The following is a 130,872-nucleotide window of genomic DNA, read 5'->3' on the forward strand; positions in this document are numbered from 1 at the left end:
ACTGTATATTTTATCATTGTAACTCCAACCCAATTTTTTTGCTCTCTGTGACAATTGGATTTTAAAAATGTTGGGTTGTCATAAGAATCAATATTAACAGTAAAGCTTCATTACAGACACCAGTGATAACTGTTACAGCTGTTTATTGTAGTCTAAGGCTAAAGTACAGTAAATTAGCAACATCCAGAGGTCCATTTGTAACTAGGGGTCGTATGTAAGTTGGGTGTTCTTAAGTAGGGGACCGCCTCTATATGGAAAATCACATATATTGTAAAAATAAAAATCCCATCATAATATATTTCTTAAATAATTTACATACTGTAAATGTATTAATTGTCAAAGCCATATATATATAATCCAAGGAATAGGCAGCACTCCAAAGGTTGAGGGGAGAACAGGGCGTCTTTATTCCATTTAGCAGAGAATTTTCATTTCACCGAAATTGTTGTTCATTTGGATAAGATATAGGGAATTATTTTTGTAAAATTTTTAGATTTTATGTTTTGAAAGGTGCGGTTTGTGAAAGGCCACTGTTCACTGTCAGAAAATGACAATTGACCCGGAAAATCAAAAACTTGCTAAACTTTTCATGATACAATATATAATGTTAAATACAATACTTTATTAACATTCTGTCTAATAAAAAGAAACATCTGAGTTCTGTTGTAGGACAGCAAATGGATTAATGTTAATATGTGAGTTGGTTTAAAGCAATGAAGGGGTTACTATCGGATTCCCTGGTGATATAGCACAGTGAAGGTCTAAGGTGTAAGGAAGTGGTATACTTTGTTCTAGGTCACTGAAGGTGCTATTTCCATTTATTGGGTGGTCTAGAACAATGAAGGTGTTAATGTAAAGATAAGCATTGAAGGGATTTCTGTAAGAAATCCTGGTCATCAAAAGCAGTATAAGTGTTAATCCCTGATGGTCTAGGGTACGGAATGGGTAAACATTTGGCTAATTGGTGGTTTAGAGAAGAGAACGGGTCTAGAGCAAGAAAGGCATCAACTTTTTTGATTGTCCTAGGGCAGCCACCATTCATCCAGTCACTGGGTGACTCTTATGTCTACGTAGAGGATTCTGAGCTGGAACTACAACCTACATTTCTAGACTTAATCCAACCAGAATTTAGGACATTTTAGCAAAAATATCAATGTCCTTTAACTAGTTGCGAACTGGAAGAGATGCGAAGTGAGGAAGATGATGAATAATGTTCTATAGTGAATTATATGAGACAGAAGATCTGAGAAGGAAAGAAGAGAGAGTAAATGAGACGGCAAGGAGAGAGGCAATACAATAGCTGCATATAATGGACGCTGAGTTATATTACCTGTAGCAGCAGCAGGGATTGTCTTGTATCTGGAGGAGAGGACTGGCACACATGATATGGCACGGCTGAGTAGGGCGTGATATATAGGGGCGGGCACAGGGGCATGGCTATCCTGTATGCCCACATCACTTAAGAGGATAGACGTAGTTTTAGCAGAAGTATAAAATAATATAACAATAATCATAATAATAAAGTGCTACATATGCAGGATCATTAACCTAAACCTAATTTACATAAATATATATAAAGAGAGAGTCATGAACCCTCCTGAAGAAACCAACACAGACCTTACACCCAAGAGAACGACCAAGAATCACAAAGGGGAACATATGACAGGTACTTACACTAAAAATGATCATTGAATATATGAACAATGGTAAGAGATACAAAACGCTTGGTGGTTGCGGACGCACGGAGAGGCACAGTAAGTTTGATGGTTGCAAAAGTCTTAAGAGGGCAGTAGCTGAAGTGAGATCAAATTTTTGGTTGTCTTCTCGCAGCTCTTCACCAGGATTAGACCCAGCCATGTCCACCCCCCAATCTCAGACCACCAAGTGGTGACACCTCACATTCACATGAAGTAAGAGCAAGGATAAACCTATCTATTAACTTGCAATCTAGAAGTTTTCTGCTCCTGACCCACATGTAGCATTCCTGTCTTCAGACAATACTTTCCCTTTAAAAGGTAAAGTCATATTTCACAACATAATAGGTAGTTCAGACATTACAAACAAAGGAAAAGTAAGTCAAACATCTGTAAAAGGTCTCATCTCATAGAGACCGCGCCCAGACATTGTTACAGCTTCTCACCGAGCCCTCGAAATGTCTCCACATCTTTTTATAGTATTTTCTTAACTGCATTGTCTCAAATGTTCAACCTTCCATATGTTCCTCTGTGGTCATGTCAAGTATATGACCCCACTACAGGACCTCACTACAAACCATCAGGTCCAATCCACACTCACTTCCTCAAAGGCTCTCATTAAGGTTAGATCTATATCTTGTGGGGCAACCAGGTCCGATTGTATGTATCTCACTGACCCATTAAACAATACTATCAGTCCCGAAGTACAGCCTCCATCTGGTTCAAACACAGTACCACATATTTCCAACTCGAACCCGAATTAAGACTAACTATTTCCCAGTCCCTGTATTTGGAACAGTGCATTGGGCAGTTGTGAACCAGGAGATGAATGGCTAACTTGGTTGCAACCTAGACATGTCCCAGTAGTAATGTCCTGATGTAGGCCACTTCCACATCCATCAGGGCATTCTGTTTTCTCACAGAATCTCAAGATGGTGAATAAAACAAAAGCCCCAGAACCCAGGACTGAGCCTATATTTATAAACTTTAGAACTAAGTCTCTGGAAAGTTCTGAGGGAATAGCCAGTAGGACAGCCTGCATTAGTACCAGGTGGTTTATAACATATACATTTATGGCTATATTCACCCGACCGTATGGGGGATGTATATACGGTCAACATATATATACGCCGTATATACATCTCCCATAGATGGCAATGGGCACACGGATCCATATGGGAGAAAGTGTGCGGCACCGTTCCGTACCCAGGAGAACAATGGACATGTCCTATCTTTCCCCAGAATACGGCGCTGTGCGCCATATATCACTATGGAGAAGGGCGCTGACGGCGGTCACACACATCGTGTGAATGTATCTAAGATAAACAGAACAGATTAACCATTTAATAGAATGATATTTCTGTACAAACAACCTCCCTGGACAGTAAATGACAGCCTGAGATTACCAAAGGATAGCTGAGCACATGGAAATGATGGCTCCTAATGGGGAAATAGAGAAATTAGTGAAGACTCTACCGACGGGTCATTGCAACCCCACTGCACAAATCATTGTTTCATGGATGATAGGGTTAGATACATCAAGTCAGCAGAAAGCATCACACATGATAGGTTTGGATACACTGGGGCACATTTACTTACCCGGTCCATTCGCGATCCAGCGGCGCGTTCTCTGCGCTGGATTCGGTTCCAGACGGTATTTATTAAGGTAGTTCCTCCGCCGTCCAAATCCGTCGGGTTTTCGTTCGGCCACACCCCCCCGATTTCCGTTGCGTGCATGCCAGCGCCGATGCGCCACAATCCAATCGCGTGCGCCAAAATCCCGGGGCAATTCAGGGGAAATCGGTGCAAATCGGAAATATTCGGGTAACACGTCGGGAAAACGGGCGAATCGGGCCCTTAGTAAATGACCCCCACTGACTTGAGAAACTGTATCACATTTGGTGACTTGGATAGACTTGGATAGACAATCTTGTCATGCTGTATCACACTTGGTCTTTGATATATCATCTCATCAGACAGAATCACATTCAATAGGCTTAGATACATCACAGTATCAGATAGTATCACACTCAATGGGCTTAGATATTTCACCTTGTCAAGACAGTCACAGGCTTAGATACAGCACAGAAGTCTGAGGAGATTTCTGCACAGCTGTGATACCCACGTCATAAACATGAAGCAAATTATAAAGTCTATTTATCCTAAAATAAAACACGTAGTCAAAGGATTCAGGATCTATGTAAAAAAAACCACAAGGATCAGGAAGCGGTTTAGGGTTAAGTCAACAATGACTGAGCTCACACACCTGCAGAACATGACCATAAAACACTAGTTCTGTGTACCATTCACCCAGCATGGATCCGCGATGTCCTTATGCCAATCAAGACCAACGTACGAACTATGGCATGGGACAGGAATAGAAAATACCACTTACGACCCCATAGCTGCACCCAAAAAGGACTACAGAGGACCTAAATTACCTTATTACATCCCTTTAAATGACGCGAATCCCCTTTAAGGGTCGAACAGCCTTTTCACAGGGGTTGCCTAAGACCATCATTAATATGTGTTTTCCAATGGTCTTAGGAACTAAAACACCAGAAGATAAGGTCAAAGTGTCGGCTCCTACCTATATTGAGGTCCCACGCTCCACTGCTCTGTATCTATCACACAGACCGCAGGTTCACAGTCTGTCTGATAGTAGATGCACAGGTGACGTGTGATGCATCTGTGCCAAAGGCTGTAGAGACCTATTGTGATGATCTGTGTTGCAGTCCCAGCATCAGAGTAAAGAAAGCGGGAAGAGCACACAAAAGGCGCAGAGAGGAACAAGATGAGGAGGCATTCCTGTGACTTCTGGCTACTCGGGGGCAAATCTATGACTACTGGCTACTGGGAGTAATTCTGAAAGTACTGGCTTCTGTGGGGCATCACTGTGACTACGGGCTACTGGGGGCATCACTGTGACAACTGGCTAATGGGGGTATCACTGTGACTGCTGGCTCCTGGGGGCATCACTGTGACTGCTGGCTACTTGGGGCATCACTGTGACTACTGGCTACTGGTGACATCACTGAGACTCCTGGTTGCTAATGACATCACTGTGACTGCTGGCTCCTGGAGACATTACTTTGACTACAGCCTACTGGGGGCATCACTATGACTGCTGGCTAGTGGGGGCATCACTGTGACTACTGGCTACTGGGGGCATCACTGTGACTGCTGGCTACTGGGGGCATCACTGTGACTACTGGCTACTGGGGGCATCACTGTGACTGCTGGCTACTGGGGGCATCACTGTGACTGCTGGCTACTGGGGGCATCACTGTGACTGCTGGCTACTGGGGGCATCACTGTGACTGCTGGCTACGGGGGGGCATCACCGTCACTACTGGTTACTGGTGACATCACTCTGACTGCTGGCTACTGGGAGGATCACTCTGACTACTGGCTACTGGTGACATCACTGTAACTACAGGTTACCATGGCCATTACTGTGACTACTGAGACTGTGGGGCACATTTACTTACCCGGTCCAGTCGCGATCCAGTGGCGCGTTCTCTGCTCTGGATTCGGGTCCGGCCGGGATTTATGAATGTAGTTCTTCCGCCGTCCACCAGGTGGCGCTGCTGCGCTGAAAGTCATCTCATCGCGCCGGAATGCACCACCTCGGACCAGGTGAAGGTAAGCGCTCCCCAAGCGACACTTTTTCGGTTTTTAAATGCGGCGGTTTTTCCGAATACATCGGGTTTTCGTTCGGCCACGCCCCCCCGATTTCCGTCGCGCGCATGCTGGCGCCGATGCGCCACAATCCGATCGCGTGCGCCACAATCCCGGGGCAATTCAGGTACAATCGGCGCAAATCGGAAATATTCGGGTAACACGTCGGGAAAACGCGAATCGGGCCCTTAGTAAATGACCCCCTGTGTTTACAATTGATAACAGCAGCAAAATTACAGTTATGAAGTAGCAACAAATATAATTTTATGATTGGGGGTCACCACAACATGAGGAACTGTAGCAAAGGGTCACGGAATCAGGAAGGTCATGGAGTCTGCTCTAAATCAATACACATTAGATTACAGGCTACGAGATCCATACAGACCCAAAACCAGACTCCAAAAATATAGAAACCCCAGAACAGCTTATTAAAGAATAGAATAGAATCCCAAATTCGGTAAATACAACTATTAAAAAGATATTTCATGATTCCGAAAATTCCACCGGTTCTGGTGGCTCCTGGGGGAAGTATTTTTACCTCTTTGCCCCAATTATAGGTTTCTTGTCCGTGTCTCTGTACATGATCAGGATGAATGTAAGGAAGTGGCAAGGATCCGAGTAGAACATCGGGTGTCATCTTATCAGGTTCTACATCCTCACATGAAGTTGCATTTGGGACTAATGAGACCTGGCAGACAACTATAACCTGTTCCCAGCTATCAGCCATATATATATATATATATATATATATATATATATATAGGTCAGATACAGGGATGGCAGGATCTACCTGCACCAACGATTCTAGGAAGGAAACATAAACTCCAAGGAATGTGTAAGGAAAAGAATGATATGATTGTTCCTGGATTATTGAGATCTAGGATGTATCCATGGGGCGTTTAACCCAAACATTGCCTTTAAGTATCAGTGAAACTCACAAGTCATCAATATAGAGACATCGGGCAGGGAAGAGTTCTGTGTTCTGATCACAATATCAATGTTATAATAATGTTCTGATCATAAATTTGGGGCAACATCTGAGCCTACAGTTGTTCCCTGTATATGATTCATGCTTTACAACTCATTGTAAGCTTAGGAGCACGGCTCCCTCTGGGTTTAGGGATTGGGCTCACTCTGGGTTTAGGAGTCCAGCTCTGTCTGAGCTTAGTGGTGCAGTTTACCCTCGTTCTAGGGGTCCAGCTCCCTCTGGGTTTAGGAGTCCAGCTCTCTCAGGGCTTAGGAGTGCAGCTCCCTCTGGGTTTAGGAGTCCAGCTCTCTCAGGGCTTAGGTGTGCAGCTCTCTCAGGGCTTAGGAGTCCAGCTCTCTCAGGGCTTAGGTGTGCAGCTCTCTCTGGGTTTAGGGATTGGGCTCCCTCTGGGTTTAGGAGTCCAGCTCTGTCTGAGCTTAGTGGTGCAGTTTACTCTCGTTCTAGGGGTCCAGCTCTCTCAGGGCTTAGGTGTGCAGCTCCCTCTGGGTTTAGGAGTCCAGCTCTCTCAGGGCTTAGGTGTGCAGCTCCCTCTGGGTTTAGGTGTCCAGCTCTCTCAGGGCTTAGGTGTGCAGCTCTCTCAGGGCTTAGGAGTCCAGCTCTCTCAGGGCTTAGGTGTGCAGCTCCCTCTGGGTTTAGGAGTCCAGCTCTCTCAGGGCTTAGGTGTGCAGCTCTCTCAGGGCTTAGGAGTCCAGCTCTCTCAGGGCTTAGGTGTGCAGCTCTCTCTGGGTTTAGGGATTGGGCTCACTCTGGGTTTAGGAGTCCAGCTCTGTCTGAGCTTAGTGGTGCAGTTTACTCTCGTTCTAGGGGTCCAGCTCTCTCAGGGCTTAGGTGTGCAGCTCCCTCTGGGTTTAGGAGTCCAGCTCTCTCAGGGTTTAGGAGTCCAGCTCTCTCTGGGTTTAGGAGTCCAGCTCTCTCAGGGCTTAGGAGTGCAGCTCCCTCTGGGTTTAGGAGTCCAGCTCTCTAAGGGTTTAAGCTAATTATGGGCTTTGGAGTCCAGCTCTTGCTGGGTTTTACGTTAATTATGGGCTTTGGAGTTCAGCTCCCTCTTGGTTTAAGCAGTCCAGCTGTGTCAGGGCTCGGGAGTGCAGCTCTTTCTGGGTTTAAGCTAATTATGGGATTTGGAGTTCAGCTCCCTCCAGAGAGCAAGCTCAGTCTTACCCAGGATTCCAGCTTTCTTTGGGATTAAAAGTCCAGATCACTCTGGGTTAAGGTCTCCAGCTCTGTTTGGGTTCTGGATTCTAGCTCTTTAGAGGTTTAGGAGTCCAGCTCTTTATGGGTTAATGAATCCAATTCTCTTTGGGTTTAGGAGTCCAGCACTCATTGGGTTTAGAAGTCCAGTTCTATTTGAGTTTAGTAGTCCAGCTCTCTTTGGGCTTAGGAGTTCAGCTCTCTCTGGGTTTAGAAGTCCGGTTCTCTTTGGGCTTAGGAGTCCAGCTCTCTCTGGGTTTAGAAGTCCAGTTCTCTTTGGGTTTAGGAGTCCAGCACTCTTTGGGTTTAGGAGTTCAGATCTCTCTGGGTTTAGAAGTCCCGTTCTCTTTGGGTTTAGGAGTCCAGCACTCTTTGGGTTTAGGAGTCCAGCTCTCTCTGGGCTTAGAAGTCCAGCTCTCTCTGGGTTTAAGAGTCCAGCTCTTTCTGAGGTTAGGAGTCCAGTTCTCTTTGAGTTCAGGAGTCCGGCACTCTTTTGGTTTAGGAGTCCAGTTCTCTTTGGGTTTAGAAGTCCAGTTCTCTTTGGGTTTAGGAGTCCACTACTTATTTGGTTTAGGAGGCAAGCTCTGGACCTTGGAGTCTAGGGGGTGGCCCAACTGAGAGACAATTCACTGATCTCCATAATTAAAGGGGTTGGCCATATTGTAATGTGTATGTAAGTGTGGGGGGCAGGATATTGGCTAATTTACCAATATACACCTATTGATAGTTCTGCTCTGATTTCTTGATATGTAAAGTGAAGCCTCCTGTCTTTTACCTCATCAGCCAGAGATTTCTGTTCATAAAATGGCTGCAGATGGAGGGTCATGTGATCTCTATCTGTCCATGAGCAATTGCCCTCCCAGGACCTTAATATAGTATTCATGAATGAAAGATCAAGGTCCTGGCAGGGTGATTTCTCACGGACAGGTAGAGATCACAATATCTGGCTGATGCCCACAATGGAGCAGATTTACTTACCCGGTCCATTCGCGATCCAGCGGCGCATTCTCTGCGGTGGATTCGGGTCCGGCCGGGATTTATTAAGGTAGTTCCTCCGCCGTCCACCTGGTGGCGCTGCTGCGCTGAAATTCCCCGAGGCCCGCCGGGACGTACTGAAGTTCACCGGCCTATTCCTAGTGAAGGTAAGCGCGAGTACCGCAACACTTTTTTTTAAAAAATGCGTCGGTTTTTCCGTCGGGTTTTCATTCGGCCACGCCCCCAGATTTCCGTCGTGTGCATGCCAGCGCTGATACGCCACAATCCGATCGCATGCGCCAAAATCCCGGGACAATACAGAGAAAATCGGCGCAAATCGGAAATATTCGGGTAGCACGTCGGGAAAACGAGAATCGGGCCCTTAGTAAATGACCCCCATGTATTTGGTAATCTTCTTATATTTCTTACCCATGGCTTCCTGCCTTCTAAAATCCAAATTTATAGGTATGCTAATGAGTCAGAAGGGCTCTGGGGTTGTTACCAGAGCCCCTCTGTACTGCAGGTTCAAAAGTGTGATATTACAGCAGGAAGAGGGAGGGGGGAGGGGAAGAGGTGTTCCTGCACAGTATAACAGCCTGTGAAGCTACAGGATGATGGGCTTTGGAGTGCTTTTTTCCAGCATTTTCTGCTAAATCCAATGCATGCTGAGCAAAAGGAAGGCAAAAAAGGAGGCCACCAGGAGTCTCCTGCTCGTAAATGCCTATAGACATGTTTAGCTTGGTACATTGGTAGCTTTCCTGGCACACGCGCTAAATATGTCCAAATGACGAAGTGAATATAGTCTAAAAATAAGGTATTTTGGTAATGTCCCACATTAAATGCTGGAATTCTTTCCCCAGGGATCTATTGGAACAAATTCCCTCATTAGGTTTCCCAACTCAAGCAAATCCAGATGTTTAGGGCCTCAATATATTCAGAATCCCTTTAATTGCAAACGACCACAACACTACCGCCAAGTGGCAGGAATAGGACACTACAAGTGAATCATTTTATTACTGGTAATATTATATGATGGACTGTAAGGGTTAAGTGTTATGTTTACCCTAAATGTATCTTCCTGAGATATAGCAGGTGATCTGATTGGCTGGAACCCCAGAAAGTTCCAGAGTAGAGAGTTTATAAAAGGTAGTCTCTGTCTGGACATCTTGGTCTTTAGTGATTGGTGTCGTGCTGCTGATGTAACAGAGCCAACATGGCTCCTTGGAGATAGTCCCAGCCAAGCTGACCACTTGTCCAGACTGTGGTTCCTGGCAGTCAGCCAATCTAGAGCCGTTCTAGCCTTCCAAAGGAAAGAATTTATTGGCATCCTGCTGCTGTTCTAAGCTTGCCAATAAAGGGATGGTGAGTTAAAGGACACCTACCACTGCTCGCATGATGAAATCATGGCAGCAGACCACCCTGTAGGCTACTTAATGCTGATCCCGGCACATAGTTTAGTTAGGCTCAGCGAACTTTACTTTAGCTAAAAAAACCCGATTTTCTTACATATGTAAATGAGCCCTCCGGTGCTACCCTACGTCATCTTTGGGCTGGCGATGGTTTCTGATGTTTAATTATTCCAGCCAACTTCAAATTACCCTCCTCCTTCAGGTGCCGAGAGCCATGACGTCACCAAGCTCTGGGCACTTATCGTCGGCCGGCTGTGCGAGACTTAGTGTCTGCGCATGCGCGACCAGTCCAGGTCCTAGTCTCCTGCTGCCCCTGCGTGCTGTCAGTTCCGGTCAGGATGTTGTAACTTGAATAACTTATTGGGGTTCATTTACTATGGGTCAGAACGCTGCACTTCCGTCGGGTTTCCTGAATATTTCCGTTTTTTGGCGCACGCGATCGGATTGTGGCGCATCGGCGACGGCATACACGCGACAGAAATCGGAGGGCGTGGGCAGAGGTGTTCTTCAGGCAGCAAGATGTGGAGCAGCATCAGGGGCACAATCACCTGCTATAAAGCTGGACCAGACTCCTAGAAATAGTGGGGCAGATTTACTTACCCGGTCCGTTTGCGATCCAGTGGCGCGTTCTCTGCGCTGGATTCGGGTCCGGCCGGGATTCATCAAGGCAGTTTCTCCGACGTCCACCAGGTGGCGCTGCTGCGCTGAAGTTCCCTGAAATGCACTGAAGTTCACGATCCTATCCTGGATGAAGGTAAGCGCAAGCTCCGCGACACAATTTCCTTTTTTAAATGCGGCGGTTTTTCCGAATCTGGCGGGTTTTTCATTCGGCCACGCCCCTCGATTTCTGTCGCGTGCATGCTGGTGCCCGTGCGCCAAAATCCCGGGGCAATTCAGGTACAATTGGTGCAAATCGGAAATATTCGGGTAACACGTCGGGAAAACGCGAATCGGGCCCTTAGTCTCTTGCCACCTGATGTCCGCATGGGCGTGAGACACCGCAAGGAGAACCCATTTACTAAATGTACATTCTGTAGCTCACCTCAGGCAGCAGAGAGTTTAGATTCACCCCTGCATCTAGGCCATGTGATGTCACACAGGTGCACGGCTCTTTATATACCTGGTCATGTGAAGTCACAGCGATGCGCAACTCGTTATATTCCTGGTCATGTGATGTCACACAGGTGCATGGCTCATTGTATCACTCAGAGTAATCAGTGCTTTTTGACATCACACGACCAGGGATATTAGGAGCCGTGCACCTGTGTGACATCACATGACCAGGGATATTAGGAGCCGTGCATCTGTGTGACATCACATGACCAGGGATATTAGGAGCCGTGCACCTGTGTGACATCACACGACCAGGGATATTAGGAGCCGTGCACCTGTGTGACATCACACGACCAGGGATATTAGGAGCCGTGCACCTGTGTGACATCACACGACCAGGGATATTAGGAGCCGTGCACCTGTGTGACATCACATGACCAGGGATATTAGGAGCTGTGCACTAATCAGTGACCACTGATCACTGGTTCTTCTTCTAAACAGAAGCTTCCTTTGGTAGGACAGCAAGCAGAGATCTAGAAAACTGTATGGAGGTGTTAATATTATGAATGTTTGATGTAACCATTACTAGTACATTACACAGGGCTACATGTTTACACCGGGCATCGGGTTAATATGGTTTATTAGAGATATGAGCTATGTTAATAGTCGTCATCAGAAAAGTAATCACATCACAAAGTGCGATTACTGATTCTTATTAGCCAGGTCAATAAAAGATAAGAATGCGCCAAATTACAACTGCACTTACATCAATACATATTTTCCCCTTCATCACGTGACCTGATCCTGAATTGTATCCTGTTTTATGGCGTTGGAGTCAATGGGGCACATTTACTTACCCGGTCATGTCGCGATCCCCGATCCGGACGTCCGCTGAAGATGAAGTCCGACGCGATTCACCAACAACGTGCGCCCGAGATCCTACATCTGTCGCTTCCCCCCAAAATCCCCTGTTAATTATGGCACAACATGGAAATTATTGTAAAACCTGACGAAAATGCGGTCCGCGGACCCTTAGTAAATGAGCCCCAATCACTTGATCATATTATGTTTTTATACCACTCATTTGCATTGCTGTTCACTCTTTGGCATTTTTTGATACAATATTTTGGGCTTCTAGAAAGTTCTAGAACGTGGGAGGTACTAAAGCCTATGCTTTAGGCTACATTTGGAACGTGTCCGCCATGTTGAAATCTGCCATGTTTGATAAAGTTTATCCAATGGGAAGGTGGTCATGTGTTATCAGACCAGAATTGATTTCTAGACGCCCTTCAATACCAACTTTTGAACATAGGAGGGCAATATCTAGGATATATGGGTAATCCTGACCAATCCCTTTAACATGTTTACTACAGCCATCCAACATCAAAGTAAATTTTATATATAAATATTTTGCGCCAAATTTGTTTTTCTGATTCATGACGAGCAACAGTGTACAATAGTCTCACAGCCAGTTCTCGCAATGTTACCAGCTATGTGCCCCAAAATGGTGCCATTGAAAAAAATCAACATAATCCACATAAAACAAACCCTCATAAGCTTTAATAACAGGAACATTTTCAAAGTTATGGCTCTTGAAAGGTAAGGGTAGATAAAAGAATAAAAAGGACTGTCATGGCCGCACCCGCGATCCTCAGTAAACCCAAGCCCTTTCCTGTGGCGCGGCAGCGCCTGGCCCAGACTTACCTCTCCAACACTCCTGCTTCCCGAGTAGGCCGCATCCTTGTTCTAGGCCGCGCACGTCCCCGCTCTCTAGGGCGCGTGCACGCTGGCTCTCCTAGCTTTAAAGGGACAGCGCCACCCTGATTGGCGCTGGCTAAACCGGCCTCACCTTTATAATCTGGCACCCCCCTTCCTGCCTCGCCGGATCTTCAGCATTCTACAAGGAACTTCCAAGGTTTCCACACCTCGCTTCCTGTTGAAGAGGAAGCCCTCCCAGCATTCCCAGACGCTCCTGTCTTCCAGCGTTTCCAGATGCCTCTGTGTTTCCTGTCTGTCTCCAGCGCTCCCAGAAGCTTTCCTGTCTCCAGCGTTTCCGGATGCTCTCCTGTCTCCAGCATTCCCAGACACTCTCCTGCCTCCAGCATTCCCAGACGCTCTCCTGTCTCCAGCATTCCCAGACAATCCTGGTGGCTCCCTTGTTCCCAGACGCTCTCCTGTCTCCAGCGTTTCCAGACGCTCTCCTGTCTCCAGCGCTCCCAGAAGCTTTCCTGTCTCCAGCACTTCCAGATGCTCTCCTGTCTCCAGCATTCCCAGACACTCTCCTGTCTCCAGCGTTTCCAGATGCTTTCCTGTCTCCAGCATTCCCAGACGCTCTCCTGTCTCCAGCGTTCCCAGACGCTCTCCTGTCTCCAGCGCTCCCAGAAGCTTTCCTGTCTCCAGCACTTCCAGATGCTCTCCTGTCTCCAGCATTCCCAGACGCTCTCCTGTCTCCAGCATTCCCAGACGCTCTCCTGTCTCCAGCATTCCCAGATGCTCTCCTGTCTCCAGCGTTCCCAGACGCTCTCCTGTCTCCAGCGTTTCCAGACGCTCTCCTGTCTCCAGCATTCCCAGAAGCTTTCCTGTCTCCAGCGTTCCCAGATGCTCTCCTGTCTCCAGCATTCCCAGATGCTCTCCTGTCTCCAGCATTCCCAGACGCTCTCCTGCAAGGACCTCTTCATTCCTGTCTGCCTGGGTCGTGTGCCAGCTGCCTGCTTGCCTGCCTGAATTCCAGCTCATCCTTCCAAGCCATACTCCAGCTGTCATCCCAGGCTCGGACTGTGTTCTGCCTACCCCTGTTTCCCTGTCTGTCAATACGGGCCTAGTCGCACCCGTGGAGCGACCTTCAAGCATCCCGCCGCAGCAAGACCATCCCGCTTTTCGGCGGGCTCTGGTGAAGGTGCCAATTAGACTCCTGTCCCAGGTGGGGGCTAGTACCATCTACATTTCCCGTGGTGCTCTAGAGGGTCCACTGGTACACACAATTCTCCTACCCGGACTCTTTCCACAGAGACTTTGCTCCCCGGTACTTCCAAGTACCTTCCTGTGGTCTGTGTAGCCTACAAGAACTTGAACACGTAGGCCCAAAACAAGGGTTCATAAGTAGTAAATCTAATGAGGAAATACAGTTCTTGGTTAGAAGGTCACAATCTATAGCATAAAAGATAAAAGATAAGATTGAGGAAGCAAATTGTAATCCTGGAGATGTGTATATGTATGAACAAATTTAGATAAGGAAAGCTTTTATACCATCGCCCCCCTCACCGGGGTTCCTAGAGGTTATGCAGAGATAACTATTAACTGGACAGGAAGTACTAGATGTCCGAGGTCATCAATATCAGATTAATGGAGGTCTGACACCCGCTATTCTCAGCAAATATTACATACAGTAGTTCCATTATCTGACTAGGGGTAAAAGATAATTAAATGGAAAATCTATAGGATTATAATTATTCAGAAACATCTAGTAAACTTGTGGAAAAGCTCCTAATAAAAGATAAACTATCTCAGGGAATGCTAATCATAGTAAAGATAAATAAAACCTAACGTGTTGAAGATAATCCGGCCAGGAAATAAGTTCTCGCTGTTTAATTGAAAGGTTAGGACATCTACCAGTTGTATCATAATATTCACACAGTAATCCAGGAGATCTAGAATGTTGGGGTCATGTTGCACCCATTGCGGTGCCCTTTTTTTAAAAATTGAAACCTTTTTAACTAACTAAAAAATAAATATTCTTCAAGATAAATCCCATCAGCCGCTTAATATATTGCAAACTAAATGTAGGCTACAACATCTACCACTTACATATTATCGTATATATATTTACAATGTCAACAGAGAGGATGGAATCGAGTAGTTCCCACACTACTTAAGTGTCAGTCATATTCATGATGTATGGCTGTGTTTTGTACTCTCCTCATTCAAATGGCTATAAGTTTTTTTTTATTTTTCCATTGAAGGCTTGTTATGTGCAGGGCAAATCTAAGTCAGGACACCTGACTTACATACAACCCATAGTTACAGACAGACCCCTCTGACATCTGGTGAAGCTCTCTGGATGTTACTATAGTCCCAGGCTGCAATGATCAGCTGTAAGGTGTCTGTACTGAAGCTTTATTGATAATCCTTGGTCCCATTACAGCAAAAAATGTTTAAACTCCAATTGTCACTGGGGCAATTATTTTTTTTTTGTCTGGATCTACAATTATATAATATACAGTTTTGACTTACATACAAATTCAACTTAAGAACAAACCTCCGGACCCTATCTTGTACGTAACACGGGGACTGCCAGTATTTAAAATTCTCCACAATGTACTGGAAAGCTGGAGAAAAATACAGTAAAACATTTTCTAAAAGGTTTCTTTTTTTTTTTTTTTTTTTTTTTTTTATAGCTTTCACTGTGTGATCTAGAGGACACCTCACCTTTATTTTATGGGTTAGTACCATCACAGGGATACCAAATTCATATAGTTTTTGCTATGTTTTATCCTTTCTGTCACTTTTTACTCAAATTTTTAAAAGTTGGGAAAAAGCGGGTAAGTGGAATTTTTCTTAATTGCAGGAAGAGAGAATGATTTCAACTTTTAGATTTTTTTTTTTGTAACTTTTTACGTCCCCCCACAGTGTTTGATCACTCATACTGTGTAAGGCAATATGCAGCATATAGGTAATATACTCACTAAGTGGTTAATAAGTAGCCACAGTAATAGTTGCAGTAAAAAGTAATAAAGTCCTTAGAAGGTCACTATATACAGCTGCAAACATAAGATTGAGGAAGCAGCTTCAAATGGTAATAACTTTATACAAATCAAAAGTTGTTCGAGGCTGATACAGATGGTTTTATGGCAGCTATGGAAGACTCAGAGAAAACAGATAATGGGGGTCATTTACTAAGGGCCCGATTCGCGTTTTCCCGACGTGTTACCCGAATATTTCCGATTTGCGCCGATTTTCCCTGTATTGCCCCGGGTTTTTGGCGCACGCGATCGGATTTTGGCGCATCGGAGCTGGCATGCACACGGCGGAAATGGGGGGGGCGTGGCAGAGCGAAAACCCAACGGATTCGGAAAAACCGCCGCATTTAAAAAAAAAGTGTCGCGGAGCTTGCACTTACCTTCATCCAGGATAGGCCGGTGGATTTGAGTGCGTTCCGATGCTCTTCAGCGCAGCAGCGCCACCTGGTGGACGGCGGAGGAACTACCTTAGTGAATCCTGGCCGGACCCGAATCCACCGCAGAGAACGCGCCGCTGGATCGCGAACGGACCGGGTAAGTAAATCTGCCCCAATGTATCCAATGTGGCACGTAGGGCTGTGAAGTACCAATCGTGGGTGTTACTGGTGGGTGTTGGCTGTATAATACAGCAGTCAACCGCCCTCTATAGAGAATGCTCAGCGCGTGACACCTCTCCAGGTATAGGTTGTGCCACGCTTTTATGTTGCATATCGATAAGGGGGTAAAGAATTGAACATAACAGGTGGAACAATGCTTGTGTAATGAGGACCTGTGAGATGAGATGAGATTACACAACCATCGTTCCACCTGTTATGTAGATTATTTATATACAGGTTTATACAGTTTTCATCTGATTTGGAACATTCTATTACCTACTTTACTTGTATAAGGTAGTGAGTGGAGTATTGTTTTTGTTTGGTTCTGGTTTTGGTCCAGTTCATGCCTATTTATTTATCTGCCTGTGCAACGTAACCCCACCGCGGACCAACAGTGGATGGCTAGGGGATTAGAACCGGAGGGTTTGGAAAGCTAGTGGCCATGTGGTCAGTGTCATCGTGGCTTGGTCCTAAACTAGGCTTTGTCCATCCCTGTCTGGGCCAGCACCGTAAAAGCAGGAAAAGGAGGTATCAAACCTGGAGTATTCCTGGTGTATATAGGTGGTTAATCCCAGGGGCAGAAGTGAGGCCCTTGGTGTTAAGGGCAGGCCAGGGATGTACATGGGAGAGACTGAAGTAACATGGTAAAAACTTACAGTTCCATTAATGGCAAACAGTAGCAAAGTACAGGCTGGCAAAATATGTTGCTGTGACTAGCAGGTCAGTCTGTTACTGGAACGTTTTAGTACCATAGCCCTGGGCCTATAGGTCAACTAGGCAGGATGGTCTCCTTTGGAGCCTGTTTGGCTCTGCTGCTTCAGCAGCTTAGCAATGTTTAGATGGTTTCTGTAACTGCAGATAATGTATCTCCACAGACTAACTTTTGACTCCACTAGTTTTTAGTTTTACCACTAAAATAGACAAATCCCCAAACCCATATTAATTGATGACAGGGTCTGTTCCACAAGACTGGTGCATAGCAATTGTGGTGCCAGTATACAATAAAGCAGGGGTAGGGAACCTATGGCTTGGGAGCCAGATGTGGCTCTTTTGATGGCTGCATCTGGCTCTCAGACAAATCATTGATTAATAGCGATCGCCAGTGTGTAAATCTAAGACACACACAGCGATGATCACTGAATGCAGACAGGGATGTTATCGCCTGTGTCCTTTGTGTGACCCAGGCGCCAGCGCTGCTCCGTTGCTTAGTTGACTCCTCTCTATGACCCAGGCACCTTTCCTAAGCAACAGCGGCGCCTGGGTCGTAAAAAAGAGCGTGGGAGTGATGAGAAGCTTACTGAAGGGAGAGTAGGTAGGTGAGTATTTCCTTTTTTTTTTGCAATGACTACCTAACTACTCTGGGCATGTATGTGCTGGCACTACCTATCTACTGGGAGGCATGTGCTGTGACTACCTATGTACTGGGGCCTGGGGGCATGTGATGGGGCTACCTGTCTACTGGGAGGTATTTGCTGTGGCTAACTATCTACTGGGGGCAAGTATGTGCTGGCACTACCTATCTACTGGGAGGCATGTGCTGTGATTACCTATGTACTGGGGCCTGGGGGCATGTGATGGGGCTACCTATCTACTGGGAGATATTTGATGTGGCTACCTATCTACTGGGGGCAAGTATGTTCAGGCACTACCTATCTACTGGGATGCATGTGCTGTGACTACCTATGTACTGGGGCCTGGTGGCATGTGATGGGGCTACCTATCTACTGGGAGATATTTGATGTGACTACCTATCTACTGGGGGCATGTATGTTCAGGCACTACCTATCTACTGGGATGCATGTGCTGTGACTACCTATGTACTGGGGCCTGGTGGCATGTGATGGGGCTACCTGTCTACTGGGAGATATTTGCTTTGGCTACCTATTTACTGGGGGTAAGTATGCGCTGGCACCACCTATCTACTGGGATGCATGTGCTGTGACTACCTATCTAGTGGGAGGCATGTGCTGTGACTACCTATGTACTGGGGCCTGGGGGCATGTGCTTCCCATGTCCTGCTTTATGGCAGGTGTTCCATCATGCTATGAAAGGCATTGCTCATCACCAAACTGCTCTTGGACGGTTGGGAGAAGTTGCTCTTGGAGGACATTCTGGTCCCATTCTTTATTCATGGATGTGTATTTAGGTAAGACTGTGAGAGCCGATTCCCTTGGCTGAGAAGCCGCCCCACACATGAATGGTTGCAGGAGGCTTTACGGGTGACATGAGACAAGACTGGTGGTATCACTCACCTTGTCTTCTCCCAACAAGCTGTTTTCCAGATGTTCCAAACAATCGGAATGGGGATCAAATCCCCCCCTTTCCCTAGAACTGATATAAAACATAATAAACATGAAGACATTAGGTATCACCGGTTATTGCCGGCTGTGACCCCCCATAAGGGAAAATGGCGCTCAAATGTCCAAAACGCTACTTTTACACCATGTAACATCACATAAAAAATGTAATAAAAAGTGATCAAAATGTCACAAAGTCCTCAAAAAGATAGCAATGAAAATGTCAGCTCAATTCGCAAAAAAATGACACCTAACACAGCTCCGTAAATCATAGAATGAAAAAGTTATTAGTGTCAGAAGATGGCGGAAAAAAAAATTCTTTACACTTTGGTGTAAATTTTTAAAATTTATTAAAACACAATAAAAGTTATATAAAGGGTTAAAACCCAAAGTTCTCACAGCTGCAGTTGGCTAATTAGTGGTAAATGGAAACAACCCTTAAACAGCCTCTGGAAGGTGTCATAAATAACTCTCCATTGTTCACCAAAGCACAAGATGTTACACAGGTTTCAGGTGGTTGTAATAATGCGAGAACATCCTCCCTTGTTGTTACTGCATATAGACGTGAACATATAATAATAATATAAAATATATGCCCACAACCACAAGCCTGATGTCATCTTAAAGTACAACTGTAAAGTATAAAAACTTTTGCCTAACTCTGCACTAAGTAAAAATAAGCAATTCTCTGATTTACTATAATTAGCTATCTGCAGCAGTTTAGCAGCAACAGAGGTTGTACCTTGTTTCCCAGGCTAATCACCATTTGCCATGTTTTCTGGTTCCCATGGGAAACCATATAGTACACTAGAGATGACAGGAGGTTTGTTGAAAGGGGCTGTAGGACCTGTAGTGATGTCACAAGCATGTGACTCATCACATGCTTCAGGTCGTCCAATTACAAAGATGCTGTCCTGCATAATTTGAAAGTCCTTAGTGTTCTGGCAAGAGACCTTCAGTGATGTCACAAGCAGGGTCAGCTCCAGGTTTCAGTAGGCCCCTGGGTGACAGAGCCTCAGTGGGCCCATTAGCAGTGAACTCACGTGGCGGCATTAAAAATTCAGAGACTAAAACAGCCTCCTGTTCCCTAAAATATTCCCCTGTTTAACATCCCAAACAGTCCTCTCATGGTTATTTTATATACAGCCCCTCATGGCTATTTTATATACAGCCCCTCATGGTTATTTTTATATACACCCCCTCATGGTTATTTTATATACAGCCCCTCATGGCTATTTTATATACAGCCCCTCATGGTTATTTTTATATACAACCCCCTCATGGCTATTTTATATACAGCCCCTCATGGTTATTTTATATACAACCCCTCATGGTTATTTTATATACAGCCCCTCATGGTTATTTTATATACAACCCCCTCATGGCTATTTTATATACAGCCCCTCATGGTTATTTTATATACAACCCCCTAATGGTTATTTTATATACAACCCCCTCATGGTTATTTTATATACAGCCCCCTCATGGTTATTTTATATACAGCCCCCTCATGGTTATTTTATATACAGCCCCCCTCATGTTATTTTATACACAGCCCCTCATGGTTATTTTATATACAGCCCCTCATGGTTATTTTATATACAGCCCCCTCATGGTTATTTTATATACAGCCCCCTCATGTTATTTTATATACAGCCCCTCATGGTTATTTTATATACAGCCCCCTCATGGTTATTTTATATACAACCCCCTAATAGTTATTTTATATACAACCCCTCATGGTTATTTTATATACAGCCCCTCATGGTTATTTTATATACAGCCCCCTTATGGTTATTTTATATACAGTCCCCTCATGGTTATTTTATATACAACCCCCTCATGGTTATTTTATATGCAGCCCCTCATGGTTATTTTATATACAGCCCCATCATGGTTAATATATTCAGCCCCTCATGGTTATTTTATATACAGCCCCCTCATAGAATTTTATATACAGCTCCATCATGGTTATTTTATATACAGCCCCTCATGGTTATTTTATACACAGCCCACTCATGGTTATTATATATACAGCCCCTCATGGTTATTTTATATACACCCCCCTCATGGTTATATTATATACATCCCCCTCATGGTTATTTTATACACAGCCCACACATGGTTATTATATACAAAGCCCCCTCATGGTTATTTTATATACAACCCCCATCAACCCCATTGATTCCTTATGTGCAGCCTTATGTGGATTCCCCAGCACAAGCATGTGACTCATCACATGCTTCAGATCATCCATTTACAAACATGCTGTCCTGTTCTGGCTTCATTGCCCTGAGCTGAGGTCACAACCAGGAAGTGCCCACCCACATCAAGAGTAGCTAAATCTAATGTTAACTATACCAGATATATCTCAGGCTAGGATACAGGTATCATTGGAATTGTTCTCAAAGGCTCTCTCTAGCTGTGCTATTTTTTTTTTCAGTAACTTTACAGTTGCACTTTAAAGCTGAGAAATGCATATTTAATATAACACCATGTTTAGATCCAATAGACCTGGAGATACAGGTTTGAAGTGTCTCCTCCCAGAGCCTCTAATCTCAGACAAAATATGACTCTTCTCAGCTCATTATCACATGACTTTGTAGGAAATTTTTTGTATAGGTAAATTTCACATAAATTCTAGAAAGGACATTTCATCCTCTACCTGAGGGGTGGGGGGGGGGTGGTAGTTTCATATGGTAAGATCCAGTGACAGGTTCCCTTTAAGCAATGCTCAGAAGTCAGATGGGATTTCTTTGTTACGTCTCTGTGGTTTATTTTACATCGGTGACGCCTTGTTCTGCATTTCATGAGTAGATGTAACTTTGCCTCTTGTACACAGATTTGTGTTCTGGAAGACAATGAAGCTTACTATCTAATTTGGTTTGTTAGAAGTTTTATCGTTTGAGTTTGGAGACGACTAAATTGTAAGATTAAATTTGATATTTTATAGGTTTTTCTCTCATTTAAAAAAAAAAAAAAAATTGTACAAAGATAAAAAAAATAAAAAGTTTGCGTTGTAGGGAGACTGTAATTTTGTGCTTAAGGATTTTTTTTTGTTTTATTTCAATATTTCAATAGTTTTTTCATCTCCCTTAAATGTCTCTTAATCGATTCATCTCCGTTGTCTTTTATCGTCTCCATAGGACTGGACTTCTAGATCAAGGTGAGGGAAATGTCACAGTAAATGTCACCGTTTTGTCTTCTAGTGTTTTATATTGATAAGTTATTCATTTACATAATAAAGATTGTTTACAACTATAATAAAATCCCAGGAAGGAGACGTCCTTCAGTTGTCCTTGAGGTTTATTCAGCTATTTCACAAAGAAACTTGTTGCTCGGAAAGTTGGGAACATGTAAGTAGACTAATAATTATTATTATTATTTATATAGCACACAGATCACGCAGCGCTGCACAGAATTTGCCAAATTGGTCCCTGTCCCCAATGGGGCTCACAATCTAATCAACCTACCAGTATGTTTTGGAGTGTGGGAGGAAACCGGAGGACCCGGAGGAAACCCACGCAAACAGGGAGAGAACATACAAACTCTTTGCAGATGTTGACCTGGGTGGGATTTGAACTTAGGACCCCAGCGCTGCAAGGCCACCGTGCCGCCCTAAGCACAAGATATGTGATACGAGTCTATGATATGATTCTAGGATCTGTACCTGGTGAAGGGGACCACCTTTGAGGGTCCTAAGCAGTAAGGCCTCATGCACATGAACATATAGGCGGTTGTGATACATATCACGGCCCCCACAGTGATCTATGGCACCCGATCATAGTGCGGTAAGCCCACAGCGTCATACCACTCCGTGACCAAGCCGGGCCACCCGGCTTTCTATAAAGAGGTGAGTGGTGAGGAGTACTCACCCCTCCTCCATCCTCCTCCTGGTCGTTTGCTCGCACAGGTAACACAAAACCATCTGCATGAGGCCTATCAGCCGGTAAACAATGACAATGGGCCACACTTGGTGTATAGTGCAGGGGGCGCCAGATTCCTGATTTGTGTCGCACGTTCCTCGTGAATCTGGAGCCCCCTGTACTGCCCCGACAGAGTGCACCAATTTTTTTCTTGGTGCACCTCTAACATAGGATGTGTGCATGATAAATGTGGCACACGGTCCGACTGAGCACCAGAACGCCCCCTTCAATGCAGAAATGTGTGTTGGGTATACTGTATGTGCTCCTACTCCCATACTGGTATGACCTCTGCTAAGGTTACAGGGGTGTGGCCAGGCAAGCACAGTAACTTATGCAGGTAATTTACATATTACTATAATAAATCTTTTAACAAGTTAGGTTCAAGGATTATTAAATTACTGATGAGGTCAGAGGAAGGAGGAATCTACTATCACTTCTCTGATGGTAGATTCTTCATGGTAGGTTTCCTTTATGGAAATTTTAGTTACAGCTTTGATCTATGTTCTGCTGAGGATCAAATTTCTTCAAAAATCCAAACCTACAAGTCTCTACTTGTGCTGCACAAGTTCTCTGGAATGTGCGTGCTGCTAGTGTATTGCTGTTAAATACACATCAAATAGGGAGAAGTAGCCAGTATACAGGATATGATTGAGCCCCCCATATCCATGACCATCCTATACTGTAAGTATGTTCTTTAAGGGGTTATACCGTGTTTGATTGTTATACCATATCTGATTGGTTCACAAGTACAGTGGTCCCGATGTCACTTAATGATGGAGCAGCAGGTCGAGCGTACATCCTACCACTCTGTTCATTACTTGGGAGTGTTGGGAATTGCTGTGACAGTACATATGCTTGACCTTCTGCTCCATCAATTAGACAAAACAAGACCCCGTTCTCCTGATCAGTGGGGGTCCAAGTAGTAGTCCCCCACCAATCAGATAGTAATTCCCCTATCCTGTGGATATAGAATAACAAACAAACTAGGTCCAACCCCTTTAGGCACCAAAAGTGAAAAAGAGTGCCCCAACAATATTTGGGGTAAATGTGTAAGTAATGAATGAAGAGGAGATCGGGTTTTGTAGCCATTATTTTTTTTATTTTACAGTCCTTTGTCACAGTGTTAATGTAAAATCCCCGTCTATAACAGAACACTAGATTTCCGGTCCTCTCTAGGACTGTACGGACCAGCGATCCCCAAGCCGTGTCTAATGGCACGTGTTCATGACATCCGGACCCCTATAAGAATAACATATTATTGATTTCCCCTTTAAAAGATGTGTCCTATGGATGCCCAATTCTGCCTTACTACAGGGTGAAAGCAAAATACCCAGGAAACAGCCCCTGGAGGTGCCAACTAACCACATGTATAATTGTCATGACTCTCAACCATTTTCACACACAGGTCAGGGTAGGATTCATACCAACGATCAACGACAAATATCAAACTTATTCCCTGATGATGGTGCTGGGTTAAGCCACCTTAGACACCTTAGAGGACACCTGAAGGTTCTTGGCAAGTGACATCAAAATAGGTGGAACTGCCCCATAACAATAATTATCCCTAGGAGATATATAGGTTTTCTCCAATCACAGCATATAGACTTATGGACTTCCTTTACGCCATTCCATAGAGAATGATCACATGGGTGGCACAACGAGTCCATGTTTTCCCACCAAACGATTGCCGAAGACTTTTGGATGTACTGGTCCTGGGCCTACAGAGGCTTGCCAGCTAACTTCAAAGGGATAGGCTTTGTCGGAACCCTTATGGTAGAAAAGAAAGGAGTGTCCATACTTGGCATCTCCTCAAAAGTGGACTACTAAACACACAAGTTCTTGTTATGGGCCATTCAGTAAACTAGAGTTTTGGCACCTAGGATGGAAGAGTCCGTACCACCACCATCTCTGAAAGGATCCTAGACCTGAACTTACAGGTTCTCGTTACCCAAGTGCAAAAGGAATACGACTAATGCTTGTTAAATAGAGAGCACAATAATGACCACCTGTGCATTAGAAGTCCTCTAAGATGATGGAGCTGTACACCACTTCTGCCAACATGGCCTTTTAGAGGGACATACGGAAAGCTTGGCAAAAATCGTTTAGACTGGATGTCACATAACACCCTTGGCCTATGTGGCAAGACGCACATCTAAGATCTGACCTTCTTCAGAAGTAAAGTAGATCAGCAAGAAGGACCAATTTGGATGGTAAGGGAAGAGGGCAGTGAGGACATAACACCTACTATCCATCAAGAACTAAAACGTGGCACTTAACAGTGGACAACTTAAGAAGTTTCGTAGAACTTGATGGAGACCATTAAAGGTTGGGGGGGACCTCTGATCTATACTAACAGACCTAGTTTTTCTACATAGTATATCTCTAGGCCTGTATGTGAAACAGGATAGACATTCAGATTCAACACTTGGCACCTTGGTGACAGAAGGTACAGACAATCTGGCAACACTTCAACTTGACACAAGACACGAGAGACGAGACACAAATCAACGATTGGCACCAGAACATAGACATACAATTATTTTTCTCTTTTTTTTACCCCTCCCAATGCCCAGATGAGGACCAACACGATAGGATAGGCGTTTCAACCAGGTCCAGACTGGCCCATCAGAGATGCAGGAGATCTTCAGAGGAGTCCAGGCCAGAAGAAGACATCTGGAGCTGACTTTGGAGCCAGTCGCTTGCCCTCCGAGTGTGTCTCTTATGGGTTACTTCTCAAAGAAACTACAATCTGGACACTCATTAAAGATGGAGAGTGGTCGTCAAAGTCATCTCCTCCGGTGGGACTCAAAATACCTGAACACTTTGCTCCTTACAGGTTCTCATGATCATCTCCCGCTAATATCCCATCGAAATATAAGTTTATTTTATTGCATAATTAATGCAAAAATAAATATTTATATATCACTCTGTGTATAATACGACTTTTATCTAGAATGGCTAGTTTTTATATATTCCCTTGCGAAATCCTAAAGATCACGTCACATTTAGGGTCAAGGTAAAAGGTCATTGCCTTCTTCAGCCTAAGCTTATAGGAGAAAGCAGTGGCTTCGATGTTTGACCTTCCCGGCCCATTTACTATTTAGCCCGGCTGCACTACCTGACACAACCAGTAGATAGAAGCGGCGCTGTTGCTAAAGCAAAGAAGTCATGTTTGACTGAACAGCAAGCTTGAATCCTCTCTGTGTGAGATCACAAGAAGTTCTATCTACAATATAATGCACTTCCTGTCAGTGCTCCGCCTACTCCCGAAACAGAAAGTAAGAGATTATTGCGCAGGAAGTAATGTGATGTCATACTATAAAGAAAAAAAAAATATATGAAATAGGGGGAAGTGCATGAACCATATAGAGGATGGGGAATTATCTTAGAGTGGGGGTATTTTGTAGAAAATAGAGACCCCCTTTAAAAGCTTTATGTGAAACCCTCCAACCCAGACCTGAGCCTTCATGACCACCATTCCCCAATTTCTTTTATCATCTATTATACCCTTAATAATATAAAGGTTTATAGTGAAAACCCCCAGAATCCCTTTGGCTAAGAAAACATTACACCTGAGCATACTAGTGAAATTACTTGACTTGTCTATCAACTGGACAATCAAGAACTAGGACCTTTCAAGTCGGTTCTCCTTCCCCCTCCATCCTGCTTTACAATCCTTGTCCTCCACAGATTACCCCTGGTTCCAGGGATTTAAAGGAATGGTTTACAAGAGCTGAAACAAGCCACAAGATATGATAAGTGAGAGGCCTTGTGCACCAATTCCCGTGGTGGAAAGTTGCAACGCAGTCAAGGTGGACCATGAAGTCTTCAGCTCCCTTGAGGTATCTCAGATACTTATCATCTCCTCTCCTCACACTCATGGTCTCCTCAGCAGTCAAGACGATGAGGTTTCATAAATGAGTGCTGTCCTTTGTATCAAATATCGTACCTTCAGATCGGGTCACGCTGGCTTTACGGGATTTATTAGGAGCAAGCGTAAGTGGATCTGGACGTATAAGGTAACTGGAAAATATAGGAAATCATGTTATTATTATTTCTCAAACATCCTGTATTCCTGTACATAGGGGGCAGTATTATAGTAGTTATATTCTTGTACATAGGGGGCAGTATTATAGTAGTTATATTCTTGTACATAGGCGGCAGTATTATAGTAGTTATATTCTTGTACATAGGGGGCAGTATTATAGTAGTTATATTCCTGTACATAGGGGGCAGTATTATAGTAGTTATATTCTTGTACATAGGGGCAGTATTATAGTAGTTATATTCTTGTACATAGGGGGCAGTATTATAGTAGTTATATTCTTGTACATAGGGAGCAGTATTATAGTAGTTATATTCTTGTACATAGGGGGAAGTATTATAGTAGTTATATTCTTGTACATAGGGGGCAGTATTATGGTAGATATATTCCTGTACATAGGGGGCAGTACTATAGTAGTTATATTCTTGTACATAGGGGCAGTATTATAGTAGTTATATTCTTGTACATAGGGGGCAGTATTATAGTAGTTATATTCTTGTACATAGGGGCAGTATTATAGTAGTTATATTCCAGTACATAGGGGGCAGTACTATAGTAGTTATATTCTTGTACATAGGGGGCAGTATTATAGTAGTTATATTCCTATACATAGGAGGCAGTATTATAGTAGTTATATTCTTGTACATAGGGGGCAGTATTATAGTAGTTATATTCTTGTACATAGGGGGCAGTATTATAGTAGTTATATTCCTGTACATAGGGGGCAGTATTATAGTAGTTATATTCTTGTACATAGGGGGCAGTATTATAGTAGTTATATTCTTGTACATAGGGGCAGTATTATAGTAGTTATATTCCTGTATATAGGGAGTAGTATTATAGTAGTTATATTCTTGTACATAGGGAGCAGTATTATAGTAGTTATATTCTCGTACATAGGGGTCAGTATTATAGTAGTTATATTCCTGTACATAGGGGGCAGTATTATAGTAGTTATATTCCTGTACATAGGGAGCAGTATTATAGTAGTTATATTCTTGTGCTTAGGGGGCAGTATTATAGTAGTTATATTCTTGTACATAGGGGGCAGTATTATAGTAGTTATATTCTTGTACATAGGGGGCAGTATTATAGTAGTTATATTCTTGTACATAGGGGGCAGTATTATAGTAGTTATATTCCTGTACATAGGGGTCAGTATTATAGTAGTTATATTCTTGTACATAGGGGGCAGTATTATAGTAGTTATATTCCTGTACATAGGGGGCAGTATTATAGTAGTTATATTCTTGTACATAGGGGGCAGTATTATAGTAGTTATATTCTTGTACATAGGGGCAGTATTATAGTAGTTATATTCCTGTATATAGGGAGTAGTATTATAGTAGTTATATTCTTGTACATAGGGAGCAGTATTATAGTAGTTATATTCTTGTACATAGGGGTCAGTATTATAGTAGTTATATTCCTGTACATAGGGGGCAGTATTATAGTAGTTATATTCCTGTACATAGGGAGCAGTATTATAGTAGTTATATTCTTGTGCTTAGGGGGCAGTATTATAGTAGTTATATTCTTGTACATAGGGGGCAGTATTATAGTAGTTATATTCTTGTACATAGGGGGCAGTATTATAGTAGTTATATTCTTGTACATAGGGGGCAGTATTATAGTAGTTATATTCCTGTACATAGGGGTCAGTATTATAGTAGTTATATTCTTGTACATAGGGGGCAGTATTATAGTAGTTATATTCTTGTACATAGGGGGCAGTATTATAGTAGTTATATTCTTGTACATAGGGGGCAGTATTATAGTAGTTATATTCTTGTACATAGGGGGCAGTATTATAGTAGTTATATTCTTGTACATAGAGGGCAGTATTATAGCAGTTATATTCTTGTACATAGGGGGCAGTATTATAGTAGTTATATTCTTGTACATAGGGGGCAGTATTATAGTAGTTACATTCTTGTACATAGGGGCAGTATTATAGTAGTTATATTCTTGTACATAGGGGGCAGTATTATAGCAGTTATATTCCTGTACATAGGGGGCAGTATTATAGTAGTTATATTCTTGTACATAGGGGGCAGTATTATAGTAGTTATATTTCTGTACATAGGGGGCAGTATTATAGTAGTTATATTCCTGTACATAGGGAGCAGTATTATAGTAGTTATATTCTTGTACATAGGGGCAGTATTATAGTAGTTATATTCTTGTACATAGGGGGCAGTATTATAGTAGCTATATTCTTGTACATAGGGGGCAGTATTATAGTAGCTATATTCTTGTACATAGGGGACAGTATTATAGCAGTTATATTCTTGTACATAGGGGGCAGTATTATAGTAGTTATATTCTTGTACATAGGGGGCAGTATTATAGCAGTTATATTCTTGTACATAGGGGGCCGTATTATAGTAGTTATATTCCTGTACACAGGGGGCAGTATTATAGTAGTTATATTCTTGTACATAGGAGGCAGTATTATAGTAGTTATATTCCTGTACATAGGGGGCAGTATTATAGTAGTTATAATCTTGTAAATAGGGGGCAGTACTATAGTAGTTATAATCTTGTAAATAGGGGGCAGTACTATAGTAGTTATATTCTTGTACATAGGGGGCAGTACTATAGTAGTTATATTCTTGTACATAGGGGGCAGTATTATAGTAGTTATATTCTTGTACATAGGGGGCAGTATTATAGTAGTTATATTCTTGTACATAGGGGGCAGTATTATAGTAGTTATATTCTTGTACATAGGGGGCAGTATTATAGTAGTTATATTCTTGTAAATCTCTAAGGAGAATTGATCATAATGCACAATTTGGCCTCTTATTTGGTCCTTTGTGTGAGGAGAAGACCTTATGTGTCAGGCTGAGGAGGAAGGACATAATAGAGAAAACAGGAATGAGATGGTGACATGCAGACAATGAAATCACAGAATGGGGAGACCTTAAGAAGAGTCAATCTGACGCCTGAACATTAGTGAGAAGGACAGCTCTACTGGAGATAAGATACGATGCAGATACAGCGCACAGAGCCGGGGACGCAGCATCAGCGCAGAGACAAGAGGGAATATGTAATACAAGAACACAAGAGGAGAATGAGCAGAGGATCAATGGGGAAGGGTGAAGACGAGGAAGATCTGTGAGCAGCACATCATATAACAAGTCGCTGATGACGGATCCAGACAATGCGGGACCATCAGGGATAACAAGATGAGATCCAGACACATTGCTCTGAGGATGACAACTACATATAGTGTAAAACACTGAAACACAGACTGCCAATCTCCATCACTCCCAGCAGAATGTGCAATGTCTCCAGGGAATTCCAACTAAGACCTTTAAGTTATATTTTTTTTATTCAAACATGTTATATTTTTTTGTACAAACCTATTTTTTTATGTGTTCCTATATTTATTTTTTAGATACTGCGCCATCGGTAGAAATGACAAAACTTTAGCTGACTTCAAGCACCACTAGGGGGAGCACTGGAGCGCACTGAATACTGTTGGTTTAGTTCACATTAGTATGTAGTAAGGTCATAAGCGCCACCTGGTGGTGACTGCAGACAGACAGAGTTTTATCATTGAACTCTCTGGCTATACAAGGATTCTATATATATATATATATATATATATATATATATATATATATATATATATATATTCTGTGGCAGCTTCATGGAGTTGGGGGTGAGGTCATGTATGCAATAGGCCAGATGAGCAGTGGTCAGGAAGACGGTGGACCTCATTAAGATCCAATCATACCCTGTCACATAGGTCGTACCTACCAACATTAAAATCTCTATGCACCAGCTACCCAAATCCCACTGAGAGAAAACAAACTTACATGACATCATTCAGTTCCAGCTTGGTGTCTGGAGGGGGATTTATAAGGATATATGATAAGGAGTTATCCATGTCCATAATATCCACTGATGAGAAAGGAGAATACAGAAAAAGATTACATAACAATGGGAGTATCCGACTCATCGTAACATAGCTCCTCCCTCCTGTGTGTCACCCTGTAGTGGGAGGAGCATACTTCTTATGACAAAGCCCCTCCCTCCTGTCTGTTACCCTGTAGTGGGAGCAGACTTCTGGTAACATAGCTCTTCCCTCCTGTGTGTCACCCTGTAGTGGGAGGAGCATACTTCTTATGACATAGCCCCTCCCTCCTGTGTGTCACCCTGTAGTGGGAGGAGCATAGTCCTCATAACATAGCTCCTCCCTCCTTTTATCCTGTAGTGGGAGAAGCATACTCCTCATATCATAGCTCCTCCCTCCTGTGTCACCCTGTAGTGGGAGGGGAATACTTCTCATATCATAGCTCCTCCCTCCTGTGTCACCCTGTAGTGGGAGGGGAATACTCCTAATATCATAGCTCCTCCATCTTGTGTCACCCTGTAGTGGGAAGGGAATACTCCTCATATCATAGCTCATCTATTTTCTGTCACCCTGTATTGAGAGAAACAGTCTGACACATGACACATAGCTCCTCCTTCCTATCGATGGCAGCCAGCGGTGGCAGAATCAGACACGATGTGACAAAACCCCTCCCTCCTGTATGTGTCACCCTGTAGTCGGAGGAGCAGACTCCATGTGACAAAGCAACTCCCTCCTGTATGTGTCACCCTGTAGTCGGAGGAGCAGACTCCATGTGACAAAGCCCCTCCCTCCTGTATGTGTCACCCTGTAGTCGGAGGAGCAGACTCCATGTGACAAAGCCCCTCCCTCCTGTATGTGTCACCCTGTAGTTGGAGGAGCAGACTCCATGTGACAAAGCCCCTCCCTCCTCTATGTGCCACCCTGTAGTCGGAGGAGCAGACTCCATGTGACAAAGCCCCTCCCTCCTGTATGTGTCACCCTGTAGTCGGAGGAGCAGACTCCATGTGACAAAGCCCCTCCCTCCTGTATGTGTCACCCTGTAGTCGGAGGAGCAGACTCCATGTGACAAAGCCCCTCCCTCGTGTATTCTCCTTCCTGTAGTGGAAGGAGCAGTCCCTTATAACATAGTTCCTCCATCCTGTCTGTGGGAGTAGAAAAGTCACAAAGCTCCTCCCTCTTGTCTGTGTAGCCCTGTGGTGGAAGAAGAAGACTCCATGCCACCTCACTCATCCCTTTAATCTTTGCCACGGTGTGGTGTGGCGGCCTCCAAGTCACATAGCTCCTCCCTCTTGTCTGTATCATCCTTTAGTGGGAGGAGCAGACTCCATGTCACATAGCTCCTCCCTCCTGTATATAGAACACTGGTGGGAGGAGCAGACATCATGTCACAATGTGTCACCCTGAATGGAGAGGTCCAGTCTCCACGTCACATGGCACTCTTTACCCCACAGTAGTCTAGTAGTAGTGACATACTGTACTCTGCAGTGGAGAGGCCCAGATGTTTCATTCTGGTCTTCACCAAGGCGTGGAGTTCCTGCCGCTCTGACCGTCTGTACAGACTCATTCTCTGCTGGCTAATCCTCTCTGACGCCGACTTCCCAGGCTGCCTGGCTCCCTTACGAGACAGCCTGCGAGCCCACTGCATGCTCTTCCTGCGCAGGAGTGGATGCTCTGATTGGTCACTGGATGTTGAGTTACGGTGAGGACCGCGGCTTTGGATGGTGTCTCCCCAGCGGCTCTCTCTTGTGTCTTCATAGTCTTCCACACTAATAGAGACCTGTGACTGGAAGAAGACATGAAAGACTTGGCTCTCATGTGCCATGACATGTCCTCAGCACAGGAAAATATTCATTAGTGAGGGGAGGTTGCTTGACATTTCATTATTGAGGGGAGGCTGCTGGGCATTTCATCAGTGGGGGGGGGGGAGGTTTGCTGGACATTTCATTAGTGAGGGGAGGCTGCTGGACTTTTCATTATTGAGAGGAAGCTGCTGGGCATTTCATTAGTGAGGGGAGGCTGCTGGCTATTTCTTTAGTGAGGGAAGGCTGTGACCAATACATTTCCCACCCTAGGCTTAATCTCGAGTCAATAAGCTTTCCCAGTTGTTTTGTGTTAAAAAAAAAGGTGCCTCAGCTTATAGTGGGGTTGGCTTACCCTCAAGTATATACAGTGTGTAGCTTATTTCCTTATAAATTCCCTACAGAAACACAAAGTTTTTCGGCACATTTTACCTCAGAAGTCGGCAGTACATGTGTCTCGGTGCGGAAGATTCCTATGGGAATGTCACCGGTGGTGGAGCACAGCTTCTGATACAGTCGTCCATAGCACCGGATCCACAGGTCTTCTTCTGTAACCCGCAGCTGCAGAGAAGCAAGTGTCAATGTCTGGTTGTTGCTCTGTTTCACCACAAGGGGGCACAATGAGATCACACGTGGCGAAATTACATAAAACCCAATAATAATCCCCTAACAGTATGTATTATATATGATTGGGCAGCCTGGGAGGATATCCTGCATCAGAGACTGATCTAATAGGATATAGAGGGAACATGTGGGGTAGTATATATGTATATATAGAGAGAGAGACACTGTACAACACTGCGGCATTGATTATCTTGTGTATGACGGATTATTATAATGCTTTGACTCCCATTATAAAGTTCATTTACATATCTGAACCTCATCTGAATATTAGGATTCTGGTTGTGATCGCTCAGGGGGAATCAGCAGCAGCAACAAAAATTGCCCAAAGCATCAATGGAATATGAGAATCACAAGAGAGACGTAAGGACTCGGCTCCAGAACATCAGGCAGCTTCTTCTGACTTTGTAGTTTATCTTCTATGTCACACCAGCGGGGCCCTCGGCAGTAAAAAAAAAAAAGCAAGGCGTCTGCGATCCAACTTAATATTGGATATTTTTACAGAGAATTTTTTATCGATGAGTCTTTTTCATGCACAGCCATCCATAATTCATAGGTGACCTTGAGTCACCAACAACAGGACCACCCCAAGAGGTAGAACCCTGGTGGTATCCATTCAGAAAAGTAAAGAGCCCTCTGTGGGGGTTAAAGGGTGAAAACCAGGGAGACCACTTAGACAACACCCTTATAGATTGTCAAAAGTGGAAGCAGCTTGGTGTCACACTAGGTCCACACCCTGAGTTACCGTTTGCTCAGGCAATTGTCCCCGCCCTAAGTCTGTATTACAAGACCTCTATGAAGAAATTACCAACTAGCACCAACAACAGGACCACCCCAAGAGGTAGAACCCTGGTGGTATCCATTCATCAAAGTTTAGAGCCCTCTGTGGGGGTTAAAGGGTGAAAACCAGGGGGACCACTTAGACAACACCCTTATAGATCGTCCAAAGTGAAACCAGCTTGGTGGCACAGTAGGCCCTTACCCTGAGTGTCCCACGCTAAGGCTACATGCACACTGCCGTGTGCCCGCTGCACCGTAGCACGGCAGGCACACGGCAGCGCGGGGAGAGGAGGAGGAGGTGAGCGCAGCTCACCCCCGCCCCTCTCCATAGGAAGTTATGGCGCACGGCGTCGTACTACGGAAGAAGATAGGACATCCTATCTTTTCCCGGGCTACGGAGCGGTACGGTGCTGCACGTGTGTCCCGTACAGGGCCGTGAGCCCATAGGAGTGTATGGGGGACGTATATCGACCGTATATACTTCGGCCTTATATACGTCCTCCATACATGTGTGTGAATGCAGCCTAAGTCTGTATTACAAGACACGTATGAAGAACTTACCAACTAACAAATCCACTTGAACCAACTGCTGACATATCTGCTGATCATGACTAGATGGTCTGAATCATCACGTGAAGTCTTGGTGACCATTATGGGATCATTAAGACCGTCAGCTTGACCTCCTTTAAGAAGGTGTTTGAAGAACCTGGTTGGACCACACCTGACACTTCATCTCTGTTCTGAGTTTTCAACTAAATGATTGGTCCTTTGGCCTTTCTCCCATACATCCTGCCAAGGGTCATTAGCTTATTGTTCTCCATATTGCTGTGGCATTGGCTACAGTCTGCAGCTGTAACACTAGTAAAGTTATTTGTTGAGTGATTCATTGTCTGCCCATTGGCTGGCCACAACTGTACACTAGAAGGGGGCTACTTGTCCTGGCATCTCCAAGAACTTGGAATACCTACAATCTACTCAGTGTTTTCATCGTTGCCAAGTAAAATTGTGACTTTTTTGCCCATTTCAAAAAAGTTTTTTCAGCGGAGAAGAATCTTTAAGCAAACGTTACTTCTGAATTATTGGATTTGACTGATCCAAAGAATGAAACGTAGCACATTTTAAACCCTACATGACTTGTTCCTCATTTTTTGAGACATTACTCCACATTAAAAATTTTTGTTCCAGTTGACAATAGAAGACAAATTATACGCTCAGGAGCGCTGATCTTAAATAACATATCCTCCTTCAGAGAAGCCAAATAAGAACATTTTTAATACAAAAGATATTACAAAAAACGTAAACCACAAATGATACCTTAAAATTTTACCAGAGCCAAGAAGCAGACTGTAGAAAAGGGGAACTTACAGCGCACAAAAATCCAGAACCAGGCATAGAATCCAAACCCAACAAGAGGCGCGTGATGGAGATCATGTAATCCTTCACAAATGACTATATGGAAAGGAGGAAAGAAGAGCAACTGAAAACGTACTACTACATAGTGATAAGTAACACACAAGTATATAGAGTAATAGGAGAAGATATATGGAGTTATAGGAGGAGATATAGGAGGATATATGGAGTAATAGGAGGAGATATAGGAGGATATATGGAGTAATAGGAGGAGATATAGAGGAGGAGATATAGGGGGATATATGGAGTAATAGGAGGAGATATAGGGAGGATACATGGAGTAATAGGAGGAGATATAGGAGGATATATGGAGTAATAGGAGGAGATATAGGGAGGATATATGGAGTAATAGGAGGAGATATAGGAGGATATATGGAGTAATAGGAGGAGATATAGGGAGGATACATGGAGTAATAGGAGGAGATATAGGGAGGATATATGGAGTAATAGGAGGAGATATATAGAGGATATATGGAGTAATAGCAGGAGATATAGGGAGGATATATGGAGTAATAGGAGGAGATATAGGAGGATATATGGAGTAATAGGAGGAGATATAGGGAGGATATATGGAGTAATAGGAGGAGATATAGGGAGGATATATGGAGTAATAGGAGGGGATATAGGGAGGATATATGGAGTAATAGGAGAAGATATAGGGGAGGATATATGGAGTAATAGGAGGAGATATAGGGGGGATATATGGAGTAATAGGAGGAGGTATAGGGAGGATATATGGAGTAATAGGAGGCGATATAGGGAGGATATATGGAGTAATATGAGGAGATATAGGGAGGATATATGGAGTAATAGGAGGAGATATAGGAGGATATATGGAGTAATAGGAGGAGATATAGGAGGATATATGTAGTAATAGGAGGAGATATAGGAGGATATATGGAGTAATAGGAGGAGATATAGGAGGATATATGGAGTAATAGGAGGAGATATAGGGAGGATACATGGAGTAATAGGAGGAGATATAGGGAGGATATATGGAGTAATAGGAGGAGATATAGGGAGGATATATGGAGTAATAGGAGGAGATATAGGGGAGGATATATGGAGTAATAGGAGGAGATATAGGAGGATATATGGAGTAATAGGAGGAGATATAGGGAGGATACATGGAGTAATAGGAGGAGATATAGGGAGGATATATGGAGTAATAGGAGGAGATATATAGAGGATATATGAAGTAATAGGAGGAGATATAGGGAGAATATATGGAGTAATAGGAGGAGATATAGGGAGGATATACGGAGTAATAGGAGGAGATATAGGGGAGGATATATGGAGTAATAGGAGGAGATATAGGGGAGGATATATGGAGTAATAGGAGGAGATATAGGGAGGATATATGGAGTAATAGGAGGAGATATAGGGAGGATATATGGAGTAATAGGAGGAGATATAGGGGAGGATATATGGAGTAATAGGAGGAGATATAGGGAGGATATATGGAGTAATAGGAGGAGATATAGGGGAGGATATATGGAGTAATAGGAGGTACAGGGTAACAATATTACTCGGCAGTACCTGGTATAGTAGGGTATCCAGCATGCTGACACTGAAGACCTTCCCGGCAGCGAATGGCAGTCTGAACATGAAGACCAGGTTAGATCCCCGTTCACGTTCCCTCTGTGAGAGGACAGAGCTTTGAGGGAGGGATTAGGAAAAGGAGAAGAAGACATAGGAAGATGACAGACATTAGAGAGACGGTCAGACAGGTATCTGACAAGAGATAAGGCCGTTACCTTCTCCAGCTTAGACAGCACCACTGAGTACTTGTCCTTGGCCTTGAACTGCATGAACCTCATGTTTGCTGGATGTGTTAGTTCTGTGATAATATTCAGCCCCGGGAACAGTCTGAAGGGTGAGGAAGAAGTCGTCATTACCCCTTCATGAACATCGGGCTCATAGAAGATTCATTTAAGCAATCAGTTTTCTTATCTGCTAATTGTCACCAGCAGAGGTCAGTATAATCCATCCGAAGCGGTGGCTGCTACGGCTGTGGTTATGGTGCTATATGAGCACTATATGGGACACTATGGGCACCATCGGATACCACTGGCACTAGGTGATGTCTGTATGGTGTTATATTGGCAGCATTTGACTGTTTTACTGTGTGTATACGTTATATACTGTATGCGTATGTCACTTTTTATCCAGGGTCTATATGCCACCATGCAAGTGGATGATGTACATCCTTACCGAAATAGTGTTTGTACATTGACTATGGTGCGGGCATCGGCCATGTAATCTTCTTCTGCAATCATGGAGCTTTCCTCTCCGACCACGACCATGTGAGCCGCGTAACTCACCCCACAACGCAGCAAGTCGTCCAGGCTGTGGAGAAAGCAAATTTCTCCTGTACAGTGCGGTAATGGATACATCACCTGCGGGGGGCGCCGTGGTCCTATACAATGAATTATTTTATCTAAATTATACTCACTTGTCAATGGATCCCACCATGTAGTAGACAAGAGGGAACCAGCAGATGGCTTCGAGGAACTGTCCATCCGGGCTGAAAGATAATGATAATATAATTGTATAAACCTCTAATACAATGAATACTGACATATTCTGTATATAATTAGGTCTGCCCGGGCCTCAGGTGACTAGTGGATATGATGCTTATTACATAAGTTACTAGGAAATAATCCACTTAACCCCGTTCAACACAAAGTTCAATTTCTTTGACATCTCTGCTGACGCAGTCTCCAGCCCTTCCTTTAGGGGGGGCTATTCCACAGTGATTGATTTTAAATTGAGTTTTACATTAGGAGTATTCCTTGTGGACTCCAGGAGACTGTAGTCTACACTCCATATGGTACTAACCAGTGAAAACTGAGGGTTAAAAATATCACTTTCTACCCAAAAGTATAACCCCCCCTGACGACCCGCCCTGCATTCCTCTACAAATCCCCTTAGATGCCATGTGAGGGTCCTCACGGATTTTCCAGGAGAAGGATGATGGGGCTCAGCTCCTTCTTGGCTCTGTAGTACGCTCTCAGAGGGACGATGAAGTTATACAGTCCGTTTCCCGCACTTTCCGCTGACACAATCACCAGGGCGCTCCTGAAGCCGTACGCCCTCGCATCCTCGTATGGGAAATGGTGGCAGCTCTGAGAAGGTTAGATAGATTTTGATAACTTTAGATAAGATAAGGTAAGCACACAATTGATAATACCAGGTGGGGCTGATGCAATAAATATAGAAAATGTGGATACAGTGTGAACAGGTCAGGCACATGGCACCAAACTGAAAGGCAGGGAAGTGGTCAATGGACTGGCCAAGGTCAGGGCAGTTTGCAGGTGACAGTCCTAGGTCAGGGAAAGTGGTGTAAATTTAATATGGTATTCAGGGAGAGGTCAGAACAAGCAAAATAGGTTCAGAGTCACCTAATTTAAGTAATTAGGTAGAGAATTTGATCTTAAATAACCCAGGTCGCATTGCCACGGGGCATATACATGGATCTTTTAAAAAGCAATGAAAACACGTGCATGAGCCCTGTATTACTTCAAGTACCTAGAGGAAGGGAGGAAGAAGGATGAATCCTTCAGACAGGGGGAGGTAAGTGCTCGTCTTGGCTTCCATAAGCTAACACTATTACACTGCCCCTTTAAGGCAAATCTTATAAATCCAGCAAAGTCTGCAGATAAAAATACATTCCCTTGGATGATCCAGACAACAGGCTCAGCCCCAGCCATGTACATTCCCATAATAGTATCAGAACCAGATATCAAAGGCCTTTCAAAGGTCTCTAGAGGAAGATCAGAGGAGGCAATATGTGTATGGGGAGAGAGATCACACCGCGGCTATCATGGGGGGGGGGGGTCTTGCTTTCATCCAGAAAATCTTGGAATCGTTCATAAATTGGTCCTGCTCCAACACATTCCCATGTCCTGGCTACACACTGTACATGTAACATACATGCAGTATATGCTAGCTCTGATTACTATGTTCATCTACGTGTACATGTCTACTATCACCTTACCTTATCCAGCCGCAGGCAGCAATATGGGCTCTTCTGCTGGAGGAGATGGCACAAAGTGGGAGAGCTGCCAATGTAAGGAGTATTGGATGGGTAACCCTTCACCCAGCTGAGATCACACGGAGGGCGAAAAAATGGAAATATTGTGTTAAATACAGATCCAATCTATAATACTATCTCCTGCTTATATCCATATAAATAAACATACATATATAACTACTATAATACTGCCCCCTATGTACAAGAATATAACTACTATAATACTGCTCCCTATGTACAGGAATATAACTACTATAATACTGCCCCCTAGTACATGAATATAACTACTATAATACTTCCCCCTATGTACAAGAATATAACTACTATAATACTGCCCCCTATGTACAAGAATATAACTACTATAATACTGCCCCCTATGTACAAGAATATAACTACTATAATACTGCCCCCTATGTACAGAAATATAACTACTATAATACTGCCCCCTATGTACAAGAATATAACTACTATAATACTGCCCCCTATGTACAAGAATATAACTACTATAATACTGCCCCCTGTGTACAAGAATATAACTACTATAATACTGCCCCCTATGTACAGGAATATAACTACTATAATACTGCCCCCTATGTACAGGAATATAACTACTATAATACTGCCCCCTATGTACAAGAATATAACTACTATAATACTGCCCCCTAGTACATGAATATAACTACTATAATACTTCCCCCTATGTACAAGAATATAACTACTATAATACTGCCCCCTATGTACAAGAATATAACTACTATAATACTGCCCCCTATGTACAAGAATATAACTACTATAATACTGCCCCCCTATGTACAAGAATATAACTACTATAATACTGCCCCCTATGTACAAGAATATAACTACTATAATACTGCCCCCTGTGTACAAGAATATAACTACTATAATACTGCCCCCTATGTACAGGAATATAACTACTATAATACTGCCCCCTATGTACAGGAATATAACTACTATAATACTGCCCCCTATGTACAAGAATATAACTACTATAATACTGCCCCCTAGTACATGAATATAACTACTATAATACTTCCCCCTATGTACAAGAATATAACTACTATAATACTGCCCCCTATGTACAAGAATATAACTACTATAATACTGCCCCCTATGTACAAGAATATAACTACTATAATACTGCCCCCTATGTACAAGAATATAACTACTATAATACTGCCCCCTATGTACAGGAATATAACTACTATAATACTGCCCCCTATGTACAAGAATACAACTACTTTAATACTGCCCCCTATGTACAGGAATATAACTACTATAATACTGCCCCCTGTGTACAAGAATATAACTGCTATAATACTGTCCCCTATGTACAAGAATATAACTACTATAATACTGCCCCGTATGTACAAGAATATAACTACTATAATACTGCCCCATATGTACAAGAATATAACTACTATAATACTGCCCCCTATGTACAAGAATATAACTACTATAATACTGCCCCCTATGTACAAGAATAGAACTACTATAATACTGCCCCCTATGTACAAGAATATAACTACTATAATACTGACCCCTATGTACAAGAATATAACTACTATAATACTACCCCCCTTGTATAGGAATATAACTACTATAATACTGCCCTCTATGTACAAGAATATAACTACAATAATACTGCCCCCTATGTATAAGAATATAACTACTATAATACTGCCCCCTATGTACAAGAATATAACTACTATAATACTGCCCCCTATGTACAGGAATATAACTACTATAATACGGCTCCCTATGTACAAGAATATAACTACTATAATACTGCCCCCTATGTACAGGAATATAACTACTATAATACTGCCCCCTATGTACAGGAATATAACTACTATAATACTGCCCCCTATGTACAGGAATATAACTACTATAATACTGCCTCCTAGAGGTGAGGTTGTGAGTGGTTTGAGCTCCTGAGACCTCTGCATGTCTGGAGATAGCCCAGGGCGGGGCCACCCTGGGTGGGGAAGCTCCCCAAGCAAGGCCCAGGCTCCAAGGCCTAATCTGGCAAACAGCAACCAGCCAGCTAAAGAAAGGGATGTAAATCCTAAAGTCTTTATGGAAGGAAGCAGCAGTGCAAGTTCCAGTAATGGAAGGACAGTCGGTGTGGAAGTAAGAACATGTAAGAACCTGGTGAAGCAACCTGTCAGTATGACTGAAAGTAAAAGTAAGCTGTTGGAAAGTCCAAGAGCAAGAAACATGCAGAGTGAGCAGCAGCCTCCATCCCAGGCCTCAGGTGGACAATCCACCTCCACCCCGGGCAGGCAGAGGAGGACATCACTGGAGAGGCAGACCATCCAGGAGAACCTGCAGCAGCGAGTTATGTTACCAGCGGAGCGCACCAGGTCTGGGGGAATGCAGGCTGGAAAGGAGACCAAAGGCGGCCAGGAAGGAACATCTAGAGGTACCACCAATGTTGTGTCTGCAAAACATCCGGGGCTCAATCGCCCATCAGCAGTTTGTGACCCCAGTGCAGTTACAGCGACCGCAAAACACCAGAAGTCCCAGGACTCTGTGCCAAAATCTCAGGGGCCAGGAAAGAGCGGTGGTAGTGTGGCTACAGGATCCAGGCCTGCAAGCAAACAGCACCCTAGCAGCAAACTGCAGCCCCCATCACCTGAGCTCCAGCTGGCCAGACAGATACCAGCACTGGTGAGGAAGATGGAGACGCTCAAAATTCAGAAACTTCACCTGCAGAAACAGATAGACTGCACTTACAAACTGCGGGCAGCAAACCCCGGGAAGCAGGTCCTGCTAGACAAGAAGCTGGACTCACTGGCCAAACAACTGGCTGACGTTGTGCAGGAGATGGAGGCCACCATTGAGCAGATGGGACCAGTGGGAGAGACATACAGGAACCAACAAAGGTTTGAGAGAGACCAGGCCTCATCATCCAGGTGTGAGACCCCACAGCCCCATGTGAGACCCATTCTGCAACCAGCAACTCTGCCTTTTGAGGAGGGAGTCGTGTATAAGAAAAGACAGCAACAGCCAAGTCCTGCAGCAGCTCCCAGCGATGCACCACACGTCCCAGCAACCGCTGGTGATGCACCACACGTCCAAGCAACCGCTGGTGATGCACCACACGTCCCAGCAACCGCTGGTGATGCACCACACGTCCCAGCAACCGCTGGTGATGCACCACACGTCCCAGCAACCGCTGGAGAGGCACCACACGTCCCAGCAACCGCTGGTGAGGTACCACAAGTCCCAGCAACCTCTGGAGAGGCACTGCAAGTTCCAGCTGTCCGTGGACTATTACCTGATAACAGCAGTGAAGTGGAGGAGGCACCACAAGTCCCAGGTGGCAGTGCACTTCAGGAGGACTCTGGACTCCCGCCAGAAGGTAACTCTGTAGCACCTCAGGGTGTATCTACACAGAACTGTGTGGTGAGGGGTGTATGTGAGCAGGACATTCAGGACTGTGATCTGCAGGAGCTTAATGCTCTTAATAGTGTTGCTGATATGTCTGAAATTGCTGATATTTCTGTTACTGAAGTGTCTGAAATTGCTAATGTCTCTGTGGATAATGTCCGAGCTGAGCAGGCATCTCAGGTGCAGTCTATGGAAACTGGAGACACAGAGGGCCCTGATGTTGTTGTGGAGGGAGCGGGTCAATCTACGGCTGAGGAGTTCCCCCCCTTAGTTACACCACAGACAGCAGAGCCCCATGGTCCGGGTGGTCAGCAGCCCCCTACTACTGATGGTCCCCGGCCCACACATCCCCCACAGCAGGACAGGGGTCAGTCATCAGGTAATGCATGGAGTCGTGGTTCCCCATTTTTCTCCTCTAGCACCCATTACACCGGCCAGGCTTTCAAGAGGAGGAACGTTGTCAGGTTTAGGCATAGAGGGGCTAAGGAGGATCTGCCTGACAGGAGGCACGTGGTGAGGGACATGTTATGCACCCAGATGGGTTTCCAGCCAGCCGACATCCTGGCAGTGATAAATCTGCCTGACAGACAGGGGTATGATATCAGCTTCAAGCTGATGTCTAATCTGGACCGGTTCTGGGCTCAACAACCCCGTTATAGAGATACTGAGGGGTGGAACAGGTTTAGTTTCATTCCCATCTCCAAACTAGATACTGCAATTGTCACCATCCTGTTCTGGAACGAGTCTGTCCCCCCTCAAGATATCATCATATGGCTCAAGAGACATTGCACCCTCATGTCAGACATGACCAAGACCAGGGATGAGGATGGGATCTGGACCGGGGGGTGGAGGGTCCTGGTTAAATTACATCAGAACCAGAACATCACCCATCACCTCCCTAACTCATTCTTTATCGGCAGAGAGAAGGGTGTGTGTTTCTATGTCGGTCAGCCCAGGCTATGCTTTAGGTGTGGGAGATCAGGTCACGTGGCAAGTAACTGCACCACAATGAAGTGCACCCTGTGCGGGGACCTGGGCCATGTGAGCGCCAACTGCCAGACCATAAGATGTAACCTTTGTGGTCAAATCGGTCACCCCCACAGAGACTGTCCTGAAGCCTGGCACAACATCTGTAGGGACCTCCCCGATGAAGACCTGATGGAAGGGGCAGATGTACCAGATGAGGAGCAGGAGGAGGAGGCCCTATTGTCAGGGTCAGTGTGTACTGTGCCAGAGACCCCAGATATTAGTGGTGCTGCCCCGGACCATCCGGGGACAGGTAACACAGAGGGAGACATGGAGGTAGTGGAGCAGCCTATAGAGCAGCCAGTGCCTGTCCCTTCCCCCGAACTGACACCGACCACTGGGGGAAATCATAGTGTTGAAAAGAGGAAGAAGGATAAGAGCACCAGAAAACCCGAGAGTGCGTGGACCACCGTCCAAAAACCCTCTAAAATGAAAATGCAGAGTCAGGTTGATGTTACTGTAACCACTAATAGGTACAGCATACTGTCCGAGTCAGATGGAGAGGAGGAAATAGAGAGAGAACTGAAGCGCATGATGGAGGAATATGATGACGATCCAGGGGGGGATCCTCCCACAAAAAGGAAACCCCTTCATGCCGAGTCTCAGTCTGTATGGGATATGGAAACCGGTAGTCAGGAAGACAACTCTGACTCTGACTTATGATGATGGGGATGATCTTTCTTCTTCTTTTTCTAATGGCAGACTTCCATCTTACTGTGGTCACCAGTAATGTGAATAGCATTAGAGCTAGAAGGACCAGACATGTTGTGTATGATCATCTAAGATATCTCAATGCCGATGTGTTTTTCTTACAGGAGACCCGTTTAAACACCTTGGGTCTCATGCGAGAGGCGGAGAGAGATTGGCAGTCTGGTCCTTCCTTTTGGTCACTGGCTGTGGAGCCTTATGCCGGAGTCTCCATCTTGTTTAACACCCACAATGTCACCGTCCACAGACTCACTGAGATATCAATGGGACGGTGCCTGCTGCTAGAGGTCACCATCAGAGGTAGAAGACTCCGGCTCATTAACATCTATGGCCCACAGACAGTCACCGAAAGGACTCAGCTTTTTAACGATGTAAAGCCTTATCTGTTCACATCAATTCCTGTCATCATGGCTGGGGACTTTAATGCCACCACTACCACCAGGGACAGGAACAGTAGGCCCCTTACCAGGGACTGTAAGGTCCTAAACAGTATTATTCAGCAGGCTGGCCTGTCTGATGTTTTTGTACAGGGTGGTAGGAGTCCAAAGTTCACCTACACCTGTGCAGGACGCAGCAGCAGGATAGATCTTGCTCTGGTGAGTCCTACTGAAGCCATCAGTGAGAGAATGGAAAGGAATGTCCCATATTCGGATCACTTTGCCTTATATTTTTGTTTGGGTTCCTCTAAGTATCCTGATGTTGGAAGAGGACTATGGAGACTAAATTCTAGTCTGTTAGATGATATTTCTGTCCAGGAATACATTTCATCTTTTTTGCTGCATCAACTGGACAGAGTGGATTTCTATAACAACATGGCTGACTGGTGGGAGGACGTCAAGGAGGAGATCCGGTCCCTCTTGCAGAGACTGTCAATTAAGAAGGGGAGAAGTAAGTACAGCCAGTATCTGAGACTGCGTAAAGAATTGGAGTCACTCTATTCGGCGGGTGGGGATGACCAACAAAGGATTGACCGGCTGAAATCTGAGATAAGGCAGTATCAGTACAGTAGGTACACCTCCCTGGTAGTGGAAAGGGACTATGGCACCCGAGGGGCACCGGATCCATTTGAGAATTGCCGGGAGCATGTAGAGAAGAAACTGATCACAGGTCTCACTGACTCCCAGGGTGTTTTACAAGAGTCTCGGGAGGGTATCCTGGGAGTGGTGAGATCTTACTATACTGACTTGTTTCAGAAGAAGGCTTTGGATAATGAAAAAGTGACCCAATTCTTGGAGGCAACTCCAGGCCCTGATACTAGGGAATTGGACTTTTCTCCTTTGACAGCAGGAATAACAGAGGAGGAGATAAAAGAGGCCATTGATAGGTTAAATCTGAAGAAGGCACCAGGTCCTGATGGTATTACAGCAGAATTTTATAAGAAGTTCAGAGACCTCTTGGCTCCAATCCTTGTGGATGTTTACAGAAATTGTCTAGAAAATCACCTGATGCCTCCATCCATGAGGGTCTCATCGCTAATTCTGCTGTCCAAAGGGAAAGAGCCAAGTGACATCAAGAACTGGAGGCCGATCGCCCTCTTGAATGTTGATAGGAAAATTCTGGCAAAAATCCTCTTTTCTAGATTAGTCTGTTTGTCCCCGGCACTGTTGTCAGGCTCTCAGTACGGCACAGTAAAAGGGCGGAACATCTCTGGAGCAGTCATCTCGATAAGGGAGATGTTTGAGAGATGTAAAGCTCTGAGGTGTGGGAGATATGTTGTAGGTCTGGACCAGGCTAAAGCCTTTGACAGGGTTGATCACGACTATCTATGGGCCACTTTATCGAAGTATGGTATTCCGGGAGAATTTGTGGATTGGCTCAGGACTTTGTATAGAGAGGCGAAGAGCTTTCCTCTGATCAATGGTTGGCAGGGGGACACTTTCAGGGTAGAGGCCGGGGTGCGGCAGGGCTGCCCCCTGAGTCCACTGCTGTATGTGTTTGCTATCGATCCATTCCTGAGATCACTGCAGTGGTGTGATTTTCAGGGGGTGCCGGTCCCCCATTGCTTGCCCCTGGATGTTGTTGCCTATGCGGATGATGTGACTGTGGTGATATCTGAACCTCGTGAGGTGGAGATGTTGTCTGCAGCCATCAAAAGTTACTCAGAGGCATCCGGGTCTCTGGTCAACCTTGAGAAGAGTCAAGCTTTCTGGACATTGGATGCTGCTCCTGGCTTTGATCTGCCACAGTTCGCCAAGGCCTCCACCCATATTAAAATCCTTGGGGTTAAATTCGGGAGGGAAGATAATTCTGCACTAAATTGGGAGGAGAAGTTGGAAGCCGGAAATGTAAAGGTTCAGCGATGGAAGAACTGGAGGCTGACCTATAGAGAAAGGGTTACTCTGCTGAAGACTTACCTGGTCCCTGTCTTCCTCTACGTCTCTGTCGTCTTTCCTTTGCCAGAATCTTCCTCCGCTAGGCTCTTTAGCCTGTTCTTCCAACTTTTATGGGGGAACAGGTTGAACCCAGTAAAAAGAGGGATCACCTACCTGCAGAGGAGAGAGGGTGGACTGGATATGTTAAATCCAAGGGTCTTCTTTGACTCCGTGTTTCTGAAAGTTAATTTTGGTTGCCTGGACTCAAATAATGGTCTCCTGTGGGTAAGTAGTGTCAGGGACTGGATATTGCCTTTTGCAGAATCTTGGATGCGAGGCGGCAGTCTCAAGAGGGGCCGAAGGACTCCTGGCTTCCTCCCCCAGTATCTGGAGTATGGTCTCAGGTGTTTAAGGAAATGGGGGATAGATAAGTCTTTTATTGAGAGTAAGACCAGGAAAGATCTGTATTCCAGAGTCTGTAGGACCTTCTATTCTCTGCAGCTGGCACTTCCAGACTGTCCAACCACCACCCTAAAGGACAGCCTGAGGTTTCTGAATGGTCGGAGGCTGCCCCATAAGTTTTGTGACATCGCCTGGCTGTCATTACAGGGGAAACTGTTTGTCAGGGGGAATCTTAAGTTCCTTAGTGTGGCAGATCGTATGTGTCCCCTTGGGTGTCAGACAGAGGAGACTATGGTCCACTTTATATCAGAGTGCTGGGGTGGACGGAATATCTGGCGTCACATATCCACCAAGATAAGAATCCCATCACTGCAGTCCCTCAGGTACCCAGAAATCCTCTATGGTGTGACACATACTGTAAGTAACACCAACCAGGAGACCATGTACATAGTGATCCAGGTCATCAAGTACTATCACTGGCACATGAGAACCAGAGTGTCCATCCATAGCGAGGACTTCCACCATCATAAGGCCATAAGCCTCATCATGTCCGAGCTCAGGTGGATCCGGTCACTAGAGGTCAGGAAAAAGGGGGAGAATATAAGACTTTGGAGGAAAATTCATCTGGAGTGAAATATGTCTGATTATATAATGTGGATGCATTTGTTTTTTTTGTTTTTTTCTGTCTTTTTTGTTTCCCTTTCAGCTAAAATGGACTTTTAAGTTACATTTAATATACATTTTATTTTTATGAACATGTATGTTTTATACTGAATGATCTATGATTTATTTTGATGGAAAAGTATTTCTGTATTTATGTTTGTTTTTTACTAATAAAAATTGCCCCCTATGTACAAGAATATAACTACTATAATACTGCCCCCTATGTACAGGAATATAACTACTATAATACTGCCCCCTATGTACAGGAATATAACTACTATAATACTGCCCCCTGTGTACAAGAATATAACTGCTATAATACTGCCCCCTATGTACAAGAATATAACTACTATAATACTGCCCCCTATGTACAAGAATATAACTACTATAATACTGCCCCCTATGTACAGGAATATAACTACTATAATACTGCCCCCTATGTACAAGAATATACCTACTATAATACTGCCCCCTATGTACAGGAGTATAACTACTATAATACTGCCCCCTATGTACAGGAGTATAACTACTATAATACTGCCCCCTATGTACAGGAATATAACTACTATAATACTGCCCCATATGTACAAGAATATAACTACTATAATACTGCCCTCTATGTACAAGAATATAACTACTATAATACTGCCCCCTATGTACAAGAATATAACTACTATAATACTGCCCCATATGTACAAGAATATAACTACTATAATACTGCCCTCTATGTACAAGAATATAACTACTATAATACTGCCACCTATGTACAAGAATAGAACTACTATAATACTGCCCCCTATGTACAAGAATATAACTACTATAATACTGACCCCTACGTACAAGAATATAACTACTATAATACTACCCCCCTTGTATAGGAATATAACTATTATAATACTGCCCTCTATGTACAAGAATATAACTACAATAATACTGCCCCCTATGTATAAGAATATAACTACTATAATACTGCCCCCTATGTACAAGAATATAACTACTATAATACTGCCCCCTATGTACAGGAATATAACTACTATAATACTGCCCCCTATGTACAGGAATATAACTACTATAATACTGCTCCCTATGTACAAGCATATAACTACTATAATACTGCCCCCCATGTACAAGAATATAACTACTATAATACTGCCCCCTATGTACAAGAATATAACTACTATAATACTGCCCCCTATGTACAAGAATATAACTACTATAATACTGCCCCTATGTACAAGAATATAACTACTATAATAGTGCCCCCTATGTACAAGAATATAACTACTATAATACTGTCCCCTATGTACAAGAATATAACTACTATAATACTGCCCCTATGTATAAGAATATAACTACTATAATACTGCTCCCTATGTACAAGAATATAACTACTATAATACTGCCCCCTATGTACAAGAATATAACTACTATAATACTGCCCCCTATGTACAAGAATATAACTACTATAATACTGCCCCCTATGTACAAGAATATAACTACTATAATACTGCCCTCTATGTATAAGAATATAACTACTATAATACTGTCCCCCATGTACAGGAATATAACTACTATAATACTGCCCCCTATGTACAAGAATATAACTACTATAATACTGCCCCCTATGTACAAGAATATAACTACTATAATACTGCCCTCTATGTATAAGAATATAACTACTATAATACTGCCCCCTATGTACAAGAATATAACTACTATAATACTGCCCCTATGTACAGGAATATAACTACTATAAAACTGCCCCTATGTACAGGAATATAACTACTATAATACTGCCCACTATGTACAAGAATATAACTACTATAATACTGCCCCCTATGTACAAGAATATAACTACTATAATACTGCCCCCTATGTACAAGAATATAACTACTATAATACTGCCCCCTATGTACAAGAATATAACTACTATAATACTGCCCCCTATGTACAAGAATATAACTACTATAATACTGCCCCCTATGTACAAGAATACAACTACTATAATACTGCCCCCTATGTACAAGAATATAACTACTATAATACTGCCCCCTATGTACAAGAATATAACTACTATAATACTGCCCCTATGTACAGGAATATAACTACTATAATACTGCCCCCTATGTACAAGAATATAACTACTATAATACTGCCCCTATGTACAAGAATATAACTACTACAATACTGCCCCTTATGTACAAGAATATAACTACTATAATACTGCCCCCTATGTACAAGAATATAACTACTATAATACTGCCCCCTATGTACAGGAATATAACTACTATAATACTGCCCCTATGTACAGGAATATAACTACTATAATACTGCCCCTATGTACAGGAATATAACTACTATAATACTGCCCCTATGTACAAGAATATAACTACTACAATACTGCCCCTTATGTACAAGAATATAACTACTATAATACTGCCCCCTATGTACAAGAATATAACTACTATAATACTGCCCCCTATGTACAGGAATATAACTACTATAATACTGCCCCCTATGTACAAGAATATAACTACTATAATACTGCCCCCTATGTACAAGAATATAACTACTATAATACTGCCCCCTATGTACAAGAATATAACTACTATAATACTGCCCCCTATGTACAAGAATATAACTACTATAATACTGTCCCCTATGTACAAGAATATAACTACTATAATACTGCCCTCTATGTACTAGAATATAACTACTATAATACTGCCCCCTATGTACAAGAATATAACTACTATAAATAGTATAATGCACAGTATGTATTAGTATCTTGGTTGGTTATTATGACTTACTCATTATATGATCCTAATTCATCATCTGACTGACTGGTTTCATCCTCAGACTGGTCACTTAGGAGGTCAAAGGTTGTGTTTGTGTCCCCATCAATGAGGTCAGGCACGGGGTCTATGCTGTGCTTCCTTTTATGGGTGGGGTCAGCGGGTGGGCTTAGCATATTACCGTCTGTATGCTCTGGGCTTCTGGATCCTTGGAGATCAATGGCGACTGTACCTAAGAGTAGAAGAGAAGGACATAATGATCTGATATCAGTGGTGAGATGGCCCAGTACCAACCTTCCCACACACTTACCCATGCTGGCTATAATACTGTGCACCGGCAGTCTGGTCAGGCCATGGTAGGCAGATTTGGCCTCCCCGGATCTCTGCATGTTCTCGTGCTCCTTAAAGCTGAAGGCCGAGTTCTCCTCCTTGGAGATATTGATGTAGAAGCAAGTGTCAGAAGAAGACATGATATGGCTGGGCCCAGGATTCAGGAGGATATTGGCCTTGTCTTCCCGGCAAACACCGATCAAGCAGACACCGTACCTAATCACATCAACACAACAGGAGTATCAACACGTGGACCGTGGCAGATGGTGGCACATTGACTAGCAAGCTTCAGGGTCAAAGTATAGATCCAAGTGGTGTCTGTAGCCGTCAACGAGATGAGTCAAGGACAGGGATCCTCTATGATGACAATAGAGGATCCTTTATAATGATGACAGGAGCCAAGGGCAGGGATCCACTATATGGATGACAGGAGCCAAGGGCAGGGATCCACTATATGGATGACAGGAGCCGAGTGCAGGGATCCTCTATAAGGATGACAGGAGCCGAGATCCTCTATAAGGATCACAGGAGCCGAGGGTAGGGATCCTCTATAATATTTTGAGCTGCAATATCCCAACCTGACCACTATACAGTTTTTGGAGCCCTCTGGTACTGGATCTGAATACTGGATGATCAGTGTGGCGCTCGGGTGTCAGACCCAAAATATTTTCCAATTAATGTGCAGTCCTGACATCCCCTTTAAGACTGCTTAAAGGTCTAAGCATTGATGGGTAGGCATTGCGGAGAAAGTTTCACTCTGTAGAAAGTTTTACTTTCTGGGATTGAAGGGTGCGGACTACATGGAGACAATTACTACTAGGGTAGTTGTGGGTTTTAGGTAAACGACTCACTGAGGATTTTCCCTGTTCCTCTGTACACTATAAGTGATCCCCACAGGCTGGAAATCATAATTAAAACAAAAAGCAGCGGGGGAATGAGTGCACTTTATTTGCATGTTAAAATAAGCAGGAGAAGAAAATGTACAGGGTATTGTATTGTGAAATTATGAGAAGGCTCCCGATAGAGCAAGCGCTCAGCTCCGGTGAGTAGGAGGCCCCGGCCTTTTATACTCCATTATGGCACTCGGTGTCCGACCCTCACTGAGCTTTTGTGATGAAAAGAGAACAACCGTTCAAGTCATTATATATATAGACCCGAGTTTGTCTCACGTCACCGAAAAAAACGGCACATTCAAATATAGAATTTAATTTAACATAATAATGAAAGCTTTCATATATTCTTAAAGGGAGTGTCTGCCTTATTTCTTCTGTTTTTGTTGTTATATGACTTTTCTATATATAGGATGATCACAGGTAATCCCGGCTGCCTTCCCCAGGGGTGAGCTGTCATTTGGATGGGAACTTCCCAGCATGTGTCGGATTCTGCAGCACCCCCGCAGGGGAAATAAGGTATTGCATGCTGTTTATAGTGCTGTCAATGTAATGTATAACTATGTGTGGTCCTCCAGGGGGAGAGACATTAGTAGCCATTCGTCACTCTAGCTAAGAGATGTGAGACATGAATTAGGGGGAACCAGATAAAAATTCCTAAAAATCCACTTTGTATCAACCCCTAGGAAGTAGACCCTAATGGCCTTCAAATTGGTTTGTCTTCTACTGGACAATTAGGGTTCAATATTTAGGTTCTGGGCTCATTCTACTCTCCGTTACTCTAGTGGGCAACTCCAACCCAGATTATAGAATTTTCTGGGACAGTTTTGGCATGTCCCAGTGATACCTTACTGCAAATTACTTGGCCCCCACCAAGGGTGGGATCAGTCATCCTGTGGGTGGGTCCATGGATAGTAAGTGGGTGGGAGCTGCTGAAGTCCTCACTATTCCAGAGTCACCAATGTCATTTTTTTCATCTCTCTACTGTCATATGGGTGGAACCAGGCTGTCTTCTCCAGCCCATGACCACCCATCAGTTAGTAGAGAACCTAATTAACATAAGGGGTCTTGAAACTACTCTGAAACTATGCTAATTAGACTGCTTTAGGTAGTTGTCTTACAGACAGACACAATCCAATGCTGCATTAGATTTTATTCTCCCTCCTGAGATCTAGTCCATCACAGATCTAAGAGTTTTTGATCGACCAGGGTAACTGTACTATGATCCTTATCCCCCAAACTATAACATTGGGGCAGATTTCCTAAGGGTCCGAATGCCGCACTTTTGTTGGGTTTCCCAAATATTCCACTTTTGCCCTAAATTGCCCCGGGTTTTTGGTGCACGCGATCGGAATTTGGCACATAAATCCGGGGTGTGTGGCCGTCGGACAACCCGATGGATTCGGACAAACCGTGGAATTTAAGAAAGGAAATGTGTCAACAACATCAAGCACTCACATGCACCAGGAATAAGTAGGTGAACTCCGGCGGACCACGCCGCAGAAGCGACACCTGCAGGAACTCGGACGCATGATCTTAGTGAATTGCGCCGGACCCGAATCCACGTCGGACAACGAGTAAATCTGCCCCATTATGGTAGAATCTGGTGTAACTTAAATGTCCCCCAACCCGAGAAACCACAATAACAAAAATATTGCAAAAAAAAGCAAGAAAAATCTGGAGAAATAATCTTCCAGTGATTGTCAGTTTAATTTACTTACATCTTGTAAATGTCCTTCTGAAATAGTGATTAATTACATTACATTACCCCCGACCGGCCTGGCGCATCCGGACTGCCATCTCTCAACAGTCTCTCAAACATCAAATGCTAAATTTTGTTCTTTTTTTATGAATTTTAATTAAAAGTGAAAAGGTCAAGTCTTAATATTTTGCTCAATAATGTAACAGTTTAAGTTTCTGGATCCCAACAGAAAACTTGCAGCAGCAGCCCCCCCCCACCTACCATGTTTTGGGCATAGACTTCTAATGTGGTAGAGGGAACTGAGGTCATATGAGGTCACAATGGTGGCCATAGCAAGGAGGGCTTTATCATAAGTGAAGGCCACTAAAGTGGGAGTTCTAATGTAAAGGGTCCACAAACGTGGGAATTCGGTAGTGGAATAATATATCGGCAGTTTGGGTGGTAGCCTTCTAGGAGACCCATGGCCACCCAATCCAATGTTAGACTGAGAAGGATCTTCACCCATGAAATCCTCATACATCGGTTTCAGCTCTCAATACACAAAAAAGAGCCATTTCAGGACCTCTAAAAGTCCTGATACCAAAGAATGAAAGCAGTAGAAGGGACACATCCTCCATTCCCCAAGAAGCTTGATTCTAGTACCATATGTAGTAGTGACTTCTAGACCTGAAGTTGCTATAATACTCATACAGTCCAGGGCCCATGACAGTTTTAATCCACCCCTGCAGGTGTTATACATTGTGGGAGCTGCAATGATCAAGAACAAGTGGTTTCCCCTAAGCCAGTGATGGCGAACCTTTAAGAGGCAAAGTGCCCAAACTATAACCAAAATCCACTTATTTACCGCAAAGCGCCAACATGGCATTTTAAGCAGTAACTTATTGCTACCTGCTCTTCAACATCTATCAATCGTATCGGCCCCTTGAGGCCACTAATATAGTTGAAAGAAGAAGGGCACATTCAGACTGTCATTGGAGCTTCTCACCAGGGTCTCTCTGTACAGGAAAATTGTAGGGTCCAGTAGGATGACCTACAAAGATATTGCAGTTCTATCAACACCTTCTCACTTTTACAGCAGTTCCAAACAGCCAATGAAGTGCCGCTTTAAAATAACGCTGATTGCAGCATCTCTTAAATTGCTTGGGGCTTGGGCTGCAGGAAGATTTGGTGAATTTGGTCCAGTTTGGTGAGCTCTGTCTTGGGGTCAATGGCCACAGAAAGGGCTCTGAGTGCCACCTCTGGCACCCGTGCCATAGGTTCACCACCACTGCCCTAAGCCATAGTCTAGGCTGACCCATCTGTGACCCATTGTTTAGGCCAGTTTTGACGCTCAAATACCAAACAGGGTCCAAGGTTTTCTCCCAATGCTGGGATTCTCCACGACTTGCAGGTGGTGAAGAACCTATTGGTCAGACGGCCTAGATCAATTTTTATCACTGAACCAAATTCAATCCCCAAGTATCAAACAGAGGCTCGGTTGAGAATCCCAAATTCTAGATCTTTACGAGGGACACCAATATAAGGCAATATAAATAGTAACACAAAAACAACTTACTTTTTGTGAGCGTGGAAAGAGGAATATGTGAAGCTCTTCCCCTCATATTCTCCAAAGAATTTGCTCTCGCTCAGTCGTATGTGGTAAATTTCGTTAGCAGAACATCGGCTGTAGCTCCTCTGCCATTGGTCGGGTGAGGTGGGATTATCTCTAGTGGTGGGAATGAAAGGAAAACGATGACATTTTCACTGGAGCATCACAGCCCATCATCCTTCTTATTGGTGGGGTGCAAAAAATTGGACCAACACCGTCCTTGATAAGGATGGATGAAATTCCCACAGGTTTATAAATTAAGAAACTTTCCGACCATGCAACAAACCAGAAGAAGCCATCGGGACAGGGCAGGCCGGAATTTGTTTGTGTACTATTTAATATTCATGTGATTGAAGACAACACTATTGGGTGTCATGGGTGTTGACCCTGCTTGGAGCCCCCTCTATAAGCCAGAATATGCTTCAGTTTTGGTGTATCCAATAAACCCCCCATGATACCTGGAGAGGGCCTGCCAGGGGCTTGGACGCTGACGGAAAGAATCTGTAGTAGTCGCCCTGAAGAAAAAAAAGATAGAAAAAACTGAATTGGATGTATGGAAAATTATTATTATTATTACACACCATAAAATTATGCTTTATGAATCCACCATTTTGTAAGCTCTCTTTACTTACTGCCCCCTAGAGGTGTGTATCAATAATGTGATGAGGGTGGAGGTTGCTGGGCAAACACAGTTGAGCGCCAACATGGCATACTTAAATTCTTCTTCACAGACCACGTGATCTAAAAAGACAAAAAGTGGTGATGTCAGAAACCAAAACATCATCCAAATGGAATCCAACAGAACCAGGACAGTCCATAATGATTAGAGACAGTTCTTAGTCTACAAATTTGTACAGGCCTACTTTTTACGATAAGATTTTACCAATGATCAGATAATCAGTGATCGGCGGTGATCAAGCAGCAGGTGATCAGTATCCCTGCAGTGCCCCCAGAGGAGAAAACAGTAGTTACTTACCGGTAATGATGTTTCCTCGTACCACGACGGCACCTGGTATATCTCTGGTTGGTGCCGTCGTGGTGCTGGGGAAATATAGTATTACACCATTCCTATAGTAATAAACTCCCTATGTAATACCCAAATGTGTCCAGTCCTCCAGAGCCGGAGAATCTCCTGCTGGTAATTTTGGTACTAGTTTAGGAACTTTTTTGTAATATTTCCATAATATCCCCCTTAGAAATGAAGCCTAATGTTGGATGAGACTGATAATGTGTGTATTGTGGATTATGTAATAACAATCTCTCACATTTTTTGCTCATAAAGTCATGGAATGAGTGTATTAGAGACGTAATAAATGTCTTCCATGATTCATAACCTGCAAATTTGATATGAAACTTGTTTTCCGGCTTCAGGATCTGGACATAAAGAGGACAATTAGGAGCAAAATCTTTTACGGCCCAGGCTCGGAGAATGGTCTGGTGATCCTAGAGAGAAGAAGAGAACATTGCATCCTATTAGTATCACATATTCATCAGCCCCCAGCCAGTAATAATGCATCATTTATTATTACTAATTTCATATTATTATACTAAAAATGCCTCCTTCACATCATATCTCAGGATGAATCTTAGATTTTATATTCTTTTTAATTGTGAAGGTATTTTCGCTGTTATTGTTATTGTCCCCTGCTGAGTAATGTACTTTGAATGCAAGTGATATAAAACTACTGACTTTTCAAACCAATTCCTATAAAATTAGGCACCATATGGCATGATATACTGATACTGCCCCCTATGTACAAGAATACAACTATATTACTGCCCCATATAAATAATAACTACTATAATAATGCCCCCTATGTACCAGAATATAACTACTATAATACTGCCCTCTATGTACAAGAATATAACTACTATAATACTGCCCCCTATGTACAAGAATATAACTCCTATAATACTGCCCCCTATGTACAAGAATATAACTACTATAATACTGCCCCCTATGTACAAGTATATAACTACTATAATACTTCCCCCTATGTACATGAATATAACTACTATAATACTGCCCCCTATGTACAAGAATAGAACTACTATAATACTTCCCCCTATGTACATGAATATAACTACTATAATACTGCCCCCTATGTACAAGAATAGAACTACTATAATACTGCCCCCTATGTACAATAATAAAACTACTATAATACTGCCCCCTATGTACAAGAATATAACTACTATAATACTGCCCCCTATGTACAGGAATATAACTACTATAATACTGCCCCCTGTGTACAAGGATATAACTACTATAATACTGCCCCTTATGTACAAGAATATAACTACTATAATACTGCCCCTATGTACAAGAATAGAACTACTATAATACTGCCCCCTATGTACAGGAATATAACTACTATAATACTGCCCCCTGTGTACAAGGATATAACTACTATAATACTGCCCCCTATGTACAAGAATATAACTACTATAATACTGCCCCCTGTGTACAAGGATATAACTACTATAATACTGCCCCCTATGTACAGGAATATAACTACTATAATACTGTCCCCTATGTACAAGAATATAACTACTATAATACTGCCCCCTATGTACAGGAATATAACTACTATAATACTGCCCCCTGTGTACAAGAATATAACTACTATAATACTGCCCCTATGTACAGGAATATAACTACTATAATACTGTCCCCTATGTACAGGAATAGAACTACTATAATACTGCCCCCTATGTACAGGAATATAACTACTATAATACTGCCCCCTATGTACAAGAATAGAACTACTATAATACTGCCCCCTATGTACAAGAATAGAACTACAATAATACTGCCCCATATGTACAGGAATATAACTACTATAATACTGTCCCCTATGTATAAGGATATAACTACTATAATACAGCCCCCTATGTACAGGAATATAACTACTATAATACTGCCCCCTATGTACAAGAATAGAACTACTATAATACTGCCCCCTATGTACAAGAATAGAACTACTATAATACTGCCCCCTATGTACAAGTATAGAACTACTATAATACTGCCCCCTATGTACAAGAATAGAACTACTATAATACTGCCCCCTATGTACAAGAATAGAACTACTATAATACTGCCCCCTATGTACAAGAATAGAACTACTATAATACTGCCCCCTATATACAAGAATAGAACTACTATAATACTCCCCCCTATGTACAAGAATATAACCACTATAATACTGCCCCCTATGTACAAGAATATAACTACTATAATACTGCCCCCTATGTACAAGAATATAACTACTATAATACTGCCCCCTATGTACAGGAATATAACTACTATAATACTGCCCCCTATGTACAAGAATATAACTACTATAATACTGCCCCCCTATGTACAAGAATATAACTACTATAATACTGCCCCCTATGTACAAGAATATAACTACTATAATACTGCCCCCTATGTACAGGAATAGAACTGCTATAATACTACCCCCTATGTACAAGAATAGAACTACTATAATACTGCCCCCTATGTACAAGAATAGAACTACTATAATACTGCCCCCTATGTACAAGAATAGAACTACTATAATACTGCCCCCTATGTACAAGAATATAACTACTATAATACTGCCCCCTATGTACAAGAATATAACTACTATAATACTGCCCCCTATGTACAAGAATATAACTACTATAATACTGCCCCCCTATGTACAGGAATATAACTACTATAATACTGCCCCCTATGTACAAGAATATAACTACTATAATACTGCCCCCTATGTACAGGAATATAACTACTATAATACTGACCCCTATGTACAAGAATATAACTACTATAATACTGCTCCCTATGTACAAGAATATAACTACTATAATACTGCCCCCTATGTACAAGAATATAACTACTATAATACTGCCTCCTATGTACAAGAATATAACTACTATAATACTGCCCCTATGTACAAGAATATAACTACTATAATACTGCTCCCTATGTACAAGAATATAACTACTATAATACTGCCCTCTATGTACAAGAATATAACTACTATAATACTGCCCCCTATGTACAAGAATATAACTACTATAATACTGCCTCCTATGTACAAGAATAGAACTACTATAATACTGCCTCCTATGTACAAGAATATAACTACTATAATACTGCCCCCTATGTACAAGAATATAACTACTATAATACTGCTCCCTATGTACAGGAATATAACTACTATAATACTGCCCCCTATGTACAAGAATATAACTACTATAATACTGCCCCCTATGTACAAGAATATAACTACTATAATACTGCCTCTTATGTACAAGAATATAACTACTATAATACTCTTTCCTATTTATAATCATGCCCTCCAAACTTTAACTTAAATCCCTTTTAGACGTACAGCTGCAATGCGGTCGGTTTCAAAGCGATTGCTCAGAATGAAGCAGGCTTCTGCGTCATCAATTCTAGGGAAGTACGACAGGAAGAGACAAGGCAACATGGAAGAGGAATAGAGGGGAAACATAAGAGGAGATGCTGTTAGTAGGTTAGTAATAGGGCACATTGGTTATCGCTATACAGAGTTAGTAAGAAGAGATGGAAACTAGTTTGTTTTTAATAACCACTGATTCGGTATCTTTTTCCCCAAAAACTCCTTAAAGGGGATGTCCAGGTCTGCAATATATTTCTATATTTCTGCACCACATCTAAAGTTTCCATTCACTTTGGTGGCATTGAACTGCAAGACAACCCCTTAGACAATTCCCTAAATGTGATGTATAAGATTGATTTCTGACTGCTGATAGCCACCACTAGAGGGAGCTTTAGACAGGTTTTTGCAGTAAACTGAGGCTGATATAAAGATTTTATATAAGACATTAATGTGGAAATTTTCCATGAAAAATCTCCAGCAGAGATGTAATAATAACCAGCTAATGAGGTATAATGACTGAAGATGATGAGTCCGGGGCAGAACGTTCTGTGCAGATATTTACTAGCACCACGTACTTTGCTCTCATGAGATCCTGATCCTTCAGCGCTGAGCCCTGCAGGTAGATGACTCGCTGGGACCACAGGGGGATTTGTAAGACTCTTCTTACCGGCAAATCCATCTCAGTGGGACACAGGAGGACAACGTAATGATCCTGTACCGAGAAAAAACATTGTCTTATGAAGGTTTCCCCGGATGATCCAGATTATTGTTGAGAAAATCCAAATTTGGACTGCTGAAAAGTAGACCCTAAACAAATCTCAAGGGGTTTTAATACAGATAATGTAATCTAAGCAGTACATATGGCAGTGTTTTAACATAAAAACAGTGCCCCACCTACCTGCAGGTTGTGCTTGGTATTGCACTCAGTTCCATTCATTTCAATAGAGCTATGATGCAGTACTAGACAGAACCAGTGGTGGCGCTGTTTATAGAAAGCACAATGTTTGCTTCTTAATTTACACCAACACAGTGACCCATCATTTTGAGAGGCTCTGCCTAGTGCTGCAGTCTAGGCCTAGACTAAGCTGCAGTACCAGGCACTGCCATATTCACATAGGAGGCGCTCTGTAATGTGTGTTGGGTGTTTTACAGAGCTTCCTGAACTGTCCAGACAGGACTAATCAGCCTGAGCGGATGACTCATACACAGCAGCTGGGGGATGGTGCAGTGATTGATTACTTCTGCCTGTCAGGGACAACACAGTGATTACATCATTCTCTGGAGAAGTGCATAATTAGGGTAAGAGGAGAAGCGCCGAACCAGCCACAGGAGCAACAGAGCCTCATTATCATAATTTTATAATTGTTTTTTTAACAAAACCACTCGGCTCAGAGATTAAACAAGATATGCTTCTGCATCAGTGTAGCTACAGCGTTCTCAAGGTATGTTTGCTTCATAATGCATCAAATCAAATGATAGATTTCCTTTAATAATGCTAAAATCTACACCTATGGGGAGGCCATGAATAATCATTTTTGATAAGTTTGGACATTTGGGTGTACAAGTGTCTCATGACCTCTTGCTCTTACCTGGAGTCGGGGGTGCGCGTAGAATTCATTGAGGAAATCCATGAGTAGATCTATTTTTAGGGAGCTGACACACAGCACCACATGTTTCTCCGTCTGTGCCCGGTATCGGCTGTAATTGCCTCCGGACTTCTGTCTCTCCATCCAGAGGAACACAAGCTGCTCGAACTAAAACACATCAACACGGACACATTAAGGACCTAATAACATCAGGCCCCACCGCTCCGGGCTGTATTCTGCTTGTATACACAAGTGGGAAAAACTTCACATTACTACGTGGTCTTACAATACAAATCTTCAGAAGTTATGAAAAAGTATTAACCTGAGGCTCTACTGACCCTCTAATGTTCTACTGAATCATAGAAGATCCTACAAGGAGTGGGGAAAGGTAAGAACTAGAGCTATAGGTCAGCATAAGTCTCTAAATAAATCTATTATAGATGAGTAGGGGCGTCACTTGAGGGTGCGGTTGCAACGGGCCCAAGAAGCTTAGGGGGCCCATAAAAAGTCACTTTCCTATATGAGAAGATTAGTACATTATAGTCGGGGGCCTGGCACAGACTTTGCACTGAGGCCCATCAGCTTCTAGTTACCCCACTGGATCTGAGGAACAGTAGATACGAACAAGGAACTAGGGAGGCCCCAGAGACAAAGTCTACAATAATAACGCTGATTCTGTAGGAAGCTGAATATTTATCATATTACAGGGAAGTTATTCATATAATATATTACAATACAATTTTTCTATGATAATAGAATATGCAGACAACCATAGATATGAGGAAGGCACCGGGAGGGTAGTAGTGAGGAAGCCTACAAAAAGATCTGAAAACTTCCCAGATTTATTCATAAAGTTGAAAGTGGTCCGAAATAAATCTGCAGTGGTAATGGATCATACCAAATCCTACACACTTCCGGGGTAAAATAGGGGGTCCTGAAGAGGGTCAGCTCCAGGTTTCAGTAGGCCCCTGGGTGTCAGAACCTCAGTGGGCCCCTTTGTGGTGAACTCACATGGCGACATTAAGAATTCAGAAACTAAAACCGTCTCCAGTTCCCTAGTGTATCGGACTTATATAAAGCCCCTCTCACCCCCTATGGATTAATTAGATACAGCCCTCCTCACCCCTATGGATTCTTTATGTACAGCCATATGTGGGCCCCCACGGCAGCTCTGGGCCCCAGCACTTGCCTAAGAATGCAGATCTACCGCGATTCACTAAGATCGTGCGCCCGATATCCTACATGTGTCGCTTCCCCCTCAGGTCCGCCGGAGTTCACCTTCTTCTTCCCGGTGAATGTAAGTGCATTGCCTTGCCACACAAATTTAAATGTTAAATCCCGAGCTTAGTCCAAATCCGTGGGATTGTCCGACATCCCCCCGTGCCCCCCCCCCCCCCCCCGATTTCTGTCGCATGAAAGCCGGTGCCAAAATCTGTTCGCATGCGCCAAAAAACTCTTCTAAATGTGGCACAAATCGGAAATGCCCCATAGTATTTGTTGGCTAAAAAAACTACTAGAGTTATGCTGCTAGACTTACTCATACTCTACACACATCCAGAGCTGCAGGAATTCTGCTGATTGGATCAGGATGCACCTGACTACGCTGCACAGCATTGTGGGACATGTAGTTTAGACTATTCACTACATACAGGGACTCAGCATTGAGATGCAGAAGCAAATGTAAAGTGTTGGATGCAGCTTTGGGTGGTACTAGAGTATAAGTCATGTCATGTAAGATCGGCGCAGGGTAATTAAAAGCGAAATATTTATAAATTTACTCAAAGTGATGTCGGAAAATAAATTGTGTTAAGGATGGTAGCGTCTCTCTGAATCAGTTTCCAGGGAGATGTCGCTGCGGCGTGATGAATGCGGCACATTGGCTTATCTGCAGATGCTGGGTCCTATAGTTCTCATCATAACAATAACACATCAGCATAATACAATGGCATCCTGAGATACAGGCGTGAATAGCCACGAGCCTCAGGGACAACTACAAAGGACAATCGCCGAGATGCAGAATAATCCCTTTTATTTTCTGACTCGTTTTTGTGTCTAGATTTTGTCCTTGGTGTAAACATTAAGTGTCCATCCAATCCACGTACGCCATGTTGTTTCATTGCTCTAATAAAGGTATAGAATCCTGAATGATAATATTCTGGTTACCTGTAGTCACCACTAGGGGGAACTTACTGTATACTGTACATATAATGAGAATAATACTAGATTAGTATGCAGTGGATCCATCTAGTGGTGGCTGTAGGGAGCCAGAATATTGACACTTAGCTTTATTATGGTTAGGTTCACCCTGCATCTGCATTGGACTGTATTCAAAAGAGTTAGAAAAGAGGAGAGGAAACATACGGGGGACCTAATGGGGCGTCCACTCTCCTTTGTACATTACTGGAGCCCTACATACTTGAGGGTTTGCAGTCAAGGATGTACATACTGTGGTGGCACCCTCTATGAGACCCTTGAAGAAAGACGTTGATGTTTTGAGACTCTAGAAAAAACAAAATGGTAGGGAACCTTCCAAAATTGCGTAGGCTGTTCTGTACTTGGTCACAACAATAAGCACCCATTTTCATAGGTCCACTTAAGGCTCCTTTCCTAAAACCTCTAATCTGAGGATAACTTTGGTAGGAGTCTTTAATCCTGAAGACCCTTTAATTATTCCCAAGAAGGAAACAGTCAAGGCAAAAGTAAACAGTACATAATATCATGGAGACCCATGGAGATGGGAGGCCAAACCGTTGGGGGCCCCCATTTATGTTCTTGAGAATTTCTTAGGAAACAATTGGTGTTGAAGTTGTCCAAAAAGTCGTAGAGGTGGATAACAAAGAAGCCTTTTGTACCTGGCCTCAAGACATATCACCCATTTAAACCATAGACGCAACTCATGAAGTTCCTACAAACCTCTAGCAAAGAAGAAGCCACAGAGATCAGAAGGTCACCCTTATCCCCCAGAAGATACATAGGGGCTTATTTACTAAGGTCCCCCGGCCACATATGTCGCGAGTTTTCCGACGTTTTCGGGGATCGTGCCAGCGAATTGGGGTGCGGGCCGTCAGACGATCCGACGGATTCGGACAACGCGCGGGATTTAACAAATTGGGGCAGATTTACTTACCCGGCCCATTCGCGATCCAGCGGCGCATTCTCTGCGGTGGATTCGGGTCTTCCTGCGATTCACTAAGGTAGTTCCTCTGACGTCCACCAGGTGGCACTGCTGCGCTGAAGTTCCCCGAGGCCCGCCGGAATGCACTGAAGTTCACCGGCCTATTCCTGGTGAAGGTAAGCGCGAGTCCCGCAACACTTTTTTTTTTTTTTAAATGCGGCGGTTTTTCCGAATCCGTCAGGTTTTCGTTCGCCCACGCCTCCCGATCCGATCGCGTGCGACAAAATCCCGGGGCAATACAGGGAAAATCGTCGCAAATCGGGAACACGTCGGGAAAACGCGAATCGGGCCCTTAGTAAATGACCCCCATTGTGTTGCAAGACAAGCACTTACATACACCGGGAAGAAGAAGGTGAACTCCGGCGGACCTGAGCGTCGAAGCAACACATGCAGGATCTTGGGCGCACGATCTTGGTGTATCACGCCGGACTTCTTTCTCGTCCGACAGTCCGGATCGGGGATCATGTGCTCCACAGACTTTCATAACTACAGATCTGACACTCAAGTAATATACATAAAAGAGTCCAGCTTCCAATAATTCTCTGCATCCCCGAACCTTAAAGTTTGACAATTTTGATGAAATCCCTCAATTTGAAATTATCTACATGAGAAGATTCATTCGTGAATTCCCTCCGTAGTCTTGGTCCTCTCTAACCCCTTTAATCTTGGATACAAGTAGTCATAGTCGTGTCCGTCTCTCTTTATTACATTCCCATAATGCACCAAAATTTTAGATGAAAGACTTCCAGGACTGGTATTGTATAGAAAGCCAAAATGACAGATTATACTCTCTAGAAAAAAATTCCTCAGAGCTTGGTCCCACCGGAGAACAAAGTGACCCGTGACAATCGCTATAGTTAAAGGGTTGGATACATCAGGCAGAGCATTTGACAGTAATTACAGCTTTTCTGTGAGACTGACGGGGTTAATATATAAAAGTGCCGATGGCGCTCCCCGCCATTCTTCTCCGGCACCCACATCTGTCATCTCATCTAATGACAACTGTCATCATACGCTGATCAGCCCGTCTCTCTGAAGCTCAGCGTTCACCATCAAGAGATGGAAGAAAGAGGCGGTGAGAGGGAGAACATGGAAGATTGGGAAAAAAGACAGAATTTGAGGCAAAATAAAATAAAAAGAACATATTTAGGTCACCTGTATAGGGAGCACTATAAGTGCAACGCAGATCATGATGACCACCAGCAGCTGAGAAGGCCAGATCTTTGGGGTCACGTCTCCAAAGCCCACGGTGGAGAATGTGACAATGCAGAAGTATAAGGAGTCAAAGAGGGTGAGATTATTGCCGGCTCTCTCCAGGTGCTGAATACCACAAATACTAAAAAGAGAAAGAAATACAGAAAGTCTATAAATACATCTGAATGTAAACCAAGGAAGTCCAGAAATTCTGAATAGTCAAAATAGTGGCTACGTATATATAGAGGTTTATGGTACTCTCCGCTGCGATTGAAGGTGGTGAATGGGTTTGTGATGACATCCCTGGTGGTATATAGGAGGATATAGAGGAAAAGAGTGAGAGTACCAAGGAGGAGGAAGTAGAGGAAAATTATGAAAGTACAGAGGAAGAGGATGTAGAGGAAAATAATGAGAGTACAGAGAAAGATGTAGAAGAAGAGAGTGCGAGTAAAGAGGAGGAGGATGTAGAGGAAAAGAGTGAGAATAGAGAAAAGAAGGAGGATGCGTAATGGCCTGCTTGATGGGCCATTACAAACTAAACCCACTCCCAGTAGCTTCCCGTGTTGTAAGCAGAGTATGCGTAGCCCTTGATATCAGAGTAATTTAGCTATTTCAAAGGGATTCATTCATTAGTCTATGCCCACAATAATGGTTATTGGATAAAGTACAGGGGCTCTGAAGAGGTTGGGAGTACATGGGTTGAGGAGAGGTTGGGAGTACAGGGGTTGAGAAGAGAGTGGAGATAGAGGGGTTGAGGAAAGATTGGGAGTACAGGGGTTGAGAAGACAGTGGAGGTAGAGGGGTTGAGAAGAGGTTGGGAGTACAGGGTTTGTGGAGAGGTTGGGAGTAAAGGGGTTGAGGAGACAGGGAAGGCAGAGGGGTTGAGAAGGTGGTGGGAGGACAAAGGTTGAGAGTACAGGGGTTGAGTAGACAGTGGAGGTAGAGGGGATGAAGAGAGGTTGGGAGTACAGGGGTTGAGTAGACAGTGGAGGTAGAGGGGATGAAGAGAGGTTGGGAGTACAGGGGTTGAGGAGACAGTGGAGGTGGAGAGGTTAGGAGTACACTGTTTGAAAAGACAGTGGAGGTAGAAGGGTTGAGGAGAGGTAGGGAGTACAGGGTCTGAGGAGACATTTGGAGTACAGTGGTTGAGGAGACAGTGGAGGTAGAGGAGTTAAGGAGATGTCGAGAGGTCAGGGGTTGAGAAGACAGTGGAGCTTGAGGGGTTGAAGAGAGTTTGGGAGTACAGGGTTTGTTGAGTGTTTGAGAATTCAGGGTTTGAGGAGACAGTGGAGGTAAAGGGGTTGAGGAGAGGTTGGGAGTAAAGGGGTTGAGGATAAGTTGGAAGTACAGGGGTTGAAGAGAGTTTGGGAGTACAGGGGCTGGGTAGACAGTGGAGGTAGAGGGGTTAAAGAGATGTCGGGACAACAGAAGTTGAGGAGAGGTTGGGAGTTAAGGGGTTGAGGAGACAATGGAGGTTGAAGGATTGAGGAGATGGTGGGAGTACAGGGGTTGAGGAGAGGTTGGGAGTACAGGGGTTGAGGAGACAGTGGAGGTAGAGGGTTTGAGGAGAGGTTAGGAGTACAGGGGTTGAGGAGAGATTGGGAGTACAGGGGTTGAGTAGAGGTTGGGAGTACAGTGGCTGAGGAGAGGTTGAGAGTAGAGGGGCTGATGAGACAGGGAAGGTAGAGGGGTTGAGGAGATTGTGGGAGGACAAAGGTTGAGAGTAGAGAGGTTGAGTAGACAGTGGAGGTAGAGTGGTTGAGGAGAGGTTTGGAGTACAGGCGTTGAGGTGACAGTGGAGGTGGAGAGGTTAGGAGTACAGTGGTTGAGAAGACAGTGGAGGTTGAGGGGTTGAGGAGAGGTTGGAAGTACAGGGTTTGTGGAGAGGTTGTGAGTACAGGGTTTGAGGAGACAGTGGAGGTAAATGGGTTGAGGAGAGGTTGGGAGTACAGGGGCTGAGGAGACAGTGGAGGTAGAGGAGTTGAGGAGATGTCGGGAGGAATGAGGTGGAGAAGTTTGGAGTACAGGGGTGAGGAGATAGTAGAGGTAGAGGGGTTGAGGAGAGGTTGGGAATACAGGGGTTGAGTAGAGGTTGGGAGTACAGGGTGTGAGGAGACATTGGGAGTACAAGGGTTGAGGAGACTGTGGAGGTAGAGAAGTTAAGGAGATGTCGGGAGAGTACAGGGGTTTAAAAGACAGTGGAGGTTGAGGGTTGATAAGAGGTTGGGAGTACAGGGTTTGTGGAGAGGTTGAGAGTACAGGGTTTGAGGAGACAGTGGAGGTAAAGGGGTTGAGGAGAGGTTGGGAGTACAGGGGTCGAGGATAGGTTGGGAGTACAGGGGCTGAGGAGACAGTGGAGGTAGTGGAGTTAAGGAGATGTCAAAGGACAAAGGTTGAGGAGAGATTGGGAATAAAGGGGTTTAGAAGACAGTGGAGGTGAAAGGGTTGAGGAGATGGCGGAAGGACGGAGGTTTAGGAGAGGTTGGGAGTATAGGGGTTGTGGAGACAGTGGAGGTGGAGGGGTTGAGGAGAGGTTGGGAATATGGAGGTTGAGGAGAGGTTGGGATTACAGGGGTTAAGGGGTTGAGGAGACAGTGGAGGCAGAGGAGTTATGGAGATGTTGGGAGGACAGAGGTTGAGGAGAGGTTGGGAGTAAAGGGGTTGAGCAGACAGTGGGGGTAGAGGGGTTGATGAGATTGCAGGAGGTCAAAAGTTGATAGAACAGCGATAGAGGAGAAAACAGCGATAGAGGGGTTGAGGAGATTCAGGGAAGAAAGAAGTTGAGTAGAGTTTAGTAGACATTGGAGGTAGAGGGGTTGAGGAGAGGTTGGGAATACAGTTGAGGAGACAGTAGAGGTACAGGGGTTTTTGGAGACTGGTGGTAGAGGGGTTGAGGAGAGGTTGGGAGTACAGGGGTTGAGGAGACAGTGGAATAGAGGGGTTGAGGAGACAGTGGAATAGAGAGGTTGAGGAGAGGTGGGAAGTACAGGGGTTGTGAAGAGGTTGAGAGTACAGGGTTTAAGGAGAAAGTGGAGTACAGGGGTTGAGAAGAGGTTGGGACTACAGGGGCTGAGGGGAGGTTGGGACTACAGAGGCTGAGGGGAGGTTGGGACTACAGAGGCTGAGGGGAGGTTGGGACTACAGAGGCTGAGGGGAGGTTGGGACTACAGAGGCTGAGGGGAGGTTGGGAGAACAGGGGCTGAGGGGAGGTTGAGAGTGCCGGGGTTGAGGATAGGTTGGGAGTACAGGGGCCGAGGGGAGGTTGGGAGTGCAGGGTTTGAGGATAGGTTGGGAGTACAGGGGCCGAGGGGAGGTTGGGAGTGCAGGGGCCGAGGGGAGGTTGGTAGTGCAGGGGCCGAGGGGAGGTTGGGAGTGCAGGGGCCGAGGGGAGGTTGGGAGTACAGAGGCTGAGGAGACATAGCAGGTAGAGGAGTTGAGATGACTGTGAAAATACATGACAAGCAACTGTAATTAGAATTATCAATATATATTGCATGGGGGGGGGGGGGCGGCAGATAAATCTCTCCCTGGAAATACTGATGGTGAGCACTTTGACAGTCCAATTATTCCGTCTGTTGGTTTTCTATCATCTCATTTTTAGTAAATGGTTCATTTGTGAGCGTGCACAGATTATACAGATTAGCAAGCACATATCTACCTAACAACATGAAGGCCTCCTGCAGATCTCCAGCCAAATTACATATTCTCAGCACCACCTAATGGTTAATGACCATGGAAATTCTGGAATTTGTTAACAACAACCGTCCATGTGATTAACTCTCTAACATCAGAGATATTCTGGGCCTTAAGTGGCTAAATAAGGATTTTACCCATAATAATACTGCCCAAGGACAGTATGCTCAAGGATATATCTACTACAGCACTTTCTCTAGTGGATAAGACTATAATTACTATGATGTACTACACATTTATAACTACTATAATACTGCCCCTATGTACAAGAATATAACTACTATAATACTGCCCCTATGTACAAGAATATAACTACTATAATACTGCCTCCTATGTACAGGAATATAACTACTATAATACTGCCCCTATGTACAAGAATAGAGCTACTATAATACTGTCCCCTATGTAGAACAATAGAACTACTATAATACTGCCCCCTATGTAGAAGAATAGAACTACTATAATACTGCCCCTATGTACAAGAATAGAACTACTATAATACTGCCCCCTATGTACAAGAATATAACTACTATAATACTGCCCCCTATGTACAGGAATATAACTACTATAATACTGCCCCCTATGTACAAATATATAACTACTATAATACTGCCCCTATGTACAAGAATATAACTACTATAATACTGCCTCCTATGTACAGGAATATAACTACTATAATACTGCCCCCTATGTACAAGAATATAACTACTATAATACTGCCCCCTATGTACAAGAATATAACTACTATAATACTGCCCCCTATGTACAGGAATATAACTACTATAATACTGCCCCCTATGTACAGGAATATAACTACTATAATACTGCCCCCTATGTACAAGAATATAACTACTATAATACTGCCCCCTATGTACAAGAATATAACTACTATAATACTGCCCCCTATGTACAAGAATATAACTACTATAATACTGCCCCCTATGTACAGGAATATAACTACTATAACACCGCCCCCTATGTACAAGAATATAACTACTATAATACTGCCCCCTATGTACAGGAATATAACTACTATAATACTGCCCCCTATGTACAGGGATAGGACTGTCACACTTTGGGGTACTGTACATACCAGGTGAACATGAGGCAGACCAGTGTACAGATCAGGATGAACACTTGATTGAACATGGCGGAGTGTGTCCTCTGGATCGCTCTGTGCAAGTCATTCTGAGAAAGAGAAAATGGAACACCCCTTTAAGTGTTGCAAGCCTTTAGATAGTTCTGGGCTGTCAGTGCTGGCGCTGGGCTGTGATTCACACTCGGTTAGTTATTAGCATATCTGATAAATATAGACTGTGTGGAGATATAACTGGTAGCTCGGCTCGCAGTCAGCGCTCGGCTCCGGGAGACTGGAGTTTTCTCCCTGGAGCTGATTTAGATTCATAGACAGTAGCGGGCGCTGGTGGTGAGGCGGGGGGTGACTTCACAGCTTCTGAGGTGAGATCCAGCAGCCGCTCATTATTTGGTACATACATGGCTGGAAGGAGATTTCTGCCGCTCTCATTCATGGAGCCGCCCCCCGGAGCCTCATAGCCAAGGACAACCTCACACCCGTCACCTCATGACATTCGGAATAGAATATCCAGTTTACATATATTCTTGCATGCTGTAATTCCCAAATTAGTGTTTGCCCCAAAGATGCCCTGAGTCCCCTGACCTTGCATGGTAAGTTTCCTCACCAGAATTACCTGAAGACGCGCTCACTGACTATATTCCCACACTACAGTTTATAGCCTTTTACTTATAGGTGATTCAGAAAATGGTTTACTGTCCAAAATCACCAAATTTTCTGCTAAAAAAAGCACCTACACTTATCAGTTCTGCTTCTCCCATTGTCTACCTTGCGGTTCAGTGTACACAAGTGAGTAGTGTGGCTTCCGTGTGCATGCGCGAGTAGTGTGTCTTCAGTGTGTATGCATGAGTAGTGTGGCTTCAGTGTGTATGCATGAGTAGTGTGGCTTCAGTGTGTATGCATGAGTAGTGTGGCTTCATTGAGCATGCACAAGTAGTGTGGCTTCTGTGCGCGTGCACGAGTAGTGTAGCTTCTGTACACATGCACGAGTAGTGTGACTTCTGTGCACATGCACGAGTAGTGTGACTTCTGTGCGCATGCACGAGTAGTGTGACTTTAGTGCGCGTGCACGAGTAGTGTGACTTCTGTGCGCGTGCACGAGTAGTGTGACTTCTGTGCGCGTGCACGAGTAGTGTGATTTCTGTGCGCGTGCACGAGTAGTGTGGCTTCAGTGTGCATGCACGAGTAGTGTGGCTTTAGTGTGCATGTACGATTAGTGTGGCTTCAGTGTGCATGTACGAGTAGTGTGGCTTCAGTGTGCATGCACGAGTAGTATGGCTCCTGTGCACATACACGAGTAGTGTGACTTTTGTGCGCATGCACGAGTAGTGTGGCTTTAGTGCGCATGCACAAGTAGTGTGGCTTTAGTGCGCATGCACGAGTAATGTGGCTTTAGTGCGCATGCACGAGTAGTGTGGCTTTAGTGCGCATGCACGAGTAGTGTGGCTTCAGTGTGCATGCACAAGTAGTGTGGCTTTAGTGCGCATGCACAAGTAGTGTGGCTTTAGTGCGCATGCACAAGTAGTGTGGCTTTAGTGCGCATGCACAAGTCGTGTGGCTTTAGTGCGCATGCACAAGTAGTGTGGCTTCTGTGCGCATGCACGAGTAGCGTGGCTTCTGTGCGCATGCACGAGTAGTGTGGCTTCTGTGCGCATGCACGAGTAGTGTGGCTTCTGTGCGCATGCACGAGTAGTGTGGCTTTAGTGCACATGTACAAGTAGTGTGGCTTTAGTGCGCATGCACAAGTAGTGTGGCTTCTGTGCGCATGCACGAGTAGTGTGGCTTTAGTGCACATGTACGAGTAGTGTGGCTTTAGTGCACATGGATGAGTAGTGTGGCTTCTGTGCGCAAGATTTTAGGTAAAATGATGAGGTAACAGACAGGAGGCTTCACTTTACATATCATAAATTGATGTATATTGGTAAATTATCTAATATCCGGCCCCCACACACACACATTACAAAACACATGAGGTAAAGTGGACAACCCCTTTAACTACAGGAGAAGAAGCGATCAGCGACTAGTCAGGAGTCTTACAATCATGTTCTCCAGGGCGTGCTTCGCCAGCCAGCAGTTCAGGAAGACGGGGATATACAAACTTCTCAAGGGCGGCCAGAAAACCTGAAACACACAGACGTAGATAAGCAACAGCAGCATCAACATCTTATTCTCTAGTCACATCTAAAGCTGCATCCCAAATACTGCTGCTAGTTATTGGGAATGCTTTTCCAGTGTAACCTGTCCGGCTACGGCTCTCACAGTGTAATTGACGCTTTTCAGAATTTTAAATGCAGCTTTGGATGTGAATGGAGCAGCTTTATAATGGCGCGGCCTCTGTTTACTACCGGGTGGTAATGACAGCCTTGGCCCTGATTACAGGGGCAGAGGTGTGCGGAGATTGGGGGGAGGGTCTCGTACTCATCAGCCTGATGGATGTGGGATGTGAGTGGCAGCTGTACCCGCTCCCAGAATCGCTGAGTGGGCAGCAAGAGAAAGGGTAAATGACATTACCCGACAGGTGCTACTTAAGAGAGGCCAAGAAAAGGCAGAGGAGGAGCGGGGGGCGCTATACACAAGGAATCTGATGTGGGGGGCTTATAATTAGGAGAAGAGATTTATACATTGGCTATTCTATAGGCTGAGGGTCTCCCGCCTGAGCTGCTCCAGCTGCTGCAACACTCATAGTATCATTCCACACTGATACAAACCACGCTGCTCATATAATAGCACCATACAGTGCTCAAATAATACCATCATACAGTGCTCAAATAATACCATCATACAGTGCTCAAATAATAGCATCATACAGTGCTCAAATAATACCATCATACAGTGCTCAAATAATACCATCATACAGTGCTCAAATAATACCATCATACGGTGCTCAAATAATACCATCATACGGTGCTCAAATAATACCATCATACAGTGCTCAAATAATAGCATCATACAGTGCTCAAATAATACCATCATACAGTGCTCAAATAATACCATCATACGGTGCTCAAATAATACCATCATACAGTGCTGGAATAATACCATAATACAGTGCTCAAATAATAGCATCATACAGTGCTCAAATAATATGCTCAAATGATGCTGTCATACAGCGCTCAGAAAAGACAATGCTCATGTAGTACAATCATATAGTACTAAAATAATACCACTATGCGGTGTTCAAATAATATCACCATGTAGTGCTCAAATAATACTATTATATAGTATTACCACCATACAGTGCTAGAATAATCCCTGCATACACTGCTGCATGCATACACGGTGGGGTACAATGTAATCGTCGGACCGCTTGCAAAGCGGTCCGATGTATTCATGAGGGGGCGGTCCGAGACGCTGCCTCTACCTCCATAGGCCGGCGGTGACTGCCGTGTGTCGTGCGCCAGTCACCGTCCCTAACCACGCCCCAACCCCGCCCCCTCATGAATACATCGGACTACTTTGCGAGCGGTCCGATGATTACATTGTACCCCGCCGCAGTGTTAGATAGCGTTACCGGAGATTTCCTTCTAACACTGCGGCGTAAGTGCCAAAATTTTAAGTGACAGGTCCTCTTTAAATACTCTTTCCTTACAATATTGAAATAATAGCTCCATACAGTGTTCAAATAATACCACCATACTGGGCTCAAATACCACCATTCAGTACTCAAAAAACCAGCATACCGTTCTCAAATAATACCACCATACAGTGCTAAAATAATCCCTACATACAATGTTCAAATATGTTGTTAACATAATACCTCCATACAATTCTCGAATGATATACCACCATACTGTGTTTAAATACTACCCAATAGTATAATGCCAACATACAGTGCTCAGATAATACCATTATACTCGCTCCAGTAACTGCGCACCATCGGCCATGTTTGCTATTGCTTGATGCCTACAGAATAACTTGTTATAAGAAAACTCTTCCCTTCCGTGACCCGATCTGGAAAAGGTCATTAATAGCGCTATAAATAAGTGACATTATACTACCGCACCTACATTCCCATATAAAAACCTCTTATTCTGCATGAATAACTGTAGAGAAAGTACATGGTGGAACAGTGCTCGCAGCCTGTCTGCAGACTAATAGGCAGATGGGGGAGCAGAGGTCACCGGGATTGTGCGGGCCACTGACTCTGAACGGGAGGAAGAGGATGGGGGGGTACTCACTGTAACGAAAAACGGCAGAGTATTGAACATCTCCAGAATAAAGGGGAATCGAAGCAGCTGCTCCCATATGTTACCCTGAAATAGGAAATAAAATGTCACATATATCCAGATCCATAACACACAACACATAATTATCTCTATGCTTTAGCAGCTGCTGCCTGGCATCGAGCACCGCATGTACCGCAAAAACACTTAAAATGCGGCCATTACATAGGTTACTTGGCCTATAAAGTTCAGTTTTCCTCACTTTAGTCATCTAATCCATATCAGTCCTATAAAGCCTACAATAATATTTGCTTTAGCAGCTGCAGCCTGACACTGAGCGCTACTGTGCAGTTTATTGATACCCGGCAATAAAAATAGTTATGTAGCTAGGCTGCAAAATTGACACTTCCTCATAAAGTACATCCACGGCCACACTTACCTACACGATCCATTTTAATAATTGACAGCCTAAACTTATGTGTGCGTTTGTGGCATTCAGTGCTGCAGCTTAGTTTACATATAACCGGCAAAAAAACACTGTGGGAGAGGGGGCACTGTGATGTGGCTACTGTGGAGGCACTGTGTCTGTATCTGTGACTATATTGGCTGCTGTGGGGAACTGTGACTGTATTGGCTGATGTTGAGGCATTGTTAGTATATTGTTACTATAATACGTATAATTTCTACATGTATTAGCCAGTGCTGCTATACATATAACCCTATAACAGTATATCCCGGCTCAATAACCACAACATTGTTACTATAATGACTCCCTTGGTGGCATTTTTACTATATTGTCTACAGTAGGCGAGCACCGTTACTATATTGTTTACGGTAGAGCCCCTGTTACAAAATGGGCTACTGTGGAGCCACTGTTACAATGTCGTCTACTATGGAGGCATTGTGACTATATTGGCTACTGTGAGGACACTGTTATTATATTGACTGTTGTGGAGGCATTGTAACTATACTGGCTACTGTGGAGCCAATGAGACTATATTGGCTACTGTGGGAGCAATGTTACTGTATGGGCTACTGCAGGGACATTGTGACTATATTGCATACTGTGGGGGTAGTGCACCTACATTGGCTACTATGGGTGCACAGTAACTACATTGGCTACTGTAGGGAAACTGTACATACACTGGCTGCTGTGGGGGCATTGAAACTATATTGGCTAACATGGTGGCATTATATTGACTATATTGGCTTCTGTAAAGGCAATGTGACTATATTGGCTACTGTGGGGGCATTGTTGTCATTTTGTATACTGTGGAGGAATTGTGACTCCATTGCATACTGTGGGGGTACTGTAACTAGATTGGCTGCTGTGGGGGCACTGTAACTACATTGGCTGCTGTGGAGGCACTATCACTATATTGACTACTGTGGGGGCACTGTAACTACATAAGCTACTGTGGAGGCACTATCACTATATTGGCTGCTGTGGGGGCACTGTAACTACATAAGCTACTGTGGAGACACTATCACTATATTGGCTGCTGTGGGGGCACTGTGAATATATTTTCTATGGTGAAGGCACTGTTCCTATATTGTCCACTGTTTAGGTGCTAGGAATCAAATGGAATGTATATCTTTAACCCCTTCCCTTAGGCAAGCATCTCATAGAAGTTACAGAAGGTTCTGGAGTACAGAGAAAATGTCCTGCTGTATATGTGACGGGTAGATGAGACGTCTTCTCCTCGCCGTACATCAATAGTAATTAGAAGAGACTGAACACTTAAGACAGCAGGGACAATAAGCCGAAAATGGAATTACCTGTCCCTCATTGTCAAAATCAATTGTACCGAGAACACGGGAACTTGAAATGGAAGCTGACACAGTTGTATCCACATTGTGGAAATAAATTGCCGTATTTAACATTATCCAGACCCACAAATTACCCAAAAAATCTGCAAGTCAACGCTGTCACCGTAGCCCGACACAGAGGAACGAAAATCACAAAGGTGAAGTCACTACCCTACTGTTACCTGCTGACACCCTCCATGTAGTTTCATAGTTTATACGGTTGAAAAAAGACACTTGTCCATCAAGTTCAACCAAGGAAGGGAAGGGATTGGATGAAGGGATTTAGGGGAAACAATTCTATATAACATAATCATCAATGTTATTTAGGTGTAAAAAGGCATCTAGACCCTTCTTGAAGCTCTCTGCTGTCCCTGCTGTGACCAGCGCCTGAGGCAGGCTATTCCACAGATTGACAGTTCTCATAGTAAAGAAGCCCTGTCGCCTCCGGTGATTAAACCTTGTTTTCTCAAGGCGGAGACAGTGCCCCCTCGTCTTTAGATTTGATTTAATCTGAAACAACTTACCACCATATTTTTTGTATGGACCATTCATATATTTAAATAAATTAATCATGTCCCCTCGTAGTCGTCTCTTTTCCAGACTAAATAAATCTAGTTGTTTTAATCTTTCCTCATAACTAAGACCCTCCATACCCCTTATCATTTTTGTGGCTCTACGTTGAACCCTCTCCAGCTCCAGGGCATCCTTTTTATGGACCGGTGCCCAGAACTGGACAGCATATTCCAGATGAGGCCGAACCAGTGCCTTGTACAGTAGTAATATTACATCCCTATCCCGAGAGTCCATAGCACTTTTGATACATGACATGATCCTACTAGCTTTAGAGGCAGCTGCTTGACATTGCATGCTGTTATTCAATTTATGATCTACTAGTACCCCCAGGTCCTTCTCAACAAGGGACTCTCCCAGATTTACTCCCCCAAGGACATATTTTGCCTTTGGATTATTGGCCCCCAGGTGCATAACCTTACATTTATCCACATTAAACCTCATTTGCCAAGTGGATGACCAAACATTCAGTTTGTCCAAGTCACCCTGCAGCCTATGAACATCCTCCATAGACTGTATTACACTACACAGCTTGGTGTCATCTGCAAAAATAGACACAGTGCTATTATCCCTACCTTTATATCATGAATAAATATATTAAATAGTAGTGGGCCAAGCACAGAACCCTGGGGTACACCACTCATAACTGGTGACCATTCCGAGTAGGAATCATTGACCACAACTCTCTGGATACGATCCTTCAGCCAGTTTTCAATCCAATTGCAAATTATTTCTGCCAAACCAATAGCCCTAATTTTACCCATCAGGCGTCTATGACACATTGTAACAGAAAGTAAAATGCTGAACTCTGTACACAAAAAAAAACAGAGAAAGAGAAATAGATAGATGTAGAATAGATAGGATAGCGAGATAGATAGATAGATAGATAGATAGATAGATAGATAGATAGGAGATAGATAGATAGATAGATAGATAGATAGGAGATAGATAGATAGATAGATAGATAGGAGATAGATAGATAGATAGATAGATAGATAGATAGATAGATAGATAGAAAGATAGATAGGAGATAGATAGATAGATAGATAGATAGATAGATAGATAGAATAGCAATATAAAATAGATCAGTAGATAGATAAATATTATGATAAATAGATATGATAAGATAGATAAGAAACAAACAGATGTGAAATAGACAGATATATACTGTGGGTATGGAAAGTATACAGACTGCATCAATCTTTGTTTCATTGCAGCCAATTGGTAAAATCTAAAAAGTTCTTTTATTGCTCATTAATGTGCACTCTGCCCTCATCTTGATAGAAGTAAAAACAGAAGTGTCGATATTTTTGCTGATTTATTAAACAAGAAAAACTGAAATGTCACTTGGTCATAATTATTCAGCCCCTTTGCTGTGACACTCATATATAACTCACATGCTGTCCATTTCCTTCTGATCCTCCTTGAAATGGTTCTACTCCTTCATTGGAGTCCAACTGTGCTAAATTAAACTGATTGGACTTGATTAAGAAAGGTACACATGTCTATATAACAGAGTTACAGTCACAGTGCATGTCAGAGCACATGAGAATCATGAGGCCTTAGGAACTGCCCAGGGAGCTTAGAGACAGAATTGTGGAAAGGCACTGATCTGGCCAAGGTTACAAAAGAAATTCTGCAGCACTCAAGGTACCTAAGAGCACAGTGGCTTCTATTATCCTTAAATGGATGAAGTTTGGGACAACTACAACTTTTCCTCGACCTGGCCGTCCAGGCAAACTAAGTAATTCTAAGTGGTGGAGAAAACCAGGAGCTGCTCATCACCTGCCAAATACAATCCCAGCAGTGACACATGGGGGGCAGCATCACGCTATAGGGGCAGGGACAGGACCACTGGGTGTAATGGGAGGAGGACTTTTGATCTTACCAATTGGTTGCGATGAAACAAAGATAGGATGTGTTTGGTTCCAAGCAAAGTTTGGAAGCACATGGTGGAGACTTACCTTATACCCCAGGTAGGTAAGAAGCATTGTTTCCAGGAAACTTATTAGCGCAACCAGAACCTGATAAAGAAATCACACAACATGATTTTACTAAATTGTTGCTTCTGCTGCCCCCTGTGATTTTTTCCATGGTACTGCAGATATTCTCCACTGAAGTAAACAGGGCTGAGGTGCTATACCTCATACAACCTGTGGATCAGTGGGGCGCTGTTTGAAAACAAACAGACATGTTAATAAGGTGTATAAGCGCAAAGGACTAAATGGGGTTTAAGATTCCTCAAATTGTCACCAGGGTTCTAATGAATGGCAATGGGTAGGGTCTTCAGTCCAAAAATCAATGCACTTCTCTTACCTGAAGAGCCCACAAAGGCACAGGTCTGTTCACCCAAATAATTGGGGTCCTGAAAAAGAAGTAAGAATTGGATATATGTTGGCCCAAACTGTTCCAACCCTAAATGCTCAGTAACCTTATCCATCACTCATAATCTGTGGGAGGAGCCTGGCACCAAGTGAACAATTTCCCTACAGCACCTCTGCAGGTGAAGGACAGTACTACACTGTGCTGCCAGGTAACATTAGAGCAGTAACTGTAATGTGACCAAATAATAGGGATAGCGTTCATATTCCTAACAGCGCCCCCTATAGCCTGTCACCACAGAACAAATAAACAATGACATCCTATACTACTACTTTCATGCCACAAGTCTTACCAATCAAATTTATGTTGAGAGGAGTAATTCTGTTTGGGGCAGTCCAAGCTGTAATAGAAAATGTAGGATGATGAGCAGCGCAGTAAAGGCGCCTCTAAAAACAGGGGTCTTAAAGGGGAATTATGTACAAACATAGACACTGGTTATAAAGTGATTCCAATAATTTTTTGGGAAAGATGGTGGCTCCCTAATATACAAGGACTACAACTGCCACCTATAATCATGTTTATGATGCCTTAGTTTCCTGCTTGGCTGGCGAGGGTCCTGCCAGCTCTCCCATGCCACCTTTAAACTTTCTTCCCTATTGAGACTGGAGTTTCCCGGATTTGACAGCTATCCAATAGTTATCCTTTGCTGCCACCTACTACAAAACGTAGCATCGACACCTGCAGTACATTATGCCTACTACTAAAAGGGTTAAGATGTGGTGTTTGTGTTATGTTGCAACATTTGTTATCTTCCCTTCAGCATCCCAGACCGGTGATGGCTCCTCATGCAATGGGCTCTGCTAAAATTTACAAATAGGAGCTTATTTTAAGGCTCTGGGTCAGTCAGTTCTCTTCACTGTTTGCTCTTAGTCTTTGCTTGGTGTACATCTCTGTGTGCTAATATCACAGAGCCTGCCATCTTGCTGCCCATGCAGCAGAGCCAACCTGGCTCCTATTAGACAGCCCTCTGATCACTGGACTAGGGCTGAGCTACTTTTAAATTCCTGATCCAGAGCCAACCAATCAACAGCCCTTTGTGTGCCTTCAAGAAGTACCATTTCCGAGCTTGTTACCTGCAGCTGTTTTGGACTGTTGAAGATTTGCATCTCCACTCTGTGATCCCTGGCCTGCTACGGACATCACAGACCATCCCCTTCGCTATACTGTGGCACCCCCCCCCTCTTTTTTTGGATCTCCCTGCTGGCCGTGACACGGCCTCTTCTCGTGGACCAAGCCACTGTGACATAATTCTGGTGCAAGGCCGCAACCACAGCCAGCAGCTGCAGTCTTGGAAATTCAGCTGCCCCCAAATTGTGGTCAGACCCCGGTGAGGTTAATGTTGCACATGTATATAGGGGGTTAACAGGAATATCTGTGGCAGGGGTTTGGTTGACATCTATTGATGCTGCGCCCTTGTGCATGGGAGCCTTAAAATGAGCCCAAGATCCCAGATCTTGTGGAGTTCCCCTTTTGGTAAGATCTTGGTATACTCACCAGTTTGTTTTCCCTTCTCTTGGATCATCCAGTAATACTCGTATAATGTACAGGAGGCAACTCAGCAACTTAAGAGAGAAGTTAAACAATCTGACCCTTAAACCTGGAAAACAACAAAGAAAATTGGCATAATGGTAGCACCATAGCAGTTTCTATATGGAAGGATAGACACCATAGCACATAGCTCCACCCTTTTGTCTGTATCCCCAGTGAAGGGTGGAACAATAATTTGTGTAATATAATCCTCCTTTGTTACTCAGTGGTAGGAAGGCAATATGCCAAAACACATAGCTCCTCCTTCTTGTCTGTATCAGCCAACAGTGGGTGGAGCATACTCTAAATTAGCTCCACCTTTTGTGTGTATTACGGGAAAAGCCAGCTCTATATGTTTGTGTGTAACTTACTTGATCTCTGATTTTTAATAAAGAACAGTTTCAGACGTTCCTTGAAGGAGTTCTCATTCACATAAAATTCTACTTGGACCCTAAAAAAGAATAATAAATTGAATTGATTAGTGATATCAGTAATTCAGATTAAATATTATATCCCAAAATGCATCTAAAGTCTCTATTTATTCAAAAACAAGATGGAAAGGTAAATCATCCTGAAGATGTCCAAATGTTCCCTCTGGCAACTAGAGTCAGTGTAACCAGGGCCTTCATTCTCTTTCACCCAATGACGGGCACTAGAATGAGAACTATCAATGTGCTGTTACACTGCAAAGCACAGAACACAGAAGATTTTCACAAGGAAAAGGACCTTTTATGATGTCATGATTAGGGAGGGGTTTGTGTCCTGTTCTTGTTCTCCTGAAAGCAGGAGAACACATTTTGAGAACAAAGTATACTGTACTTGGTGCTGTGCCGATATGGTGGCTGCAGATCAGTGCACAAGTAACAATCTTAAAAGAACAATGCTCTGGCTCCTCCCCCATCATGATGTCAATACAGGACCTGTCCACTGCTTCAACATAGAAGGTTTGGCTCATATTTATTCTCTCCATGGATATTACACAGTAAACTCTATTGGGAGGCCAACAGTGGGAACTCTTAAAAATTATTCTTTAAATTTTTAGTTTTCTCAAACTTGTAAAATAATCTAAAATGCCCCCCAAAATAAACAAGAAATTGAACAATTCTCATTATAAGAACAAAAATTTCTTTCAAGTTCCCACCATTCCCAAGTCACCCATTTTCATCTCTCTATTGACCCCCAGGACCACCCATAGAGAGAGCTTAACTGAGTACTGATCACATACAGTACCCAGTATGTCACGTAGGTGGTCCAGGACTGAAGCAGGCAGTTTGGCTCCACCCTTCTGACAGTAGTGACATAAAATTATTCTCATTGATTGTTCAGCAATCGTGTGGGCTAGGGAGAAAATTTCAACGACTCCAAAGTCAGTGGCACCTAAATGATACAAAATATTAGAACTGGTGTGAAAATGGTGTATGTTAAGCTAATCACAATCACTTTAGATAAAAGGTGACTGAGCCCACTATAGTGCCATCCACACCCTCCCCCAGTATGGTAAGTTGTGGCCATGGGTCATCATCACCAATCTTGATCTGTGTACAGTTTATCACCATTTTAATCTCTAATTTTAGAGCAAGGCGTGTTGATTGACCCCACTACAGTACCATCCACACCCTCAACTTGGATGGTCAAGTGTGATCTGAAATCTAGAGAAGCCAAATATATGGGCCAAGGGCCAAAATACTTTTTGTTTATTCCATCAGGTCACCACAGTAACCTGTCCTGGAATAGCAAGGGGTGTTGGCGGCCCCCATGGCAGTTCCAATCTCAGTTCCATGTTAACTTTTCCCTACTACTAACTTAAACAAAGTTTAGAATATTCTGAATGCCGATGGCATCTCAGAGATATAGAAGATGTCCAAATTGTATGGAGCTGAGCATTAAATATCATTACGATTGGCATATTCAGCACTGTTATACCCAAATAGTTTCAACTGGGTAGGAAAAAGCAATGTGCTTGGCTGAATATGGCTCCTTTTTTTTCCAGGCTCCATTTTCTCAGCTTTTGTTCGCACTTGTATTCGTGCTCAATTTCTTCATCTCTTCTCAGCAGAAATCATCTCTTCTGGCCTTTTAAGCCTTGTTATTCAGCAGGCATTGATTGCCGCCAGCTCCGTAGCATCATCCGTACATCCTTCATCTCCTTTAAATAACCCTACTTCACGATAAATCTCTTTGAATTATTGCTGCATATTGTTACTCGCATAATCCCCCCCGTCTTGCCACAATTCTCTGTACCCTGTGCTAATAGAAAAAAGAAATAATAAAAAAAAATCCTCGAATTAAAGCCAATGCTGATCTTCTGGCTGCTAAATCCATTAGACGTCATTAATCTTTGCTACAACTTCAAGATCTATCCAATGCCCTCGCTGCTGTTGACCCTCCTCCATGACCTTTCTTACTCTCACCCGAGACGCTCTGGTAAACTAGACTTTCTTGATTTGTAATGTAGACGGTCTGTGTCTCGACAGGAATGCCACCGGTCATACCAGGTTTAGTGTCTATGGCAACCCCATGTTCTTCACCCACTTTGGAGACAATTTATCTTGTATAACATAGTATAGAATTATGAGCAATTCCCTGTTAAATACCTTTTTACTGGGAGGGAGAGCAATTCAGGCAATGGAGGAGATCAACAGAGGACAGGAATAACCTGTAGTCATGGTCAGAATACAGATATTCTATAATCAGAGGTGCTAATACTGGATGGATCGTTGACACCTCCCTGGGCATGTCACCCATATGGCTACCCACTGGCTCCAAAATAGTGCCAGGTCCTAATTTTGATAAGGTTAACTAAGAGGGTTGACCATCATCCAGGGGATACAACCAGTCCATGATGTTGATGAGATATTGGTGGACCACGTTGTCTTCATTTCCTCCTCAAGACCCACGTTTTTCCTTTGGCTTCATGTTCTCTTAGAACAGAAGTTATGAGGCGATTTGTTATTCTAATCTATCTCTAATCTTATCATATCAAAGTCTCCTCCATGTTTTATGGATGATCTTTTCCATGTACCAGAGCACAAGCTGTCCTATCGGCCAGTCTCCGGTGTTAATATCTTTCTTCAATCAGGAAGTCAGCGTGTTTATGACCTAACAAGCCCAGACCTGATCTCTCAGACCTCCAATCAATCCCCAACCTGGCAACAATTCTTACATTATTGTCAAAGAAGTTATCATTCTTCTGCCTCATAGTAGGAGAAAAACAATAATTAAAAAAAAATCTATATCAATCTTTATGTTCCTTTACAGGTTACATGTGAATCAAAATGAGATGGATATTACGTAGGGTCATGGAATGGACTGGAGACAACAGACACAGACTACAACAAAAAAATTGTAGCTCACCTAATGTTACTACACGTCACGGATCCCACACGGACCGGGTGCCCTTGTACTGAATAGCAGAAGAAAATGAATCCAGGGTGTAAGTCCAAGGAAAGTTAGGCTACAACAGTGATGGCAAACCTTTTAGACGCAGAGTGCCAAAAGTACATCCATAACCCACATATTTTGCGCAAAGTGCCAATGTGACAATGTAAACAGTAACTTATTACTCCCTGCTCTGTCACATGTTTAAATTGTATAGGCACCTGAGGACACAATACAGTAGAAAGAAGGAGAAGTTTGGATTATCATTGTAGCTTCCTTCTAGGGTCCTGGGCTGCCTGGGACTGCAAGAGGCCTGGAGTCCTGTCTGGCGGAGTCTGCGGTGGGGTGATGGCACAGGTGCCCATAGAGAGGGCTCTGAGTGCCACCTCTGGCACTAGTGCCATAGGTTCGCCACCACTGGGCTACACCAATTACCCTGTAGCAAGCTATTAACATGACATAAGCTTTTTTTATGGAATGCACTGTGTATTCACAATAAAGACAAAGGGGCACATTTACTTACCTGTCCTATTGACGACGCCGATCCGGAATGTCCTGCGAGGATTTGGAGCTGCCACAATTCACGAATTCCTGCATGTGTCGCTTCCTCGCTGAGGTCCACCAGAGTTCACCTTTTTCTTCCTGGTGCATGTGAGTGCTGATCTTTTGACACAATTTGATTTTTAAATTCTGGGTTTGTCCAAATCAGTTGGGTTGTCCGACGGCCCCCGATTTGTGTCGCATGCAAGCCGGCGCCGATGCGCCACAATCTGATCGCGTGGAAATTCAGCGCAAAACGAAAATGCGTCCGACGGACCCTTAGTAAATGTGTCCCAAAGTTTTAATTTTCCCTGGACTTACACGCTGGATTTATTTTCTACTGCTATTCAGAGACCTGTGAGCAATGAGCCCAGAGACTAAACCCCCTTTCTGGATGTCCCTGCCTACTTGCCTAAACAAATGCAATAGCGAGACAACTAGTCGATGTTCCCTTTCTGAGCCGAAGTGCAAACACGGAGAAAAAGACAAGACAATACAAACAGAAAGGTTCATTCACCAAATACGGGTGGTCCGAGAAGCACCAGCCACCCATTCACTTCAATATGGGTTGTCCAAGAAAAGTCCTATTTAAAGGCTTTCCCAGATATCAGATCAGTCCAGGTCCAATACGGGGTCCAAACTAAAGTGATTATGTATGAAAATGTCTATGACTAAAGTGGGGTGATATCATATGTCTCTTTACTCATCTTCTCAGTTACCGCCATCTCTCCTCTCTGTAGATTATTGGCTGCAGACTATGTACCATATCCCGGCCAATCAGATGTTTGTCTCTTATTTAGGCGTTAAACGGATTGAACGTATCTAATTGTTGATTGTTTGCTGTGGATGAGCTACAGTCATAACAGGGGCAAACAATATCCAAGAAATTGATCATTGGTATAGTTCTTGCTCCTTCCCGTCCTTCGAGAGATTGCAAAATCGAGCGTACAGAACATTTCATTACTTTGACTGAATGTTACATTCGAGAGAGTTGATCCATGAAGTCAATAGGATTTAATAAAGCTGAACACCGAATGGGCTATTCTCCCTAGTCATATGATTAATAAAGGGCCGTATACTGGATGACACTTGTGGGCATTGCTGCAAATCTTACTGATTAGAATGCTTGTAGAGATAACATTTTCCATTTCATACTGGATTATGATTGGTTATTATATTAAAAAATTTATTGGCCAAACCAAACTAACTTAGTCTTATTAAGACCTTTAAAAGGGGTGTGGTTATAAAAGGACTTAAAAGGCGCCAGACTTAAAAAACATTGATCCTAAACAACCGGTAAAATGGAGTGAAGAAGTAGCCGGTTGTGGACCCACTGTGCCGTCTAGCCGGCTAGACGTAGGACCTGTCAGTTATCCCCTGTACTAGTTCACCAGGTTACTACCTCTTGGAGAACTTGATGTATTGCTGGCAGATTACCAAGATGGGTCTGGAGATATGGTGGCAGAGCCCACTGGGGTAAAACATGTTAAGGAACAAGATAAATTTAGGGAGTTATAGTGGATCAGGCGAAAGGACAGGTGACACAGATCCACGTTCAAGGGAATCTACTCACTGACTCCCCAGGCCATGATCATCCCTAAACTTGTTTTTAGGGATAGGCTGTGGAATAGCCTAGCCCCTCGGGGCATTGAGAGGCCATTACACACCCCCAGTAACTTCTGCAAGTAATCAGCATATTACATAAATAAAGTTTATAATTAAGTAGCACAAATACAATAAAACAAGTTTAGGGAAGGTAATGGCCTGGGGAATCTACTCATGGCAGATGACCAAGATAGATTTAAACACACAGAGGTAAAGCCCCCAGGGGTAAAACAGAGAATAGTACGGAACAAGCCAAATAGACTTCCATCCAGGGCATACCTCCCAGCCGTCTCGGATACAGGACTCCATCCCACTCGGTGGGAGTTATTTGCTGGGATATCAGCTCCGGGCTGGGATATCCTCCGGACACCAACAGAGCTTATTTCAGCAGCTCCCTGCACTATCACTGTGCCAGAGGAGAGAGGATCTGCTGCGAGGAAATTGGGAGAGGCGAGTACATGTGTTTATTGTTTTATTGTGGGGGAACAATATGAGGGGGTGCTGCTTAGGTGAAAAAATAAGAGGGGGAGCTGCCGGGGTGGCAAAATAAGAGAGGCACTACTGGGGGGGTATAAAATGAGAGAGTGGGACCTGCTGGCAGGGTAAAATAAGAGGGCGGAGCTGCTGGCAGGGTAAAATAAGAGGGGGGAGCTGCTGGCAGGGTAAAATAAGAGGGGATGCTGCAAAGGACACTATAAGAGGGGAGCTGCTGGAGGAGTAAAATAAGAGGGGGGGCTGCAGGGGGCACAATAAGAGGGGAAACTGGTGGGGGGCAAAATAAGATGATGTGTTGCTTGAGAAGGGGGATTCTTGGGGGCACAATAAGAGGGGGCTTTAATATGAGGGGGAGCTGGGGTAAAATATAACAGGGGCTACATTGTGACTGGGAAGTGGAGATGGAGGGCACTAATATATTATTATACTGTGCGGGGATGGAGTAAAAGGCGTGGCTTTTTGTCCCTCTGTCTCTGAGTAAGTCTCTATGGTAGTTGGGAGGTATGATGGGTGTACCGGCCCTTTAGACTGATGATTTATACACTTTTATTATTTCTATGTTCTCTAGAAGGTAAAGGAGGGGTCGGGGTGACCTTATGTCAGGTTGCCGGAGTGTTGTTTTTGTCACGGATTTGGCGGTATTATGACACGATAGAGACGGGAGAGTCGTCGCTCTCATTAGCGCAGTCACCTGGCTCGTTACATCAGTGTCAGGTGTGACCTGTGGCACCAGAGCACGCTGCCCAATGTTCCTCTCAGCGGGCCACCTCCTTGCCCGGTGTCACTTACATAACCGGCAGCTGCTGGTTTGCCATGGCGGAGGCGCTGCTGTTCTGCCGCTACCGTCTTTACCTCCACACTAATTTTCACCCAGCTGCAGGCGGCATTAACCCCTGTACTGCCAGGAGCAGCACAGCTTTCTGTAGAAGCCGCAGAAGATGCCGTCATCCAGCGTGACCCTATTATTAGATGTGTAATCCCCTGTCCCTCCCCCTAAATATAGTGTATAGATACCCTGAACCATCGACACTAGGTCCAAGAATGGTAACTATAGATATAGACATGATAGCCACAGCATAGGGAGATCCAGCACTATTTTCAAAAGCGAGCTTCTCATTTGGTGGTTCATTGCTGAGAACTAAGAGCACAGCAGTGTAAGGAAACACCCACCAGGGCTACAATCATGAAATATAAAAGCATATATCACCGTCCTGCAGAGAACTAAGAGTACAGCAGTGTGAGGAAACACCCACCAGTGCTACAATCATGGAATATAAATGCATATATATCACAGTCCTGCAGGCAACTAAGAGCACAGCAGTGTAAGGAAACGCCCGTCATTGCTTCAATCATGGAATATAAATGCATATATCACGGTCCTGCAGGGAACTAAGAGCACAGCAGTGTGAGGACACACTCACCATTGCTACAATCATGGAACATAAATGCATATATCACAGTCCTGCAGGCATGTATATATCACAGTCCTGCAGTTAACTAAAAGCACAGCAGTGTGAGGACACGCCCACCAGTACTACAATCATGGAATAAAATGCATATATCCCAGTCCTGCAGTTAACTAAGAGCACAGCAGTGTGAGGACACGCCCACCAGTACTACAATCATGGAATATAAATGCATATATCACAGTCCTGCAGGGAACTAAGAGCACAGCAGTGTGAGGACACACTCACCATTGCTACAATCATGGAACATAAATGCATATATCACAGTCCTGCAGGCATGCATATATCACAGTCCTGCAGTTAACTAAGAGCACAGCAGTGTGAGGACACGCCCACCAGTACTACAATCATGGAATAAAATGCATATATCCCAGTCCTGCAGTTAACTAAGAGCACAGCAGTGTAAGGCCTCGCCCACCAGTACTACAATCATGGAATATAAATGCATATATTACAGTCCTGCAGGTTACTAAGAGCACAGCAGTGTGAGGAAGCAACCACCAGTGCTACAATCATGGAATATAAATGCATATATCACAGTCCTGCAGGGAACTAAGAGCACAGCAGTGTGAGGACACGTCCACAAGTGCTACAATCATGGAATATAAATGCATATATCACAGTCCTGCAGGGAACTAAGAGCACAGCAGTGTGAGGACACACGCACCATTGCTACAATCATGGAACATAAATGCATATATCACAGTCCTGCAGGCATGTATATATCACAGTCCTGCAATTAACTAAGAGCACAGCAGTGTGAGGACACACCCACCAGTACTACAATCATGGAATAAAATGCATATATCACAGTCCTGCAGGGAACTAAGAGCACAGCAGTGTGAGGACACACTTACCATTGCTAAAATCATGGAACATAAATGCATATATCACGGTCCTGCAGAGAACTAAGAGCACAGCAGTGTGAGGAAACACCCACCAGTGCTACAATCATGGAATATAAATGCATATATCATGGTCCTGCAAGCAACTAAGAGCACAGCAGTGTGAGGAAACACCCACCAGTGCTACAATCATGGAATATAAATGCATATATCACAGTCCTGCAGGCAACTAAGAGCACAGCAGTGTGAGGAAACACCCACCAGTGCTACAATCATGAAATATAAATGCATATATCACGGTCCTGCAGAGAACTAAGAGCACAGCAGTGTAAGGAAACACCCACCAGTGCTACAATCATAGAATATAAATGCATATATCATGGTCCTGCAAGCAACTAAGAGCACAGCAGTGTAAGGTAACACCCACCAGTGCTACAATCATGGAATATAAATGCATATAGCACAGTCCTGCTGCTACTAACACACACAAAGATATTATTAGACAGATCATACCTATCACTGGCATGAATGCAGGCTGACTAAGTACCTCCATAACAATGAAAATACCACAGTTACCAAGCCTCGTGCCCTCGTGCGGTGCTAATGTGCCAGTCTCAGTGCTCCCACAAAAAAGAAGCATTAAGAAGTGATTTTATGGTTTGTGACGCTGCTTTGAATCTCAATTTCACGCTCAGTGCATCTGTTTGGCAAGCAGCAGAGTTTCAGGAATCCCGCTTGCATATGGCAGAAATGATGCCTGTTAATCGCCAGCTTTATCTGCCATGCCACACTGCCCTCATGAATACCAGCCCTTATCAGCGTCAAACCCACATCCCCTATAAGTGACAGCACCAGTGCACCAGCCAGATACTAATCCCAGGATACCCAGACACAGCCACCCCACTGTCCCCCTTTATTGCCCGTTACCCAACCCCCCATGTGTACATAAGAAGTTGTCAGCTATGGTGGCGAGAGATAGGTGGCCGACCAAGTGCATGACAAAACAATAAGGAGTCACCTGGCCTACGTAAAAAATCTTCCAAAAAGGCAACAGTCTTGTTGGTTGTAGCTCATAATTCTCCATAGAGGCACAATACTGCAGAAGTTAACATCCCATTAGTGTGACAATGTTAAGCCCAGTGAGATAGTATCATAGTATGTAAGGCTGGAAAAAGACACAAGTCCACCAAGTCCAATCTGTCTATGGTGATGGTATAACCGCCTCTCCTCTAGGTGTAGAGGATGCCCCCTGTCTATGATGATGGTAGAACCACCTCTCCTCTAGGTGTAGAGGATGTCCCCTGTCTATAGTGATGGTAGAATCGCCTCTCCTCTAGGTATAGAGGATGCCCCCTGTCTATGCTGATGGTAGAACCTCCTCCTCTAGGTGTAGAGGATGCCCCCCGTCTATGGTGATGGTAGACCCTCCTCTACTCTAGGTGTAGAGGATGCTCCCTGTCTATGGTGATGGTAGAACCTCCTCTCCTCTAGGTGTAGAGGATGTCCCCTGTCTATGGTGATGATAGAACCTCCTCTCCTCTAGGTGCAGAGGATGCCCCCTGTCTATGGTGATGGTAGAATCACCTCTCCTCTAGGCGTATAGGATGCCCGTGTCTATGGTGATGGTAGAACCTCCTCTCCTCTAGGTGTAGAGGATGCTCCCTGTCTATGGTGATGGTAGAACCTCCTCTCCTCTAGGTGTAGAGGATGCCCCCTGTCTATGGTGATGGTAGCACCTCCTCTCCTCTAGGTGTAGAGGATGTCCCCTGTCTATGGTGATGGTAGAACCTCCTCTCCTCTAGGTGTAGAGGATGCCTCCTGTCTATGGTGATGGTAGAGCTGCCTCTCCTCTAGGTGTAGAGGATGCTCCCTGTCTATGGTGATGGTAGAATCACCTCTCCTCTAGGTGTAGAGGATGTCCCCTGTCTATGGTGATGTTAGAATCGCCTCTCCTCTAGGCGTATAGGATGCCCGTGTCTATGGTGATGGTAGAACCTCCTCTCCTCTAGGTGTAGAGGATGCTCCCTGTCTATGGTGATGGTAGAACCTCCTCTCCTCTAGGTGTAGAGGATGCCCCCTGTCTATGGTGATGGTAGCACCTCCTCTCCTCTAGGTGTAGAGGATGTCCCCTGTCTATGGTGATGGTAGAACCTCCTCTCCTCTAGGTGTAGAGGATGCCTCCTGTCTATGGTGATGGTAGAGCTGCCTCTCCTCTAGGTGTAGAGGATGCTCCCTGTCTATGGTGATGGTAGAATCACCTCTCCTCTAGGTGTAGAGGATGTCCCCTGTCTATGGTGATGTTAGAATCGCCTCTCCTCTAGGTGTAGAGGATGTCCCCTGTCTATGGTGATGGTAGAACCTCCTCTCCTCTAGGTGTAGAGGATGCCCCTGTCTATGGTGATGGTAGAACCGCCTCTCCTCTAGGTGTAGAGGATGCCCCCTGTCTATGGTGATGGTAGAACCTCCTCTCCTCTAGGTGTAGAGGATGTCTCCTGTCTATGGTGATGGTACAGCCTCCTCTTCTCTAGGTGCAGAGGATGCCCTCTGTCTATGGTGATGATAGAACCTCCCTCCTTTAGGTGTAGAGGATGCCCCCTGTCTATGGTGATGATAGAACCACCTCTCCTCTAGGTGTAGAGGATGCCCCCTGTCTATGGTGATGGTAGAACCTACTCTAGGTGTAGAGGATGCCCCCTGTCTGTGGTGATGGTAGAACCTCCTCTCCTCTAGGTGTAGAAGATGCCCCCTGTCTATGGTGATGGTAGAACCTCCTCTCCTCTAGGTGTAGAAGATGCCCCCTGTCTATGGTGATGATAGAACCTCCTCTCCTCTAGGTGTAGAGGATGCCCCCTGTCTATGGTGATGATAGAACCACCTCTCCTCTAGGTGTAGAGGATGCCCCCTGTCTATGGTGATGGTAGAACCTACTCTAGGTGTAGAGGATGCCCCCTGTCTGTGGTGATGGTAGAACCTCCTCTTCTCTAGGTGTAGAAGATGCTCCCTGTCTATGGTGATGGTAGAACCTGCTCCTCTAGGTGTAGAGGATGCCCCCTGTCTATGGTGATGATAGAACCACCTCTCCTCTAGGTGTAGAGGATGCCCCCTGTCTATGGTGATGGTAGAACCTACTCTAGGTGTAGAGGATGTCCCCTGTCTGTGGTGATGGTAGAACCTCCTCTCCTCTAGGTGTAGAAGATGCTCCCTGTCTATGGTGATGGTAGAACCTGCTCCTCTAGGTGTAGAGGATGCCCCCTGTCTATGGTGATGGTAGAACCTCATCTCCTCTAGGTGTAGAGGATGCCCCCTGTCTATGGTGATGGTAGAACCTCCTTTCCTCCAGGTGCAGAGGATGCCCCCTGTCTATGGTGATGGTAGAACCTCCTCTCCTCTAGGTGTAGAGGATGTCCCCTGTCTATGGTGATGGTAGAACCTCCTCTCCTCTAGGTGTAGAGGATGCCCCCTGTCTATGGTGATGGTAGAACCTCCTCTCCTCTAGGTGTAGAGGATGCCACCTGTCTATGGTGATGGTAGAACCTCCTCTCCTCTAGGTGTAGAGGATATCCCCTGTCTATGGTGATGATAGAACCTCCTCTCCTCTAGGTGTAGAGGATGTCCCCTGTCTATGGTGATGGTAGAACCTCCTCTACTCTAGGTGTAGAGGATGCCTCCTGTCTATGGTGATGGTAGAACGTCCTCTCCTCTAGGTGTAGAGGATGCCCCCTGTCTATGGTGATGGTAGAGCCTCCTCTCCTCTAGGTGTAGAGGATGCCCCCTGTCTATGGTGATGATAGAACCACCTCTCCTCTAGGTGTAGAGGATGCCCCCTGTCTATGGTGATGGTAGAACCTACTCTAGGTGTAGAGGATGCCCCCTGTCTGTGGTGATGGTAGAACCTCCTCTCCTCTAGGTGTAGAAGATGCCCCCTGTCTATGGTGATGGTAGAACCTCCTCTCCTCTAGGTGTAGATGATGCCCCCTGTCTATGGTGATGATAGAACCTCCTCTCCTCTAGGTGTAGAGGATGCCCCCTGTCTATGGTGATGGTAGAACCGACTCTAGGTGTAGAGGATGCCCCCTGTCTGTGGTGATGGTAGAACCTCCTCTCCTCTAGGTGTAGAAGATGCTCCATGTCTATGGTGATGGTAGAACCTGCTCCTCTAGGTGTAGAGGATGCCCCCTGTCTATGGTGATGGTAGAACCTCATCTCCTCTAGGTGTAGAGGATGCCCCCTGTCTATGGTGATGGTAGAACCTCCTTTCCTCCAGGTGCAGAGGATGCTCCCTGTCTATGGTGATGGTAGAACCTCCTCTCCTCTAGGTGTAGAGGATGTCCCCTGTCTATGGTGATGGTAGAACCTCATCTCCTCTAGGTGTAGAGGATGCCCCCTGTCTATGGTGATGGTAGAACCTCCTTTCCTCCAGGTGCAGAGGATGCTCCCTGTCTATGGTGATGGTAGAACCTCCTCTCCTCTAGGTGTAGAGGATGTCCCCTGTCTATGGTGATGGTAGAATCGCCTCTCCTCTAGGTGTAGAGGAAACACCCTGTCTATGGTGATGGTAGAACCTCCTCTCCTCTAGGTGTAGAGGATGCCCCATGTCTATGGTGATGGTAGAACCTCCTCTCCTCTAGGTGTAGAGGATGCCCCCTGTCTATGGTGATGGTAGAACCTCCTCTCCTCTAGGTGTAGAGGATGCCACCTGTCTATGGTGATGGTAGAACCTCCTCTCCTCTAGGTGTAGAGGATGTCCCCTGTCTATGGTGATGATAGAACCTCCTCTCCTCTAGGTGTAGAGGATGTCCCCGTCTATGGTGATGATAGAACCTCCTCTCCTCTAGATGTAGAGGATGCCTCCTGTCTATGGTGATGGTAGAACCACCTCTCCTCTAGGTGTAGAGGATGCCCCCTGTCTATGGTGATGGTGGAACCTCCTCTCCTCTTGGTGTAGAGGATGCCCCCTGTCTATGGTGATGATAGAACCTCCTCTCCTCTAGGTGTAGAGGATGCCCCCTGTCTATGGTGATGGTAGAACCTACTCTAGGTGTAGAGGATGCCCCCTGTCTGTGGTGATGGGAGAACCTCCTCTCCTCTAGGTGTAGAAGATGCCCCCTGTCTATGGTGATGGTAGAGCCTCCTCTCCTCTAGGTGTAGAAGATGCTCCCTGTCTATGGTGATGGTAGAACCTGCTCCTCTAGGTGTAGAGGATGCCCCCTGTCTATGGTGATGGTAGAACCTCCTTTCCTCCAGGTGCAGAGGATGCCCCCTGTATATGGTGATGATAGAACCTCCTCTCCTCTAGATGTAGAGGATGCCTCCTGTCTATGGTGATGGTAGAACCTCCTCTCCTCTAGATGTAGAGGATGCCTCCTGTCTATGGTGATGGTAGAACCACCTCTCCTCTAGGTGTAGAGGATGCCCCCTGTCTATGGTGATGGTGGAACCTCCTCTCCTCTTGGTGTAGAGGATGCCCCCTGTCTATGGTGATGATAGAACCTCCTCTCCTCTAGGTGTAGAGGATGCCCCCTGTCTATGGTGATGGTAGAACCTACTCTAGGTGTAGAGGATGCCCCCTGTCTGTGGTGATGGTAGAACCTCCTCTCCTCTAGGTGTAGAAGATGCCCTCTGTCTATGGTGATGGTAGAGCCTCCTCTCCTCTAGGTGTAGAAGATGCTCCCTGTCTATGGTGATGGTAGAACCTGCTCCTCTAGGTGTAGAGGATGCCCCCTGTCTATGGTGATGGTAGAACCTCCTTTCCTCCAGGTGCACAGGATGCTCCCTGTCTATGGTGATGGTAGAACCTCCTCTCCTCTAGGTGTAGAGGAAACACCCTGTCTATGGTGATGGTAGAACCTCCTCTCCTCTAGGTGTAGAGGATGCCCCCTGTCTATGGTGATGGTAGAACCTCCTCTCCTCTAGGTGTAGAGGATCCCCCTGTCTATGGTGATGGTAGAACCTCCTCTCCTCCAGGTGTAGAGGATGCCACCTTTCTATGGTGATGGTAGAGCCTCCTCTCCTCTAGGTGTAGAGGATGTCCCCTGTCTATGGTGATGATAGAACCTCCTCTCCTCTAGGTGTAGAGGATGTCCCCTGTCTATGGTGATGATAGAACCTCCTCTCCTCTAGGTGTAGAGGATGTCCCCTGTCTATGGTGATGATAGAACCTCCTCTCCTCTAGATGTAGAGGGTGCCTCCTGTCTATGGCGATGGTAGAACCGCCTCTCCTCTAGGTGTAGAGGATGTCCCCTGTCTATGGTGATGATAGAACCTCCTCTCCTCTAGGTGTAGAGGATGCCCCCTGTCTATGGTAATGGTAGAACCACCTCTCCTCTAGGTGTAGAGGATGCCCCCTGTCTATGGTGATGGTGGAACTGCGTCTCTTCTAGGTGTAGAGGATGCCCCTTGTCTATGGTGATGGTAGAATCGCCTCTCCTCTAGGCGTAGAAGATGTCCCCTTTTCCTGGTCACAGGCCTAGGTATAAAAAGATTTTTGGAGAGATCCTTGTACTGTCCATTCAGGTATTTGTACATTGTAATGAGGTCTCCCCTCAGTCGTCTTTTTTCTAAACTGAATAATCCCAAAATTTGTAATCTGTCAGTGTATTCTAGTCCCCTCATTCCCCTAATAATCCTGGTTGCTCTCCTCTGCACCCATTCTAGTTCTACTATGTCCTTTCTATACACTGGTGCCCAAAACTGTACACAATATTCCATGTGTGGTCTAACCAGGGATTTGTATAAGGGCAAAACTATGTCCTTATCATGACAATCTATTTCTCTCTTGATACATCCCATAATTTAATTCGCTTTAGCAGCAGCCGCCTGGCTCTGGTCACTAAAATGAAGTTTACCATCCACCTTGTACTTTTTGTTTCCATGGCCCAAGTGCATAACTTTGTATTTATCTACATTAAACCTCATCAACCATTTCTCTGCCCACTCCCCAAGCTTCCACAAATCCCTCTGCAATGCTAAACTATTGACCTAAGTATTAATTACTTTACACAGCTTAGTATCATCTGCAAATATTGAAACTTGACTGTGTAAACCCACTACAAGGTCATTAATAAAAATATTTAAAAGAGGTGGCCCCAATACTGACCCCTGTGGCCTCCACTGGTAACGTCAACACAATCTGAGAATGTGCCATTAATGAGGACTCTCTGTTTTCTATCAATAAACCAATTACTTACCCAGAAAAAAAACCACAGATTTTCCCCTAGTCCCAGCAGTCTAATTGTATGTACCAACCTTTTATGTGGCACTGTATCAAATGCCTTTGAAAAGACCAGATATACAACATCCACAGCATCCCCCAGGTGCAGCCTGAACTTACCTCCTCATAGAAGCCAATCAGATTAGTCTGACAGGACCGAACCCTCATAAACACATGCTAATGCTAGGTTATTAGTGATTGGGAAGGTAAGTGAGAGTAGATATATTCCTTCGATTTGTATCCTATGTGTATTAGGCTCCAGGGAAGGCTCCTTGAAAAAGCTGGAATAAAGGGAGCCTGGAGCTGTTATGAGTTGAGTTATGGTTCTCTATCCACCTTATCTTGTGGCCCCCTGTTCTCCATTCCACTCATAGTCTGTCCTCCTTCCACCTCATATTGTCACCCCTGTCCTCTATCATATTGTGGCCCCTTGTCCTCCATTTCCCCTCGTATTGTGGCCCCTTGTCCTCCATCCTCCCTTGTATTATGGTCTCCTGTCTTCCATCTCATTACTACTGTGGCCTCCAGTCTACCTTAATATTGTGGCCTCTGTCCTCCAACCTCCCTCATATTGTGGCCTCCTGTCCTCCATCTCCCTTATATTTTGGCATCCTGTTGTTCATCCAGCTCATATTGCAGCCTCCTGTCCCCCACCCCCCTCATAGTGTGGCCTCCTGTCCTACATCCTTCCTTTATATTGTGGCCTCTTTCTTACATCTCCCTCATATTGTGGCCTCCTGCTCCACTGCTCTGCAGCTGTTATGTCAGGGAGGGGACCAGGAGGCAGGACAACCCGGGACACACAGGGACATTTGCCCAAGGAGGGTTGGGAGCTATGCACAAAGTCTGGGACTACAAACACCGCTGTGAATTTTGCATAGCTGGGAAGGTACCTGGTATAGTCAGGATTGACTTGTGTTTAATTAGACACTGGAAGAGCAGGTTTTGTGTTCTCTTATGTGGCGAAGAAAGGCTGTGTTTTTGGTTACGCTTTTTTAAAATAAAGAACAGGCCATTCACCTTTTAAGGCTGGTTACACATGAGCGTGAGCAGTGCGTGTATACGTTCCGTGGCACGATCCCACGGGTTGCACACAGTGCAGTGGACGGGAGTCCAAGCATTATATACAAATCTAAAGCAGGGACGTTCACTATGCCGGTAAAAGAGCCGCGCCGGAACTGTGTTCCTGATAGTTTAAATGTTTACACCAATAGTCAGCTGCTGCCACCCTCACAGGACCCAAGCCAAGATGGCAACCACTTTTGGAGTGAACATTTCCCTCCTGTAAATGCCTATCATCCCATGGGAATCCCTCCATATTGTCCAGGGTCCAGACATTACGACAAGAGACAAAGAAATGTATTACTTGGTCCACATTCCACGTAGTGACTCCACAAGTACCAACCTCAGGGGCGGGTAGGGGTGGGTTTAACATGTACCTATTCCAAATTTCCACGTTTTTGAGGACATGCAAACAGAGTAAAGTGCCTATTTTAGATTTCCAACCCTATCAGGCATGCTTGCCTTAATGGTGGCAGACGCCCTTTATACATGTATAACCCACCAGGCGTAATAGGCCTCTTATTACCCTGAAGAAGGCCAAGTGTTTTCAATTTGAAGTCTGAGGAAGAGCAGGGCGCCATCCTGCCAATGAATCCTACAATCTGCTGGCTCTGGCAGGTTACGTTGTGATTTCATGCTTGACAGGAAAATGAAAACACAGTTTATCAGCCCAAAGAGCGGGACGGCGGAGAAGATTAAATGTGTGAGGGGGAAGCTGGCGTGGAAGAAAGAGTCTGGAAGTTTATCTATCCAGAAATAGCGAGAGGGAGGAAGGGGGAAAGAGCCGGGTAATACATTTACATGGATGACAGTAAAATGAGTGTCCTGTGAAGCGTGCCGCAATGATAATACAAGCTGCCGGGTTGGCAAGGAAACGGGAGAACAACATGGAGGGGATTTCACATGAAAAGCTGGGGTATGTCTGTAGGGCACAACAAAGCATGCTCCTCCCCAGAAAATACAAGTCCTTGAGGGTCCTTCTAAGTTTATTAAAAACATTCTTACAATATTTATCAATGACGTCAAGGAAAGAAATATATACTTCATGAAAGCTCAACCAAAATGGCTGCCTATGACCGCTGTGAACGGAAGGCACGGTCTCCAGGTGACATCATCAATCCTTCCTTTATACATTGATCCTTACCTTTCAACCCACTAATTTGTGTCACAGATTGTTAGAAAATGTATGTTATGTAAGACCTGTCATGTCGATTTGGGACCCTAAACCAACTACAGCTACTTATGGACCTGTGGTTTAGGGTCCCAAATTGACCATTTTGAAGTCTTTATATGTTAAAAAATGAAAAAAATAAACTTAAATACTTACCTAGGTGTGAGTCAGAAAGGGCACGTGGGAAGTGCGGGAAGTGAAGCTGAGACGGTATCTGAGCTGTACATACGGCGCTTGCGCATTGAAGCCGAGGTGTAATACTCCGGCTTCATTTGCCAGAACACACAGGAGCCAAGGAAACGAGGGACAAGGTGAGTAGTGAGTCCGGGCGCACAGTGAATAGGCATAAAAACCAAGCCCAGAAGAAAATGGTGCAAATGTTTTTTCACCAATTTCAATGCATTTGAAATTTTTTTCCCGCTTCCCAGTACATGGCCTGGAATATTAAATACCGTCACTATGAAGTGATTTTGTTACGCAGAAAACAAACCCTCACACAGCTCAGTAAATGAAAAATAAGTTATACATTTTTGAATGTGAGAAGTAAAAATGGAAACGCACAATCGAAAAAGGGCAGCGGCATGAAGCGGTTAAAGAGAAAGGGCTTTAGTGACCGTAGCATTTTAGCAAATTTTTGTACGCAGAGATTTAAGTGCTGTAACTTCTATTTGCTGCTACCTTTAAAAAAAATTGTCACAATTGCTTTTTTTTTACATTTTTTTTTTTTAGATTTATTTGGGGTTACAAAAAGTGGAAAAAGGTTTTTTTTGTAATGTACCGTTTTTTGGTGCGCCTATTGCAATGTTTTTTATAGTGTAGAGGGGGGATTATTTTTTTATTTATAATAACATTTATTGATATTTGGGGGAGGGGACATTTCCATATTTTTATTTTCTCTATAAGAGCCCCAGTTACAGGGGGAACTTACCCTCTTTGGGGGCAATTCTGCTTAACCCTAACAGACCCGGCAATTACATAACAGTACTGCCGGTTCCTGCTTTAAAGGACATCTCCTATCAGTTTTACTGACGGTAGACACGACCTACTAAGAAGTCCCCGTGGAACAATGTTCCTCAGAACTTCTTTTATTATAACTGTATACACCACAATCGAAAAATTATGCTACCGTAGTGCCTCAGAGAGCCTCTGGGGATCGATATAAGGTCTGTAATACAGGATCTTATTTTGGGAGTAAACATTGTATTCTATGTTATGGAGTTTCATCTAAGGTCTGAATTTTGGGTGTCTGGTCTGGGATCTGACTTTAAATACTGAGAATATTTGGATTAAAAGGGGTTTTGTAGTAAATAAAATCATTTTTGTGAAAAGTTTAATATTTTGTCAAACTACCCATTATGATAAGCTTAAACATTTAGCTATTGACCATTTACTATGCATATGTACAACACATGTCCCTCCAGTTTCTTTTACTTTCCATACCAGCTTTAAGATCTCTGCTTGCAGTCAGTGAATTCAGACACTGGGAGACTTTAATCTCTATCCTAGTCTTACTCACAGCTGAGGGGTTGTTACAATGTGTACAGAAGAGTACATATCTATATTGAGACCTGTAACTGTATAAGCAGGATTTGTTTTTTCAATGTAATCATATGATTTTAGGGAAACATTCACCCTCCTAGCCTGAACCTGACATATGAAGAGTGATTTCCCCTTTAAGTGTAGCTGACAGCTGAAATTACAGCGATTATCCTTTCTGTTACTCATGACAGCGATTTACCCCCAATACTATCAAATCAATGGCGTCTGACATTTGGCCTGCACGCGGCATATTCATTTCTGTCAAGCCTTTACAACGCTGTCATTTATCTCCATGAATAGCCATCATTCAGGAAAACAAATCCCGCAAATCTCTTTCCTAGAAAACCAAGGACTCAGAATCCAAAACAATGAAATTTACCTGCACTGATACATTGTAACAAAACTGCATCACGGATGGGGGAAGAACAGTTCTTGTTGAGGGCTACTACCTCTTTAAGAGCCCACAAAATCTGAATACAAAGTGGACTAAAAATATATTTCATATTGGGGGAGCTCCACCAATCTGATATCAATAAATCTATCAATATCTAAACACCAGAAATACCTTTTAAATTGTCTCTCAAATTTATATGCATTGTTTAGAAATTACATAGGGGCCATTGGGGCCCCTGCATTCCACAATGGCCATTGTGTACAATTATACTTATTACTTACATTTACAACATTGTTATGTGTCCGTTGTACTGTATTATTATGGGTGCACTATATGGCAATATTATATGTATTGATAATATTTAACCATCATGGGGTCTGTCATGTGACCGGGTGATGAACACATTCGATTCGGTGACATGATCACAAAACAAAAGTAAAAGATTCACCACTTAAAGTCTCTCTAGCACCCAAATAAATTTACAAATTAAATATTAACTTCGTTTATAACAGATATAAATCAGTTTGAGGTGCACCTTAATAAGAAATATTAATTTGCAGCAACAACGTTTAAAGCAGCGCCATCCACGCACTGTAACACCACAACTCCCAGCATGCCCTGCAAACCAAAGTCTGACTGAGATAAAACATAACTATATATGACTTACCCACGGTCCATTGTGCCTCCTGCCCCATTGTACCGGCCAAAAAACTTTAGAGCGGCCATTTAAGCCCCGCCCACAACCTTATTTAAGCGACCGATGATTTCGCTCCGTCCTATTTCCACCCCCCATCTACGGACGCTACAGCAAAATAAAATACTCACAAAAGCAAGAAAATAAAAGTAGTGGGCTGAAAAAAACCTAAATTAAAAGGCTGAAAAAAGGCGTAAAGGGAAAAATTAGCAGCTCGTTAGCAAATTGGCTCGGGTCTAACTCCCTCCCCCATTATGTAATAGGTTTATATCGCCTCTGCTCCGCTTTTTTTCTTTTTTTTCCTCCTCCTAACGATGTCACCTCGTTAGAATGACTGAGAGCGTAGCAGGGACACTTAGGATGGAGGGGGGGTTGCCATGGCGATAAGGGCCTGCTGGTGCGCGGGAGGCCTGCCCTGTTACATTTCTAAATTAAATATAGGGAAGAGTGGAAAATTACGTTATAAGACAATAGGCGGCCTAGCGCAGGCTGCAAGCTCATGTCTCTGCAGTCAACAAGTTGTGCAACATGTGAACTGCGCCGGAGCGGAGCTTTGGATTTGTGACAGTGATAGAGTGCCCCTCTCACTGTATAAAACGTTATACAGGGAGACCATAGTAACCAATCATAGCCCAGTTTTCACTCTGAATAGTGCACATAAAACATACGGTAAAAGCTGCGGTGTAATTGAGATGGAATTATTTTTTATGTTCATAGTTGTGCCCCAAAATGTTTATCGTTTGAATCAAGAGATTAAAAAATCTACACTAGTTAGTACTGAATTTAACCAATTCATAGTAATGTTCATGGAGTATTTGAAAGACAAAAAATATAACCGTCTATAGATAACAGACAGACAAAATGGCCGCCAAAAGCTAGGTGACAGACAATATGGCCGCCGATAGCTGGGTGACAGACAATTTGGCCGCCGATAGCTGGGTGACAGACAATTTGGCCGCCGATTGCTGGGTCACAGACAATATGGCCGCCGGTAGTTGAATGATAATATGGACGCCAATAGCTAGGTGACAGACAGTGGAGCACATTTACTAAGGGTCCGTCAGATGCATTTTCGTTGGGTTTTCCCGAATATTTCCGATTGGCTCTGAATTGCACAGGGGTTTTTTTGTTACTCAAGGATTGTGGCCGTCGGACAACCCAACTGATTCAGACAAACCGTGGAATTTACAATTCAAATTGTGTCGCAAGATCAGCACTCACATGCACCAGGAAGAAGATGGTGAACTCCGGCGGACCTCAGCGGGGAAGCGACACATTCAAGAAATCAGGCGCAAGTGTCCCCCAATATGTCCACCAATAGTCGGGTGACAGACAATATGGCCGCCAGTAGCTGGGTGACAGACAATATGAGCGCTGATAGCTGGGTGACAGACAATATGGGTGCCGATAGCTGGGTGACAAACAATATGGGCGCCGATAGCTGGGTGACAGACAATATGGGCGCTGATAGCTGGGTGACAGACAAAATGGCAGTCAATTACTGGGTGACAAACAATATGGCCACCGATAGCTGGGTGACAGACAATATGGGCGCCGATAGCTGGGTGACAGACAAAATGGCAGTCAATTACTGGGTGACAAACAATATGGCGTGTACAGTGTGGGTGTGACTAGTGGTGCATTATACACTGTGTTACAGTGTGTTATTGGTTGGCACCCAGCTTTCCTAGAAGAAGATATTACCCAGAAATACTGGTTGCATCTGCTTTTGATCACATATTGGTGGACAGTACAGTTCCCACCAGGGTCCATTCAGCTTTTCTGAGAGCCCTGATCACACGGCAGTCTGCGGCTGTTTTCCTGTTTGCAGTGTGAACGCACATGTGACAGATGTGACGCGTCTACACAAAGACGCTTCCCCAAACACGGTCCGCGAATAATGATAGATAAGACATGTATGTAAATAGTGCGCAGATGCCTGACACGCTGGGATCGTCGCCTGCTAAACAAATAGAAGATTTACTCTATGCCAAAGCACACATGCTGCAGCCCGGCCAATTCTCATGTCTTATCTGCGCCTCAGGCGTCATGTACGTGATTATCACCCGCATGACTGTCACATCGCTGACATTGTAATTTATACGAGTAATGTAAATTATGGCCACAGGTACAATATTTTATACAAAGCGACACGTAAAAGGGCGGTGATTTTTTTTAACACACACTAGTGTAATGTCCTGGATTTGGGCCATTACTAAAATCTAAGTCTGGAGTCCAATCCTGGTCCGCCTAATGGACTCCGCAGCCCTGATGCCCACCTAGTTATTGGCATTAACTCATGTTTTCCAGGAACACATTATTAGGCTTTAAGCCTTATTCAGATGTGTGCTTGCCGGGACCGATCCCGTGTGAGCAAGGGGCCGGCCGGAGAAGGAAGGGGGAGTGAGCACTCCTCACCCCACCCCTCTTCATTGAAAGATGAGCGACCTCCACAAATCTGCCCAGTTATAAAAGATGTACTATCTTTTGCAGCACAGCCGCCTGGCTCGGTATCACTGCACAGAGACAATCGGGTGCCATAGACCTAATGCAATCGGGTGCCATAGACCTAAATGAGCCCCAGTACAGTCATGTGAATAAGGCCTTTTAAATCTTCACTGTTAGGGCTCATGCACATATGACAGCGAGGCCCCATACAGTGCACAGGATGAAAGTCCTCACATTATATCAAAATATGATGCAAAAACTTCTCATTGCAGCATTGTAATAGTTAATAATTGATATAATGAAAAGACTTCACTCTGCACTGTGTGCATGTCAGGGGGCCAGGCCAAAATATAGGCCCCACAGACTGTACAGAGCCCTTAGGGTGCATGGTACAACATCACCACCAATTGGCTGGAATAGGTATCTACAATATGCATCATTATTTATGTCTGTATGTGAAAAATTAAACTATTAACCTTTAGGTCATGTTAGAAATGCAACTTTCCTGAGGTATAGAAGGATGTGATTGGCTGGTGTCTCAGAACATTCCAGAACTGAGCAAAAGTCTATAAATGAAAGTTCACCCTGGATTCCTGGGTTAGTTAGTTCTTAGTCTCTTGTTACTACAGAACTACATGCTGCTAAGGGAGCAGAGCCAACTCGGCTCATTGGAGATTATTGCCAGCCTAGCTGACCACTGCTCCAGGCTAAGGTACTGCTTGTTCCTGCTCTAGAAGGATAATCATCCTGTTACAGCCAACTAATAAATAACCTTGCTCACCCTGGGAGAGAGAAGTTCAATCATCTGCTGTAGGTGGGCTTTTCCGTGAGGCTTCTTCTAATAAAGGAACAGTGAGTGAAAAAAAAAGATCTCCATTTACTATGTGCATCTCTGGCTTGCTACTAACATCACAGGCCTCTCTTACTATCCACTTGGAGATAGTTATCTACACTGGGAGTGACCCAGGAGAAACATTATAGTTACGCAACCTCCACCTCTTCTTGCTTCATCCAGCTGGTAGTAACAGGTGTGGATGAAGCCTAGGGGCAGCATGGTGGCTCAGTGGTTAGCACTACAGCCTTGCAGCTGTGGGGTCCTGGATTCAAGTACCATCCAGGTCAACATCTGCAAAGAGTTTGTATGTTCTGTTTGCATGGGGTTCCTCCAGGTTTCCTCCCACACTCCAAAAACATACTAATTTAGAATTATTATTATTATTAAACTCCCCTACACCATTCCATATTTAGTGCTACCCCATGTTGTGGCTGGTATTTTTGGGTTAAAAAATTTAATATATGGTGTGTTCCTCTGTAAAGTTGTGTAGCAGTCAAGGCTGTGATGCCTTTATGAGAGTGTTGTAGTCACCAAGCTTGCTGCCTCAAATCTGAAGGAAGACATATCTCTCGATGTACTTGACTTTTGGATATGGGATGGACCCTCACTTCATCATAACAGCTCAAAAGAAAAGGGGAACACTGTGTGGGGCATAAATAAACACAAACACTTTATTTTATAGTGTCAAATAGGCCACAGCTTTATTTAAATCACAAGACTAAAACAGTTAAAGGAGGAGTTGGGTGAATTGCTAGGAATGGGATTCACCTATACTGTGAGATCCCCAGCTGCCTGACATACAGCCCACCGGCCAGGCAGCAATAAAGGGGCGGCACGCTCTGGCTTGCCATTCTAGCAGAGCCAGTCCACTTTATGGGCACCAATGACCCTTGTGAAGATCCTCACTCCTGTGCTTCACCACCGTGCCCGCTCCTGGATGACATTACCATTAAGACATCCTTCAGGCTGGCCACTTCCAAAGCTCAGCCTGTTCACCACCATGAGGTTTAACATCCTCTATTAGTTAAAATTAAGTCCACCTGCAACTTCCACACAACTCCTCCACCGCCAACTCCAAAGCTGTGACAGATAGCAAAACCTGCTATTATTTATTACTTCAAATTGACTCCCATTTTTTTTTTTTTTTTTTTTAATATATGTTTCATTTGCATGTTTCTTTTTTTAAACTAAAGCCATGAACATATACATTATGAATTAATGTCCAGGGAACCATAAAATCTGGCTAACCTCCGACTCACAAAGAGTCATCCCACAGCACTCAGGAGAGGAAAAACCCCCTGTGGAGGAAACCTCTAGGGAACCCATGGCTGAAGGATCGCCCTTCCTCTGGGCTTAGGAGGATGAAAACCAACTTTATCTCATCATAATGCAGTAAATAGCAATATTACATGGTACAAAATACACAATGTCACGATCCAGCAAATAATGTACAATAAAGTTTTCTTAAAGAGAACCTACCACCACGAATCTACCTATAAAGGTAGATCGGGTGGTAGGTGGATGTAAGGGACGTGAGGATAGCTCTTTTTAGAGCTAATCCTCACGTCCCCGCTAACTTTATGTAGACTTTATTCCCCTAATATGTAAATTTTGTTATGCAGCTACTGGGGCGTGGAGTAGCCGGCACGGGGCTACACAGCGCGGCTACTCCACGCCCCAGTAGCCACATTACTCCTCCTACCCGGTTGCGTGCGGCGCGCAGCTCCTCGTAGCTGCGCGCCCTCGTCCGTCATGATGGCGTTCTGCGCATGCGCAGAACGCCAGCCGACGGCTGAGCAGTCCCAGCTCCGAGGCCGGAGCTACTGCGCATGCGCAGTAGCCTGCTTGTCGGACGAGGGCGCGCAGCTACGAGGAGCTGCGCGCCGCAAGCAACCGGGTAGGAGGAGTAATGTGGCTACTGGGGCGTGGAGTAGCCGCGCTGTGTAGCCTCGTGCCGGCTACTCCACGCCCCAGTAGCCGCATAACGAAATCTACATATTAGGGGAATAAAGTGTACCTAAAGTTAGCGGGGACGTGAGGATTAGCTCTAAAAAGAGCTATCCTCACGTCCCTTACATCCACCTACCACCCGATCTACCTTTATAGGTAGATTCGTGGTGGTAGGTTCCCTTTAATTATACATAAAGTAGGTAAACAATTGTAGAGTAGTAATGGTACAGGGCGTGTGGGAGGGCATGTTTCTCCATGGTCTTCTGGTGACAGAAAGAGGAAGAGAGACCCAGGACAGGAAGTGATATCTACTGCTTGGCCCCACCCCTCTCATAGTACCACCCTACCCTACACTCTGCCCTCTCATAGTACCACCCTACCCTACACTCTGCCCTCTCATAGTACCACCCTACCCTACACTTTGCCCTCTCATAGTACCACCCTACCCTACACTCTGCCCTCTCATAGTACCACCCTACCCTACACTCTGCCCTCTCATAGTACCACCCTACCCTACACTCTGCCCTCTCATAGTACCACCCTACCCTACACTCTGCCCTCTCATAGTACCACCCTACCCTACACTCTGCCCTCTTATAGTACCACCCTACCCTACACTCTGCCCTCTCATAGTACCACCCTACCCTACACTCTGCCCTCTCATAGTACCACCCTACCCTACACTCTGCCCTCTCATTGTACCACCCTACCCTACACTCTGCCCTCTCATAGTACCACCCTACCCTACACTCTGCCCTCTCATAGTACCACCCTACCCTACACTCTGCCCTCTCATAGTACCACCCTACCCTACACTCTGCCCTCTCATAGTACCACCCTACCCTACACTCTGCCCTCTCATAGTACCACCCTACCCTACACTTTGCCCTCTCAAAGCAAAACCCACCTATATTAAATGAATACAACTACATAAAAACTTCCAGCGTTCTAGGTCCCCCCATGCCAAAGTCATGTCCCTCTTTGCTTATGGCTCCGGGGGTTACTTTCAGTGGACAATCTCAAGCCCCAGTGCCGCTGTATCTTGGATGGTTGTGATATTGGGCAAAAGGGAACAGGTTGGTGGTTTGGTAAGTTATTAAACTAGCCTTCTTCGGGGCTTCAGAAGAGTCCACAAATGGAGCCCTAGACTAATGGAGGCATCATCCTACAATTTCTGGAAATTACGTTCCTCTAGGGGTCCCTACTCCAGAGATTTATCCCACTGTGTTTCTAGTTCCCTCAACCTCAGGTAGATAGAGAACAGTTTATTCACCTCAGATTCCTCCTGTTAGAAGGCAGAAGTTGAGAATGGAGACCAACAGATTTGTGATTTCATTCTAGAATTGAACTTGAGGGACTCTTTCTCGTCACATTCCCATTCTTCTGCCTCAAAGACAATATCTAAGAATAGCTCCAGAGATAAGAGAAAGTGTCAAGCACCCGCCATTCGCAGCTCTTCCGCTCAGGATCCTTACACCTTCACAGAGGTGATGTCGGCTGTAGCCGCCTCTTCGAGATAGCGGTAGAACCATACCAGCGTAATTGGCTCATAAAAGCCTCCTCAGATGTCCAGTTACTCAAACGCTAGTTACATAAATTGGACATCATAAGTCGGACATCATTCCAACAAGAACAAAGATTTTCTTCAGCTTTGCCAAGAATTCCCTGGAGATGATTCTTGCCTGTTCGGGAAAAAACTTGGCAACGGCAGCATTCTTGTCAGTGCCACATCTAATGAGGATCAGGACCCTGGTGTGAGGCTGAGGCCTCATGTCTGCAGCTGCAGAGACAGTTCTCCAGGCTCTGGTACCAAGGAATCAGGAGGTCCATGACCCAGCTTGACCCAGATGAAGAGTTCCTAAAGGGGAACAGTCCCTTATAGAGGTCTCTTATCATACATTATAATTTGTGTGTTCTCTAAACTAAGTTCTGTAACTGTAGATACTGGAAAAAGCTGTCTTTGGAAAGTCGAATCATGATAGGGGGCAGTATTATAGTAGTTATATTCTTGTACATAGGTGGCAGTATTATAGTAGTTATATTCCTGTACATAGGGGGCAGTATTATAGTAGTTATATTCTTGTATATAGGGGGCAGTATTATAGCAGTTATATTCCTGTACATATGGGGCAGTATTATAGTAGTTATATTCTTGTACATAGGGGGCAGTATTATAGTAGTTATATTCTTGTACATAGGGGGCAGTATTATAGTAGTTATATTCCTGTACATAGGGGGCAGTATTATAGTAGTTATATTCTTGTACATAGGTGGCAGTATTATAGTAGTTATATTCCTGTACATAGGGGGCAGTATTATAGTAGTTATATTCTTGTATATAGGGGGCAGTATTATAGCAGTTATATTCCTGTACATATGGGGCAGTATTATAGTAGTTATATTCTTGTACATAGGGGGCAGTATTATAGTAGTTATATTCTTGTACATAGGGGGCAGTATTATAGTAGTTATATTCCTGTACATAGGGGGCATTATTATAGTAGTTATATTCTTGTGCATAGGGGGCAGTATTCTAGTAGTTATATTCTTGTACATAGGGGGCAGTATTCTAGTAGTTATATTCTTGTACATAGGGGGCAGTATTATAGTAGTTATATTCTTGTACATAGGGGCAGTATTATAGTAGTTATATTCTTGTACATAGGGGGCAGTATTATAGTAGTTATATTCTTGTACATAGGGGGCAGTATTATAGTAGTTATATTCTTGTACATAGGGGGCAGTATTCTAGTAGTTATATTCTTGTACATAGGGGGCAGTATTCTAGTAGTTATATTCTTGTACATAGGGGGCAGTATTATAGTAGTTATATTCTTGTACATAGGGGGCAGTATTCTAGTAGTTATATTATTGTACATAGGGGGCAGTATTATAGTAGTTATATTCCTGCACATAGGGGGAAGTATTATAGTAGTTATATTCCTGCACATAGGGGGCAGTATTATAGTAGTTATATTTTTGTACATAGGGGGCAGTATTATAGCAGTTATATTCTTGTACATAGGGGGCAGTATTATAGTAGTTATATTCTTGTACATAGGGGGCAGTATTATAGTAGTTATATTCTTGTACATAGGGGGCAGTATTATAGTAGTTATATTCCTGTACATAGGGGGCAGTATTATAGTAGTTATATTCTTGTACATAGGGGGCAGTATTATAGTAGTTATATTCTTGTACATAGGGGGCAGTATTATAGTAGTTATATTCTTGTACATAGGGGGCAGTATTATAGTAGTTATATTCTTGTACATAGGGGGCAGTATTATAGTACAGGCGGTCCCCTACTTAAGAACACCCGACTTACATACGACCCATAGTTACAAACGGACCTCTGGATATTGGTAATTTATTTTACTTTAGTCCTAAGCTACAATAAATAGCTATAACAGTTATCAAATGTGTCTGTAATGAAGCTTTAGTGTTAATCCTGGTTCTTATGACAACCCAACATTTTTAAAATCCAATTGTCACAGAGACCAAAAAAGTTCTGGCTGGGATTACAATGATAAAATATACAGTTCCGACTTACATACAAACTCAACTTAAGAACAAACCTACAGACCCTATCTTGTATGTAACCCGGGGACTGCCTGTAGTTATATTCTTGTACATAGGGGGCAGTATTATAGTAGTTATATTCTTGTACATAGGAGGCAGTATTATAGTAGTTATATTCTTGTACATAGGGGGCAGTATTATAGTAGTTATATTCTTGTACATAGGGGGCAGTATTCTAGTAGTTATATTATTGTACATAGGGGGCAGTATTCTAGTAGTTATATTCTTGTACATAGGGGGCAGTATTATAGTAGTTATATTCTTGTACATAGGGGGCAGTATTCTAGTAGTTATATTATTGTACATAGGGGGCAGTATTCTAGTAGTTATATTCTTGTACATAGGGGGAAGTATTATAGTAGTTATATTCCTGCACATAGGGGGCAGTATTATAGTAGTTATATTTTTGTACATAGGGGGCAGTATTATAGCAGTTATATTCTTGTACATAGGGGGCAGTATTATAGTAGTTATATTCTTGTACATAGGGGGCAGTATTATAGTAGTTATATTCTTGTACATAGGGGGCAGTATTATAGTAGTTATATTCCTGTACATAGGGGGCAGTATTATAGTAGTTATATTCTTGTACATAGGGGGCAGTATTATAGTAGTTATATTCTTGTACATAGGGGGCAGTATTATAGTAGTTATATTCTTGTACATAGGGGGCAGTATTATAGTAGTTATATTCTTGTACATAGGGGGCAGTATTATAGCACAGGCGGTCCCCTACTTAAGAACACTCGACTTACATACGACCCATAGTTACAAACGGACCTCTGGATATTGGTAATTTATTTTACTTTAGTCCTAAGCTACAATAAATAGCTATAACAGTTATCAAATGTGTCTGTAATGAAGCTTTAGTGTCAATCCTGGTTCTTATGACAACCCAACATTTTTAAAATCCAATTGTCACAGAGACCAAAAAAGTTCTGGCTGGGATTACAATGATAAAATATACAGTTCCGACTTACATACAAACTCAACTTAAGAACAAACCTACAGACCCTATCTTGTATGTAACCCGGGGACTGCCTGTAGTTATATTCTTGTACATAGGGGGCAGTATTATAGTAGTTATATTCTTGTACATAGGAGGCAGTATTATAGTAGTTATATTCTTGTACATAGGGGGCCGTATTATAGTAGTTATATACTTGTACATAGAGGACAGTATTATAGTAGTTATATTCCTGTACATAGGGAGCAGTATTATAGTAGTTATATTCTTGTACATAGGGGGCAGTATTATAGTAGTTATATTCTTGTACATAGGGGGCCGTTTTATAGTAGTTATATTCCTGTACATAGGGGGCAGTATTATAGTAGTTATATTCTTGTACATAGGGGGCAGTATTATAGTAGTTATATTCTTGTACATAGGGGGCAGTATTATAGTAGTTATATTCTTGTACATAGGGGCAGTATTATAGTAGTTATATTCTTGTACATAGGGGGCAGTATTATAGTAGTTATATTCTTGTACATAGGGGGAAATTTTATAGCAATTATATTCTTGTTTGTAGGTACAGTATTACAGGCGCTGAATACAGTATATATTAGTATGCTATGCTCATTCCAAATTACATGAGGGAATAGAAAAGATGGGAACTATCTTACACAGATAATAAAATATTCTGGGACGAGATCACTCAACAGCAGCTCTTGTAAAATATTCTGTTCTAATGAGGAATTGACATAAACATTTTGTCTATGTATATTTCTTGGATACCTGGGTGGTAAAGAATAAAGCTGCCGTAATGGAGGCCTCATGTGCTGTTTTTTATGTTTAAATGGGGGGGTTTTTGAAGCATCCGACATTCAATGCTGACTGTGAATTCACCACTAGGGGGAGCTTTGGATCTGACTGCATCCTCATTTTTTGTAGAATTCATTGCTTAAACAGCTCCCTCTAGTGGTTGCAACAAGTAGCCAAAATTTGATGACTTCTTTTTCATTCCAGTTAGTAGCCTGTAGTGGGAAGCTGGTAGCTTCCTTCACCATTGCAAGAGACATCCTTCAAGAAATCTTATCACTCACCAAAATGCCACCTCAATTAATTAAATCAGATTGATTTCGTAAAACATACAAGTTAAATCAACACTAATGCTGTACGTAAAAAGCGCAGCTCTGCTATAAACCAGACAATATTAAGCAAAATTAATTGCCCCATAAAGGCAAAGCATAAAGCAGTCTCCGCGGTTAGTTAATACACTGTATCTCCCCCAGACTCTATTGGGACCACCGCCTAATGAGCTGCACCTCTGGCAATTGACCCCAGCGTCGCTTGCAGCAGATTTATTAGGCTCCGAGCGTTGCATACCTTAGTCAGTCTTTCCCAAGCTGTCTGTGTCACTCAGGCTGGCAGTAAAAAATGAGAATTACATTGATATCAGGGTCTCTCTGGGATGCTAAGCCCGCCATTTCCATGGAAACCCTCTTGGCTGCTCTTGTCGGATCAGAATTTATTACCTTGCTGGCAGCCGTCGTTAATATCGATTTCCGCTGTGTATGTCGATAGGAGATAATCACAGGGATAATAACAGGTGTAGTGGGCAGTGCTCAATGGCACCTGAGCAGGTGATGACCTGGTGCCGTCATTGCACGTGTGTTTGATCAGAACTCACTTTTGGCAGGTTACTTAAAGGGGTTGTCTTATAAAACAACCACATGTTCTACTAGGGTGCACAAGAATAATAAAGAGGGGGACTTTAATTAATTAAGAGACACTCTTGTTCTGGAGGACTTGGAGAGTTATCATCTCAATGGATTACATGTAGTACCTCATTTGTCCTGCAGTGGCCACTGCAGGGGAAGTACATGACTAGTAATTAAAAACTCTCGCAAAAATTAGCTGGATGTTTTGCTTGAAATCTACCACAAGGATGAAAGAATGTAAACCAAGCACACTTACGTGCTGGTGTGTGCCCCCTCTGGCAGGATCCACTCTAATATTAGCTTCTTATGCCAATGTTTTTACAAATTATGCAAATAAACCTGAGGGGCTCTGGGCTCCATAGTTGTTAAGTTTTTTTTTGTGTTAAAACAGGCTGAATAGAAGCTAAAGGAAGACAGATCCTGGCAGAGGGGGCACATACCAGTATGTAAATGTGCTTGGTTTACAATCCTTCATCCTGGTGGAAGATTTCCTTGAAGATGACCTGTCACTTAGAAATCGGGCACTAGGAGCTGCTTACTAAAGTAAGCAACTCCTAGTGTTAAAACAAAAGCAGCGGTGTTACAATGATAGTGTTACCGGAAACCTCCAATGACTATCTGACACTGCTGCGGAGTACAATGGAAATGCCGGACCGCTCTCATAGCGGTCCGGTGTATTCATGAGGGGGCGGGATTGTGGGTGGGATTAGGGGCGGTGACTGTCACATGACGCGCGGCAGCAACCGCCGAGTTATGGAGCGAGCGAGGCAATCCGGGGACGAGGCAGCGCCTCGGACTGCCCCCTTTGAGAGGGGTTACAGAGGCTTCCGATAACACTATCATTGTAACACTGCTGCATTTGTTATAGTACTAGGAGCTTACTTTAGTAAGCAGCTCCTAGTGCCCGATTTCTGGGAGTGGGTCTAAGTATTTACACCTCCAAGTAAGTCACGCCTCATATGAATTGGGGATGGAGCTTCAATTTCCCTCTTATATAACGGGTAAACTTGGAAAGTATAAATAAGTATTGAACATAAAGTTTTCTAAGTAAATCTATTTGTTAAGGCAATATCGACAGGAAATTCTCACCAATTGTCGGAAACAATCTGTTCAAGGCACACACTGGCAGCGAAAGAGAGGTGCAAAAATCCATGGAAAGTCATGACACCAGCTAAAATCTATCAGTAATTAGAAAGCAAAAAAAAAAAAAAATATCGACTGGGAGCCTACAAAAAGCTGTCTTAATATTAAGATGCCACACAAAAAACATCTCATGATGCGCTAATTCAGTGACCCGTCTCCTATCAAGAGTCTATACTGATGGTCAATCCTAAGGATTTGTACTTCTACAAGGGATATCTTGCTGTATTCCTTGCTGTAGTGTAAAGAGTCTTGCTGTAGCAACATGTACACCCCTCCTTTAAGATTAGAGAAGGCAACCGCCTGGGCATAGTGCCATCAGGAAGGACATTTTGCCCTCTTGACAGGAGAAACATCTGTCATAAGTTTACGCCAGGCTGAAGCGTTGCACATGTCTCCCCTGTGAGCGGTACTACTTCTCCATAGGTCCTCCTGGTCATCCTTCTACTGCAATAATAATATAGAGATGCCATAGCAATAGCACAAGTGAGTGCACCAAGGAAGGGTAGTGAATTGTATAGCAGAGGATTATGGGATACTAATTTACCAAATACCAGAGCCCACATGGGATGAGTTAAACAATTACATTAGAGTAGCACTAACTAATTACATGTATTACATAGGGCGTGGAGTCGTTTTTAGCTCCCAGTGCCCGCCCAGGCTAGTAGCATCTGCTGTTAATTTGCATAATACTAAAGTAAAGTTTTTAAAAATTTAGGTTAGGTTCCTATATTATAAAATTACAGATCAGGGGAGAGACAGCCAGGAGGAATCTACCATCAGATCTACTTCTGATGGTAGATTCCTCAAGGTAGGTTTCCTTTAAATGAGAGAGACTGGTAGGCAGTACTATCTGTGCATAAATCAATTAGAGAGAGACTGGTAGGCAGTACTATCTGTTAAACGGGAGATGTGCTTTCTGTACCTACAGTATAAAATTAGAAACAGTATTATACAGTTATACCAAAATCACTCACTGAGAGACAGGTAAACTATTTACTGAGATGGACAGGGAGGCAGTACAATCTGCCTAATAAATATCAACTGTGTGAGACAGGAAGGCAGTACTATCTGTAGCAGAATCATTAACTGAGTGGGAAAGTGAGACAGTACCAGCTGTACCTATATCATTAACTGCGGAGGACAGGGAGGCAGTACTATCTGTACCTATATCATTAACTGCGGAGGACAGGGAGGCAGTACTATCTGTACCTATATCATTAACTGCGGAGGACAGGGAGGCAGTACTATCTGTACCTATATCATTAACGGCGGAGGACAGGGAGGCAGTACTATCTGTACCTATATCATTAACTGCGGAGGACAGGGAGGCAGTACTATCTGTACCTATATCATTAACTGCGGAGCACAGGGAAGCAGTACCATCTGTACCTAAATCATTAAGATATACAGGGAGACAGTACTATCTGTACCTAAATACTTAACTGTGAGAGACAGGTAGACAGTACTACCTGTATCAAAATGACTAATTCTGAGAGACAGGGAAGCAATACTATCTGTACCTAAATCATTAGCTGAGAGGGGCAGTGAAACAGTACCAAGAGATACAAGGAGGAAGTGCTATCTGTACTAAAATAATTAAGAGATAAAGGGAGAAAGAACCTAAATCATATGTTCCTGTATAATTAGGTTGAGAAACAGGGAGGCAGTACTATCTGTACCTAAATCATTAGACTGAGAGAAACAGGACAAGCTAATAGTTGAGGTATCTATCAGCTTAGTACCTAAAAAATCACCTAGATGCCCAGAAACATACTATTAATGTCTGTAGCCCAAGGTCCCCTGGGATTGTGCTCATCCAGCCCCATAAATATGTATACATAACATTTATTGCTCCCCTTGAAGAGCAGAGTTCTGCATAGATCGCTGGAGAGCCTCTGACCTTCTGCAGGGAGATGGCATTTCTCTAAGTACAATGAAAAGCCGCCTTTATACATTGCACGGCGGTTCTGAAGGCTACACCGGCCTTGTCACTCACTGGTACGGGCGCAATGAGAGGGATGAAGTGTCAGAGTTAGACTGCAGTCACCATATACAATACTTGTAGACCATCACACCACTGCCGTGGACTGCCTCACCGCCTGCGCCATGATGGGGATTGTAGGGAAAGGGTTAATGAGGATGGTCTAGTCAAAAGTTATCAATACCCTGTCTACTGGATTGTAAAATGCATAGAAACTAAGTGCAGCATGCCCCCGACATTAATGTGTGGTCTATAGTTTGTAATGGTCTCCTCATATGGAGAAGGGTATCCTTATGGTTCCCTCTAAGGCTCCTAGGGCCAGGTTCAAGTGCAGCCTCTGTAACTTGTAAGTCATGTCCCTCTTAAGAGAGACTGGGAGCTGGTACTAAGAGAGACTGGGAGCTGGTACTAAGAGAGACTGGGAGCTAGTACTAAGAGAAACTGGGAGCTGGTACTAAGAGAGACTGGGAGCTAGTGCTATCTGTGACCAAACCATTAAGAGAGACTGGGAGCTAGTACTAATAGAGACTGGGAGCTGGTACTAAGAGAGACTGGGGGCTGGTACTAAGAGAGACTGGGAGCTGGTACTAAGAGAGACTGGGAGTTGGTACTAAGAGAGACTGGGAGCTGGTACTAAGAGAGACTGGGAGCTGGTACTAAGAGAGACTGGGAGCTGGTACTAAGAGAGACTGGGAGCTGGTACTAAGAGAGACTGGGAGCTGGTACTAAGAGAGACTGGGAGCTGGTACTAAGAGAGACTGGGAGCTGGTACTAAGAGAGACTGGGAGCTGGTACTAAGAGAGACTGGGAGCTGGTACTAAGAGAGACTGGGAGCTGGTACTAAGAGAGACTGGGAGCTGGTACTAAGAGAGACTGGGAGCTGGTACTAAGAGAGACTGGGAGCTAGTACTAAGAGAGACTGGGAGCTAGTACTAAGAGAGACTGGGAGCTAGTACTAAGAGAGACTGGGGGCTGGTACTAAGAGAGACTGGGAGCTAGTGCTATCTGTGACCAAATCATTAAGAGAGACTGGGAGCTAGTACTAATAGAGACTGTGAGCTGGTACCAATGGAGACTGTGAGCTGGTTCTAAGAGACACTGGCAGCTGGTACTAAGAGAGACTGGGAGCTGGTACTAAGAGAGACTGGGAGCTGGTACTAAGAGAGACTGGGAGCTGGTACTAAGAGAGACTGGGAGCTGGTACTAAGAGAGACTGGGAGCTGGTACTAAGAGAGACTGGGAGCTGGTACTAAGAGAGACTGGGAGCTGGTACTAAGAGAGACTGGGAGCTGGTACTAAGAGAGACTGGGAGATGGTACTAAGAGAGACTGGGAGCTGGTACTAAGAGAGGCTGGGAGCTGGTACTAAGAGAGGCTGGGAGCTGGTACTAAGAGAGGCTGGGAGCTGGTACTAAGAGAGACTGGGGGATGGTACTAAGAGAGACTGGGAGCTGGTACTAAGAGAGACTGGGAGCTGGTACTAAGAGAGACTGGGAGCTGGTACTAAGAGAGACTGGGGGCTAGTACTATCTGTAATCAAACCATTAAGAGAGACTGGGAGCTGTTACTAAGAGAGACTTGGAGCTGGTACTAAGAGAGACTTGGAGCTGGTACTAAGAGAGACTTGGAGCTGGTACTAAGAGAGACTTGGAGCTGGTACTAAGAGAGACTTGGAGCTGGTACTAAGAGAGACTTGGAGCTGGTACTAAGAGAGACTTGGAGCTGGTACTAAGAGAGACTTGGAGCTGGTACTAAGAGAGACTTGGAGCTGGTACTAAGAGAGACTTGGAGCTGGTACTAAGAGAGACTTGGAGCTGGTACTAAGAGAGACTTGGAGCTGGTACTAAGAGAGACTGGGGGCTAGTACTATATGTAACCAAACCATTAAGAGAGACTGGGAGCTGGTACAAAGAGAGACTGGGAGCTGGTACAAAGAGAGACTGGGAGGTAGTACTATCTGTGACCAAACCATTAAGAAAGACTGGGAGCTGGTACTAAGAGAGACTGGGAGCTGGTACTAAGAGAGACTGGGAGCTGGTACTAAGAGAGACTGGGAGCTGGTACTAAGAGAGACTGGGAGCTGGTACTAAGAGAGACTGGGAGCTGGTACTAAGAGAGACTGGGAGCTGGTACTAAGAGAGACTGGGAGCTGGTACTCATACAGACTGGGAGCTAGTACTCATACAGACTGGGAGCTAGTACTCATACAGACTGGGAGCTAGTACTCATACAGACTGGGCGCTAGTACTCATACAGACTGGGAGCTAGTACTATCTGTGATCAAACCATTAAGAGAGAATGGGAATGAGTACTACCTGGGAATAAACTGATAACAGAGGGATAGGGACCAAAGTATTAACAGAAAGACCAGTTGGCAGTATTATCTGGGACTAACCTATTGACATAGAGACAGGGGGGGGCAGTACTATTTGGGACCAAACTATTTACTGAGAGAGACAGGGAGGCAGCACTATCTGGGACCAAGCTATTAACTGAGAGAGACAGGGAGCCAGTACTGTCTGGGACCAAACTATTAACTGAGAGAGACATGGAGGCAGTACCATCTGGGACCAAACTATTAACTGAGAGAGACAGGGGGGCAGTACTATCTGGGACCAAACTACTAACTGAGAGACAGGGAGGCAGTACTATCTGGGGCCAAGCTATTAACTGAGAGAGACAGGGAAGCAGTACTATCTGGGACAAAACTACTAACTGAGAGAGACAGGGAGGCAGTACTATCTGGGACCAAGCTATTAACTGAGAGAGACAGGGAAGCAATACTATCTGGGACAAAACTACTAACAGAGAGACAGGGAGGGCAGTACTATCTGGGACCAAGCTATTAACTGAGAGAGAGAGGGAAGCAGTACTATCTGGGACAAAACTACTAACTGAGAGAGACAGGGAGGCAGTACTATCTGGGACCAAACAATTAACTGAGAGAGACAGGGGGACAGTACTATCTGGTACCAAGCTATTAACTGAGAGAGACAGGGAGGCAGTACTACTTGGGACCAAACTATTAACTGAGAGAGACAGGGAGGCAGTACTAGTTGGGACCAAACTATTAACTGAGACAGGGAGCCAGCACTATCTGGAACCAAACTATTAACTGAGAGAGACAGGGAGGCAGTACTATCTGGGACCAAACTATTAACTGAGAGAGACAAGGAGGGCAGTACTATCTGGGACCAAACTATTAACTGAGAGAGACAGGGAGGCAGTACTATCTGGGACCAAACTATTAATTGAGAGAGACATGGGGGCAGTACTATCTGGGACCAAACTATTAATTGAGAGAGACAGGGAGGCAGTACTATCTGGGACCAAACTATTAACTATGCCATTAACTGTAGAACCCTTTTTGGATGCATGAGGCATCTAAGGAGTGAACATTCAATTTCTTGGGCAATAAAGAAGTTGTTTTTAAAAACATTTTTTGCTTAGTATTTAATAATAGTTTTGGGAAATCTCTGGCAGCATTACACTGGATATTGCGCAGCAGTGTGGGCGGTGAATGGGAGCATTGTGTGAGTACTGTATGGCAGCATTCATGCACACAGTGGCATAACCCCGGCTCTCGGTTACCTATTAATGAGCCACACAGTCAGTGATTTGTTCCTGGGTCTTTGATTTAGGATTAAACTCAGGAACAAAACACCTGTTCTCCTATTATAATCCCCTCCAAATCTCCGGATCTGCGCAGGGATGTGCACCCACAGATCACAGGAAGCAGCGCACAACTTAATGAGAAAGTCATGTCACACACAAACCTGCACCACCTCCAGGGGGCAGCACCTCATCTAATGGAAACACAGCTTATCATATACCCTCCTCTATATTACATTATACACAGTACAGACACCTCTGGGGGGATTATAGTAATATCTGTGTATTATACCCTCCTCTATATTACATTATACACAGTACAGACACCTCTGGGGGGATTATAGTAATATCTGTGTATTATACCCTCCTCTATATTACATTATACACAGTACAGACACCTCTGGGGGATTATAGTAATATCTGTGTATTATACCCTCCTCTATATTACATTATACACAGTACAGACACCTCTGGGGGGATTATAGTAATATCTGTGTATTATACCCTCCTCTATATTACATTATACACAGTACAGACACCTCTGGGGGGATTATAGTAATATCTGTGTATTATACCCTCCTCTATATTACATTATACACAGTACAGACACCTCTGGGGGGATTATAGTAATATCTGTGTATTATACCCCCCTCCTCCATATTACAATATACACAGTACAGACACCTCTGGGGGGATTATAGTAATATCTGTGTATTATACCCTCCTCTATATTACAATATACACAGTACAGACACCTCTGGGGGGATTATAGTAATATCTGTGTATTATACCCTCCTCTATATTACATTATACACAGTACAGACACCTCTGGGGGATTATAGTAATATCTGTGTATTATACCCTCCTCTATATTACATTATACACAGTACAGACACCTCTGGGGGGATTATAGTAATATCTGTGTATTATACCCTCCTCTATATTACATTATACACAGTACAGACACCTCTGGGGGGATTATAGTAATATCTGTGTATTATACCCTCCTCTATATTACATTATACACAGTACAGACACCTCTGGGGGGATTATAGTAATATCTGTGTATTATACCCCCCTCCTCCATATTACATTATACACAGTACAGACACCTCTGGGTGGATTATAGTAATATCTGTGTATTATACCCTCCTCTATATTACATTATACACAGTACAGACACCTCTGGGGGGATTATAGTAATATCTGTGTATTATACCCCCTCCTCTATATTACATTATATACAGTACAGACACCTCTGGGGGGATTATAGTAATATCTGTGTATTATACCCTCCTCTATATTACATTATACACAGTACAGACACCTCTGGGGGGATTATAGTAATATCTGTGTATTATACCCTCCTCTATATTACATTATACACAGTACAGACACCTCTGGGGGGATTATAGTAATATCTGTGTATTATACCCTCCTCTATATTACATTATACACAGTACAGACACCTCTGGGGGGATTATAGTAATATCTGTGTATTATACCCCCCTCCTCCATATTACATTATACACAGTACAGACACCTCTGGGTGGATTATAGTAATATCTGTGTATTATACCCTCCTCTATATTACATTATACACAGTACAGACACCTCTGGGGGGATTATAGTAATATCTGTGTATTATACCCCCTCCTCTATATTACATTATATACAGTACAGACACCTCTGGGGGGGATTATAGTAATATCTGTGTATTATACCCTCCTCTATATTACATTATACACAGTACAGACACCTCTGGGGGGATTATAGTAATATCTGTGTATTATACCCCCCTCTATATTACATTATACACAGTACAGACACTTGTTGAATGTTATATGGGGTAAGCCTGGTAAGTTTATGACGGGCGGTGACCCCGAGCCCCATATTTTCCCGCACGTGTCTGACTTAACTCTTTCAGTGCCACATCTCCCCCCATGCCCACCGCTTTACCTCTCATCCAGCTGCCAGTCTCCCATCAGCAGGTCCCGGAACCGGTACCGCGGGGGTAGGGGCTGCACATCTTTTTCCATTTCCATCTTGCCCCCTGCTCAGCGACACTTTCTTAAAGGGATCTTCAGTTTCCGACACCTGTCAGGGGACACTTGGAGGAGCTTGAAGCGCGTCCATGAATTACAGGGGGGTATTTGGCTGGCATAACACCCGTGGTCCCGGCTTTGTGGCGGTAATAGTTCCCTTGGCATGTGCTGCCAGTGCTGGGTGAAGGGGTTACAAGGTGCAGACTTTTCGGGGTAACATCACTTCTGGGGTGAAGGTAAATCCCAAAGGCAAAGCAGATCTAAACTTGTCCCCTGCTAGCGCCTGTAGCACATCTCTGAATGGAGGGTATAGAGTCTATAGAGGCAGGAGGTGGGTACCCTGTGGGCACAGGTATGTACTCCACCTATATATCTATACAACACACAGCTCCCTGCTGTACTCCTCATCCAGGGGAGGGCGGAGGAGGAGGAGACGCTCACAAACGCTTTTTATTCACAGACAGTCGAGTGGAAAGGACTCGGAGATTGAGGGAGGGGGGTGGGCAGCGCATGCAACAGGAGGAGGAAGGGGTCTGCAAGTGTGAGAGCACATGTATAGTGTTATACCAGGGGGTGCGCAAAGTGACAGCCAGCAACAGATTAGTATTCAGGACAGAGAAGAGAGCGCAAGAAGCCAAGAGAGAGAGAGCGCTCAGCTGTGTATAGAGGGGAGAGGAGAAGAGACTGCACAGAAAGAGAGAGAGGATACAGGAGAGTGCTCAGAGAGAGAGAGAGACTGGAGATACAGGAGAGTGCTCAGAGAGAGAGAGACTGGAGATACATGAGAGTGCTCAGAGAGAGAGACTGGAGATACAGGAGAAAGACTGAGGATACAGGAGAGTGCAGAGAGAGACACTGAGGATACAGGAGAGTGCTCAGAGAGAGGCTGAATGTACAGGAGAGTGCTCAGAGCGAGGCACTGAGGATACAGGAGAGCACTCAGTCTCTCTCTCTCTCTCTCTCTCTCTGAGCACTCTCCTGTATCTCCAGTCTCTCTCTCTCTCTCTCTCTGAGCACTCTCCTGTATCTCCAGTCTCTCTCTCTCTCTCTCTGAGCACTCTCCTGTATCTCCAGTCTCTCTCTCTCTCTCTCTCTGAGCACTCTCCTGTATCTCCAGTCTCTCTCTCTCTCTCTCTGAGCACTCTCCTGTATCTCCAGTCTCTCTCTCTCTCTCTCTGAGCACTCTCCTGTATCTCCAGTCTCTCTCTCTCTCTCTCTGAGCACTCTCCTGTATCTCCAGTCTCTCTCTCTCTCTCTCCCTGAGCACTCTCCTGTATCTCCAGTCTCTCTCTCTCTCTCTCTGAGCACTCTCCTGTATCTCCAGTCTCTCTCTCTCTCTCTCTCTCTGAGCACTCTCCTGTATCTCCAGTCTCTCTCTCTCTCTCTCTCTCTCTGAGCACTCTCCTGTATCTCCAGTCTCTCTCTCTCTCTCTCTCTCTCTGAGCACTCTCCTGTATCTCCAGTCTCTCTCTCTCTCTCTCTGAGCACTCTCCTGTATCTCCAGTCTCTCTCTCTCTGATCGGTCTCCTGTATCCTTAGTCTCTCTCTGAGCACTCTCCTGTATCTCCAGTCTCTCTCTCTCTCTCTGAGCACTCTCCTGTATCTCCAGTCTCTCTCTCTCTCTCTCCCTGAGCACTCTCCTGTATCTCCAGTCTCTCTCTCTCTCTCTCTGAGCACTCTCCTGTATCTCCAGTCTCTCTCTCTCTCTGAGCACTCTCCTGTATCTCCAGTCCCTCTCTCTCTCTCTCTGAGCACTCTCCTGTATCTCCAGTCTCTCTCCCTCTCTCTCTCTCTCTCTCTCTGAGCACTCTCCTGTATCTCCAGTCTCTCTCTCTCTGATCGGTCTCCTGTATCCTTAGTCTCTCTCTGAGCACTCTCCTGTATCTCCAGTCTCTCTCTCTCTCCCTGAGCACTCTCCTGTATCTCCAGTCTCTCTCTCTCTCTCCCTGAGCACTCTCCTGTATCTCCAGTCTCTCTCTCTCTCTCTCTGAGCACTCTCCTGTATCTCCAGTCTCTCTCTCTCTCTGAGCACTCTCCTGTATCTCCAGTCTCTCTCTCTCTCTGAGCACTCTCCTGTATCTCCAGTCTCTCTCTCTCTCTCTGAGCACTCTCCTGTATCTCCAGTCTCTCTCTCTCTCTCTTTGAGCACTCTCCTGTATCTCCAGTCTCTCTCTCTCTCTCTCTGAGCACTCTCCTGTATCTCCAGTCTCTCTCTCTCTCTCTGAGCACTCTCCTGTATCTCCAGTCTCTCTCTCTCTCTCTCTCTCTCTGAGCACTCTCCTGTATCTCCAGTCTCTCTCTCTCTCTCTCTGAGCACTCTCCTGTATCTCCAGTCTCTCTCTCTCTCTCTCTCTGAGCACTCTCCTGTATCTCCAGTCTCTCTCTCTCTCTCTCTCTGAGCACTCTCCTGTATCTCCAGTCTCTCTCTCTCTCTCTCTCTGAGCACTCTCCTGTATCTCCAGTCTCTCTCTCTCTCTCTCTCTGAGCACTCTCCTGTATCTCCAGTCTCTCTCTCTCTCTGAGCACTCTCCTGTATCTCCAGTCTCTCTCTCTCTCTCTCTGAGCACTCTCCTGTATCTCCAGTCTCTCTCTCTCTGAGCACTCTCCTGTATCTCCAGTCTCTCTCTCTCTCTGAGCGCTCTCCTGTATCTCCAGTCTCTCTCTCTCTCTCTCTCTCTGAGCACTCTCCTGTATCTCCAGTCTCTCTCTCTCTCTCTCTCTCTCTCTGAGCACTCTCCTGTATCTCCAGTCTCTCTCTCTCTCTCTCTCTCTGAGCACTCTCCTGTATCTCCAGTCTCTCTCTCTCTCTCTCTCTCTCTCTCTGAGCACTCTCCTGTATCTCCAGTCTCTCTCTCTCTCTCTGAGCACTCTCCTGTATCTCCAGTCTCTCTCTCTCTCTCTGAGCACTCTCCTGTATCTCCAGTCTCTCTCTCTCTGAGCACTCTCCTGTATCTCCAGTCTCTCTCTCTCTCTCCCTGAGCACTCTCCTGTATCTCCAGTCTCTCTCTCCCTGAGCACTCTCCTGTATCTCCAGTCTCTCTCTCTCTCTCTCTCTCTGAGCACTCTCCTGTATCTCCAGTCTCTCTCTCTCTCTCTCTCTCTGAGCACTCTCCTGTATCTCCAGTCTCTCTCTCTCTCTGAGCACTCTCCTGTATCTCCAGTCTCTCTCTCTCTCTGAGCGCTCTCCTGTATCTCCAGTCTCTCTCTCTCTCTCTCTCTGAGCACTCTCCTGTATCTCCAGTCTCTCTCTCTCTCTCTCTGAGCACTCTCCTGTATCTCCAGTCTCTCTCTCTCTCTCTCTCTCTGAGCACTCTCCTGTATCTCCAGTCTCTCTCTCTCTCTCTCTCTCTCTGAGCACTCTCCTGTATCTCCAGTCTCTCTCTCTCTCTCTGAGCACTCTCCTGTATCTCCAGTCTCTCTCTCTCTCTCTGAGCACTCTCCTGTATCTCCAGTCTCTCTCTCTCTGAGCACTCTCCTGTATCTCCAGTCTCTCTCTCTCTCTCCCTGAGCACTCTCCTGTATCTCCAGTCTCTCTCTCCCTGAGCACTCTCCTGTATCTCCAGTCTCTCTCTCTCTCTCTCTCTCTCTCTCTCCCTGAGCACTCTCCTGTATCTCCAGTCTCTCTCTGAGCACTCTCCTGTATCTCCAGTCTCTCTCTCTGAGCACTCTCCTGTATCTCCAGTCTCTCTCTCTGAGCACTCTCCTGTATCTCCAGTCTCTCTCTCTGAGCACTCTCCTGTATCTCCAGTCTCTCTCTCTGAGCACTCTCCTGTATCTCCAGTCTCTCTCTCTGAGCACTCTCCTGTATCTCCAGTCTCTCTCTCTCTGAGCACTCTCCTGTATCTCCAGTCTCTCTCTCTGAGCACTCTCCTGTATCTCCAGTCTCTCTCTCTGAGCACTCTTCTGTATCTCCAGTCTCTCTCTCTGAGCACTCTCCTGTATCTCCAGTCTCTCTCTCTGAGCACTCTCCTGTATCTCCAGTCTCTCTCTCTGAGCACTCTCCTGTATCTCCAGTCTCTCTCTCTGAGCACTCTCCTGTATCTCCAGTCTCTCTCTCTGAGCACTCTCCTGTATCTCCAGTCTCTCTCTCTGAGCACTCTCCTGTATCTCCAGTCTCTCTCTCTGAGCACTCTCCTGTATCTCCAGTCTCTCTCTCTGAGCACTCTCCTGTATCCCCAGTCTCTCTCTCTGAGCACTCTCCTGTATCTCCAGTCTCTCTCTCTGAGCACTCTCCTGTATCTCCAGTCTCTCTCTCTGAGCACTCTCCTGTATCTCCAGTCTCTCTCTCTGAGCACTCTCCTGTATCCCCAGTCTCTCTCTCTGAGCACTCTCCTGTATCTCCAGTCTCTCTCTCTGAGCACTCTCCTGTATCTCCAGTCTCTCTCTCTGAGCACTCTCCTGTATCTCCAGTCTCTCTCTCTCTGAGCACTCTCCTGTATCTCCAGTCTCTCTCTGAGCACTCTCCTGTATCTCCAGTCTCTCTGAGCACTCTCCTGTATCTCCAGTCTCTCTCTCTGAGCACTCTCCTGTATCTCCAGTCTCTCTCTCTGAGCACTCTCCTGTATCTTCAGTCTCTCTCTCTGAGCACTCTCCTGTATCTCCAGTCTCTCTCTCTGAGCACTCTCCTGTATCTCCAGTCTCTCTCTCTCTCTGAGCACTCTCCTGTATCCCCAGTCTCTCTCTCTGAGCACTCTCCTGTATCCCCAGTCTCTCTCTCTGAGCACTCTCCTGTATCCCCAGTCTCTCTCTCTGAGCACTCTCCTGTATCCCCAGTCTCTCTCTCTGAGCACTCTCCTGTATCTCCAGTCTCTCTCTCTCTCTCTGAGCACTCTCCTGTATCCCCAGTGTCTCTCTCTGAGCACTCTCCTGTATCTTCAGTCTCTCTGAGCACTCTCCTGTATCTCCAGTCTCTCTCTCTGAGCACTCTCCTGTATCTCCAGTCTCTCTCTCTGAGCACTCTCCTGTATCTCCAGTCTCTCTCTCTCTCTCTTTGAGCACTCTCCTGTATCTCCAGTCTCTCTCTCTCTCTCTCTCTCTCTCCCTGAGCACTCTCCTGTATCTCCAGTCTCTCTCTCTCTCTCTCTCTCCCTGAGCACTCTCCTGTATCTCCAGTCTCTCTCTCTCTCTCTCTCTGAGCACTCTCCTGTATCTCCAGTCTCTCTCTCTCTCTCTCTGAGCACTCTCCTGTATCTCCAGTCTCTCTCTCTCTCTCTCCCTGAGCACTCTCCTGTATCTCCAGTCTCTCTCTCTCTCTCTCCCTGAGCACTCTCCTGTATCTCCAGTCTCTCTCTCTCTCTCCCTGAGCACTCTCCTGTATCTCCAGTCTCTCTCTCTCTCTCTCTCTCTGAGCACTCTCCTGTATCTCCAGTCTCTCTCTCTCTCTGAGCACTCTCCTGTATCTCCAGTCTCTCTCTCTCTCTGAGCACTCTCCTGTATCTCCAGTCTCTCTCTCTCTCTCTCTCTGAGCACTCTCCTGTATCTGCAGTCTCTCTCTCTCTGAGCACTCTCCTGTATCTCCAGTCTCTCTCTCTCTCTCTCTGAGCACTCTCCTGTATCTCCAGTCTCTCTCTCTCTCTCTCTCTCTCTCTCTCTGAGCACTCTCCTGTATCTCCAGTCTCTCTCTCTCTCTCTCTCTCTCTCTCTCCCTGAGCACTCTCCTGTATCTCCAGTCAGTCTCTCTCTCTCTCTCTCTCTCTCTCCCTGAGCACTCTCCTGTATCTCCAGTCTCTCTCTCTCTCTCTCTCCCTGAGCACTCTCCTGTATCTCCAGTCTCTCTCTCTCTCTCTGAGCACTCTCCTGTATCTTCAGTCTCTCTGAGCACTCTCCTGTATCTTCAGTCTCTCTGAGCACTCTCCTGTATCTTCAGTCTCACTGAGCACTCTCCTGTATCTCCAGTCTCTCTTTCTCTCTGAGCACTCTCCTGTATCCCCAGTCTCTCTCTCTGAGCACTCTCCTGTATCCCCAGTCTCTCTCTCTGAGCACTCTCCTGTATCCCCTGTCTCTCTCTCTCTCTCTGAGCACTCTCCTGTATCCCCAGTCTCTCTCTCTGAGCACTCTCCTGTATCCCCAGTCTCTCTCTCTGAGCACTCTCCTGTATCTCCAGTCTCTCTCTGAGCACTCTCCTGTATCTCCAGTCTCTCTCTCTGAGCACTCTCCTGTATCTCCAGTCTCTCTCTGAGCACTCTCCTGTATCTCCAGTCTCTCTCTCTCTCTCCCTGAGCACTCTCCTGTATCTCCAGTCTCTCTCTCTCTCTCCCTGAGCACTCTCCTGTATCTCCAGTCTCTCTCTCTCTCCCTGAGCACTCTCCTGTATCTCCAGTCTCTCTCTCTCTCTCTTAGCGCTCTCCTGTATCTCCAGTCTCTCTCTCTCTCTGAGCGCTCTCCTGTATCTCCAGTCTCTCTCTCTCTCTCTCTGAGCGCTCTCCTGTATCTCCAGTCTCTCTCTCTCTCTCTCTGAGCGCTCTCCTGTATCTCCAGTCTCTCTCTCTCTCTCTCTGAGCGCTCTCCTGTATCTCCAGTCTCTCTCTCTCTCTCTGAGCGCTCTCCTGTATCTCCAGTCTCTCTCTCTCTGAGCGCTCTCCTGTATCTCCAGTCTCTCTCTCTCTCTCTCTCTCTGAGCGCTCTCCTGTATCTCCAGTCTCTCTCTCTCTCTCTCTCTCTCTCTGAGCGCTCTCCTGTATCTCCAGTCTCTCTCTCTCTCTCTCTCTGAGCGCTCTCTTGTATCTCCAGTCTCTCTCTCTCTCTCTCTCTGAGCGCTCTCTTGTATCTCCAGTCTCTCTCTCTCTCTGAGCGCTCTCCTGTATCTCCAGTCTCTCTCTCTCTCTCTGAGCGCTCTCCTGTATCTCCAGTCTCTCTCTCTCTCTCTCTGAGCGCTCTCCTGTATCTCCAGTCTCTCTCTCTCTCTGAGCGCTCTCCTGTATCTCCAGTCTCTCTCTCTCTCTGAGCGCTCTCCTGTATCTCCAGTCTCTCTCTCTCTCTCTCTGAGCGCTCTCCTGTATCTCCAGTCTCTCTCTCTCTCTGAGCGCTCTCCTGTATCTCCAGTCTCTCTCTCTCTCTCTCTGAGCGCTCTCCTGTATCTCCAGTCTCTCTCTCTCTCTCTGAGCGCTCTCCTGTATCTCCAGTCTCTCTCTCTCTCTCTCTGAGCGCTCTCCTGTATCTCCAGTCTCTCTCTCTCTCTCTCTGAGCGCTCTCCTGTATCTCCAGTCTCTCTCTCTCTCTGAGCGCTCTCCTGAGACTGAGGATACAGGAGAGTGCTCAGAGAGAGAGAGAGACTGAGGATACAGGAGAGTGCTCAGAGAGAGAGAGACTGAGGATACAGGAGAGTGCTCAGAGAGAGAGACTGGAGATACAAGAGAGTGCTCAGAGAGAGAGACTGGTGATACAAGAGAGTGCTCAGAGAGAGAGACTGGTGATACAAGAGAGTGCTCAGAGAGAGTGGAGATACAGGACAGCGCTCAGAGTGAGACACTGGAGATACAGGAGAGTGCTCAGAGAGAGACTGAGGATACAGGAGAGTGCTCAGAGAGAGAGAGAGAGAGACTGAGGATACAGGAGACCGATCAGAGAGAGACTGATAAAGAGAGGAGACTGTTTCTTCACATGACTGCTCAGACAGAGGAAATACATGTTATCGCTCTGTGATCTAGAGGTCAGAGTGGAAAAGACCATTCTATATGAGTGAGGTCAGAAAGAGACTGTGGTTGAGATATGTGACTGCTGCAGGTCAGCCATGTATACAGGACCTCTCAGAGACTGAATCTATAGCATAATGAAAGAGATGAGGAATACAGACACAGAAATAGACTGCTGCACAATAATGTATATACTGCCAGGAGAGCGAGACACTATAGAAACTGGCCCCTATATGATATATACAAGTGACTGCGGCATGAGACACTATGTAGACGTGACTGCCGGAGGACTCTATAGACTCCAGAAAGCAGCTATAAAAAAGTGACATCTCCTAGAGAGACCTCTCTGCAAAAGTGACTGCCACATGAGAAGTGACTGCTGACATAGATGTGAGATTGCACCCAAGAGATAACAGGGAGCCCTCACAATGGCAGTGGGGGCTGTGATTGACATGAGACCCCACTACTACACTGCAATACTGAGCTATAGGTAGAGGCTTCTACATCAGGGTATATACAGAGCAGACCCTATATTATAAGGACCCCCGCATCCTCCCACCACAGAGAGGGCAGGAAGGAATCTGTAGTAATAATCATTGGGGTTAAATCTCATTAATAGGAGGTTCTGCAGCAAAAATAACTAATTTTTCAACAGTACTCTGCCGCCCCCTAGTGACAATATAATGAAACTACAACAACGCTGTAATGTAGGCGCTCCATACATCCAGAACATAAAAATAGTCAGGCAGGTGACGAGAATAGGGAGCAGCGTGTTCAGAGGACCTGGGGCTTGCTGCTATTTATAAGGCCCGGCCGCTCTCATTGCCCACGACAGGACGTGGCGGTAATTGTAGGCTGCCGCAGCCACGTGCATTAAGTACATACGTTTATACAGCACCAACAGGGGATAAACAATGTAAACCAGGAACACCGGCACCGGGGGAGGACCTGGAGGCTGCAAGAGCGGAAAATACTCGAAAAATCAATCAAACCTAAAACCATATATATACGGTGTAGTCAAGGAGCTCAATATAATGCAGAGCCCCCATACACTCCTACCTCAAGACCGCCTATATCACTGGTGGTCCCGATTCCGGACATTCACGTGACCACTGCAGTGAATCGCTCCCTCCCAAGGGGCAAGTTTAGGCTTCAACTTTCTATTAAATCTGCATCCTGTAGTATTTGTTGATTTTTTTTTCTATCCCTTTAATGTAGCGTCTCGGGTTAATCCCTTTAATTCCCTTTGTATCCGTTTGGTCCCCGCAAATCTATCCTAATGGCAGCAATCCATCTACTACACCAGCACCTCTAATTACCAGCCCTGCACGACCTCTACAATCTAAGCCACTTACAACAAGTCTTCCCTTGTGCTGCACCAGTTCACTGGATTGCGCCGTCCAGACAATAAGCTCTCTTCACCGGTCATTAACCCCTTCCTGATTAGTAGTCAATGAAAGATGGGAAGACCATGGCCAGAGATGGACATATGTGCCCAACATGCGAAACCAAAATTTTCCAAAACCTTCTTCTAAGTTCTGCCCCACCAACTTCCCTTTTCTTGCTTCCCAGGCTTAGGTTCAGGTTTTTGAATTGGGGTTTGTAACGGAGCTCTAAACTGATTAGTATTGTAATATTGTGCACTAGGGCTGTGTCCTCACACTGCTGTGCTCTGAATTCTCTGCATTGAAGTGTTCTTGTTTCATATAGTAATATTGTGCACTAGGGCTGCGTCCTCACACTGCTGTGCTCGGAATTCTCTGCATTGAAGTGTTCTTGTTTCATATAGCAATATTGTGCACTAGGGCTGCGTCCTCACACTGCTGTGCTCTGAATTCTCTGCATTGAAGTGTTCTTGTTTCATATTCCAATATTGTGCACTAGGGCTGTGTCCTCACACTGCTGTGCTCGGAATTCTCTGCATTGAAGTGTTCTTGTTTCATATAGCAATATTGTGCACTAGGGCTGTGTCCTCACACTGCTGTGCTCTGAATTCTCTGCATTGAAGTGTTCTTGTTTCATATAGCAATATTGTGCACTAGGGCTG

General features: G+C 44.4%; 1 protein-coding gene across 2 annotated transcripts; it reads right to left on the minus strand.

The window, feature by feature from the left end:
* Positions 1 to 23,318: 23,318 nt before the first annotated feature.
* On the minus strand, positions 23,319 to 121,648 carry LOC140128113 (potassium channel subfamily T member 2-like). Of its 2 annotated transcripts, none has more exons than XM_072149529.1 (30): positions 121,109 to 121,648; positions 80,908 to 80,987; positions 80,504 to 80,606; positions 79,302 to 79,349; positions 78,944 to 78,992; positions 78,592 to 78,651; positions 74,264 to 74,338; positions 72,123 to 72,206; positions 70,086 to 70,180; positions 65,261 to 65,441; positions 60,934 to 61,098; positions 59,920 to 60,056; positions 59,315 to 59,378; positions 56,264 to 56,372; positions 55,562 to 55,670; positions 55,388 to 55,444; positions 54,897 to 55,046; positions 50,730 to 50,965; positions 50,435 to 50,651; positions 39,064 to 39,169; positions 38,019 to 38,191; positions 37,519 to 37,590; positions 37,278 to 37,412; positions 36,821 to 36,932; positions 36,603 to 36,704; positions 35,019 to 35,102; positions 32,685 to 32,813; positions 31,927 to 32,236; positions 30,416 to 30,500; positions 23,319 to 26,566 (listed from the first exon to the last, which is right to left on the minus strand). In XM_072149529.1, the coding sequence occupies exons 1-30, from the start codon at positions 121,192 to 121,194 to the stop codon at positions 26,455 to 26,457; spliced, it is 3,525 nt and encodes a 1,174-aa protein (XP_072005630.1). In that variant the 5' UTR covers positions 121,195 to 121,648; the 3' UTR covers positions 23,319 to 26,454. The 2 variants fall into 2 exon arrangements, with proteins under 2 accessions (XP_072005630.1, XP_072005631.1); XM_072149530.1 differs by lacking the exon at positions 121,109 to 121,648 and adding an exon at positions 100,909 to 101,289.
* Between the last annotated feature and the right edge of the window lie 9,224 nt (positions 121,649 to 130,872).

The sequence above is a fragment of the Engystomops pustulosus genome, chromosome 4 (genome assembly GCF_040894005.1).
Source record: "Engystomops pustulosus chromosome 4, aEngPut4.maternal, whole genome shotgun sequence".
NCBI lineage: Eukaryota > Metazoa > Chordata > Amphibia > Anura > Leptodactylidae > Engystomops > Engystomops pustulosus.

Excerpts from the sequence above, each read along its gene's own strand:
- LOC140128113 (XM_072149529.1), bottom strand. The coding sequence starts at position 121,194 with ATGGAAATGGAAAAAGATGTGCAGCCCCTACCCCCGCGGTACCGGTTC. Across the intron at positions 56,373-59,314 it reads AAACCGACCGCATTGCAGCT|GATCACCAGACCATTCTCCG; the intron begins GTACGTCTAAAA and ends TCTTCTCTCTAG. Across the intron at positions 38,192-39,063 it reads GCTGCCTGCGGCTGGATAAG|AGCTGCCACCATTTCCCATA; the intron begins GTAAGGTGATAG and ends TAACCTTCTCAG.